Genomic DNA, 124,248 nt, shown 5'->3' on the forward strand with positions numbered 1-124,248 from the left:
AGCACCAGCACTTAGGGAGAGGCAGAGGTGCACAAACCATTCAATTAGACTGAAAAGCAAAAGTATGCTAAGAGGAAAACTGCACTTGACAAGGGACAGAATGAGCTTCAACCATGCAGCCCATTCAGCTTCCTGCTCCTCTCTTCAGCATCCACTTTCTCTTCCAAAGACAATTCAAGACAACTGCATAGTTTCTCCTTGTCTATAGAACATGACGGGGGAAACCCCACGTTTATTTTCCTTTTGCCACCAAAAATACTGCATTGTTCTTTAGCAAATGCACTTTATTAAATACAATACCTAAATATATTAAGCAAAAACCTAAATTTGCTCATACTATGTTGTTGCTCCCAAACTGAGTACTCTAAAAATACAAAAAAACCACAATGTACCTTTTACTCTAGACTGCAAAAAATATGTTACCTCACCTGCAAATCAGGGATATGTCTTTCCATTTCACTGCTCTGTCTCTTGCCTAAACAACGACCCAAGCCCGGTGGAAGAGAGAACCACCGAAACCGTGCAGGGGCAGAGGCAAAGGCAAAAGTGAGGGCGCAGCCACACCGGGCGCAGGCGAGGTTGGCGTCCCTGCGGAGTTCCGTCCCAGAGTTACACTGCCGAGGGGCCCGGCCCTTACCCATCGTGACACTGTCCGCCGCTGCCGTCTGCAGTGCGGCCAGAGCCGAGCCGGGCCGCAGCAGGATGATGCGATACGCCGCCCCGACCAGGCCTGCAACACAGCACTGCGCGTCACCGGCCGGGCCCGAGCCCAGGCCCCGCTCGGCCGCCCCCCCGCGTGCCCCCCTTGCCCCGGTGCCCACCCGCGGCCGCGCCCACGCGCGTGGCGAGCCAGGTGCGCTGCGGGCACTGCTCGCCCTCGGGCCCGTCCCAATAGCCCGCCATGGCGGCAAGGGCACGACCCAGCTCTCGCGAGAGGACGGCCCCGCCCCGCCCCGCCCCGCGAGGGGGCGAGGCCAGGGATCGTCCCGCGGGCACGCGCGTGACGAGTGCAGCGGCCCCGCCTCGCCCCGCCCCGCCCCGCCCCGCCCCGCGGGGAGCCGGAAGCAGGGCCGGGCCGGGCCGGGCCCGTCCGCTCCGCGCCAACCGGGACCCCCGGCCGAGCCGAGCCGGGCCGGGCCAGGCCGCTCCGCGCCAACCGGGACCAGGGCCGGGCCCGTCCGCTCCGCGCCGGCCGCTGCCCGAGCACACCCGCGCCGTCACTGGCCTAAGGGATTTCTACTTGGTGTTCCCAGGTGCCCCACCCGCGGCTCCCAGGCTGTTTGCCTAATCCCGGGGCTGTGACCCTGCCTTTTGTCTTTGCTGTCTGCTTGCAGGGTGGGGAGATCAGTGTGGTTTTGTTTTGTTGTGGGTGTTTTGCCTTTTTGTGGGGCAGAGGTTGTTTTTTGTTTGTGGTTCGCTTTTGGTTTTGTTTTTGGTAGGGTCTACAACTCTTACTTATTGGCGTTTGAAATATTTTTAATGAATTTTCAAAGATTCTGATTTAGTTCGCTATCTGTGTCTATACTGCTGTATGGTTCCTATTTCCTGCAGAAATAAAAAACATGCTTTGACAGAGGTTATAGAGATGCTATATACATTGATTTTTCTAGTTGTCCACAGTACACCAATGAAAAGACAACTCTACTGTGCTTCTTGGTGATATATGGAAAATCACACAATGAAAAGCCAATGTCCATAACGGAGACTGAGGAGTCCTGCAATTTTATTTGAATAAAGGGCGAGGATCCACTGGGACACACACCCATGGCGTTTTGTTCTCTCGAGGTTTCAGAGGACGCAGCTTCCTTTTATCCCAAATTCCCGGTTGCATGTTGCCCTCTTCCCACTGGCTGAGGTACGAGGAAGGTGGAGCCTTCCCGAACCGCCTTACCACATATTCCCCCTTGAAGCTGTCATTTTACCCCAAAGTTCAGAAGTTCAGGTTTGTCCTCCACTTGTCTGTTTCAGAAGTTGGGCTATCTGGGCTGGGTAGCAAACCTGCTTGAAGTTAGTAGAGACTTTAAGAGCCATTTCAAAGACATTAACACCCATACCCTCACCCATCGAATGGGTTTGTAAAGACATTAGCATGCATCTCCTCTATCAGTGACATCCCTTCAAGCAAAGCTGTTCCAGTTGTTTTCCCGACTCTCGAAATAACTCCAGGATCTGAGTGAAGAAGTCTACAACTGTATCTTTGTTAGCTCAAGCTTTCTCACCTCCCTACCTCTTTTCCCTGTATGTGAAAAGCATATTAAATACTTGATTTCTGCATTTTCCAGTATGCTGAGTCCCCCACAGTATCTCTTTCCGATACGAGCTCTAAACAGCTGGAGTTGGATGCTACTGCTCCGTTATAAAGGAATTTTTTGTAGTGCTCTATCCTGCTGGCAGTAAAGTTGGAGCTTCACGAGCCCTGCAGCAGGAAAAGGAGAAGGGACATGACCTTCCTGAAAGCCACCTACATACTATCTCAGCCTAAAACCTCTATAAAACACTATATTCCTCTTGCTGGAACAAGCCAAAAAAACCCCCAACAAACCCCAGAACAAGCATGTTCTGATGAACATTAGGAAAAAAAACCCTCAGCATTGAACTTTGATCTATATTTTACAAAAAAAATACCGGGGTTCGGTAGCTGTGCTGTATCACACCAGAGATGAGCTGGGGTGTGCTCACAACGCACACAGCAGGCAAACCTCCTCTGTTCCAGAGCTGTCTCAGGGTCAGAAGGAGTGGGTGTGGAGTGCATTCACAACACAGGGCCTTCCACTGACCCTCGGCTTGGGCACTGCTTCCTCTGCGTGCCGGAGAGCTAGCTGTTCTTACACACAGAACCAATGCCACCATCAAGCACTCACTGGTGCTTTAATAAAGGATGCATTTTTTAGAACAGCTTTACCCCTTCTCCAAAGCTCTTCCTAAGCACACCAGATGGAGGGCTGTGTGACCCTTCCAGACAGCAGGATGGAGAAAACACTTGCCTGCAGGGTGGCACATGCTGCAAATGTTCTTTCCCCAATAAAAACCATACAGAAGCCACTGAATCTTGCACAGGGCAAGACTCTACACCATTAAGTAACAAATAGTTTTCGGGATCCAAGCAGCTGTTAAATGGTCTTCTGAGACCATATCCCATGCAGCAAATTCCTAATGCGTCTTCCACTGACAAGGGAGGTGGGACAGAGAATTCACAGATCTCCTGCTTTGCAGCAGGTACAATGCCTGCAGCTGCAAGACTCAGCACACTGCTGTCTACAGCTCTCCACTTGCCTCGTGGACAGACTGCAGCTCACCTGCTGCACGCTGCTGGTAGTGGTTCATTCAGCAGATACATATCTTTGGGCTGCAGACCCTCCCCGTGCAGTCAATGCTGTTAAGAAAGCTACAATAAGAGAGAACAGTTACCTTACTATAAACAGGCAAGTTCCAGGGAAAGCAATGCATAATTAATGTAAGATTTTCCCTAAAAACTAACTTGGTTCCAAATTATTTTACTGCTGATTAATAAACTTGCTGATACAGGGAGAAAAAACTTGCTTAAACAGGGAGAGGGAGTTCCTATTGTACTACAAGATGCAGATAACTGTGTTGTAGATGAGTAATGCAATGGTTGACTCTCACAATTAAAGAACAAATATGATGTATATGTTAAGAGAAGTTTTGTAGATGTATAGTTATGTTTCTCCCCCCTTGCATTGTTACCACAGAATGGCCTGGGTAGTCAGGACATTTGGGAGGGTCAGCTTGTTACTACATGTGAAACATGCATATTATAGGATTGGGTCTTCACAAATATTAAAAGGAATACTATATGTGTTATGTTGGAAAGTTATGTTGTATTAATTTTGTAGTACTGTTAGTACTGTATTAATCCTTGTTAAGTAGTGTGTAAATATAGTTTTAGGCTATAACATATTAAAATAGAAACTATTTGATGTAAGATACTTTTTGTAACTAGCTCAAGGAATGGATAAGATAATCAAGAAATTCTTCCCAGAGATAACAGCAACAAGACACCAAAATTTCAAAAGAAGAATTATTGCCTCCCTATTGGGGAAAACCAGACTCCTTCCACCTCCTTCCAGACTCCGAGGAGCCAAACAATGATTTACAAGATGAAGGGGGGAAAGTTGACAATAAACAGAAAAATCCCTAGCTTGAAAGGAATGTTTGCATCATGAATGAGATACATGAATATGCAAGAGGCTATTGCTTTTAAGGGTTAATCCTTTGTTAGTGGTTATGCTTTTTGGGGGCTTAATGCCCAGGAAGCATCCAGATGTCTGTAACTCCTTGCTTTTTTATTGTCTTTTATTGTCCTAACTCTGATTGCCCAAATTCTTATTGCTCTAATTGTTATTATTTTTATAACCATTTTATTACTATTAAACTTTTAAAATTTTAAGACAAGTGATTGGTGTTTTTCACACTATGGTAACATCTGACCTCCAATCAAGATGTAAAAAAATTATCTCCACCACTGGACAGTGAAGAAGGAGTCGATTGACAAAACTTTGGAAGTGGCCAAAGGATTGAAAGATGGAGTATCCATTGTGTGGATGAGCAGATGGTGATAGAATCCTTTGCTCCTGGTGCGCTGTATTATTTTTTCTATTCAGTCTTCTGTTGTATTTTTTAATATGGTTTTAATAAACTTCCTAAATTTTTTGAAAGTATAATTTCTCACAAATGGGGACTAGTCCGTGATATACACCTGGCCCCGGTGGCCCTAGGACTTTTCAAAAAAGACACGTCTCTGCCACAAGTTTGGCAGATTCTATCAGACTTTCCCAGGACTACTGGTGGTCACAGGTTGGAGCCCCAAAGACACCTGGAGACTGAATAAAGAAAAAGGGGAAGGGGAGGTGAATGTCATCCTCATAACCATATTTGCACAGATTGTGATTCTGTAAAGCCAATGTATAAAAGTCAGCTTCAAACAAGTATTACACGGGACCTGTCCTGGTCTGTTGAAGCTTCAGGATATTGGACAGTCGAAAGGAAAAAACAGTGGGACACTTGGGGGGAGGAAAAAACAGCAGGACACATGGGGGGACCCCTCTGTGGCTGGCAGGACACGTGAGATTGAAGGATTTTGGGGGCTTGGGAGCGGGGCAGCCACTGAAGGGTTTGCAGCAGGGGTTGCCCATCAGGGAAGACTCTGCTCATGTCGGGACAGGGCTGCAGCTGAGCAGAGCCAGACAGGGCAGGGAGCAGCGTGCAACTGTGGGACCAGAGCATTGAACCAAGGAGGAGAGGAACAGCAGGGACCAACCTGGTGATACAGAAGTCCCTGGATCGTAGGTGCTTTTTTTTTTTTTACTTTTTGGAAGAGAGGTTAAGTTTTTTTCTCTCTCTTCCCTTTTCTTTCCTCCTTACCTTTTCCTTTCTTAGGAAGACGGGCCTTCCTGGGAGGGCCTGTGGTTACCTGTTGAGATGGGATTGGGAACAAGCAGGGAATTCCCCAAGGAGGAAGGAAGAAGCAAGGAAGTACCAATAGGGACACCCCCAGATAGCCCTCTGGGAAGGAAACTAGCCTGGTGGAAATATGACCCCAATACCAGAGATAAGGACGAGCTCAAAAGGATTCAGTACTGCATGCTAGAATGGACTAAAAGGGAAATTAGGAGCGATCATGCACACTGGCTGGGATAAGGATCAGACGAAGGAAGGACATGTCGGGCATAAAACATCTATGTAAGAGCTCAGAAACCATTCATTGAGGAAGAGTGTGACTATGCTGCCTGTTGGGAGAGGGAGACTTCAACCTCGAAGGTGAGCGTGTTTAAGGTATCAGGAAATAAAGAATGGGACCCGTTAGAAAACTTGCCCTCTCCACCTCCAGTAGCCCCAACTGCAACTCCCCTACCCCCTGATGGCTCTAGCCAAAACACTAGGAACAGAATGGCACAATGAGAGGAAAGCAGATCAGGGGATGGGAACCAAGCAATAGTATTATATCCTCTGAGAAAAGTACCACTGGGTGGGGCACAGGGAGGAATTGGATTTGTAACCATACCTCTCGATTCCTCTGATGTGAGAATGTTCAAGAAAGAATTAAAAGGATTACTAGAGGACCCTATTGGATTAGTGGAACAGTTAGACCAGTTTCTGGGGCCCAATATTTATACATGGGAAGAGATGCAATCAATAATGACCATGCTATTCACACCAGAGGAAAGACAGATGATCCAGGCAGCTGGGATACGGATATGGGAAAGGGAGCACATGCAAGGATCTCCTGGGGACCTGAAAATGCCTGTAGTGTGCCCCAGTTGGGACCACAACAGCCCTGGGGGAATACAAGACATGGAAGAGTACAGAACATTAATTATAAGTGGTATCAAAGAAGTAGCTCCATTAAATCAAAATGCTTGTAAAGCTTTCAATGAGCAGCAAAAGAGGGAAGAAAATTCAACAGAGTAGCTGGAAAGATTGAGGAAACATATGAGGGGATACCCCAATATTCAAGAGTTGACCTGTAGGAGTCCTTAAAATCAGAGGGTTTTGGGAGAGCTGCAAAAGACAGGTCTCAGAGATAACAGAAATGCGATTAGAGCTAAGCAGTAGCCATAAGATTTGTCAGCAGAAAAATTATATAAGTAGAAAAGTAAGGACAAATAGAACAATGGTCTGTGTATTAACACTTGTCTAGAATAACTCCCTAAGCTAGAGAAAAGTATATCTAGCCAGATGTTAGGAAGTTCTAAGCTTAATAATGGAGCTCTGTGCATTGTGTTTTAAGGCTTACAAGCAGGTATTGTATTCGAAAGAAGCAAGCATTGTTTTAACCAAAGGTACGTGTGCTTATAGTGATTGGATAGAACTACTGTCGATGTGCTTTTGCTTTGGGTGATTGGTCAAAAAACTTTTGAAGTAAGTTGAAGTAACAAAAAACCTTTGAAGCAATTGAAGTAACATTAAGTTCTTTGTCTGCTGCTGGGGACGTGAGCTGCTGGCATCTTCCCATTGTCATAACCATGTAATGAGACTGATGCTAGAAAATAAACAACTTGAGACACGATCCTCAGCAGTTCTGTCACATTCATGATTTGTACACAGACCCCTGGCCAGCAATATGACCCTGATACAATGGCCAGACAGATTTTACTAAAGACAAATTTTGTCAGTTTTGCTTGGCCAGATGTACGTAGGAAGTTAGAAAAGTTAGATGACTGGCAAGAAAGGAGATTAGAAGATCTTTTCAGAGAGACACAGGAAGTGTATGTAAAGAGGGATGCAGAGAAGGCCAAGGCGAAAGCCAAGGTAATGACAACCACCATTAGGGAAGGACAACAGCACGTAAAGAACAACCCACGTAAGGGAGGGGCACCACAAATGTGAGAAAACAGATGGAGGGGGGATGCAGCTCCTTGGGACTGGACATAAAAAAGAGAGTTTGGGAGATGGGGGAATGTAGGACCAGTTTGCTTTTACTGTAAAGAGAATGGGCATATCAGAAAGAATTGCCCCCAAAGGGAAAAGGACCTGAGAGTCTGTGAGACTGAGCAAAAAGGAGAAGCAGAAGACTAGGGGTGTTAGGGGCTCTACCTCCTGGGGACAGAATGCCATCAGGAGCCCTTGATAACTTCAAAAATGGGTCCCCAGGAGGAAGAATTGGAATTCTTGTAGACACAGGGGCTGAAAGAACTTATGTTTGTAAAATTCCAAAGAGGTGCAAAAAGGGTCAAGATACCATGCAAGTAATAGGTGCAAAAGGGGAAGGGTTCAAAGTCTCATTTATAAAGCAAGTAAAGTTTGAAGGGACAAATAAAATAGGGATTGGGAATGTCCTATTAGTTCCAGAAGCCGGGTGCAGTTTATTAGGATGGGATTTACAGGTGCAGTTGGACATTGGAGTACGCCCAGAGGAAGCAAAAATGGTAGTTAAGCTTCTTCAATTAAGGGAAGAAGATAAGAAAAAAAATCATAGAATGGCATGGGCAAAACTGAAAAATTGAGGTAAATTAAACATGAAATCTATGGTAATAAAAATAGTTCATGAAAACCATCCAGTTCAGGTAGGACAATATTCACTCTCCCTGGAAGGGAGACAAGGACTATGGCCTGTGATCCAGGGCCTACTTGAGGAGGGGACCTTAGAATCATGTATGTCCCCCCATAATTATACCAGTATACACCCATATTACCAGTAAAGAAGTCAAATGAGACTTACAGGCTTGTCCAAGACTTAAGAGAAGTGAATAAAAGAACAGTGAATCGGTACCCAGTAGTGCCTAACCCCTGTACACTACTGACTTCACACCAGTGGGTTAGTGTGATAGACCTAAAAGATGCTTTTTGGGCTTGCCCACTAGCAGGATAGAGATATATTTGCCTTTGAATAGAAGGGCCCTGATTCAGGGAGGAAGCAATAGCTTTGGTGGACTAGGTTACCCCAAGGGTTTTTCAAATCCTCAAACCTATTCAGTGGTCAAGCACCAGGAGAAGTACTACAACTTTCTCCATCAAACCTGAGATAAAACTTATCCAATATGTAGATGATTTGTTTCTGTCAGGATAGGAAGAAAAAGAAGTTGGGGAATCCACCATGGCGTTAAATTTTCTGGGGGACCAAGGACTTCAAGCATCAAAAGGGAAACTCCAATTTGTAGAACGTGAAGTAAAATACTTAGGACATGTAATTTGTCAAGGGAGCCAGTGACTGAACCCTGAGAGAATTACGGGCATAGTCTCACTTCCACGGCCTAAAACTAAGAGAAAAGTCAGAAGGTTTCTAGGCTTGTTGGGATATTGTAGGCTACGGATTGAAAGATAACCACAGGCCATCAAGTTCTTGTATGAAAAGTTAGTAGAAGAAGAGACTAGGTGGGAAAAAGGATATGAGCAAAATTTTGAAGCTTTAAAGCAAAACTTAGTGTACCGGCACTGAGTCTTCCTGCCTTAGACAAACCCCTTTATCTGTAGATATAGAAAAAAAGGTAGCTCATGGAGCACTAGCCCAAGACTGGGGAGGATCCAGGAAACCAGGGCCTATCTATCAAAGTTACCAGACCCTGTCAGCTGGGGATGGCCAACTGACATTCAGATGGTGGCAGTGACTGCCCTACTTGTAGAAGAAAGCAAAAAATTAACCTTTGGGGGAAAATTGAATATATACATCCCACACTCAGTTAGGAGTATCCTGAGCCAAAAGGCTGAGAAATGACTCACTGATTCCCAAGTGTTAAAGTATGAAGCCATCTTAATAGATAATGATTTAGGATAATCGTGAGTAACCAAATCAACCCTGCACAGTTTTTGTATGGAGAACTAGATGAGGAACTAATACATAACTGCCTAGAGGTTATAAACTATCAAAATAAAGCAGAGAGGACCTAACAGATCAACCACTCCAAGGAGGGAAATTATTGTACATTGATGGATCTTCAAGAGTAATCCAGGGGCACCAGGTATCAGGGCATGCTATAGTGGATGAAGGGTTGGAGCCATAGAAAAGCGAAAGTTACCTTCCAACTAGTCAGCCCAAGCATGTGAGTTATATGCCCTAAAATGAGCTCTGGAAATATTAAGACAGAAAAGAGGAACAACATATACAGACTCAAAATACACTTTTGGAGTAGTGTATACCTTTGGAAAAATTTGGGAAGAAAGGAGGCTATTAAATTCAAAGGGAAAGTAAATGATTCACAAGAAACTTATTTAAGAAGCATTAGAAACCTTACAATTACCAGGGGAAGTAGCAGTAGTGTATGTTAAAAGACATCAAAAAGGGGTGACTCAAGAGGCACAAGGAAACAATTTAGCAGATTTAGAAGCTAAAAATGCAGCTGAACCAGGGACAGAAAAACTAATGATGGTATTACCCCCATGAGAGAAATACAGGAAGTCCCTGTATTCAGTGGGACAAAAGAGGAAGAACTCCTTAAAACAGGAGCCAAGAAAAATTACAACGGGAAGTGGAGATTAGCAGATGAGAGGCAAATGTTGAATAAAAAGTAGACTTTACCGAACTTCCCCAGGTACACCAGTGGAAGCTTCTGCTAGCGATAGTAAGTCACTTGACTCATTGGGTAGAGGCAGTACCGACTGTTAAAGCCAATACCAATGTTGTGAGTAAAACACTTCTAGAATCAATCATCCCCTGATAGGGGATGCTAAACAGGATTGATTCAGACCAAGGAACTCATTTCACATCTAAAATATTGCAGAAAGTTGTTCGAAAACTGGGAGTAAAATGGAATTACACACTCCATGGCATCGACAGAGTTCTGGTTGTGTTGAGAGGATGAATCAAACTCTTAAAAGAACTCTAGTTAAGCTGTTGATTGAAACCCAGATGTCATGGATAAAATGTCTCCCTTTAGCCTTGTTACAAATTAGAACCCAGTCCTGATCAGATCTGGGATCTCAGCTGATGAAATGATGTTTGGGTTACCCTTTTTGACCTTGCCCCAGGAGGTTGCCTGTGATGAAGGGGAAGCCAATGCCAATAAATAAGTTATGTCTATAGCACAAACCTTAGAAGGGCTAAGGCATAAAGGGGCAATTCCTCAAACTACCACCCTGGATTTCAGAATCCATAATATTAATCCTGGAGATTGGGAAATGATCAAGTCATGGAGAGACCAGCCCCTAACTCCTCAGTGGGAAGGTCCCTTTCAGGTGCTGCTCACCACCGAATCAGCCATGTGAACTGCAGAGCGGGGATGGACTCATGCTAACAGAGTTAAAGGCCCCGTAGAAGAACCCCAAGAATGGACTGTAACATCCAGACTGGGTGAAATGAGATTGACTCGCAAGCAGAGACCAAGAGATAACCAGAAAAACAAGATGCCAAAAAAGTAGAGTCAAGCTTCCACCAGCCAGCTTGAGAATTCTTTTTCTGTTTTAATCGGTGAGAAATTACAAGGATCTGTTGAGGGGAAGTACACAAGGGACCATAAGAGGCGATGGGACAGCCTCCTTAAGAACCATAAGTAAAGTAAGACAAGGAATGGAGAGCAAGACCAGGTTGGTCCCTTTGTTCACTACCAAGAAGATTCCATAGCCCTGATGTGGGTAGCAACCCCATAGGCATGGTAAGGTAGGGGCAAAAAAGGCCATACTGGACCTTTATTATTCCTCAGCTGCCTTTTAATACAAAAGGGATTAGAGGGCAAGACCAAGTTGGGTTCTGTACTCATCACTAAGATTCACCTAATCTGGGTAGGAACCCAATAGGCACAGTAGATGGGACTCAAAGCCATACCGGACCTCTGTGATGCCCTTTTGTCCATTTCAAGTAAGTGTGTCTAGGAAAAACCTAAGACTTTTTCTCCAGTTCCCACTGTTCTTACCCACATCAGTAGATGTTAATATGACTCATTCAAGAGAAAAAAAATTTTTAATTGTTTGAGCCAAATGACTTACAGAAAAGGGGGGTTTGTTATAGATGAGTAATGCGATGGTTGATTCTCTCAATTAAAGAGCGAATATTAAGCATATGTTAAGAGAAATTTTGTAGATGTATAGTATGTTTGTCCCCCCTTGCACTGTTATCACAGGATGGCCTGGGTAGTCCAGACACTTGGGAGGATGGACTTGTTACTATGGTAACATCTGACCTCCAATCAAGATGTAAAAAAAATTATCATCTCCACCACTGAACAGTGAAGGAGTTGATTGACAAAACTTTGGGAGTGGCTAAAGGGTTGAAAGACAGAACATCCATTGTGCGGATGAGCAGATGGTGATAGAATCCCTTGCTTCTGGTGCACTGTATTATTTTCTCTATTCAGTCTTCTGTTGTACTTTTTGATAAGGCTTTAATAAACCTTCTAAATTTTTAAAGCGAGTGCCATTTCTCACAATTGGGGTTCCTTCTATCTCAAAAACCTTTTCAATAATGGCAGAACCATCCATCAACAAATTGCATTCAAAACATTACCCCATCCCTCCCCTCTCAGGAGCTTTTTGTAGGGCCTTGTCCAATAGATCTCCTGGCTGCAGCAGAATTTGTGCTCTGAATTCTCTGGAACAGGAATCTATCTTGTCTGCTAAATGGAATACAGAGAGCAAGCTGCTTTTCAGAGGACAGGGTACAGTCAGCACATGGATGCTCAGTTACCAGCAGCAGATACCCTGCAGTGGGGGCTCAATGATACCTCCTGGTCTCTGGAACAGAGGAAATCAAACATAACATCACCAATTGACTTTTCCAGTTCCATGAGAAGCTGAAGGTAAGCTACCAGAATTTGATCAGGAGTGGTTCATTTAAAATAACCCCACATTTAATTCACAGATAACCCTGGAAAAAAGGCATTCACTGCACACCCATGCAACAAAATTACCAGTGTTCTCAGTGACAAATTCAGCTTTTGTATCTTTACAAAAGGACAAGTTTTGAAAAGAAGTCCTTGAAAGGAGGTAGCCAAAAGGAAGCTCTGAATACTACCTTCAAATGAGACTTTTATTTACAGAAATTATCTGTAAGCATTTCTTAATGAGATACCTGTACTTTCACCTAGCAAAAAAGAATCAAGGCCGACTGTCTGATTTAGTAATTCTCTCTTGCCCCTGTGTTGGTCTGTGATGATTTCACAGGAGGGAAAAAAAAGGAACCCTTTAAAAAAAATTAAATCATCTTTGTAACATCCTGTCTGAGAATCTGCTACCCACAGAATGGACTAGAGTTCAATTTAAGCCCGTCAGTGGACAGAAAGACCAAGTAACACCGGGAGAAAAAACACACAGTGAAAAGTCAGTTTAATAAAATCTTGTATGACAAATTATAGCAATTATCATAACTGGAATTCCTAAAACTAGAGAAGATTATGGGAAACATGGTAATTTTTGAAATACGTAACATGTTTCTAAAAAGTAAATAAACCATTTTATACACTCACTGGGAGAGCAAGAGACCAGTTGAACTGCAGAATGGGATGTGTTAGGAGCAGTCATTTAATGGCAGTAATACCCAAGCAATGGCATCAATTGATACTTCAGGGAACAAAGATGAGCCATTACAAAGTTGGACGGTTTTTATTCCTGCAGGCTTCTAACAATCTGGTCACCTCCCACCCTAGTTCTAGTGCAGGATGGCTGAGGACTCATTTATTGAGATAATTTCCTGCCCTGTCTTTTCTAAAGCAATGAACCAGGAACTGGACTCCAGAAAGATGTTGTTATGACAACATTCTCTTACCTTAATGTTTGTGTTTCCTGTGGGTGCCTTTTTTTTTTCATTTTTTGCCATTTTATGGCTAAGAGGCTTAGTTCTGGTTTCAGTGACATCACCATTCTAACAACATTTTCATGGAATCACAGAGCACGATGAGTTGCAAGGGACCCATCGGGATCATCAGATTAAGCACCTGGCCCTGCACAGGGCACCCCACCCTATGACTGAGAGCACTGTCCAAATCCTTGAATTCAGGTTGGTGCTGTGACCACTGCCCTGAGAAGCCCATTCCAGTTCAAAAATCACTCTGGGTGAAAAGCTTCCTGATATCCAAGCTAAACCTCCCCTGACTCAGCTTCATGATCTTTTCTCAAGCTCTGTCATTGGTCATCAGTGTACAGACTGGTACCTTCCCCTAACCTCCCCTCGTGAGGCTGAAGATTGCATTGAGATCTACCCTTAGTTTCTCCTTCTCCAAGCTGAACAAACCAAGTGCCCTCAGCAACTCCTCATACACCTTCCCCTCTAGACCCTTCCCCATCCTTGTGGCCCTTCTTTGGACACTCCTCTACTAGCTCAATGTCTTTTTTATACTGTGATGCCCAAAACTGCCCCCAGAACTCAAGGTGACGCTACCCCAGTACAGAGCAGAGCGACACAATCCCCTCCCTTACCCAGCTGGCCTGATGCCCCCCATGGACATGGCTGGCCATCCTGGTTGCCAGAGTACACTGTTGAGTCATCAGCAAGCATGCTCAACTTTACTACACTCTTCAGTATTTTTTTTCCACTTGGAAACCTGAAAGGCTGTACCTGTGTGGGTTAGCAGCCAACAGGCTATAAGGAATTGTCAAAACCACACAAAAGTTAACAAGAGGCTTAAGGGGAAAGATGGAGCATAAGCACGATCAAGGGGAAGATTGCTGTAAGGCAGCAGAGCTGGTCACCATTACCCTCCCCTCGAACAGCCACTGCTTGGTACAGGAAACACAACGCAGGGCTCAGGGTGTTTTGTTTGCTTGCTTGCTGACACAGGTTTTAATGTAATTCCCATGTACATTTTGATATGACAGTCTTACATAGATCTTTTGAGATACATGGGCATTATCCAGTTTTGCCTGTCACTGGCTTACTAAAGGCTTAAAGCAGAGAGCTAAGTCAGGGTTTTGGTTTGGCTAACCGTATCTTGCTGGGCAGGGCCTGAACTCAACCCACTGCCAATTCTGTTGGGATGCACAGCAACACAATTCTGTTGGGATGCACAGCAACATTTCTGCCTCCACTATAAACATTTATGCAAAGCTTCCAGCTAAAAATAAAATCTACATCAGTAAATAGTTGCCAAAATTTTTAGAAAGCTGCAGGTGATTGTGTACCATCAAACCCCAAAGCAAGCATGCTTATTCAATATTTCTGAATCTTCATGCACCATTGTTTGCATTTTAGGTAAAACACTTCAAAGTGAGACTCAGCATGGACGCCATAGAGCCTTGGACCAGGAAATAATGCCTGTTTTCACAAAAGTAGGTGTGTGGGCCAAGACACCTTATTATTTTCCTTAGGAACAAGCTGCCGACAAGAAACAGCTTTATGGTGCAAGGGTTTTTGAAAAGAGTAGTTTAAATCCAAGTATCTCAACAATGTAAAAAGATCCCAGATCCAAAATGCAGATCACTTACTCTAAAGTCCCCAGACTTGTGATGCAGAAACAATTGTGTGGTGGGTACTAAGAAATCTGCCATGCTCCTGTAGAAGCATGCCAAGAGTAGGGGGGTGCAGCAACAGGTCTGTTCATTGATAAAAACCCCCATAACCCTAAGGAGGAAAAAAGAAAACCAAAATGCAAGAAGGCATGAGCAGACAATCCAGAGAGCTCAAGATGCAGTGGCACAGCTTATCATTAGCCCTTTTCAATTTCCACAAAAGCAATCACAGATGTTCCTTCAACTGGCTATCAGGAAAAGGGAAAGCACCCTCTGCCCCAACAGCATCAGTCTTCAGTGATGATTAACAACAGAACACAGGGGAAAACTTGTTCTTGACTGCCAGTGAAAAGTGTGTTTCATTAAAATAGAAGCAATATGGACTGTTTTACTATTTGAATACTAAATTTCAAAGTTGATTTTGTGCTATAGCCTGGGTTTCTGTTTTCAATTCATGCTACGTCAAACGCTTCTTCCCCTTTCATTTTCTTTTAGGTGATGCCATTTTAGATTGTTAACCTACAAAAGAGCAAGCATGAAAGTCAGAAATTATCTATCAGCAAACTATTTATAAAGGAAACAGAACAATTTGGGGAATTTAAAGTGAAAGTGACCTGGTGACTACCAAATTCCAACCTTGCTGAACAAGAATATACCATATGTTTCAATAAGAAAATAAAACTCAACTTTCACATAAAAGGCTCAAATGATTAAAAAACATCCAAAGCAAAAAAAAAAAAAAAAAAAAAAAAACAAAAAAAAAAAAAAAAAAAAAAACCCAAAACAAAAACAAACCACCAAAAAAAAGACTTATGGTTACAGTAGGAGTACTTCAGAATTGCACACAGAAAACCACATTTTTGCTTTTATTTGTGGTGGAACAGAATACAATAACCTTCAGCCCAAACTACTCAAGGCTGGGAGTATTACCTTTTTCTTCATGCTGCAAGACTTCAGGAAATGGAACAGGGACAGGAAGGGTTTTGAAGTTAAATTTTCTATTTAAGGCCATTAATTCAGCAAGATTTAAAAAAAAATGTCCTCAACTTTAAGCATGAAGAGTTGCATTGACTTCAGTAAGATTATTCACATACAGTTAAGTCACGCAAGTGCTTAAATGGCTTGTTGAATCAAGCCATTAAATGAGAGCTGCTTTATTATACAGATTTATTTTAATGGCTGGCAGAGCTCATTACATGAGCCTATTTTATTCTTCCAAGGGCTAACAGCTGTTTTGTCATTAACTTTTCTGAAGGTGTAACCTGTATGCCTCCTGCACTTTACTCTAGCCACAGAAACAAAATTTTTTAAGAAAAATTGTATGCAACATCTATTATATATAGTGGCTTAGCTCTCCCTTAAATAGTAACAGAAAAGAACAGTACAAAACAATAGTTTCACTTTTTTTAACACACAAGAGCATCTTATTGAAAAACTAAAATAAAAAAGTCTCACCACAATATAAATCCCCAAAAAATAATAATGAAATGGGAAGAAAAAAGGAGTTAGCAAAACGTCCTGCAGACTTTAAAGTCTCTTATCGCATTAAAAAAGCTTTTCTGGTGAACCACAATGTTTTGTTTCTTTCTGTTTACAAACCCACTAGACAGCAAACAATGGTGTCCACATCCACAACCTATGCTGGGATTAAATGGTAAAAACATAACCTGCCCCATCTAAAGTCCAAAAAGAACAAATGAACCCAAAAGGGCAGCCAGTGAGCATAGGAGCTATTGAGGACCAGGTTTCCCTGCGTAAAGGGGAGTAGGGGTTATAAAAGCAGAATTCAAGTTGGAACCATGTCAAAAAGTTCTATCTTGGAGACCTGCAAGACATGAACTATTGAAGAAACAGCCAAAAGGTCCCAATGAAAAGCTGTGACAAGCTGTAATGTGCCATTTTAATTACAAGGAAGAGGGGAAATGGTTGGGGGTGGTTGCATTTTGTGTTTATGTTTATGTTTTGGGGTTGGATTTTTTTTTTTTTTTTTGCTCATCAATATGATGAGCTTTCAACGTCCCAAACCACATTCAGGTAGTTTCCAAGTCTGCTATTTTTTGTGTGGAATCTACTGATCCAGACCAAAAACCCAAACAAACAGAACAGAGATGCACAGTTCTTAAGTCCTGGAGCTTTCTAAACCGCCTGAAAGAATTGCTGGCCTGGGGTATCCAGAGATGCCTGCAAGATGGTGTTCATAGCAGCCTTGCAAGCAGATTGGCTCACATCTGCTATGTGCTGCCAACGTTCTGCCCATCACCTTCATCATTAGGACCTGAAACAATAAAAGTAGTTCTTGGTCATAAGAAATATCTTTTGTTTCTTGCCTTGCAGTAAGAGACTCATCCCAAGTAGCCTACGTAAGTCTCAGATTCAGGTGTTCAATGAGAGATGAAAACTGTAGAATTCCTCCTCTCCCACCTTGCATATGGCCTTCTCCAGACTAAGATCCGTCTACTGTAGAATTTTATGTTCTTGACTAATCTAGTTCAGGAATCCCAGCAGCACCCAAAAACCTAAAAGCTCAGTTTCCAAGCTCTTCAATCTTCCCACTGCTTTTGTTCATATTCATTCCTCCCATGTTCCCCTTCTGTGAATCAGGATGGAGGACTGTCAAAGGCTCTATGTTCTCAGCCACAAGAAAGCAAAGTACAGATGACTTCCAAGTTGAGAGTACAAAAGGAAGCCTTCCTCAAATTGAAGACTAGTATTTTTCTTAAATTATGATCTCCTTATGTACAATAAAAAGCATTACACTCCTTCCATGCCCCTTTGTAAACCTTCTGCTTTCCAAACAGCTCCCTACTGAAAGGTCATTCTGGATGCTGTCTACTGATTCTGACTCAACTCAGATTTCATGTGCAACTCCTGGCCATGAGTAAGGTAAAAATGAAACTCAGAACTACACGTAGAAATCCTGTAAATGATAAAAACCACAGAAAACCTCTGCTAAACTGTGGCATATAACTCACAGGCAGCACAGGGGCCTTTTACCAGTTTGGAGAAGAAGCAAGGAGTAGTTGTGCTCAAAAAGGAAAGCCATGCAATAGTCCTACTCCATAGACATACACAAAGAGCACAGACTGCCTTAAGAAATGACACAGAAGAATGCATGGTAAACAGGAAACACCATTGTCTTTCCTACTTACCACTTCCAACTGATCCTGAAGGTGCAATGACATCATCATCATCACTGTCTTCCTCATTTGACTGCGTTACCTCTGGCTCAGGGGCTACATTCTTGACTTCTTGCTCTTGTTCCACTCTACTGCGCAAGGCCAAGATCCGATGGTGCAATGCAGCATACAACTGCCCTGTATCTTTAGAGCTTGCCTGCATTTTTTAATATTCAGAAATCAGAAAAAGGTGCATGGAATTATAACACAATAAAACACTGCTGATATAATACACAGCAATCATGCCAAATTTCACAATATACTTTTTCGTTTTCTCATAAAGTGTTTTTCAAACCAGTCAGAATGGGCTGTGCTACATGCAGCAGGACATCAGATATACAGAACTATGGTGGTGAGAGTATATTCTTCTGCTTAGTTCCAACTTTCTTTGGCTAACATACCCAGTATTTGCTGATCTCATATAGCCTTCTTCACACAGATATCACATAGTTTTCCTGACAGCTCCCAAAAGCTCATATTAAGAAGACCTTAAATTAAAATCTTGCAGATTTTTGCTGGCCTGTCAATAATTCAACTTCACACATTAGTTAATCATAATTAAGTCAACTGTTTCATGAGGAACTGGCATAAAATATCAATATGAGATATAATGAGAAAACTCAATGAACAGACAGGCAATTACTCAAAAATTTTTGAACAGTCTGTTTCAGAGGGAAGCATTTTTGACAACCTGTCAAATTCTTTCATAAGAAATAGTATCCCCAAATTCTTTAATAAAAAATAGTTTCCATCCACCCCATGTGACACTTGAATGTGTCAACTCCGTATCTGCAAAATTCCCCTGCAATAAACTGAAATGAAAAAGTAATTCCACACAAGATAATTTCTATCAATACTAAAATCAAGACTGAGTAACCTGAAGACAGAAACTCAAAACTTTCCAAACTAGAAAAATATGGAGAAAAACTTATCCAATAATTTCATTTATTTTTCTTCATCAATGCATATTTGGTATCATTAAGTTCAATTCTGGGACTTCAGATCCCAGGCCTACAAACCTAATGTCACAGGGAAAGCTGACCATTTGCTGATGCCCTCAGTTTCTGATCCCTAGGAACACTAATTCTTTTGCAAGACATTTGTTCTCTTGCATCTTGTGTAAAATCAGTCTAAATCAAAAGAATGTTCTCAGACCTCCAAATAGGTTAGTGCTTTAGCAGGCATTAGGGAATGACCTTTCTCCCGTGCTGACTGTACGACCAGAGCTCAAGTGTTTTAGTAATTCTGATTGCGACTGCTGTTCCCCATTTAGTAAGCACAGAAACTACTTTCACTGTCCTGCTACTGCTTTAATACACTGCATCAAAGGAAAATCAAAGTTTAAATGTGTAAACCTTAAGTACTAATATGATGTTCTTTAGTGTTTCCTTTTCAGTGGGCACCTATTCATGCTCCCACAATGCAGACAATAACAGTTTTCCTGTGCTAAAAGTTCCACTAGATCTAATTTTAGTTAAACTACTGCATAAAATCTATTAAATAATGCCAATTTTTTTAAATCAGAAAAGAATCTGCATGAAACACTAGAGTCTCAGTATGTGCGAAGCAGATCCCCATGACTCCATGGGCAATGCTTTGAACAACATGGCTTCCTAGGGCAGCCTTTGATGCGGCATTTGTTCACAGCTTGCAAGACTTCCTAGACAAGCAAATCTGCCAAGTGTCTTGTCTTTGGGACAAGGGTGATGTTAAGACAGTGTAGGGTGCAAACAAAAATGGAATGCTACCTCAGCTACAGTTTAAGTGAGCACCAATTTTAGTATGATGGTTAAGACATAAACAGTACTCACTGATATAAGAAAAACTTTAACTCCTTGGTCCTCTGTATCCATGGCGGTGATCCGGATACTCTTCTCACTGGCTTTATCGATCTGCATCTGAGCCCAGAGCTTGGTATTTAAGATTAACCTGAGACTCCCCTGAGTCCTCATCACTAAAGCCAAGTTAGAAGATCAGTTAGGTGGAAAAAGACACATCAGGAAGTTCAAAACAGCCAAGACACTTATTACTGTACAAAGTTTTCAGTCTTTTTACAAATAAGCCCTCTTAGGCTTTTGTCACAAATGTAAATGAGGAGAATGTAGGCTTTGTGTAGGTTCTGGATGGGGTAGAGTTAACTTTCTTTCCAGTCACTGGTATGAAGCTTTATTTTGGGTTTGTGCTGAACATACAGTTGATATTATAGAGGTATTTTTGTTATTGCTGAGCAGTGCTTGCACAGACCTAAGGTCTTTTCTGCTTTTCATACTACTACACTGATGAGGAGGATGGGAGTATGTAACACATTATGCTCATAGGTTGGAGACAGGTGCAACAAATTACCGATGATCATGTGACAAATAGCTCGGTTTATTGTTCGGCGTCCCCTCTCACAGGGGGCTCCCACGCTTGGACAATGGATTGGTCGGGATCTCTGCACTGCCTAGCTCCCTGACCAATTATATGTCTGCATTCAGGATTGAATGGCACTGGCTGGGATTTTTTGTTTGAGTTCAAATCTATCCTATCACTGCTCACCTAGGGATTTCTTTTCTCTAACCAACCAGTCAAGCTGAATTGAATCTCTGTTTATGGCCAGATTTATCAGTCCAGCTACATATCAGCTGTGACAGGTAGGTGGGAGGTTATGAGCAGGCACAGCTGGGACAGGTGACCCAAACTAACTAAAGGGATATTCCAGACCACAAAACACCATGCTCAGGATATAAAGCAGGGGGAAGAGGAGGAAGGGAGGATGTTTGGAGTGATGGTGTTTCTCCTCCCAAGTCACCATTACACATGATGGGGTCCTGCTGCCCTGGAGATGGATGAACACCTGCTTGCCCACAGGAAGCAGTGAATTAATTTGTTTTGCTTTGTTTGCAAATTGCATGCACCGCTTTTGCTTTCTTTTTTGAACTGCCTCAAAACTCAACCCAGGAGTTCCCAGGAGTTTTCTAACTTCTATACACTTCCAGTTCTCTCCCTGATCCTGTTGGAAAGAGTGAGCAAGCGGCTGCAAGAGGCTTGGCTGCTGGCTGGGCTTAAACTGCAACAAGGCTATTGAAGATTATGAGTCATATCTAAAGCTATTTAGTCTGAAGCCTTATATGTTAATACATTAAAGTTCAGCAGTGGTATCTGAGCAGATAATCTCAGGCACATTCCTGCCAGCCTGAACAACTGTGCACTATTCAAACAGACTTCCCTCATCACAAGCAACCCATCCAAAACAGCCAGATCTGAATGATGTTACCATAGATTTCTAGGCAAATATTCTAGTTACTAAATATGGCTTGCTTTTACTGGGGAAAAAGTAACTGGAACATCTGCTGCAATAGAAGGGTATGAAGATATTCTCTTTGGAGGCAGTATTCACTAACTGAAGCAAAAGAAAAGGTCCAAACTGCTTCTGAGTTTCTGGAGCTAATAGAAACTTAAGTGAATGTTGCTGTGTGTCAAGGAAGAACCTTATGAAAATAGGATGACTGTCATCCAGTATCTCATTTCCCCTGGTTCCTCTTACCCAGCCGAGACTGTAATGTTCCATCATCTGTTGAGGCCATATCATTGAGTCTCAGGAGTCCTCGACCTCTTTCCACCCAAGACTGAGAGCTTTTATCAAATACAAACAGCTTGCATTGAATCTGTAACAGAAAATATGTCTATGGCATAGTGGTTGATTGAAGTAATAATATATTTCTTAGTCACCTACAGTTGAGTAAAAAATATTCAGATTTCATACTGGAATTTTTAATTGTTTATAGCTGTGGAAATCAAAACAGTCATCCTCTCTTTTGCAATAAATTTCTCAAAATATGCTGTCTGTTTTCATCAAGTTTTACTAAAAGAAGCTATGTATTCTTAAAGAATAAGAGGGTTCAAGATCAAAACAACAAGTAATTTTCAGGTAATATATAAATTTTCACAGAGGAAACTTAATGTCATAGGAGACTGCCTTATATCAGTTAATTCTTTTAAAAGCCTTAGGTAAACACTGCACCACTGAATATGTTATTTGTTGCTGGGAAGACTCAGTAAATATAATGAAAGCAAAGCAAAATTCTTCCTGTAAGGAAGCAAAGGATGGAAAAACATGCTAGCTCATTATCGATTCATTATCAAAGCCTGAACAACACAAAGCCATTAATAACTGAGATTATTAACTGAGGGTTCAGACGTTATAAAATTCAAAAGGTCTATGTATTTTTTCCAACAGTAGGAATACTGAAGGATCTTGACCTACAATCTCCCTTTTTCTTCCATGCCAAACATCTCTATATCGCCCTCTCTAATCCAATTTTACTGTTACTGCTGAGGCTTTATACCTCAAACCATCACTCCTCAAGCTCCCCACAGATGAGCATGCACTAAGTGGAAAAGATATTTCCATTTTCATTCCTTTCATTTCTCATCTTCTTCATGCCAAAACATCTAGCTCTTTATGTTTCTGCAACATTAACATAGTTCTGTCTGTACAAGTCCCATTTGGAATTTTAATGCATTACAATTCACAAGAAAAAAAGAATTAAAGTTAAGCAAGAGATCTGTTAAATTACAACATATTCAGGCAAGTCAGTCCTCTATTAAGTATGCAGCTGCCAAAAGTTGTAGTTTTTCTAAGTGAAACAGGATTCTTATCTCTTCAGTGTCTTGTTCAATTATGTGAAGCACCCAGACATTTCTGAATTAAATAGAAACAGAGATGTACCAGAAGAACATTTAAAGACCATTTATGTCTGGTAAAAAGAAGTCCAAAAAGGTAAACATTATACAGTACCATTTTTAAGGTAATACAAGTGTAACTGATAGGCATTAGATACTGATAGTGCAACTGTTTGGTCTCAGAAGAATAGGGCATTGTGTCTGTAAGAATAAAAAAGTTATCCTTGAAAATAACACAATTCAAATGCTGAGAAACACACTATCTCAAGGAAAAAACTAAACTAAAATTGGAGTACAAAGAGAGATGGGAAAAAATACATACACCACTTCATTTTATATGAAAACCCTGCATGTTTTTCTTAAGGATACACTAGAGTTAGTAAGTATAAAGTTAATTAATAACTACAATGTTAAATATATATCTATTAAAATCAGCAGTCTAAGTCATGACCAAATATCCTTCTACAACATCACTAATTCAATTAACTATCTCAAATCAAATTCCTGAGTGTTTGTGATACAGTTTCTATTTCGCAAGAAACTAGACTGCTGGCATAAATAGTCCATTCCAAATTTTAGAAAATCTTCAGTAGTACAACAATTAAAGAACTTAAAATATTTAATTAATTTAAATTTTCTTCAAATAATTGTCTCACAGAAAATAGAAGCTCCTATGTGATGGATTCAGGAAAGTATGCTTAAGATACACCTGGATGGCCTATATGCTAAAATTTATTCATAAAGAGGAAATTAAAAAACAATGGATAACAAGTTAATAAATAAGGATCTGATATAAATATCTAAAGTTTGCATTTTAACACAAGAAAATACATTAGAGATATAGAGGAAGGCTGAATTGTAGGGAATCAGATGGTGTGCATTCACTGACATCTGTTACATGGGGTCAGAGACAGGGATGACACAAACTCTCAGAGATCCAGGAAACAACAGCAATGGTTTATTATGGAGCCCTGCTGATATAGGGGGTTTGAAACTTCCTGGTTCAAACAGCTGACTGGCTGGGATCTCTCTCTGCCCAGATCTCTGGCCAGCAGTGTGCTTGCATCTAAGCTTGGACAGGGTTGGCTGAGGATCCCCTATGTAGATTTACATCCAACCTATCTGTGGACTTGTTACTGTGAGAGACATCCATATGAATCCCCACAAACTCAAAGCTCCTCTATCCGTTTCTTACCTGTAACACGTTACTTTCAGCTTCCTCCCCAGTAATCACTTCTACCTTCGCTAATAAACACTTCCTTGCCGTTGCTTTAGTATAGGCTGCTGCAGACTCTGCCAGTGATTCTGAAATATTATTAGCTGAACAACATTTTGAGAGTCTGAGAATGATTATCATAAAATTTTGTAAGATATATAAAAGTCTACACAAGTACACGAGAATTTTGAGACCCTTTGAAATGTACAGAAAACAGACTTTAATAGAACACATTAAAAATTACTGAAATTTAAAGCAGAAGTTAAAGCTTGTCTTTTAATACTTGTTTTACAAGCATAAGGAACAAAACAGATACATTCTCAAGAAGTTTTGTCCATACATGCAACAGTTCAAAACCTTTGCATGGACACTTCCTTATCTGTAGATGCTCCAGCAGTACTGATACTCTTGCTAGCCATACAGCTGTGCCTACACATGGACAGTGCATTTAATTTTCTACTTCCATTTGGGCTTGCAAGCAGTTTACTGAAGAAAACCCATGGTTCCCAGAATTTCTGTAATATCTTGACAATTTGAAGTCATAGAATCCAGCAACCAATTCTGAGTTCAAGCAACATGTGGAGCACCCACTGAATGCAACATACATTTGACTCTGGAATTCAGTCACTTGAAATGAAATAGAATTGTTAAAAAAAGCCACATTTCTCCCACGTTCTCTACCAAGTCCTACTACCAGTTCTGTTAATTCCCTCTAATTTTATTCCATTGAAGATACTCCCACAACCACAGACTGAGAATGAAAAAGAAAGTGCAGCCTGCACATGTTTACTATTAGAGGATCTACAGCATCCAGCAACTTCCACACCCAGCCTGTATCTTTGGTTACAGGAGACAGTAAAAGCAACATAAAAATCTTATGTTTTTGAAAAGTAATAGGACATTGAAAAATACAGTAATTTAAAAACGGATTAACTACCATTCCTAATATCATATTTTGGTTTTCACCTTTTTCTGGCGTGGCCTCCTGAGAAGACGATTCAGACCCAGACTCTGTAGCAGCATTCTCCTTATTACTCTCTGTACTACCTTCATTTGATTTTGGTGGGCTCTATCACAGAAATAAAGAGGAGGTGAACAGAAGGGAGAAAACATACACTAATCCTGCTAAACAGGACTAGTGATCAAGTACTGAGGGTAGCTCCAGTATTTATAAACCATATGGCAAAAAAAAGAATCTCATGGACAACATGCTTTCACAGTCAAAACTATCCTACTATCTTAGCCAAGGAACTGAATGGAGTGTGACCTAAAAACCAGTTTGAATTATTTTCCCTGGAACTGATACCAAATTTCAACCTTTATTCTGAAGCTTTTTGACTTGCTTTGTTCAACATAGCAAATCAATTTCAGCTACAGCTACTCATGTCATAATTGACCCAACTCCTGCTTTGTAGTTAGACAGGTCTGAACATTCAGCACAGAATGTTTCCATTTTGTTGCGGCACAGGAATACAAACAACAGCAAAAAACAATGAGGTACTAGAAGTTATTCCTTAGGTTGGTACATCATGAACAGCATCTCCAGAATCATACCTCAGTCCTGAGGCAGCTGCTTTGCTGCTGGGCTTGAAATCCCATCTGAGGGGAGTCACATTACTGAACTGCTCTGAATTTTGAGGACAAACATAAAATACCCTCTAATACTTATACTCCAATAGCCATTTTAAAGCAACGAGCTGTGTCATAAAATGCTTGGGCGCAAGAACCATGTGCACTACAGAGAGGACACTGAATCTCCTTACACTGAGAGCTTGAAAGGGAAACCCTGGAAAGTAATGCTGGGCAGATAATAGCTTATAATGAACTTCCCGTGCTGCACTCAAAGTAAGTTACCTTCAAAGGAAATGACTGAAAACACCCCATCATCAAGTGACAAGTATAATTAAAGGCTCTCAAAATTCCTAAGTGAGAATCCATAACAAACTGCTAGCAAAATTACAACATATACATGGTGGATACTCACTAGGACTCGCTCACTCATGTTCTGTCCAAAAACAAACTTGTTGCTAGATGCATCTGCACTGTTCGTAGAGTTCTCTACACTGAAAAAAACCCAAGAAACAAGCCAGGTTTTACAAAATAGAAAATAATACCTTTTTTATTTTCTACTAATAAAATTTCTCAGAAAGTGAGTAATTATCACTGTCTTTAAGAAAGTAAGCACACAAACCTAGGTAAAAATTAATCCAACTTAACATGAGAGCACATTCTAGTTTTACAGAACGAGAATTCTCTCAGAATGACAACAAATTATTTTTTCTCTGTCAAAATCTTCCCCTTCAGATAACTACTAACATACAAAGCAATGCTGAATGCTAAGTGAGGGCTTATTGTCTAATCATGTAACACACTTTTTTTAAACTGTATTCTATATGTACAGACTTGAACTATCACACATCTTTACGTCAATTTTTTCAGAAACTGAACAAACAGAAACAAAAGCATTTGCAAGATCATAACTGAAGCAAAGGCAGCAGGGATAAGTAATGCCTTTTATCAGACTAGCTGCAACACCACAGACTCTCCAAGAAGTTTCACAATCAAATATCAGCCTTTACTTCTCCCTTGCACAATAAACATCTTCCTCCCATTAGTATTTATATTAACAGATTTTAAATCCTATTTAGGAAGGACAGGAGTTTTATTCTTTTACAGACAAAAGACTTTAAAAGTCATTGTTCCTGTTCCTTCCCATCAGGCATACCTTATTAAGACACCAGTTTGCTCACAGAGTGAACATACAAAAGCAGACCATTCCAAATCAAGCCTACGTCCATTTCACCAAGTTTAGAAAATGGGGACTCGCATCCACATGATTCAAGTGAAACCAAACAAACCTTTAAATTGTACATGTAGAGTTGCTACTTCTGATTAAAGAGATTCCTAGAACGAAGGAGATCCTCAGTAGAAGATAATTTTACCTCCTAAGGGAATTAAATACCACAGTTCTGAACTCCAAATGTTGACAGGGAACTCAATGTGGCCTACCAATATCTGCCATGCTACCTAGCATATTTACAGTTTTTAAAGAATTTACAGTGTTACATAAAGGGAGGAGTTTCCTTTTACAAGTTGATTACCATAATGCTTTGCCATCTCATCAGAAAATCAGACCCAACTCCCCTTAGAGACAATATTGTTTTTAAGACAAGTTCAAACCTAGGTTTCTCGCAATTGACTCACCAAGCATAAATCTTCCCAAAGTAAAGACTCAAATAAAATGACAGTAGGTGTCACGTGAGTTGAAAAATGCGAGAAAATATTCTGGTATTTGAAGGCCACATATTAGTAGTTATTGTCTGCCAAATGTGATTGAATAAGTCTGACTGTGTCTATTGGAAAGACACTGATCTGGCATCAAGAGGGGAAAAGTGTTCTCTACCTCTCCAGTACAACATCTGAAAAGTTCAGCATCAAAAGTTCATTGACTGCAAAACAGCCTACTGCCTCCTTCATGGTGAACAACAGGATCTTAAAAATGCCAAATATAAAGACAAAGAAAGCACGTATTGGTGCTATAATTCCTACAATTAATTCCTTGCCTCAATCTGAATTTCAGCTTATGCCAGGAGCAGAGATGTTGCTCTGCTTCATCACTCTTGGTGGGATTTCCCCTCACATTTTTCCATGAATTCACAGCTCTGCATCTTCTGTTTTCTTATTCTTTACACTAAAAATTTTTGACCACTACTAAGCCAGCACCTTCACAGAGATACAGCTTTCATGTATCACTACCTTAGTCTCAAGTGAAGGCTGTCAGCTCAGAGGCCATTACTACATAAGACAGGATTAGCAGTTTTCTCCTGGCTGCCTCGCTTTACCTATACATCACGTTTCTTGTGATGTTACTGATGTTATTGTTATTCTTTAGAAGTTCTCTCAAAAACCTCCCACAGTTAGGCTCCTACTTATTCATACAGGCCACTCTGAAAAGGTTACTATAATGGAAAAATTTTAACTATTCTTCCTTTTATCTGTATCTTATATGAAACCTACTGAACAACACAAATACAGTGCAGATCTCTGTTTCTGATCATTCATGAGAAGAATGTCATGCTTTTTGGTTTCATGCCTCCCATGTCATGCTTTTTGGTTTTCTGAAGAGGTGTTGGTGAGGATGTGGTCAAATAAATAATATCAAATGCATCTCCCTTGAAGAGATGATTGAGGATTCCCCCAGTTCTGAAGATTGCCATCTCATTCTTCAGAAGTCTAGGTTCCCACTGACCCAGTCTAAGCCCTGCATCCAATAAAGAGCAGAATCATACTGAATTTTCAATAAGGAAAATAAAGAGTAAGGAGAACTGTTATATTGGTTTCCCTGTAGTCTCACCTGGAACTGATGTACTGTAGAAAATAGTTTGTTGCAGAAGGTATATCTGATGTCAGAAGGCCAGCATTCTGCACATCGGCAGTTTCATTGCTTTCATCTCCTAGCTAGAAAAAGAACAAGTATATATCAATAATTTTAATTACGAAATTTTCAACTCACTCTACCTACAGACAAAGTTCATCCACAAATGCTTTCTACAATAAAACAAGATATGTCCCAATATTACACTTTCTTTCAGCATGCAAGGAAACCTGAGCTAACCCGTCTTCAAGAGGAGGTACTAACAATCCAAGTCAGTTATTCTACGCACAAGTTTAAGCCCAGGCTCAGCCTATTTTTCCATCTTTTCTTTGAAGTCTTGGTAGCACAGGAACAGCTTAGGACCACATTTCAACTTCATTCTAACCCAAAAAGTAAGAGAAAACACCACATTCTACTGAGCTTTAGCTGTTACTCATGATTGCAGTAGATGCATTTTTTTCAAAAAAGCTTCTTATGTTACTTAACAGAATTCATTTATTAAATGTCCAAAGACTAGTTTTATTAAACAGACAACTCTGCTGTGTTCATAGTTCTTAATTTTACATATACTCATAAACTCTTAGTCAAGAGAACAAACATGTGTTTACCTTAACTCTATCTCGTAAATTTTGCCCAAAAACGAATGCTTGCTGTGCATTTAGCTCAACCTTCTCAGAGCAGTCATCATCTGAAGTATTGTTGGACTCCTTTTTCTGACATTCTGCTGTCTAAAGAAATGGAGAAAGGTAGCCAAAGAAGTTGAGTTTCTTTAAATAAAAACACCTTATGACAAGTGAGTCACACATTCATTTACAATGACAAGCCAATAACACTTTCAGATCCACAAGGGATGTTTTGCATTTAAATGTCTCTGTTGTTAAGTGTTCTTCTTAGCAAATCACAGAATAGTTAAGGTTCAAAGGAATTTCTAACGAGCACCTGGTCCAAACTCTGTTCAAAGCAGCACCAACTTCAAAATTCTATTAAGCTGCCCAAGATCTCATATCAAGTTTCAAAAACAATCCACGTGACAGTTTTATATTTTGGTAGTCTGGCTCTGAATCACGATTTTAAAGGTTTAAGATTTTAGCTATGGGTTAGAGCCAATTCATATTGAAGTTAGATACACCAACAATAGGTTAATAATTACTAGATGCTTAAGCTAAAGCTAATTGTTACATTACAAATAAGCTCACTTGTAGAAGGAAGTGGAGCAAGTGAACGATTATAGGAACATACTGAAACCAGCAGAACAATGCCCAGTGCCTGGACTCTATGTCAATCCATCATGAAGCAGGGGGCCGTGGATCATGCCAGAGGGTCACAGAGACCTGACAAAGACCTTCCTGACTTCATTCCTGGGACCACTGACCCAGTTCAAGACCACCAACCCAATTCAAGAGAAGAACTGAAGGACTAATAATCTCATTTTAATACAAAGCAGGAATGGGAGGTGCTGGGGTTATGCATATATATTATTTTGGGAAATAAATAGAAGGCAAAAATCCTTGTGTGATGTGGTCATGCATTTTGGGGACAACCCCCCCACCCTGTGCCACCTGCCGGCGTAATAAACATACTACTTTCAAACTTTAATTACTTAGAGAGTCTTTGGCTGCGATTTTTGGTTTGAACAATTCAGTTCAATGTTCAACTACACTAAGTATGACAGTTATGTCCTAAAACCCACCTGGAATCCCCTTCACACCACATCTGCAGCTTCTCACCTGTTTGATAGACACTTCCTTATTTTATTCTCATCTTGCCACCACCTATCACTTGAGAGCTGACAGCTCTCTCCGATTCGCCTGTCCTAGTCCAAGCAGAACATACTCAGCTTTTTCATTCTCTCATCACTCCTCTTGTGCTCCAGTCACTAGTCACTTGAGTGATTTTTAAGTGTTTTTCATGTAGTGTCAAGCCCCAAACTACATATGGTATTCCTGATGCCATCTGCCAGTGGCACTAAAAGAGAAAGATCACTTCCTAAGCCTAATGGTCAGTATGTTGGAAGGCAGGGGCTCTTCAGCAGGATCTCAGCAGGTTGGAAAAACAAACTGAGAAAAACTAGCTGATGGTTAGCAAATGCAAAGTTCTGTATCTGAGGTGAAAGAACCCATGTGTCACAAGGACTGAAGAGGGACTGTCTAGAAAGGAGCTGTGCAGACAAGTCTTGGAGATCCTGATACTGCATGAAAAATGTTGAGACAAGTTCTCACATACAGAATTTATTAGCAGATCTATAGCTGATAGTATTGCTTCTAAGGGTGACAGTCATTTTATTTTGGAAGAAGGGAGACCAAAAAGGGAAGGAAAAAGAAAAACTTCACATTGGCCAGCCATAAAAACTAGTAACGAGTTCCCTAGACAGGCATCTTCCCCCTGAGTGTCCTCTCCAGTGGAGCAGGTGGTACTCCCTAATAACCAAGTTCCCATAGTAACTATATAGTTTTCTTCGTAATATGCTCAGACTTCCTGTGGTTTTGGGTTTTTTTCTACTTCTGGTGCTGTTGATGCTGATGGAAGTGTGCCTTGCTGAGAGGCAACTGCTGTATGCAGGTCACTTCTGAGGCTTTGCGTGTGCATAGCGTTGGGTCTTCCCATCAGTGTTAAAAGCTATGGAGTAGGAAGTTAGGACAGAAGCAGGAAGGAGTGATTCCCATGCAGGTTGCAATTGTTTTCCAACACTACTTTAGCATTTTGTAAGTGAAAGACTCTGAGTATAGTGGAACAAGAACTATGGTATGGGAATAATCAGGAAATGTGCCACCACGGCGTGTGCAGGGAGAAGTCACAAAGCCACTTGTGGAAAGCAGGTGGCAGAGGTGCAGAATAGAAAGTCCTTAGGAGAACAAAAAGCTCAAGAACCTTCAGGTGCTGTGCAGCAGTGATGAACAATAGACTGAACATGAATAAGTAGTGTATCCTTTTATTGATTAAGAGGACTTACGGGCTGCTTTACTAAAACTGCTTTCTCCTTCCCACAGTAGAGTAGTATCCACAAACATAACAAGATTTATTCCACCTTGCCAGGTTGTTTGTGTATATGTTGAACAGTCCTTAGGAATGCCTCTAGTGATTGACACTTGTCAGACTTCCAATCACTGGCTGCTACCCTCAAAGCTCACTGCTTCAGCAAATTTATCACCCACTTTTAAATTCCACTCAAGCAGTAGAGCTCTCTCCATTTTGGCCATGACAATGATACTTCAGACCATACAAAGATTTTGCCTTAAGTCAAAATCAACAAGTAGGGCTCTCTGAAAAGCAAATAATCTCAGAGGATAAAAACTCATCAGGTTGGTCTCTGTTTTATCTATGCTGGCTGTTCTCAATCCCTTTAAGGTGCCTCATATCCTAGGACTCCTTCACTACAAAGGGAGAGGAAGGAGCTGAGCCATTTCTACTTTCTTGGAACTTCTTTCTTGCCATTTGTGGAAAGGTGTGCCATGCTTTCTTCTTTCCAAGTAACTGGGACCCACCACAGTACCACAACTCTCTGAGGACAGCTAGTGGTCTCACACAAGCACCCCTCAGCTCCCTGTCCTGAGCTCATTTTCTTCCCAGTACAACACTGGCACAACACTGTATTTTGGATCCAGGATGAGAATAATCTTCATCACACACTGGTATTTTAGTTGTGGCACAGTTGTGCACACCCCAAGTCAAGGACTTCTCTGTGTCTCATGCTCTGCCAGCAAGGAGTTGCACAAGAAGCTGGGCGGGGGGAGGGGAGCACAGCCAGGACAGTGACCCGAACTGGCCATTCAGATATTCCACACCATAAAACATCCTGCCCAGTGTGTAAACTGGAGGAGCTGCTGGTGAGGGGCTGATGGCTGCTGGGAGACAAGCTGGGCACAGATCAGTGGGGGCTGAGCACCTACACTGGACATCACTTCTTTTCTTTGTGTTTTATCTGTCTCTCTCCCCTTTTCATTACAATTATTATTATTATACTTAACTCTGTTTCAACACTTAAATAACTGTTCTTCTCTCAATCCACTAGCGTTACTTTTTTCCTGATTCTTCTCCCCATCCCAGCTGAGTAGAGGGACTGAAGAAGCGGCTCCATGGTACTTGGCTGCCAGCTGGGGTTAAACCATGACTCCTCCCTCTGCACCCATGGATACATCCTGTCTGGTCCTATGGACCAGTGTATGTCAAATTGTCTAACACAGTCCTTAATCAAATTTAGTGTAATGATTTGCTCTGTCAAGCTTCCCCTAAAAAGAGGATTTGGTAGACCTGACAGTAGACCTCTTCAGTAGAAAACAAGACAAAGGCATTGAGTACCTCAGATTTTTTTTCTTTTTTTTCACCACTAGATTCCCTTTAACATTTTGCAGAAGGCCTACAATTTTCCTTCATTTTACCTTTGCTGCCAGTACCAGTGGAAGCCTTGCTTGCAGCTTTTCATTCCCCGTAATTCCCAATTCCAGCCAAATTTAGGCTCTCCCAGTTCTCCCACACATCCAGGCAATCCTTCTGTATAGTTCTCAGGTGTCTTGACTGCTTTCACGAGATACATGCACAGGATTCTGGATTTAAGGAGCTCCTAAGCCCATACATGCTGGCCTCCTCCCAAACTTGCACAGTTTCAAGCGCTTTGGGATAAGTTATTCATTCTCATGTTTGTCCATGCAGGTAATGAGCTCTCATGAGCTCTGCTGTCCTTCAGAATCCTACCAACCAGCTCAATAAACAACCTGAAGCCTGGTGATGGTTCACTTTGATCTCCCTCTTGCTGGCTTCCCCTCTGATCTTTATCTATAAAGCCCTGACCAATTCAGTGCCTTCCCAAAACAAAGCCTCTGCATTCACACAGTTTCTTTTAGCATAGTGGAACCTATCCTTGTCTGTCTTTTCTTTCCAGCTTTATTTCCTAAAATATTTATGTCTGTCACCTTGAGTCTCCTTCTCAAACTTACCTTGTCTTCAGAGTCTGAACTTTTCAATGTTGCATCACTTGGTGATTCTGATGTGGCTGCAGAATCTGGAGGGATATTTACACCATTGGTGCCACTGCTGAGAACTGTAACACAGAAACAAAAAACCAAAAAAATATACGTGAACTCTCTAGATATTTAGACTGTCATAAAATTTTTCTTATGCAAAAAGAATGTAGTTTTCTTGTTTAAGTCCATTAAACATTGTAATGTAAACTAAAAATTTCCCATAGTACTTTGCAAGAGACATGAGGACCACAATTCAGCAATTCTTAGCAGAATCAAAATTCCAAATGCAGAAAACCCAGTCAGCAAATTAATCTATACAGATGTTGTAAAGACTTCAATACGTACAACTAATCTAATACTGTTCACAGCCAGCAGGGTTTGTCTTCAGATTGATCTACCTGCTCACATACTGAACTCTCACTGAAAATTTTACCCCAATACTAAGTCCTCTGTAGAGTCCAGTCTGTGTCAGGAGGCATGTCAAGAAATCAAACTAGAAATATTAGGTTCTATGCCAGACTCTGCATTAACTGAAGTTACTCCTGTTTCTGTTCAACTAAACTTCCACATAACAAACGGCATCGGGCTGGGGAAACATGGGGTTTAGGATAGAGGGACTTTCAACAGCTTTTCGCATTAACTTCCACACTTTCACCATGTCTATTTCCATCAGCTACATCAAATTCCATAATTCCATAATACAATAAACATTATATGAATGACCAAACTTAAAAATTAAAATTCTATGTTCAGAATTAAATTTGTACTTCAAAGCCCCAACAGCAAAATGGTCCCCAAGCCCAGAGGCACCTCTCACTGATTTAGGTACTTCATTGTTGATCAATTACCAGTAACAGCTTATTACACCATGGTCAATGCTGTCATTTGAGATTGACTGCTACACCACACTCTTAAAATTCCTTTTATTTCAAAACTTAAGTATGGATTACAGCAAAGTTAGAGGCCTGGCAACATCAGACAGTCACCCTACACAAGATCTGAAGGTTCTACTATGCTATCCTTCATGTAATACAGATACACTTACTATTTAAGATATTTCTTTTCTGAAAGGAGAAAACTAGAAAAACCAAGGTGGGTGTTGAGTAAAAGCAAGCCACCACATTAACCAAATTAAATGTTTTTGTTCTCTCTCCACTGTATTTAGAAAGCAAAAGCATTATTTACCCATCTGTGAGAAAGCTTTTGGCTGCGGTGCCTGTAGCACTGCTGGACGGAGCACACTTCGCTGCTGTTCCTTTGGTTTCTGGCTAGGGAGACCTGCAAGTGCAAAGTTTTTTCAAGAAGTATAAAGTTTTAAATTCGGAAAATTCAGCTTCATCTAATCTTCTCTAACTGCTTCCAACGGAACACACAATTAAAAACAGACACTAGAAAAGCTTCTACTCACTTCTTTTCCATCCCTCCTTACTCAGCTTCAAAAGAGAGTTAGTCCCAAATAGGGAAGACTATTTCCTAGCCTAAAAAGACACTTTAAAATACATTGTCTACCTTATTCAGGAAAGCACAGAAAGAAAGTAATTCAGAAATAAAAGCCAATATGTAAGAGAATTCCAGTAAACCTATTTATGCACTGACATTTTATTCAACTACACATTACAAATCTTCTTTTCTCCTTCTAATAAAGTAATGTCCAGATAGTAGTAAAATATTTCTTTATCCGTGCAATCAATCAAACATATTGGTACTGTAATAGTTGTGTTGTGTCATTTAATAACCTTTTGGCTTTCTGAATTAACCTGGCCTCTTTGGTTGTTACAGTAAGATGCACAGCCCTACAACTCTAATTCTGCTATGATTCAAAAAGCGAATTGACCTTAAACAACCTAATTAAAAACCCCCCGAACATTGTTACATCAACTCTAGAAGGTTATGGCAAGCCCAGAAAATTCAGTTTTCTGGGCTTGCCATAGGTCAAGAAGAACCCTTGATCCAATAAATACTGCAACAGAACTCACTCATAGCAATTAGTTCCATTTCAGGTCACCCATATTAAAAGGGCATGACATCAGATTATAAAGCTATCCAAAGTTCAAGCACTCATAAACTCAAAACAGCTTGTTCCTTTCTTAAATTTACCACTCTTCCTTCAAGTGAAATGAAGTTTCCATATAGTGATGCAATAATAGCTTTCATTACCTATATAGTTTTGGGGTTTTTTTTTTTCCCCCCTCTAATTCCTAAGAAGCTGTAATACTATCATCTTTCTGATAGTGGCTGGGTCTACATCAATAAATGGGAAACTCAGTCATAGCCAACCTGTAGCGCAGAACAGGCATGATCATGGACCTGCCACTTACACTGCCACCAAAAGCCAGGGAGAGCAGAAGTGGGCACTCTCTTGACACTTCCAGCTGCCCTGGCCTGTTCGCAGACTAAACACTCAGTAACGGCCAGAACTTGCTCAAGGCACTCGCTGAACACCCCTTTTCTTATGGTTTGCTACCAAAGGAATCAAATTCAATGTCTGGAGGATAACTCCAAGCACAAACAGAAGCTTGCTAAGCAGCAACAGCTGGGTGATGCACTTGAAACATGCACAGCTGAGCCAATGCAAAACATGGATGCATCCATATGCATTACACAATGGATATGGGCACAACCACCCCAGAGAAGACAAGATTTTTTTTCTGCAGACATATAGGTATTGCCACCTTCTATTTACCACCTTCTATAGCTGATTGATGAAATTACTAACTAAATAAAATGCTTGAGCAGGTTTCTTTGTACTGTTGGAGTAAACAGTGAACTCACCTGCACTCGGTGCCTGACCATGGATAAGTATTGGTGGCTTCAGCCGGAATCCACTGCTCTTTTCCTCTGGAAATGAAATACAAAATTACAAGGACAAAGCTGTAACATATTAGAAATAGCCATTCAGTCATAGAATTGCTCAGGTTTTCCCCACTGTAACAACCCACAAGTTCTATAAATATGCAAAGTTATTAGGAGCTTTCCAAATAACAAGTTCTCTTCTACTGAAAGAAACCTGAATTTCCAGGGATCATCACAGCAAATATACACCTCAAAGAAACACATGGTATCACAAGCAAGAAGTTCAAAATTTTTTTTCCGAAGAAACAGGAAAAAGACTGTGTTCACCAGAGAAATGGGGCTCCTTCTGTGAAGGACTTAAAAAAGATAATAAAGGTTTTAAGTGAGAATCAAACTAAAGAAATAACAATCAAAATTATGACTGAACGTGACAGCTGCTAACAAGTATCTAATTGCTAATGATCATAAACTAAGTTAAACTTAATTGCTTAATGTTAGTTTCTTGTAATAAGAAGTTTTTACTCATGCTTTTGTAGTATGAACATAAAAAACTCCTTTGCTCACACTCACTACAGTTATGGTTTTTAAATTAAATATCAAATCTCAAAAAAAAAATTATAAATCTACAGCTCTTAAAAACTGAGTTCCTTACAACTTACAAAGAATAATTATACTGTTTTCCTTTTAGGGGCTTAATCTCTGTACTCAGAATAAGACAACTCAGCATCTTACAGTCTCACTGTGCTTGGTTATAAACATATGATATTGATGTGCGGAACAGGCATGATACCAACACAACCAAACCAGAACGATGGAGACTAACAAAATTAGCAGTTCTGTCAACACAGGGTTCACAGATCATTGCTGAACACATGACCATGCTTTATGCTTGGTTTGCTTTTCAATATAAAAGACCATTTTTCTGAAGTAGAAACTTTTCCAAAGGTTTTATTGTGAGGCTAGCAGGAAAGGGTCATACTGCAGTATTCTACCATCACTCCCAAAGCATTCAACAACTTTGATATTATTTTAATTACCTCCAGCAATGGTGATGTTGAACAACAAAGCGAGCAAGAGAACAGGTCTAAAATCAGAACCATCATCACTTCTGTTCTCACAGACAGGGTCTTACTTCTGAAGTACTTTAGATCACAACAAATTAACAACAGAAATATTTTTTCAAGAAAAATGCAGAAAAATGAGGAAGCTCACCTGGTTCTGAGTCAGAATTGCCTGCAGAGGGTTCACAAAAGCTTGATGGCATAAAGACATTGTTCTTTGTTACTGCAGCCAAGGAAAAAGAAAAAAAAAAAGGGAAGTTGTGGATGTTGTTCTTTATTATAAACCAGTTCCCAGAATTCAAACTGAAGTATTTTTTCTAGTAATTTGTTTTACTTTGGTTTTGTTTCTTCTAAATTAAAACAGCATTACAGCCGAAGTAGCAAACAAGTCATTGCCCATAAAATCCTCTCAAGTGTCTCCTGAAATAGACAAAGAAAAAATTTCATTTTTTCTGAATCCTGTATAAATACAGGATTCCCAGTCTGAACTGTATCTGAATTAGGAATTAGAAGTGGCGTTAGTATATATAATAGCATTGCAAAATGTGTAATACCATTTCCAAAGGCCCCTGAGCAGAGAGAGCAGAAAGGTGTGTAATGCCTGCTAGAGAGTAGCCATGAACATCTGTGCTCTGATGGACCGCACTGTTTTCACCAAGAAGCAACTTAGGTTTGAACTACCCTGCAAAGACAAAACTCCTACAGAAACAGAGAAGAGCACATCAGAGTACTATCAGATGTCACCTCAGCAGCATAATAGTCAACCAAAGGAAAAAAATATTTGAAAAAACAGGCAAAAGACAGCACCTCTTTTCCACCCTTTTCTGGGTCATAAAGAAGCAAACAATAGGGAGTTTGGTTGACACCCTGCCCAGCAGTTCTAGTACTTTTGGTATTACACAAAAATCATAATCCAGTTTATAAAATAGGACAATCAGAAGGAGACAGATTCTCTAACAGATAATTTTGCATGAAGTAAAGCATTGTAGTATTTACTGGCTTTTTTAGTTTTTATGCAGCTGTAGAAAAAGTTCAAGTATGTTGAAAAGAGAAAAGAAGCTCACCTCTGAACACCATTGTACTAAAAAATGTTCTACTTGCCCTTTATAATTAAGTCTGAAAATTTTTTTCTTTTTTCCTTAAATTCCACCTTCTCTCTTTTTACTATTGTCTGCATTAAGCTTAAACATGACACAGTTTTCATGTGAGCAAAATTTCCCTATTCTTGAGAGAAGCATAATCCCTCAAAAAAAAAAAAAAAAAAAAAAGAAAGAAAAAAAAATAAAAAAGAAGGTGGGAAAGTAAAAGATTTTCTGGAAACCAAAGCCATTTAATAATGTCAACAATACTCAAAAAGGTCTTCATGAAACTTGCAATTCAAATCAAAGCTGTCACTGCTTGAGAACAACACACATCAGATGAGAAGAAAGGTGTCAATAAATCACCACATCCTCTCAAAATTCATTAACTAAGCAGAGGCTTGAGAAAGGATACTGGACTCCTGGAATATCCAGTATTTAACCAAGGAAGAGTTGAGTAAATTGTCTTCCTCCACTTCCTAACAGACATAAGCACAGAAATTCTAATCTTATACAACAAAGACATAGCGGAATGCAAGTGTTAAGAGACTATGGGAAACCTGGTTATACACATACTATTATTCTCACAGAAAAATCTTCAAAACCCGCCTTCATTATTTTTGTGCATTCCTTTACTAAGAGTGGTTAGCAAACAGATAGCAGCAACACTGATCATCCAATTCACAGGATGACATCTGGAGACCCACTGAGCTGCCCAACAGAAAATTTGGATCTGAAAGAGAAGAGCTTCATCTCCTGACTAGCATTGGTGCATGAATTTAAAATGGTATTTCCATAAAGTATCAGAACTACATCTTGGATTTCACAGTCATTTATTTCTTTCAAATTAAAATCAAAACAACTAGGCTTTCACCTTTTAGTCACATCTCCAGATTGTGCTGCATAGGAGAGGAACATTTTTTTACTTCTTTCTCTCAAGGTATCTCAACTTCTTTGTTTCAACTTAAGACAGTAGAAATAAAGTAGCAGTCTTAAAATCTGCCTCAAACACTGACATAACTAAAATAACTGTTGACCAAAGCTAAAACCTTCATATGATCTGTGAGGAGAGATGGCATAAATCAAGACTGTTCCTGTGAGTGAACAAATATCAAACGCAACCATTCCCATGCAAGGGAACTGGATGAATTCACCCCACTGAATTCACTGCCCTGACTGTGCACACACACAGGCTGTGGTCATTCTTTCTTGCATATGTCAGGTGCTTAAGAAGTGCACTGAATCCTCCCCATTTTAAAAGTAATGGGAGAAGAGAAAAGAGGACTAAAATATGAGTTGAAACTTGAAAAACTTCCCTGGCAGCAGAGTAACTAAGAAAAAGGTAGCACTTATATAAATTTGGAATGAAGCGACCTGATCACAACAAATCAAGAAGATTTCTGGTTAATTCTGCAATTTAAGAGCACAATAGTAAAAGGTAAAACTACAAATACACATAAACTTACAGACAGAAAACATTTTTAAAAACTATCTGTAAGCTCCTTTGGGCTTCATCAAATTTGCTAACATGAGTACATGGCTGCTGTGGTCTTAACCCAAAGCACAACAGACAGTAATAAGACTGCTTACGTGACTGGAAAAAGAATTTCTAGGTAGGAAAACTATCCCTTCATTTATAATAGCGCAGCAGCATTTACCTGACTGAGAAGGAGGGAACTGATTCAAAGATGAAGTTCTCTCTCGTTTTACAGGTGGACAGTAGCTTCCATCCTCTCGATCAGATTCTGTAGAAAAAACTTTATTAGAGAAAGCGCAAAACATCCCAGCAAGACACACACTCACGGCTTTTAATTTTACAATAAAATCTCTTACCATCTCCATCTTCTGGACTTGATCCATCTGCAGATCTCTGAAATCAGATTACACTGATCAAAGAAAGATCACATACTGAACATTTCAGTCTCTTCTGTTTGATCCAAATGTTTTAAACATCAGTTAGGAGAATTTTTCTTTAATGTCAATGATACACACGCAACGCAATAACCTTCCGTGATTTATATGTCAGCATAGAGTTTCACACAGATACTATCAAAAGCAATTAATTCAAAATATTTCATTTACAAGTAAGATTCCTGAAGATTCCCAAGCACTAATATCTTTAGGGACTGTAACAATTACTACAGTTACATTTTCTATATACTGAAAATTTGAAAATGACAGTTTTCAAAATTGGTTTAATTTTTAAAATATGAAGTTTCAAGCTGAACATAAACATACCCATTATTTGTGAGTTCATTGCAAAGCACTTTACCTAATTACTAAGTGACATTAATTCCTTCAACAAAATTATAGCATTAGAGGAATGCCTTTCAAAGCATGCTCTGTAAACCAGTATGACAGTATTTTTATTGGAATTAGCAATGGATAGTCCCCCTAACATGTTCCACAGTACCAGCACAAAAAAAGAAGCACCACAGGCTACCAACTATCATAGATATTTTAAAAAGTCTCTGAACAAAGGTTTTATGTATTTTCTGAGGATTTCTATGGCTCCTTCCTCCTATCTCTCTGCCAGTTCCTCAACTAATATAATCTCCTTTGCTCCTCCAAAAAAAATAACCCCATAACAGATTCCTTTCACTATCGAAGGTGATCATGGCTGCATCACATCTTCATCTCACTACAAAACATCTTAGAACAACTGAATTGCTTAGGTAAGCAAGAACCTTTAAGATCATCAAGTCTAAGTGATCCATCAGAACTGCCATACCCAATGCTAAAACATGTCCACAAGTGCCACATCCACACATCTTACAAATCCCTGCAGGGAAGATGGCTCCACCACTGCCATGGGCAGCCTGTTTCATGGCTGCACAAACCTTTTGTGGAACATGCTTTTCCTAATATCCAATCTAAATGTTCAACTTGAGGCCATACCCTTCTGTCCTGCAACTTGTTACCTGGAAGAACAGACCAACCCCCCACCTTGGCTACACCATCCTTTCAGACAGCTCTGACATACTGGACCATCTGCCCAGTCCAACACTACCCTTTAATCCCACTCCTGCCCCAGGACATGCAGATGGCCACCTCCCCTTCACTCAGTCTTACTTCAGAGATTGGCTGATAAATGGAAGAATGGCAGCTCATGGGCAGAGCCCACTGATGCCCCAAAACTCCTTCTCCACCATGATTTGGCCCACTTGGACACTGAGAGCAGGCAGACACACAGAAAGACTGCACAAATCTGCACAGGACTGATATGTGAGGCATACCATGCGTGTAAGAATATCAGAAAGTAAAAAACTTTCTATTTAGCATTGCATACATTTAGAACCCAGATAATACTGTACTATCAGTACTCTATTAAACGCTAATTAAAAACACACTGCACTGTGTCTATTTAATTACCTTTAAGGGCTTTTCTCTTTTATGTTCATAGCTACCTCAGTAGCACCCTAGTTGAGTACTTTTGAAACCTTTAGCATAAGGAATAAGAAGCTACTGACAGGTGTGTGTGAATGCAGGGAGTTGCATTCCAGAACTATCAGCCCAGCCATGTCAATACTGCACTTGATGATCCATGGCTCTTTCCACATAATTAGCCAAGTAGTCCATGGTACTACCAGAAAGTGGTCTTATTAGTCACTGACCTTGCCAACACACAATACTTTCCCAAAAGATAAGGCTAAAATGGAAAACCATGATATCATGTATTTCAACAATTAGCATCTGAACTCAAAATTGTTCCATTTTGCCCATAAAGTGTTGTCACATACAAAAGCAATTTGTTTCCACTTTTATCAAAAATCCTGAAAGTGAAAAGAAAACACTTGGCGGTAAAAAATTTGCATGACTGGAACTGCAATCTCTATATGCAAAAAATCCTTAAAAATAAACAAATTATTTCCACCTGAATGTCAAAAACTTAACATATGCTTCATTCTCAATACTCAAGTAAAACATTCAAAAGTCAAACCCATATGATTTGAGGCTTGTGCCTCAAATAATCTTATTGTAATTTTGTAACTGACAAGCACAACTCATGTACCATCACCATGTTTAGTGGGTAACAGGCATCAATATCCAAAACCAACTCTGTACTCTACTGAGGGCAAAGCAGAACAGAAAATCTGCTCCAAGTTATTTCCATGCTTCCTAGCCCAAGAGTTTTGGGAGATTAAAGCTTTGTACCTGTGGTCAAATAGATGCCAGGTAGATTCCGTGGGGGTACACAGATCTACTGTATTAGCATAAGCTTCACTTTTCTATGAAACCACAGAAAAAGTAAGTCACCACTGCAGTCAGAATTGCATACCAGTGCTGCTTCAAAGGAAGCTGGGTACACTAGACAAAAAGCAGGGGTTTATATATGCATGACAAACCTGACAGACTGGAAAAGCAGCAAATTACATTTAGTGACAATGAACAGCAGTCCAGTCTCTCCATTTTACACTTCTCAACCTACTCAGTCTGTACTTTACAGCAACAATAAGCTTTAAAATAATGATTTAAATAAGTACCCCACAAAATGGAAACAAAAGCAAGGACCAGCTCATACTGTAAGAAACCACTAAGGTAATTAAATTTATCTCCATTCAGTTCTTTGGAATAGATGCTGATGAGACACAAAATGGTAACAGCAAAATCCAACCTAGAATTTTCTCATTGAAGAGCAGAAGCCACTTTTCACTTATTCCCCCTGTCCCCAGCTTTCAGAAATCCAGCTAGAGAAAAGTTACATATATGCCTCTATTTATAGAGGCTCCTACAATTAAGACATGCTTCTAGTTAAGGAAATTAGTTTCATAAAGGCTACCAACTGCTTCTTAAGAGCATACGTCACAAATGTTAACTAAATACAAACATTGATTTGTCACACAATTGTTACATCAATCTAAGAGAAGAACTTCAAAACTTTAAATTGTCAGTTTTTGCTTATTTACACTAGTGAGGAGAAACAGGGAGAGGAAGGGAGAATTTGGCTAAAGCAGAAAAGGTCAACGCAATTCAGGAAAAGCTCTAGGAGCTTTAGTGTTTATATTTGAAACACTTCTAGTGTTTATCTTTAAAAATGCATTTTAAGATGCAAAAATCATATAAAATGGACTTCAAAGCACAGTAGTGCAAGTCTTCAGTCCGGACACTCTGCACATACACAGGCATTATTGAACTGCCATGATTTGCTTAAAAGCTGTTCCAGAACCTCTTAATCAGCAGTCTTGCTGGGATGGTCATGTGCTGTGGGAGGTTGGTGTGGGATAGCAAAGAGTTAGGACATAACCATCAGCTCTGCAAGGGGCTGTACCTACGGCCACACTAAATTCATGCCATTCCAGAAATATCTGTGAATATGTATACAAACAAGTAAACAAGAAATATGCAGTGTCTCTTCTTCTGTCTTAACTCATCCATCTTCCCAGGCCCTGAGAAGACTGCATGAAAACTGACTCTCCAATGAGCCAGTACAAGCACTCTTAAGATGCATCAATCTCCTCTAGATTTCAAGGTAAAGGATGATTTTGCTGTAAGATAATCGAATAATTTGAAGAGTACTTGCTAGTGCATGCCAGTCACATGCCCATACTGAGCACCATACAATTCAGTACATTTAACTGAATTGAATCAAGAAGAATGCTGTAACAGATGTTTTGTACAGCCACTAATTTCTGCATATGATCCCCAACAGCATTCGTGGGTTTTAAATTTCTTTCAGAACACAGTTAACTGGGGTAAGATTTTCTGCTCTCTAAGAACAAGACGAAGATAACCACTTTCTGCGTTCCTGAAAGTCTGGTTAACACCATTCTCTTGGATAGTTCTAGTTACTGCAATTTCAAATGACAGAAAACTGAGATAAAAGTCTGTGATTATGTTTGATAGGAAAGATGTGTGATAACATCGTTACAAAGAATTCCATGGGTGAGGGTATGGGTGTTAACGTCTTTGAAATTGGTCTTAATATCTCCCCTAACTTCAAGCAGCAGGTTTGTTATGGAGCCCAGACAGCCCAACTCCTGAAACAGACAAGTGGAGGACTCAGCACAAGCTTGAACTTAGGAACTTCAGGGTAAAATGACACTTTGAAGGGGGAATATGCAATAGGCAGTTCGGGAAGGCTCTACCTTCCTAGTACTTCAGACAACGGGGAAAGGAAGAGGGCAACATGCAGCCGGGAGTTTGGGATTAAAAGAGAAGGCTGCACCCTCCAGAACCTCAAGAAAGAAAACTTGGTGGGAACGTGTGGCCAGGGGACTCTCTCCTTTTTTATTCAAATAAAGTTGCAGGACTCCTCTGTCTCCTTTATGGACATTGGTTTTTCAGAGCGTGATTTTCCGCACATGCTTACCAGCTATATTTTAAAATATTAAGTCGAAAATGTCAAGCTTCAAAAAAGAAAGAGTTCTGCAGTTAATCAAGCAACAGTCTGAACATTGAGAGGTGCTTAACCTACAGCTATTAGCACCTTATCATGACAATCCACTCAGTACTAGGTTTATTTGAAATGGCCAATTCTTGGACAAAAAAACTCAAAACCAACCAGTGCAAGAAAAGGGTCCAGGTATTGGGTGAAGCAGCCTTAACAAAGCTTGAGCAAAGAGCACATGCCTAGGGTGTGATGCCAGAATGAACAGTGACACTCATCTGTACCAAGAAAACATGGTCCACCAACCAGAAAGATTAGGAACACTTAAAGTTGCTCTGAAAGACTGTATGGTAGGAGTCATTTAGTCATCCAGTCTTTCAGAAAAGATTTTGCCACATCACCAGAAGAAAAATCAAATTATGAGCACTGACAGCTTTTCCACAAGATACTGATTTCGTCCCTAATCCAAAACTCTGCTACGATGCTTGGTGCTTTTAGTCTGTTAAATATCTTACAGGTTGGCACGACATATCCAGTGGAAGCTGCATTACCTTCTCACTTGGTCAAGCTGCAGCATATCATGGCCCATAGAGGGAACAAAGAGTCCTCCTCTCACTGCTTGAAGCAAATCCATCAAATATAGACCCACTTTCTCATTTATTTAGAAGTGCTCTTGCCCTTAGCAAACACACAGTTTACACTTTAAATTTTAAAATACTTTAGGTGTCTTCTACAGTTACGCTACGCTACTAGGGAGACTCACAAATTTCATTACTTCTAATTGGAACAAGGGTTTAGAGAAGACTAACATTTGAAATCAAAGAACCAGACAGACTGTGATTTGCACTACCTACACTGAACAGTAACGGATTCCACCTAACGGAAGGGACTTTTTCCTCTAATCCCCTCAGCAGCAGAAGTACTTGGTAGATTGACACTTACCCCTGCCAGTTCTTGTTGAATAGGAGCAAGCTGGGCTTCAGAAGCAGGACTCAGGGTAGCACTGACTGAGGCCACAGCAGGAGCAGGGTGCTCAGAGTCGCACTCACCAGCTGGTTCTGTGTGACCCAGACCATGGTAGGGGGGCTCAACCTCTCCCTGGGGGTCCTCGCCTGAATCCGACAAAGCTTTTTGCTCTGCAGGGGACTGTGAGCAGAAAAGACAACGTCCCTTCAATGCAAGGCTGCAACATGAGATTGGTCGTCCTAGCGAGAGGATCCATTTGTTTAATTTTCACTGTTTTCACAGTAGGGCAGAAGAAGGTGCTTATTCCTGAGACACCAATTAAAATGCATAGAAACTCTGTAACAGAACGTGCTGACAGAATTAGTTCCCATCCTTGAGAAAAGCCTTAGTTGGAGCAAATGCACTCTTTTGAAAGTTACCAAAATCATCTGTGTCCCCAGCAAAGAGGATTTTGCCAGCCACAGGCTTGTTGGGGTTTAACCCCTCCCCTCTCTCAAGGACTAAAGGACAGTTGATAACTTTCACCTTCAGATTCAGATATAAAAATTAGACAATTACTCTAAATAAGTGTCCTCCACTGCCTCTTCAGCCCACTTTTGAGGGAGGTGAGGTTGGTTATAAAATTCTCACACAAATTAATTATTTTAACATTCACACAAGACACAGGATCCTTTCATATTTATATGACAGTGAATTATCTGAAAAGCAACACCAATGTTTTTTTCATAAATTAGCAAGTTTCAATCTAATTCAAGGAGGGACGTGACTGGATAACTAGTGCAGCCTAATGGGATTTGGTGTTTGCTGAACTTCTGCCACAGACTTTTCATTCCTTCACATCATTTAATGTTGCACATCCCTGCCTGTACAACAAAAGCTAGCATTATCATATTCTGTACACATCAGAAGAACAAACAAGTTATAAAAAGGCTTTGAGCACAAACAACTGTATTGTGATTAAGGACTGAATTATAGTCCATGGATAACATGCAGGCCGAGGATGTGCACTTGCAATCTGTGGCCTGTGCTTCCCGGCATCTTAAGGTGAAGTACCTGAAGAATTATGCAGTAAGGAAAAATGGCACTCAAAAGGACACAACCTCAGTTTGCTCCCAGAAAACACTTGGTAGAATGAAGAAACTAAAAATGCTCATCGTTGCCTCGGTCTGTGCAAGAAAGTAAGCAAAAGACTGAAAAATAAACAGCAGGACTTAAGAGCCAAGTTCTTCAAGTAACACTTGCCCTGTCATGATAATTTAAGCCAGTGATACATGAAATTTTATTACGCAAGAAATTACTATAATTAAGGTTCAAAATAGTAAAAATATATTTATGGGGATATTACTATGGATATCAGGTAAAAGTTCAGGGTGCTGGGTTTTTGTACTGTCAAAGTTATCTAACATTTTAATATTTAGCTGTAAATAACAGACCCAAACACTAGCTTAAAACCCCACAGAATGAGAAGAGTTAAAGAAACATTTTTTCACCAAATATTTAATAAAATCTAGCAGTCTAGCCACCTATCCTTACCTTTTTGTCTGGGGAGAACAGGAGGAAAGGCTACCTGGAACTGGGCAAAGCACTTAAAATATATGTAAAAAAAGAGCCTTACCAGAAATTTATACTGACTTCTAGGTACAGTTTAGAAAATTGCTCGTAATGAAGAAGAGGCAAGAACATGCAATGCACACTTGTGCTAAGCACTTAAAATTGGAAATGACAAAATATTTTGCAAATAATTGATATCACCACAGTCTAGAATATCCCAAAGTAGGCTAAGTAAACATCCAACAGATTTTAATAACTACTGTAATACTTGAACTGCTTGCTGTCAAGCATTTTTAAAAGTGGAAATAAGTATAAATCTGACTTCTATCCTAAGCAAGACTGGAATATCTGCTTCAAGACCCACAAAACAAAGAAAAACAACTATTGCAAATCACCACTTCTATGAAGAAAAATCTGAATCCAATATAAGAATTTCATGGCCAATATATAATTATATTTTTAAAAATTAAATTATATTAGAAAAAGTATATTAATCAAAAACTACTGTAAATTTCAGAATTCTGTGAATAGTATATGGTTTAAGTCAGGGAAGACAAGACCAACAAAGACTCAAGGATTTATCTATCAAACCAGAATTGCTCCAGGCAGATTTTGTACAGCCTGTTTTTTGCTCTCAAAAAAGCATATCCAAAGGAAACTGTGAACTCTTTAAATTAATTTTAATCCTCGGTCATGCATACTATTCAAAGTGTTTCCTAGTCTGTTAGCTTCATGAATTCTGATCTAAGCTCTTTCTGGAAGTTCTTTGGAGCTTGTGAACAGCTCACTCTCTTCATTTTTGCTGGAATATTTTGCCTGAGAAATTTTGCCTGTGTTACTCCTTGAGCCTCCTCTCTCTAGAGAAAGCATTCATTATAAAATACAGTTCTAGGGAGAACTTGACAGAAACCAGTTCCTGCCTCTTAAACACTATGGCAAAGATCAAGGGAGAGTTGAATAATATTAGGAAGCCACCTACACAAATTCACCTTGCTCAACCAGATCAAACAACTTCTATTTTTTTTTAACTAAAAATAACACACCCAGACTAAATACATCTATTTGGAGATTTGGCTTCCTCTGTATTGCAGAAAATAAAGGGAGACATGAAGGAATAATTAAAAGCTAAGACTCACATGATACCACAGTCACCAAATATAGGCAAGGAAATCATATTATTTTTCAATAAAGACTGGAACAAGCACTCTTGGACCAGCTCTTCCTCCCATTTCTGAGTTATTTGCAACCCCCTTCCTCATTTTCCTCACCCTAGCACCTCTATCCAATGGCCTAAAAAGACTACTCTCAGTATATCTTTTCACATTTTTTACCTCCTTAGAGCCAAGGACAACTCTTGCCTATGTGCCTAACAGCCTTTATCAGCCTCTCTATATTCCTCCAAGCTTTTTCTACACAACTGTCTCTCCAAATACCTTCTCATGACTGTTCTTTTAAGTACAGCAACATATTCAAAATTATGACCTCTTAAGCACAAATTTTAACTCCTTAAGTATAGTATGGACTTATAATACAGTTGCACTGGATATCCATGCTAACAATGCTGAAACAGACTGGGGAAGGGAATGCTCGGCCTCTCTGTACACAAATTACTTCACAGTTCTCTCTCTGTCACTATCCTAAACCTGTAAGTCATGGCCACAGCATGAAGAATCTTTTCTGGTCATTTGCCTCCCCAAATCACCAAAATCCAAGCATTTCCAAATAACACTGCATCAAAGCAAGACTTCAACTAACCCCTACTTTACACATCTTAAAAAAAAAAAATTAACTCATGATTTTGCTCTCCAGGCTACCTGGGAATGCCATCTTCCAATCACATCCATCAGTTTTACAACTCTACACCTAGTTTTAAGGCTCCATAGTTAAGACCATGATGACAGCTCGAGCAATTTAACAACATAAGCCCTTATTTACTCCAGAAGCTTTGCATTTAGGACTCCCCGTTACCTGTACCACTTTGGTATGGAACATGACCCAAGTTTCACATAACTTACCTTCTTTCAGAGTCAATCTTACAAGGCCATCATTATCAACTCACATATGGAAAGCAGTACACTGATCAAAACTAGTTATACAACAAACTAAAGTGCTCTTTTCTATATTCTACCAATACCCCAGCACAGGCTGGTGGAGGGAGGAGGACAAGGTGCAAGCTACATCATAAACAATGGTGTTTTCAAGTGCAGAAGTTTTTTAAATCTGAGTGGAGAATCTACCTTTTCCTATACATGTGACTAGGGAGGTCATATGTGATGACAATGGTGATGGTGATGGTCGTGTGAGATGACTATGAGTAACGACCAGTTTACCAACAGTTCATACTAGCAGAACAAATGACACTATTTTAAAAACATTTTTGGACAAAGTGTTTCTTTATGCTACTACTGATTTAATTTGTTTGAGCTAATATAATTGCTTAAAAATGTGTCCAAAAATGACAGAATGCTTTCACCTCAGAAATGCATATTAGAAGTTAACTTCAGAAAATCACCTAAAGTAATCTATGGCCAGAAACACCATTGTCATGAAATGGTTTTACAGCAGAAGCTAAAATCAGTTTCAGATCAGAAACACCAAAGTGTCTAATATTAAACACAGATATAAGTTGTATCCATCAATTTAAATATTTAATTCAAAAAGGGCTATGAAAAAGACAGCTTAGCTCATAAAGAAGTTATTTGGAGTAACAGAAATACTCCATGCCTAACATAGTGAGGTTCAGACTTTGTACTGCTTTCAGATCTCAGCAGTTTGAGCCTTAAGCTGATGCAATTTTCCAACTCGTATCAGCCTTAGGAACTCTGCTTGTCAGAAACACGAATAGCAGTGCTACTATTCAGATATTTTCAAGATTATATTTCACACTTTGTAAAAATAGTTCTCAAATAGTTAAGGAGATATAAAAATCATGAAAATGCAGACCCACTCATATTTAGTAACTACAAACTTGACGTCCACCATTGACATCTAAATTGAAAACCAGGACAGACTAATCCTATCTTTTCACAGAAATCACAGAATTATAAGGTTGGAAGAGACCCTTCAAGATCATCAAGTCCAACTCATGCCCTAACACCTCAACTAAACCATTGCACTGAGTGCCATATCCAGTCTTTTTTTAAACACATCCAGGGATGGCCACTCCACCACCTCCCCGGGCAGATCATTTCAGAACTTTATCACCCTTTCTGTAGAAAGCTTTTTCCTAATATCCAACCTAAATTTCCCTTGGCGCATCTGGAGACTGTGTCCTCTGGTCCTGTTAGTTGCTGCCTGGTGAAAGAGACCAACCCCCACCTGACTATAACCACCTTTCAGGAAGCTGTAGAGAGTGATAAGGTCACCTCTGAGTCTCTTTTTCTCCAGGCTAAACACCCCCAGCTCCCTCAGTCATTCCTCATAGGACTTGTGTTCCAAGCCCCTCACCAGCCTTGTTGCCCTTCTCTGGACATGCTCAAGTGTCTTTAACTGCAAAAGAAAATTCAAACCTCCTTCTATAAAATAACAGTAAGGGGCAGCATTATGAACACTATGCATTTTTTGTCCCCTCTAAATAAACATGTCAAATTGCAAGGTCTGATGTTTTATTCAAGTGTATATATCCCTAGCTGGAAGATGCAGTTAAAGAATTAGTTTCCAGACTGGTATGAATTTTGTCCTAGAACATCCTGAAAATTTTCCAATTTCTAGTGGAGAAAAAGATCATAAAACCATATAATTGTTCAGGTTGGAATACTTCTCTAAGATCAGAGTCAAGCCATTCTCTCAACACTACCAAGTCTACCAGTAGCCCACATCCCCAAGTGCCACACCCACACAGCTTTTAATTCCCTGTAGGGATGGGGACTCCACCACTGTCCTGGGTAACTGTGACAGGGCTGGACAGCCCTTTCAGTGAAAAAATTCCCAATATCCAACCTAAAACACCCCAGCACAGCTTAAGGTCATTTCCTCTCATCCTGTCCCTTGCTCCCTGCTAGCAGAGCCTGACCCCCACCTGGCTCCACCCTCCTGTCCGGGAGTTGTAGAGAGCGAGAAGGTCTCCTCTGAGCCTCCCTCTCTCCAGGCTGAGCCCCTACAGCTGCTCCTTATCAGCCTTGTATTCCAGACCTTTCCCCAGCTCTGTTCCCTTCTCTGAACATGCTCCAGCCCTTCAGTGACTTTCTTGTCATGAGGGGCCTAAAACTGAAGCCAGGATTTGAAATGCCTCAGCAGTGCCCAGTCCTGCTGGCCATACTGCGGCTGGTACAGGCCAGGTGCCACTGGCCCTCTTGGCCACCTGGGCACACGTTCAGCCACTGCTGACCAGGACCAACAGGTCCTTCTCTACCAGGCAGCTTTCCAGCCACTCTGCTCCAAGCCTCCAATGTTCCGTGGTGTTGGTATGACCCAAATGTCAGACACCTACCAAGCACAAACTTAAGTCAGGATTTCTAGAGAAAGAACATTGTTTAACTTAATAGTTGACACTACTGTTAGTTCCAGAAAAACCAGTAAGAGCACTGAATTATATCAACCCAGCTGTACTACTGAGAGGATCTGTAGATGCTGCAATTAAATAATTCTGCTTAGGACATCCAGGTTTATGTGGAAAAATAGTAGACAAACATATATAACCATCACAGACAGTTAACTGAATACACAATGCAGTGTTTTTTCTTCCCCTCAGCTTCTTGTCAGACTGCTGTGTCAGCACTAAAAAGCCTCCACTAACACTTCTGCTTACAGAAAAAAGTGACGTGACTAGATAGACATTTTGCTAAAATAAAATTATAATTTACATTGAGAAATTACATATTCAAGTAGTGTGTTGTTTGACAACTATTTTGAAGTTACTTTTGCATTTTCTTCAAAACATTGCTGAAGGAAAAACTCCTCTGTTTACAGGATTTCCCTGATAACTTTAAGGAGGATAGTCTTTAGTGGTAGGCAATGCATTTAACCAAGCACCTTTTACAGAAACAGTAATGGAGTTTACCCATCTTGGGAACACCTAGCTGTTAAGTCTTTCTGAAAATACAGTGATAGATCTCAACCAGTATGTAACTTGATGCACTTTTCCTTAATTAAGTTGATTAAAACTGGCCTGAATGCTAGGTTCTGATATATACAGCATAGTATATATGCTGTTATTTTGGGCTCACAACATCATGTTCTGACTATACTACTTCTGTATCTATACTACAAAAAACAACTACTGGCACAAGCAACAAGCTCTTCATCCAATCAAACTGCAAGAAACACAGCACTGATACTTCTACAAGTCCTTCTCTGCAGTGTCAACTACACCACAATAAAAGCTACTAAAATTATTAACCACTTCAAAAATCCTACATCTCCATACAACACACAGTTTAGCATAAGCATTTATGTCTGTTACTACTCTGAAAATTGGCAACTAACTGACAGATGCTGCCACTAGACTCTCTGATCTGTTTCAAGGAACAGGCCCTATTCCTCACCCAAGCCAGACTTACTCCATGCCCAAAGCAACAGTGGCTAGCCCCAATAACAGCACCACCACCACTTGGCATTTAAATAAATGTACAACTTATTTCTAACTCATGTGCCTTCAAGATGCTGAGAAACCCACAGACTCTCTACCAAACAAAGCCAGACTTTCTGTCTGTGCCGAGGCAGAGGTGGTCCTGAATACAGCTATCTGTTCAGCATCACCTCAGCATCCTCAGAGGCAGCTGGGCAGATTAAAATCAGAGATGTCTCTCTCTGGATCATCGCTGCTAGTCCCAAAACACATTATCCCTTTAATTAATATATTTTTACAAATATTTTATTGACACCCATCAGAGTGCAACAGAACTGTCTCACAGCCCAGTGCAGGAGTTTGCACAGCTTAATGCTGAAGGCATGCAGTATGGAGGCTGCTGAAGGGGTGCAGAAGCAAAGTGCATCATGAAGGAACTTCAGAGTACAAGAACTGCTATCTTGGCATGTAAAGACCAGGCCAGGTAAAAAGGACACAGGACCATGTCACTCTGCCTGGACTGCACACTGCTATGATCACCACCATGGTAAAGGACACCTGCAGAGAACACTCACCATGATGCAACTCGTAAGGGACTTCAGAACAGTCTAAGCAACAGTGGGTGACTGGGAGCTGTTTCCTAAAAGGAAACATGATCAAAATTGGTAGTGCAAACACTACCACTCCTTCATTCCACAGTATATGTAAACAGTCACTGTAAAATATGTAATTAAAAGAATGTCTTGAAAGTACTTACTCTCTAGCAGATTTAATTTGATTAGCTAATACTAGGAGGACAGCAGACTTAAATCCTTTCCAAGCTGAAAAACTATTTCAAGCTCCTGCTGAGGAATATGCCTATTGAACCTGTGAGAAAGCTTCAGTCGGGTACTTGTTCTAAACTAAAGAAAAGCTATCATCTGAAAAATGATTCAGTATTTCAATTCAAACATTTCTGACTCCACAAACAACAAAGCAATCCAGTGATCCTACAGAAAGCATATCACATACTTCTCTTGGTTCCCACCATCTTCAACAGAAACCTGAATAACCTTGATTTTTTTTCCCACATAAATCTTACTAGCTTTTACTATTAACCAGACAGAATTAAATACCATATTGAGATGCAGGAACTACCATTTCCCAAGGTAACTAGACACTTCACAGCATACAAACCAAAGATATGAGAGACATTTAAGTACCCTGAGGTAAAAAGCAACAATCTGGAGCAGTTGTCTTTGCTTTATCTTAACCCTATTATCAGAAAAACAAATTTTGTAGCTTTGTCATGCTAAGTGCATCAGCACTCCTCTGACTCCTGTTCACGATACACCTTCACCATACTTTTTCTTCCACATTGGTCCATCTTCTGTCTGAAGAGCGACCCGCAATTGTGAAACCACCATACATCTTCCCACTTTTAGCCCCTCAGTACCTGCCTGCCCTATGCCCATTAATGCTCTATTAGCCACCTTCAGCTTCACAACAATACAAAGGCTAATCACCATGGAAGGAAGGAGTCAGGGCTAAGAACAAAACCAAAAAAAGGTACCAATATCTCCTTACCTTCTGTGCTTTATCCTTTTGAAATACAAAGACAGGTGGGGCAATGGCAGGTTTTTCTGTAAAAAAAGAAATCATTGGAGTTTTTTCCAAGCACATTCATATTGACAATTATGAAAATGTTATGTTCTATGATGCTTTTAGCAACAATGAATCCCTAGCCATTACATTTATTGTTTCTACCAGCTCCTGGTAACAGATGTTTATAAGGACTTGATCTTCAAAAGTAAAAAGGGGGAGTGTGTGTGATAAAGCAGAGGTGAGAATTCCTGAGCATTCAACAAACTGATGCATCTTATCTGTGAGTTATATTTTAAGAGAAGCTGCACACACACTAGGCAGTCAGCAGCCCTCCTGTATGTTTGTATATAAAGATGAGTACAATATTTCAGCTGTCTTTCAGTCTGGAAATGGGATTTACAGAGAGCTAGATTTGCAAAGAAATCAAATAAATAAGTTCCACCTTTGCAATTTTCCAGTCTTATAAACAAGTTCAGACACCTAAGAAAACTAGAACTTTTAAAGCTTTCAGAGCTTGAAGGCTAGCATAAAAGAAAAAGGAAATATAAAGCTATCAAGAGCTACCTTGCACCAAAAAAAAGAACAGTACCACAAAATCTTGCAGGCTCAGTAAAGTACTTGGATCACCGTATAAGGAAAAAGGGATGAAACTGTCAATTTGGGAACTGCTATATTAGATCAGTTTGGCTGAAAAAGTAAAACTTTAGTTGACGCACACAAAATTATGAAAATTATTACCAGAACTGTGCATTTAATTGAGAAGGTAGAAGAGCCTCTATTTTTTAGATGGATCTTTCTATATTTTAGATGGATCACTACAAGACTGATCTAGCAAGACTGGCATCATTTGTTCTACAAAAGGTAAAATTAATCAAGAAACTAAGTTACTTATGACATCATTTTGCCTGATATATTTTCCCTTTATTTTTTAAGTTCATCTATCCAGCAAATAATGCTGAATCTTAAAAATGCTTATTAATAAGAGCACTGTGCAGACAATTCATTTCAGAAGTGAAAACAATATAGACCCTTATATGTAATACCTGTCCCAAAACCCAGAGTGTGTGGAAAAAAGACAGGGATCCATTTTCATTTCCTGTGCCTCAGTATAAACTGCCTGTGGGGGGCTTCACTGAGACAATAGCCAAGCTTTTAAACCCTGACTTCAACGTGACAGTTATTTTTTAATACCATGTGGTATACTTGTCTTAGGTTGGAAATGCTGGTGTGTATTCTATTCCTATTTGCTAGAAGTGGTGCAGTTATCTTTTGTTAACTGGGTAGTTTTCTTTATCTTTTCCACAACCAATCCTCCCTCGGGGAGGTATCTTCTGTTAATGGGCCATTGAGTCTCACTGCATGACTGATAAAAATTACATCATCCCATTGTGAGGTGTGCCACCCAGAGGGAGGAGCAAAGCATTCCTCTCTGGAAATAATCAGAAATTTGGAAGACCATAGTCAGCCTTTTCCACCGGATTCCCAGAGGAAAACCAGGCCCATCTACACCACCACTGGATCTTCAGAGGAAAACACAGGATCACAGCTCCAACAGAGCCACACCAGTCACTGCAGGACGACTGCATCTACCATTTAATGGGACTGCTACCAACACCCTGACCCACAGGGTTTTGGGTTGTATCCTGATTCTGTCAGTGTTGTTTTGTATTACTGTACTGTTTCTTTTCTTCTATTTTTTAAAATTTTCTTTCTTAATAAAGAACTGTTATTCCTGCTCCTGTATCTTTGCCTGAGAGCTCCTTAATTTCAAAATTATAACAATGTGGAGGGAGGAGGTTTACAGTTTCCATTTCAGGGGAAGCTCCTGCCTTCTTTAGCAGACACCTGTCTTTTCAGACCAAGACAATACTTCAGTGCTCATTAGTGCTACTGCCACAGCAGCATGCCCTCTGCCAAACCAATGAGTAGGGACATCTACCAGAATGTGGGACTTGATTGTCATGCACACCTTACAAGAGACTCCTACACCAAATTCCACAAATACCAAGGAGAACTGAACAAAATCTACTTGTCTCTCTAGTGCATAACAAGGGACTGAAGTAATGAGAGAGAGCAAAGATAAACAGATTCAACAACAATGCAGAGTGCAGAGAAGAGCACTCTGGGACAGCTGGCAAAAGATGGAATGAGTAGCCAGAGAAATTGATGCAAAGTAACACAAAATACAAAATGGAGTCCAGTGATTGAAAACTAAGCACTCAGGAAAAAAGAAGACAGATGTCAGAAACAGCAGAAAGCTCACAGGAAAAAAATAACTCGATGAAAGAACAAAGAACAAAAGCGAGTGAAAAACCTCCAAATATTTGAGATTGTGTCCAGCTATGACAAATGAGAAGAGCAAAAGAATCTAATAAAGCAAACTATGGCCAGGTCTGTCAGTCAACCTGAAAAAGGGAACACTGGTGCAACATCTGATAGTCTTTGTCCACTGAAGGAACACAGTCATCCAGTATTCAAGGTCCAAGAATCTCACTACTGCTCTTGCTGACTGTGAGACCAACTGACAGCATCAGGAGCGAGGATGAGACAACAGGCACTCACAGCTAACAACTGTACCAGTGCTTACTCAGGAACAGACACAGGGAACACCTGTTCATTTGTGTCCTTTCTGAAGTCTGCAACAATACCACAGTGCTGAACACATCTCCCTAATTCTAGTCCAAGGCAAGAAGGGATCACTAATTTGCCTCATCTGACCACCTTCATTAAATACAGCCTATTTTGTTAAGCCTTATTTAAATTTTGGGTAAACATTTTCATTGAAGGGATCAAAAGCAAAGTAATACTGCCCTCAATCATCCCTTTCTGCATCAATTTTTTTCTGTAAAAAAATTCTAGTATCAAATTTCCCATTCAAATGCCAAGCTCCAGATTTTGGTTCCTATTTCTAGTTATGTTTTCAAATGCATTTACATAGAGCTCTCTAGCATTTAATGTTTTTCATACAAAAGCACTTACACATACCATCAGTTGTTTCCATCAACTGAAGAACCCCCATATCAGCTTTTATTTTTGCAGATCGGAAATGCAGATGTTAGATAGTTCTTTGGTTTTTCCAGTCAAGTGCTGATTCAAAACAAGAATTCCACTGTTATTTGTACTAGCCAACATTTGGGCCAGACGGTCACGTTCTCAAGATTTTGTTACACCAGGATGTCTGAAGGATGACCTATGATAAAACAGATCTGCCAGGTCCACTAAACTGTCAGCAACTTAAAAAGAAAATGAAGGAAAGGAAGGAAATATATACAAAGGAAAAAACCTCTACCTTTAAACTTCAGGTAGAATGCATGTAAGAGAACATGAGATCTCCTTCACCAACAGATGAGCAGTCAGAACACACAGTTCTTAAAAACTGAGGATTAGGCTTGGGGTTGTTTTCTTCAGAAAAGCAGACAGAAACACAGCAAAACAAAGATCTGGAGAAATGTCAATTTTCTAACCAAGCCAGTCTTGATAAAGGTATTCGGATGAAGTCCAAGCATGTAAGAAGGAAAGCAAAACTTCAGTAATTAGCATCAGAGATAGTACCTCTCCAATCTCAAGATCTGGAACTATAGAAACCTGAATAGTTTTAGGCTGTCAAATCAAATTGAATCCACAACTAAAAACCAACTGAATCCACAGAACTCCTTCCTGCAGTTTATTCACTCTGCAGATATTTCAACCTGCATGAATAATTATAAAAACCTCAAGAGCTGGATTTCACAGGCTAAATTAAATTTCTTTAACATATTTTACCATCAAGTCATTAACTATTGATAAATGCCCTATGCGCTGTGAGAAAAGCATGTACTATTAAATCTGCTGAGCTTCCTTCACAAGCTGTGGAAATCAAAATGCAGAAACAGAAAATACTCCATAGCTCATGCAGAGATATCATCTTCAAGTCATATATACTATTTACTATGAGATTTTTAACCTAGATACGTGACCACTAGTAGCTGTAGCAAACTCTCCCTTGTCAACCATATTTCCCACAGCTAAACAAAACATTCACTCACATGATGCACCTCTAGCAGCCACAAAGTGTCAGACCTTTATTGCAGCATGAAATGACTCATTGAAAAAAAATCCAAGGGGTCAAGGGCAGCAAGAAGCTTCTGTAGGCACACTGGTGATAAGAGAAAGGCTGGGGAAAACGTGGGCCCTCTCCAGCAAGAAACAGGAGACCTGGTTTCCATGGATATTGAGGTACTCGATGTTTCTGACTCCATCTTCACCAAGAAGTGCTCCAAACCAAGTTATAAAAGGGGAAAGCAGCAGGGACTGGCAGAATGAAGGACCACGTGCTATAGGAAAACAGGATTGAGACCATCTAAGGAAGGTGAAGGTGCACAAGTCCATGGGAACTGATGAAATGCATCCAATGAGTCCTAAGGTAACTGTCAGAGGAAGCGGCCAAGCCATTCTCCATTCATTGAGAAGTTGTGGCCATCTGAGGAAGTTCCCAGTGACTGGAAGAGGGGAAACATAACCCCCATTTACAAAAAGGAAGAAAAGGCAGGCTTGGGGCACTACAGGCTGGGAAACCTCACTTCTGCACCTGGCAAGATCATAGAGCAGACACCATGACCCTCCACCTGGGAACTCTGCTAAGGCACATGGAAAATAAGGCAGTGATTGCAGAGTCAACATGGCATCACGTAAAGCAAACCACACCAGACAAATTTGGTTCTATGATTGTCTTACGGTGTTGGTGGACAAGGGAAGAACAACTGACAGTCTGCCTAGACTTGTGCAAAATGTTTGACACTGTACTGAAGGAGATTCCTTGTCTCTAAATTGGACAGATGGACCTCTCCCTGGATAAGGAATTTGCTGGTGGCTGCACTCAGACTTGCAGTCAACAGCTCGATGTCCAAGTGGATACCAAGTCTGGGACCAGCACTGCTTAATATCTATTTGGGTGACATGAACAGTGGGATTGAGGGCACCCAGGAAGTCTATCAATGACACCAAGTTGCGTGGTGCAGCTGATATGCTGGAGGGAAGGAATGCCATCTGGACAGGCTGGAGAGGTGACACTATGTAAACCATACGAACTTCTACAAGGCCAAGTGCAACTCCTGCACGTGTCAGGGCAGTCCCAAGAACAAACACAGGCTGAGGGGAGAAAGGATTGAGAAAAGGCCTGGGGAGAAGGACTTGTGGGTGCAGGTGGATAAGAAGCTCAACATGCCCCAGCCACAGGCATTGGCACACAGAAACCCACCCTGTGCTGGCCTCATTGCCCAGCATGGGCAGGAGGGGATTCTGCCCTCTACCCCGCTCAGGTGAGATCCCACCTGCAGAGCTGCTTCCAGCCCTGGGGAACAACAACAGGAGGATGTGGAGCTGCTGAAGCAAGTCCAGAGGAGGCCACAGAGATGCTCCAAGGGCTGGAGCCCCTCTGCTCTGGGAACAGGCAGGGAGAGCTGGGGGTGTTTAGCCTGAAAAAGACAAGGTTGAGGAGAGACCTTAGAGCCTGGTCCAGAACCTCCAGGTTCTGGCGCTCCACAGTAGAGGGACTTTGGATAAGGAGGAATGGCTTCAAACTGACAGAAGGTAAATTTAGATGAGATATAAGGAAAAAAATTTTTATGGCAATGGTGGTGAGGCCCCGGCACAGGCTGCTTCATGGACCTGTGGATGGCAACCCTGGCAACATTCAAGGCCAGATTGGATGAGGTCTGGAGCAATCTGGCGTAGTGGAAGGTGTCCGTGAACAATGGGGATGGGGGGAGGGGGAGATGTCTTCAAAGGTCTCTTCCAACCCAAACTACGGATTTTTATGAAAATAGAAATAAACACCTGCAGGAATGTGTATCTCTGTAGAGTTCTCAGGCTCACAGAGTATATCTCATGGCACAACAGTGACAACGGCCAAAAAAGCAGTAATTTTCTTCACTGCTGAGCCTATTTTGCCTCTACCATAAGGATAAAGCATAAATCAGGTTGGAGGTCTCTAGTCCAATCTCCTGCTTCAATTAGGTCAATTATGATGTCAGGCCAGGTTAATCAGGTTATTCAGTCTGGTCTTAACATCCAAGGACAGAGACTGAACAGCCTCCCAGGGTAATCTCTTCTCTACTGCTTGACTGTACCTATGGTGAAAAAAACCTACCATCACCACAAAAACCCAACCTTTCCACTATTTCCAGTCTGAACATCTTATTCCACCTCTCACGTTTTGTCTTTGTTCTTTCAACATACACCACTCTGATGGGCCTGGGTCTGTCTCTCTAACAACTTCCTCACAGACCTGGATAAGCTCCAGATGTGCCTCTCTGAAGACTTCTTTCCTCTAGGCTGAACACGCCCAGTCTCCTCACAGGATATGCAACCCAGATCACCAAATGTCTTGACAATTCAGGTTAATCTTTAAATTTTAGAGGGAACCATGGCATGAAAATAACTTTCCAGACCTCACCAGATCTGCTGTAGCCACATTATTAAGACAAGAATTTATTTTTAAAGCTAAGAATTACAATGTTTCAAATGCTTTTTCTTTTTAAATTTACTCCAAATTACATTTAGAAATGGAATAGTGCCTGATGACATGGAAAACTACATGAGGGAGGGAAAAAAAAAATCTACAGAGCAAATGCTTGGCAAGCAAGCCCATGCTTCAATTTCAAGAAGCACTCTTCGACACCAGAAGCATACAAGTTGGGAATAGCTACTCCAACTGTAACTCTTTGCAATATATCACCTGAGAGAAAAAGTGTACCTGTGAATCACAAACAAGAGTTAAAAAGAACAGCAATTAGACTGTTACCTGACTTAAAATAGTCATAGTGGTAATTTGTCACTTGTGAAACACTTATCTAAACGTCAAGAAAATATAAGTTCAAACTTAGGTTTAATTATGCTTATTGGAACATTGCAGGCCACAAAAAAATGTTCTTGGGAATTTTTTTCACCATTTACATTACAAAGAGCAGAATAATCATGCTAAATGTAACATATGAAGAGATATAGATGACTTGCAGCATTAAAAAAATTCAAAAGGTGTTGATAACACAAGATTCTCTTCCAATAGCCAACAACAGACTCAAAACAAAGAGCAAGCTGCCACTAAGAGCTTATCTGCAGAAAGACCTCCACAAGCAAAATCCAGCCATGACAGAAACAAGAAACACAACTGGATAATTTATGGCCAATCTTCACAAGAGATGTCATGTGAATAGAACTGACGTGGTGAAAAGAGATACTTTTGCAAATGTTACAAGTCAGAAAAGAAAAAAAGTAGCTTATTTTCATATCAGAGAGAAAAGCCATGAGGGAGGGCAACTATTTGGTAATGTAGATAAAATATATACAAAGAATTCAAAAAAGTGTTCACAAGAAGTGTTAAAGCATTTAGATAGCCCTGTCTTGTCAATTAAACAGCTCTTTATGGTGTCTGGATGTGAATTATTTGGGCATGTCACTCAGCCTAACTTTGTACCCACTAATCCATCTGAAGTCACCATAGGGAAAAAAATCTTGTTTCTAGAGTCTGCAGACAGTCAATGGTGAATGACACATTTTCTCTCAAAGTAACAGCAGATCTTCCTCTGTCCAAAAGCTACCATAAGACAAGTAGCATAAACAATCAGGGCAACCCCCAACCCCTCGCCCCCAACACCAAAACAGCACAGAAGCAATGTCAGCATCCTGCAAGTCCGGTAAAGAAATTATACTGAAGAGTCTAAAAGGAACTACTTCAGTTTGCTCACCTTCTGTGTTTTCATAAAATCATAAAATATGCTGAGTTGCAAGGGACTCATTAGGAACACTGAGTCCAACTGCTGGCCCTGCAAAGGTGTCCTGGGGCGACTGAACACTGGAAAAAGAGTGAGGCTCCAGAACTGCTGCAGTACATCAATGATATCATTGTGTGTGTGAACACAGCAGCAGAAATGCTTGAGAAAGGAGAGAAAATCATCCAGATTCTCCTGAAAGCTGGTTTTACCATCAAGAAGAGCAAAGTCAAGGAACCTGCTCAAGTGATCCAGTTCCTGGGGGTAAAGTGGCAAGATGGACGGTGTCAGATTCCCACTGAGATCATCAACAAGATCACTGCAATGTCTCCAACAAGCAGCAAGAAGGAAACATAAGCTTTCCCAGGCGTCATAGGTTTTTGGAGAATGCACATTTCTGAGTACAGCCAGATTGTGACCCTCTCTACCTGGTCAACCACAAGAAGAACAAATTCCAGTGGGGCCCCGAGCAGCAACAAGCCTTTGCCAAGATCAAACAGGAGATTGCTCATGAGGTAACCCTCAGCCCAGTCAGGACAGGACCAGAAAGGTGAAGAATGTGCACTACTCTGCAGCCAGGGGCCATGGTCTGTCCTGGAGCCTTTGGCAGAAGATGCCTGGTGAGACTCGAGGTCAATCACTAGGATTTTGGAGTCGAAGCTATAGAGGGTCTGAAGCCAACAGAGAAAGAAATTTCAGCAGCCTATGAAGGAGTCCAGGCTGCCTCAGAGGTGACTGGCACTGAAGCACAACTCCTCCTGGCATCCTGACTAGCGGTGTTGGGTTGGGTGTTCACAGCAAAGGTTCCCTCTACCCACCATGTCATACAGAGCAAGTGAATTGCTCTCATCACACAGCACACCCATACTGGAAAACTGAATAGCCCTGTGATTTTGGAGATAATTACAAATTGGCCTGAAGGTGAAAACTTTGGTGTCACTGACAAAGAAGAACAAGAGCAAGTTTCAAGTGCTGAAGAAGCTCCACCATACAACCAATTGCCAGTAGAAGGAACACGTTACGTTCTTTTTACTGATGGTTCTTGTTGCATTGTAGGGATGAAACAAAAGCAGAAAGCAGCAGATAGAGCCCAACACAACAGCCTGCAGAAGCTACTGAAGGAGAAGTGGATCAAGTCAACTTGCTGAACTCAAAGCTGCTCAACTGGCCCTGGACATTGCTGAAAGTTGAGAAGTGGCCAAAGCTCTACCTCTACACTGGATGGCAACCAGTGCTCTGTGGGTTTGGCTGGAAAGGTGGAAAAAGGCTAATTGGCAGCATAAGTGAAAACCAATTTGGGTGGGTGAAGAGTGGAAAGACATTGCTACCAGGAGAGAGAAACTAACTGTGAAAATCAGTCATATCCCATATCCCCAAGAGTCGAGCTAATGAGGAGCACCAAAACAATCAGCACATAGACAAGGCTGCAAAGATAGAGGTGTCAAAGATAGACTTAGATTGGCAGCACAAGGGGGAGTTGTTCCTAGCTCAATGGGCTCATGATGCTTCAAGTCATCAGGGCAGGGATGCCACCTATAAGTGGGCATGAGACCAAGGGGTGGATCTAACCATGGACAGTATTGCTCAGGTTATCCACAACTGTGAGATGTGTGCTGCCATCAAGCAGGCCAAAGGAGTGAAGCCCCTGGTATGGTGGGCGGTGGTCCAAGTACAAGTATGGGGAGGCCTGGCAGATTGACTCCATCACACTGCCCCAGACACACCAGGGCAAGCACTAGGTGCTCACAATGGTAGGAGCCACCACTGGATGGTTGGAAACCTACCCTGTGTCTCACGCTACAGCCCGGAACACCATCCTCGGCCTTGAAAAGCCAGTTCTGTGGAGACATGGTACCCCTGAGAGGATTGAGTTAGACAACGGGACTCATTTCAAGAACAGCCTTATCAACACCTGGGCTAGGGAACATGGCATTGAGTGGGTGTACCATATCCCCTACCATGCACCAGCTGCAGGCAAAGTGGAAAAGTACAATGGACTTTTAAAAATCACCTTGAAAGCATTGGGTGTGGGATCTTTCAAAAACTGGGGGCAGCATCTAGCAAAAGCCACCTGGTTAGTTAACACCTGAGGCTTCATTAACCAAGCAGGCCCTATCCAATCTGAACCTCTGCCCTTGCATACAGTAGACAAAGTCCCAGTGGCACATGTCAGAGGTTTATTAGGAAAGACAGTTTGGATGAATTCTGCCTTGAGTACAGAGAAACCCATTTGTGGGATTGTCTTTGCTCAGGGACCAGGTTACACACGGTAGATAATGCAAAAAGATGGAACAACACAACACGTACCTCAAGGAGATCTGACTGTTGGGTGAGAACTAGGAGTAAATATCACTGTCTGCTGAATGTCACTGTCATTGTACATAGCTGTATACTGTGTATATAAATGTATGTGTTGAGTTAGAATATAGATTAGCTTTGGTAGTAAGCTGACGATACAGGGATAAGGGGTGAAATGTCCAGAGGTGACTTTATGATGCTTGTATCCCTATTAGTCTGTTTAGCCCAGAAATAAATTCTGCACCATTGAGACTGGTTCCAAGAGCAAAGCAGGGGAGAGAAGAAACACAGAGTTTGTTATCAGAAATTGCACTTGCTCCCCTACATCCTTCTCCTGGACTGTGTTGTCTGCAGCACGGACAGAGCTCTCCTTTGCTTTTAGTCAGTTTTTAGCTCGCTGAGGCAAATTCACTGGACCGTGGTTTTTCTTTTTCCTGGAACTGTTTAAACCTGCTCTGGACTGAACACCCAGAAGAGCACCAGCAGCTCACACCTGTGGCCCACCAGGGTCTGGGCCGCAGCATTTCCATCACCAGAGGAATGATAGGAGACTGAGTGAGCCAAGCTACAGCCCACGAAGGGGACTTTCTGAGTTTGTCATCGCTTCAGAGTGGCAAGAGGTTTTACTGTTTGATATTGCTCAGTTTTTGTGCTGGTGAATGCTTTGCCTGTTAAATAAGCAGGGTTTTTTCTACTTTCCTCCAAGGAAATACTTTCATAAACCAGTTGGGGGAGGGGCCGCTTGAATCTGCTTTCTAGAGGAACCCTTTGGTGGTTTTCTCCCAAATTTGCCCTAAACCGGGACAACAGGGCACCCCAAAAAGGCCACCATATGATAGAACATTGTCCAAACACTTCTTGAACTCAGGCTTGGTGCTGTGACCACTGCCCTGAGAAGCCTTATATGCTCAACGTGCCTCTGGGTGGAAAAACCTTTTCCTGGTACCCAAGCTAAATCTCCCCTGACTCAGCTCCATGCTGCTTCCTCAGGCTCTCTCGTTGGTCATGAGTGTACAGACCGGTACCTGCCTCTCATGAGGAGGCTGAAGACTGCATTGAGGTCTCTCCTCAGTCTCCTCCAGGCTGAACAAACAGAGTGCCCTCAGCAGCTCCTCATACACCTTCCCCTCTAGACCCTTCCCCATCCTTGTGGCCCTTCTTTGGACACTCCTCTACTAGCTCAATGTCTTTTTTATACTGTGGTGCCCAAAACTGCCCCCAGAACTCAAGGTGAGGCTGCTCCAGCGCAGAGCAGAGAGACACAATCCCCTCCCTCACTCAGCTGGCCTGATGCCCCTAAGGACACGGTTGGCCCTCCTGGCTCCAGGGCACTGCTGACTCAGATCCAACCTGCCATCAGCCAGAACCCCCAGGTCCCTTCCTGCACCACCACTCTCTAGCCTCTAATTAATTAAAGGCAGTTACATACAGTAAACATGTTATGATTTTGAACTGTATACTCAGCAATTTCATAAAGCCAAGTAAGTTGCAGACACCTCCTGAAAGGAAAATGTTAACACATCCATCAAATTTTAGCCCTGAGAAAAATCTGTATCACCTTTCAGCCACTGAGAAGATTAAGTAATTCATTCCCCACACAAGGGAAGTCTGTTGTCTTAAAAATGCAGCTTCAGCAGTAAGTTATAGACAAGCAAATTACTAGTTAAGTTTTAGCCACAAGTTAATGAGAAAAGCATTCCAGTTCCCATAAATATATAGGACCAACAGGAAGGTGCTAGTTCTCTTTGGTATTCTAGCTGGATTGTCTGAAAACTGACACTTCACACATGTGGCAGTGAAGTACCAAAGACTCCAAAGAAAGTTTCTAAGAACATTCAGTAACTACTTAATACAATAGTACCAATAACAATTGTGCTTATCAGACTAAACCCCTGCTTTTCAATTATCACCCTCACAATGACAGTCCCCAAAACCTTTATTACCATGTCACTAAATCTTTGCAGCAAAGTCGATCAAACTTCACAGAGCTACAGAGAAGCTACTCTCTCCTCCTCTTCATTAGCTCCACATTTATCAACTCATCTCCCACCATGACAGGCAATGCCAAGACCAGGATCTGCTCCTAGGAAACTTCACAGTATAAACTTCTTCAGAAAGTGTCACTAGGACTATGTCATCTTTCAGCCCCCTTCTGTGCAGTAGAGGACCCCCTTAAACCAATAACCTTCTCTTGTCAAGATACAGTTGGTCATCACTCCAATATAAAGAGGCAGGGGAGCAGTTTCACCAACTCACTAGAAACAAAGCAAAGACAAGTGGATGAAAACTATTTGAGGAACAATAAGAATGACAAAAAATGAAATAATTATTAGAGAGAATGCTTGTAGCTTTGAAAAAAACGTATCAGAAAGATCATCCATTAAAATAGTTCGAAGTTACAAAGGACATTGGTAGAATGGTTACTTGGAGGCAGTACTGACAGCTCAGCAGTGATTTAAGACATTCAATAGTTTAAGAGAGATATCAGAACCTAGAAGGTAAAGGTACCTAATATACTGTTGGAATCAGAAACATCAATCAATGATTGTAAAGATGGGTGTCATGGTAAAAGTTACAGGTTAGAAGAGCTTTATATTAGTAAGATGAGAGGACACAAGCAACACAAATCTCAGCACTTTTCAAGGCCAGGAAAAGGTTTGCTGCAGTAATCAAACAGGTAAAAATCTTGAGTTTCACTTGCATGAACAGACAGTAAAAGCTGTCTGTCCACTGGGCTATTTAAACACACCAAACAAAGCCAGTCCACAAGAATGACTGAAACCTCATTCTAGGTACTTGTGTCGACTATGTGTCAAAGAATAATTAGTTCACACCTAAGAACAAAGTATGACTGAGACAGCACTGTTGTACAGATCAATCAAGATTCAGGAACATTAAGAACTTCGCTGTAATCACACTTTTTTGTGAACATGAACATTATCAGTACCACAATACTTACTTCACATATTTAGATTAAAATACCTGAGCACAAGAAAGTAAAGCATTCACCGAAACAATGGAAAAATAAAACTTGTTGAAGAATGTGTTGAAGAATGATGAGGATAAAACAGTCACCTGAGAAGATCCCTGCCATGACAGACTGCAAATAAGCCAAGCAGAAAGACTACAGAATTCTCCGAGTTTCAGCAGAAAAATGCTAATTCCAGGAAGTGCATGTACTTCCACTGTTATGCAAAGAACACACACCTCAAAAATGGCACTGAAAGGAACAAAACTAGCAACAGACAATGATATTAGAATGAGGAGACAACAGTTCCAAAGTAAGCTTATCTTACTTCATCTGAGGAAAGACTGTATCACATTCTTATTGCAAGAAGAAATTGAATGACAATTGAATGACAGCAACAGATGACAACTCTGGAAAGACAGGCGAGTATAAACTAAAGAGGTTTACAGGTGAGGCAAGTCTCTGGAGGCAGGAAAGGAGCACAAAGATGGGATCAAACTCCCCCTTGCCATCCTAGACAGTCTACAAGACCCTGCAGAAAAAGTAGAGATAGAAACATATGACAAGTCATCATCAAAAGATGTAATAAATATTGGTAAACTGTTGAGCTTAATGCTCCCCAGCAGAAAGGGGAGGTAAAGTGAGGGAATTGCATGACTTAAGATAGCTACTGCCAAGCTTCTCATTTTAAGAGAACAAAAGAACCCATTAAAATTTATTATAAGGTCATTATAATGGCAGTATACAAATTAAGTGCTGATGTTAAGTTTCTCACAAACAGTCATTACAGATATGGCTACTACTATTCTTGAGACCACTTATCATGCCTACTCAGGCACTGACAACTCACCTTGAGTCTGGAAACCAACAGCCCAAGCCATGCCACATCACAGGATTTGTTAACTTAAGTGTAATTTTATTTTTAGCTGTTTGTAGACTTCATCTTCAAAGGCTGCACCTACAACATTTATTTGCTTCCTGTTGTTTAACGCTAATATGAGAACAATAATTAACACTGAGTTCCAAAGTAAGAAACAGTACTGAAAGAAGGGGCCTCACATACATTTTCATTCACCTCCTGCTGGGCATTTCTTTTCCTGTTCCATTAGCTGAGAGGAATGATGAGATACAACAGAGACAGCTAGGCAAACTGGCTTTTGCCAAAACACTGAGAGACATATGTCATTCCTAAAGGCAAAATACAGATACCCACTGCCACTTAAAACACCACCGTACACACCTTGGGGCAGAACACCCAAATACTGCAGTATTGCAGCCCAGGTTCTTCTAATGCTCTTCAGAAAAAATGGAAGCCACTTTACTAGCCCACCTCTGATGTTTTCAGCTCCAAAAAATACAACGCATCTACTAGGATACCCTGCCTTGTTTTATATAGGCCTTCAATCAATCCTTGAACTAAACAAAGTATTAACATGAGTGTAAGCAAAGGAAAGATTTACAGTAATACGAAAGCAGTGGACAATAACTTCAAAAGGCAAGTGGACAAGGCGGGGCACAAAGCGGCTCCGAGCCGGGGCCAAGACACAGCGCTCGCTACCGCGCTCCGGGGGCCATGCCCAACGCCGGGCCCGCTGTCCGCCTCCAGAGAGCACCGGCCCCAGGACACCGGCCTCGGGAATCGCCGCATCGCGAACCCAGAGCCACCAACCCGCGGGAGGCACCTAAGGAGGAAGGCCCCAGCCTGGCTTCGTCCGCCCGCGCCTTGCGGACAGCGCGGTGGCCCGACCAAGGCGCTCCCTTTGTCCGGCCGCTCGCCCCACTAGGACCGGGACGGCCGCGGGAAGGTGGCGCTCCCGAACTGGCCCCTGAACGTGGATCGCAGGGCCAGGCCGAGCCGGGCTAGACTAGGCTCACGGCGGCGCAGAGCCGCTGTGGGCCAGAGCAGCGACACCTGCAACTCCCGCCTACCTTCGTTCGCCAGGTCCGCCATTTTACTTCCTCAGCCGCGCCCACAATGCATCGCGCGGCCGGACGACACCGCTCACCGCGGGCCCCGCGCGGCGCGCACGCTCCGATTTACGGCCGCTACGGGAGGGCGCCGCGCGTGCGCGGAGCCGTCCCTAGCGGAGCCGGGGGCTGTGCGCGGTGCCCTGTCCGTTCCCAGTCGGTTCCGCAGCTCCGGGCAGCCGGTCTGGGCAGCGTCCCCGCGGGCCGACTCGTTATGGGGCCCCCGTTGGCCCTATCGCTCCCTGCTGCCCGCGCACCGTATGTACCGCGGCGGTCGGAGCGGGGCCAGTTGCTCGCGCGTCTCCGTCCCGTGCGCGGCCTTGCCGTCTGCGCTTCCCGCGGCTGCGGAGCCCAGGCGGGCAGGCCATGAGCTGCTCCTGGTGCCACGTCCTGCGCTCAACAGCAGCTGGCATAGGGCGTAGGAATTAGCAATTAATGATTTTCATCTTACCCCTAGTGATTGCTTCAAGGTTCATTTAACAGCACCATGCACAGTGCCCTTCATTTGACTGCATCCCTCACAAGCTATCACACTAGCGTAAGGCAGAATCCAAAGGCCAGGCTCCTGTTTGCTTTTGCAAGTATCATGAAATGAAACCATCTGGTTTACCTGCTAGGAGAATTGCCCATCAGGAATATAACAGCAAAATGGACAAAACTTCTTACAAATAAATGAATGGCACTAATTAAAAACAAAACAAAACGAAAAAAAAAAAAATAAACCAACCCCACCAGAGTAATCACAGAAGGATTTGACTTCCAAGGAACCTTAAAGTCCATCTCATTCCCCTAATTTCCATAGACAGGGACACCTTTCTCTAGACCAGGTAGCTCCACACCACATCCAACCTGACCTTGAACACCCAGGGATGGGTCAACCACATCTCTGGGCCAGCTGTGCCAGGGCTTCACTGGTCTACCAGCCAAGAATTTCTTGGCAATATCCCACCTAATCCTGCCCTCTTGCAGTGGGAAGCCATTCCCCGTTGTCCTGTCATTCTAGATTCCTGTCCAAAGTCTCTCCAGCTTTCTTGAAGCCACTTAAGTTACTGGACCAGGCTCTAAGGTCTCTCCTCAGCCTTGTCTTTTTCAGGCTAAACACCCCCAGCTCTCCCTGCCTGTTCCCAGAGCAGAGGGGCTCCAGCCCTTGGAGCATCTCTGTGGCCTCCTCTGGACTTGCTTCAGCAGCTCCACATCCTCCTGTTGTTGTTCCCCAGGGCTGGAAGCAGCTCTGCAGGTGGGATCTCACCTGAGCGGGGTAGAGGGCAGAATCCCCTCCTGCCCATGCTGGGCAATGAGGCCAGCACAGGGTGGGTTTCTGTATGCCAATGCCTGTGGCTGGGGCATGTTGAGCTTCTTATCCACCTGCACCCACAAGTCCTTCTCCCCAGGCCTTTTCTCAATCCTTTCTCCCCTCAGCCTGTGTTTGTTCTTGGGACTGCCCTGACACGTGCAGGAGTTGCACTTGGCCTTGTAGAAGTTCATATGGTTTACATAGTGTCACCTCTCCAGCCTGTCCAAGTCTTTCTGCATGCTATCCCTTCCCTCCAGCATGTTGATCACAGCACACAGGATACCTATTTTTAAATACAAAATACTTGTCTGTAAGTAAATGTCCATCTTCAGCATATTATGGAATATTTCCATCAATCAGGCAATACTCCTTGGAGTTTTATGATTGTGTTATGTTTGCCCAATTATCCCATCATAAAAAGGCCAAGCACTATTAAAAGTAGTAACAATTTTAATTAAATAGTTTAGAAAATATATAAACAAGGGATAATTTGGTTCAAATAATAGCACATAAGCAAAAACAACCGCGGGGTACGGAGGGCAGAGTTCAATGACCCTTGCCACCTCACGTACAAGCTTGCCCAGTGAAAGTCACCCCTTATATGCCATGTGTCAATGCCATCTCCTCCCATTTTCGGTTCGTCACTTTTCTGTCTCCGCCTTCATTACCACCTTTACCATGCATGCGCCACCACTCAGTTTGGTGGTCGCACAAGTCTTTGGGGGTCATCACTGATGAAGGCTCAGTAGTCTTCTTCATTGTCCTTTAATTCACCTTTGGGTTACACATGCGCACCAAGCCAGTACAATGTAAGCCAAGACTAACGTATCACTGCATCTACATATCAAGGCAATAAGTCCCTTATAATTAGCATTTTCTGGGACCGAACCAGGTTCTTTGGTCATTTTTAGCAACTGTATCTTCAGCTTCTTTCCTGTGGTCCTTGAAAACATCTGCTGGGAAGGGGGGGTGGGTGGAGCCCCTCCTTTCCCTCTCTTCTTTGACATTACAACTTTTAGCTATTAACTATTTTATTATTCTCAAATATTAATTACTGTATCAATATTGATTACTGTTTCAATTTTTATCAGCACGAATCATACCTATTTATCACAATTGCGAGTGCAAGCTGCATTACCAGTTGAATTTGCAAGACAGTGGGCACAAGAAATCCACATGATTTCTGAAGTGTGTTAGGGACAAATTCTTGCCACACTTGCTAGACAGGCCATCTATTTCAACTGGACACCCAGCTGTATCTGGTATTCATGACCAAGAGAGGAACATTTGGGGACATGTCATGTTCATTGTAACAATCATGAAATTGTGGCATTCAGGGTTCTGAGAGGAGTGACAAAGATAAATGGCAGACTGCAGCCCCTTCAAGAGAATGACTTTGGGTTATTCAAGTGAAGTGAGATTCTGTGAGAGTTAGCTCTGAAGGGCAAAGGAGCTCAAAAGAGCTGGCAGTTTGTTAAGGACTTCCTCCAAGCACGAGAACAGTCTGCCCCAGCAATCAGAGGAGTAAGTAAATGTGTTGGGAGACAAACTTGGTAAACATAGAACTTGTGAATGAATACAAAAAAACTATACATGGGATGGAAACAAGGACAGACTACTGAAGTGGAATATAGGAATACTTCCTCAGCATGCAGAGATGGTGTGAGGAAATCCAAAGGTCAACTAGAGTTGACACTGCCAAGGGACTTCAAAAGCTTTCCTAGTCTTACTTTCCACCAAGGAAATCCTTTCTTTCCACCAAGTCAGTTTCACCAAGCTCAGGTCTCTGAGCTTTGAGACAGGATTCAGAGAGAAGATCGAGTAAAAGATCTCTTGAGAACTCTCAGCCCAGCTGAGTTCATGGGACCCAGTGGGCTGTGTGGGAGGGGGCTGAAAGCTGGCTGATGTTACTGAACAGACACTCCATCAGCTTTAAAAGGTCCTGGACATCAGTGAAGACCACGTCTGCATTCCAGGGGCACTTAAGCAGCAGGAGGCTCTGTTTAAACTCTCACTCTCCAGCTACCAAGGCAGAAGGAAAATACCATTAAGAGTCTTACTTTTCACCTGAGATGGGTCCTGTCGTGCTTCCCTGGCTTAAATAAACTTACCACTAGTCAATAAGCTACATGGTCCTGAAGAAGTCATCCCTGTTTTCCCTGAGGGTAGAGCTCCAGCCATGGAATCCACAGATATCTGGGGCTGCAGCATTTTTCATTTGATCCCAGATGACTTAAAGCTGATTTTAGCATATGCTCTGATCATGACCTGAGACTTTGAATAGCTTTGCAAGATTTTTTTTATTTTATGCATATCCACTGGGAGCTTACAGGGCTGGACATTAGTGCTGGCAGCTGCATGATGTCTGCATGCAGCCTGAGTCTGTGTGTGGTTCTAGACCTTGTCTGTGCCTTTTCCCTGGAACCTTTGGTGCAGACAATTTGCAAAGAATTTAACCAAAAGAATTAGCATGCTTTTATTCACACAAGAACTGTAATTTTCAGGGATATGCAGCATGGCTGACTTAGCTCCAGTCTTTATGGAATTAAGTTCCTTTCTCAAAGCAGACATGTCCTACAAACTGAGCCAAACACTGGTCTTGAAAAGTGAGAGTCAGAGTAAGTACTTATTATGTGTCTAATAAAACAACAATTACTTAAGTACTTATTCTGATACAGATATCCATTACAGAAAATTTCATTTTAGAACATTAAAACCTATAAGAAACTGTGAACATGCTATTATAATGAAAATGTTGGGCAACTTTAATTATAGGAATTGCTGTCCTGTGCTTCTCTAATGAATGTGTGGTACCAGCATAGTGAGTGATGTGACCTATTTAAGGGGAGTGTTTTAGAAATAATGTACCTCAGAAAGTTGCATACACTGAAGAATCAGCAGGTCACAGTGTGTTCTCTATACATGTTCTAATTAGAGCCCATACTTCTCAGAATCATTAACATAAGAGAGGAAAATTAACAGTTTTATCCTAACAGTGTTGGGAGGTTTCTGATTGTGATTTAATTTACCTTCAAGTAAATCTGTAGTAATACCAGGATAGATGTGATTCTAGCAATTTATTATTTCAATAAAAAGTAAACTCCACCTATACCAACTTCACAGTTCTTGTGACTTTTAGAAATTAATTACAAGAGTTATCTGTACCCTATGAGCTTGTCAACTTGCTGATATAACTAGAATCTATTTTGGGTGCATGCCATTAAGATACTATAAATGCCATACTTTCTGATTAGTACTATTGTTAGGTCAGTATTTCTAAGGGGACATGGCCTAAAAGTCACTATGACTTTGACAAATTAAATATTTTTCCATAGCTGAGCTCTCAAAAAAAAAAAAAAAAAAAACCAAAAAAATTCCACCAAAAAAAACCCACACAAAAAACCAAACAAACAAAAGAAAAACAAATGATCAAACAAACAAACAAACAAAAAACCACAAAAGCAAAAAGCCACCATCTCACAAAGAAAACTCCAGCCAAAACCAACCCACTTTGTTTGAAGACTTTCTGCTTCTGAGAGCGTCATTTGGATGGACTCAGACTCTGGAGCATTCACAGTTGTTCCATAGCGTGACAGTGGCATTTTGATCCATTGTCATAAGCATTCATCAGCAAAAAAAGAAACAGATGCTCTAGAGTGAGGACAACACCACAGGTAATCGCTGTCTCATTTCTAGCTTTATTGCTCTATCAGTGTCCTGGACAAGAAGGCAGATTCTAGATGCTCACACCATGTAGGTCGGTTAATATACTGTCTTGTCTGCTTCTGGTAGCAGACCTGGATCAAGCAGAAAGTTGTACCTGAGGACTCCAGAGGTCCATTCTATCAACATCTCTATGATTTTCAGCAGTACAGTTATTCTCATTAATTGGGAAATATATCCAGGACTCTGTGTAAGTTAGGTTCTCCTGGAGTTGATTCAGTTGAAACCTATTTTTTAACTTGTCTCTGAACTGATGAAGTTATTTCTCAGATTACTCATTCTTTCCAGCATGGGGGAGCTGGCAAGGACAAGCAACCTTAAGAGGAATAGGGCTTCCTTTTTGAACAGCAGCATGGATTTATGTCACACTCAACTAACCAATGTCACATGCTTTCCCAGTTGCCAGACCATTTCTGTGGGTCTTACAGATCCACTTCTGCCTATTTTATTAAGGTCCTACTCTCTCTTGTGGCAGCTCACACCTCCAGAGACATCATGACCCTGAGCCAGAAACTTCTATATTAATGCCACTGGGTGACTGAGCAGTGGGCAAGCCATGTATTTTCAAGGACTTGTTTGTTGGAAATTGCAAGAATAAAGAAAATACATCTGTTAACCTGTTTTCAGGCAACATGCAATGTGAAGCCAGTGGTTCATCCCTGAAAACTAATAGTTGCATGTAATCCTAACCCAAAATTAATCGGGGTGGGGTCACCACGCATCCCATGTCTGAGGGTCTTTAACAACATGACAGTGATGTTGATTACTACCATTAATGTTTTCAGAGGTTCTAACTCAGCAGGGGATTTCTTATGGAGCATTTGTTTCCTTCTTTGTAAAGACTGAATCATAATTTTTTCCCTGAGGAAAGAGAGCCATCAATCTTCCTCCAACTGTAAGGAAAGACATCTTCTTGTGACAGTTTTGAGGAACCAACCAGCTACACAGTCTAGATCTTGTCTTTACTCTGGCATCTAGTGCAGTTTCAGAAGGTTTTCAGGTTGTTATTAAATTCAGTTCCTTCTAGTATCCTCATCTTCAAGGATTTACAATAATTTCAGTGTGAAAACTCACAGGTAAAATACTTGCTAAAGTGGAATGATCAATATGTCCTGTGAGTGAATTGATTCATGAGTGAAGCTACTTACATGCTCAACACACTCTAGAACTCAATCTGGCTTTATAAAAAAAGGGGGATATTTGCACGCTTACTCAGCTTTTCCAGGAATTGTATGCAATTTCAACTGCAGATCTTATAACAGCATGGGCCAAGGCACCACTGACAAAAGGGAAGGTTTTTTTCTGTTAAACCCTTTGTACGTAACCAAGAGCCCAGCTGAGTGAAACTTCAAAATTCCAATGATGTCCTGCTGGCACACAACTCTGCTCATTCAGACATCACTTAAAGGCTGCTCAAAAAATCAGCCTGGTGTCCTTAGGCCATGGCACAGCCCTCCTCCCTGGCTGTGGTGGGATCTCCAGCACCCACTAGATGGTGATCTGGGATAACAAGAAGGAAGCTTATGAGGCCCTGAGAGCAAAGGATTGTTCGACGTGAGGGACTGAAGGAATTTGTCAAAACACAAGACCTAGGGCCAAAGGGCTAAAAACACTACAATAGAGTCATTAAAGTGACCTTCCTGATGTTTTTTCTCAGAGGAAGCAAGCTGGGTTCTTACAAGTTGTGGCTTGCTTCTCGCAAAATGCATCTGTACAAGGGCAACTAAGTCCACTTACAAATACAAAGAAATGCCTTAGAAGCATTCATAGTCTAAGGTTCACTTCTCTAATTCTTGCAATGTCAGTGCCGCTCCTGAGCTGTGACTCTCCAGGCACACTGGCCCAGGACTCTAGAGCGTGAAAGCATGAGCAAGGCTGTCAGTAATTAGAGCTATTCAGGGCCTGAACTAAAAAGCTGAGAAATCTCTCTCACCACCCTGCATTGCTGGGAAACCCTGGCAGTTTGACCCTGTTCTTGGCACAACCTAAGAGCTGAAATACAAACAGCATCTTCTTCTGCAGACATCAGAGTATGCAAGAAAAAGGGGAGCTGCACTCCCATTCCCTGCCATGTTGGAGAATTTTGCTCAGAAATGGCTTATAGAGTTTTGTTCAGACATGCCATAATCATATACAGCTGATGGAAAAGTAAAAGGCAGCTGTGAGGAGCAAATTCTCACAGCCTGTTTCTGTAAACAGCTAAATTCTCAGGCAGTCTTCTCATAACAGGTAAACATTCTGTCCTTGGCTGTTTTGGGAACAGACATGGAGGTTTTGAGAACCATTCATATCAGGGTGAGAACACAAATCTTGGTTTCAATAACAAACCACAGGTATTGAAAACAAAAGGAGGGGTTAATGTGTGGTCTGTAACCTATGATGAGCTCGGGTTTTGCAATATGTATGAACTTAATTAACACAGTTATAAAAGTGCCTGATAGATCAATAAATTGGAGTTCGATGCTGATCAAAGGATGGGTCGTCTCCCTTCGCTTTCTACACTGCCAGGACTTGGAAGCATTTTTTTTTGCTAGGACTTTGTTTCCTTCAAGTGAGTTTCCACACTGGTGGAACAGTACTGGTATATGGACTGAGTTGGTATATTCACTGAGGTGACGAATCTCCATCCTTGGAGAGTTTAAAATTGGACTGGATCAAGTTCAACTGAATAACCTGATCTAACTTTGCAGACAGCTTTGTTTCAAGCAGGAACTTAAAGTATAAAGTGTCTTGCCCTATCTATACCTTTATATGATTTTGTGATATATTTGATTTCTTTCACTCTTAAAAGATTCTTTGAAAAGAACTGTGCAAGTAGAAGGGGAAGAGGAGATGGACACTTATAACTGCAACTCTTTGTCCATTTAAATAGGATAAATGTGCAAAAACACGTGAGAGCACATTTGTGGTGTCTGATCTTACTGCATGCACATAGCCCCAGCCTCCAGAGACTGGTGGCTTGTATTTACTGGAACATTCTTCCTTCTGAATATAACCACTAGATGGGGAAGCAAGCACTGGATTTTTCACAATTTCTTACTGAAAAATTGTACTTCCATGGTTTTAGCTATGCTTATACAACTCACTGTGTTCTCGCCTCTCTGTTTAGCATCTCTGACTGGGTACCTGCTTGAGTACCTTGTGTTGTAGCACCCAACCTCAGGATTTTGGCCTATCAACATTTAAAGAAGGCTCTACACAAGACCACAGAAGAAAGACCCTTAAGGAGGTGTATAGTTGTAGAATCACAGACAGGTTAGAGTTAGTAGGGACCTTAAAGCCCATTTCATTCCATCCTGTGCCAGGCAGAGAGTTTCCATTAGAGTGGGTTTCTCCAAGCCCCATCCCACCTGGACTTGAACACTTCCAGAGATGGGGCAACCACAGATTCTCTGGGCAACCTGTGCCAGGGCCTCTTCACTCTCACATGAAAGAATTTCCTCCTAATGACTCAGCATTATCTAAATCTCTCCTCTTTTAGTTTAAAACTATTCTCCCTGTCCTATCACTATCTGCCTGTGTAAAAAATCACTCTCCCTCTTCTTACAAGCTCCCTTTAAGCACTGAAAGGCTGCAGTTGAGGTCACCCCAGGGCCTTCTCATCTGAGAAGGTTATGAGGCAGCCAGTATATTTCAGCTTGAGCTGGTACCTCCAAAGAGGGACCCTGAACAGCACAACTCCTAGGCTTTTATCTGTTCATAGTCTGTGTACCTGACCTTCACATGCTCTTCACATGCTCTGTACATGCCCCTTGGTCCAATGGCATTTATGATCTGGGGTCTTCTAACACCTCGTTGGATTCTTTCCTCATGTCCATGTGACCAGACCATTAACTGCTCTTCTCTTCCAGCTTGGGGTAACCTTGGGGCGCTCCAGAGTCTCTGCTGTTATCTGAAGATCTCCAGATCTTTACCTCCTCCCCTGCTCAGCTGTTTATGTTTATGGAGTTCATTTACAGCTCACCTCAAAGTCAAGCTTTGAGCAGGGCCCACTCATGCTGAACTGTAAGCAAGTTACAATTAAACTTCAACCTACACAATTAATTTCTAATATTCTATAAATAAACTTTACTTCTCAACAGACCACATACCTCTGGCTGTGGACTCCAGTCAATTTCTTAGCCACCTATCCTGGTTTCAGATAGTGCAGGGTTAATTTTTTGCAGTAGCCAAGAGGGAGTGCGGCTAAGGTCCGGATGTTACTCGACACAAAAGAGACACAGTCTCTGTCTTGTCCAGGGAGAAGGGGTTTCTCCCAGCCAAGAAAACATGGTGGACAGAATGGTCTGATAGGGGTTTTTCTGGGGGGCTTACCATGTAAATAATTTATTTTTCTTGTACCTTTTGTTAGTAATATTGTTGCTGTTAATGTTCTTATCTCACTGCTGTTTCCAGTAAATTGTTCTTATGTCAACCCATGATCTTTGTCTTTTGAGCCTCCAGTTGGAGGGCAGTGGAGGGGAAGCAGCACATAGGAGTACTAAACTGGAGAATACTATTCTTAAACCACAACACCACCAAACAGTCCACTCTTCAAATCCATGTCTTCCCAGTTTAGAGATAAGAATACCATGTGGGACCATGTCACAAGCTTTACAGAAGTGTAGGTGGACAAAATCGGTCATCTTCCCTTGACAATTGTTGCAGTAGCATCATAGAAGGCCACCACAGTGGTCAGGCACAACTTGCCCTTGGTGAAGCTGTGCTGGCTGTCTCGGGTCAACTCCTTGTCCTGTATGTGTCTTAATATTGCTTCCATGAAGATCTGCTCCAGTCCCTTCTGTATCAGGGACCAAAGATGTGTCTAAGCCTGCCATATTTGGTCCGCTGTTATGTACGTTAACAAGCTAATGTAGAAGAAGACTTTATTTTTAGTTAGTAAGACTTTAACCTTCAGAAATGAAACTATGTATTGGTCACCTGGCAGGGGATTCAACTTGTGAAAGGGGAATAGTATAGAATAAAGCCATTGTTGGCCTGGAGGTGTTATCATGGCCTGTTGTGACCTCATCTCACAAACACTGGCCCCACGTGAGATGATGTTGAAACTGGCCACTCCTGAGGAAGAGGTATAAGGTATGGTCCCGGGGTGGAGGGGAGAGGAAGACATGATGCATTCTGATTTCATCCAGGGGATGCCCTGAAGGTGCACTGCCTCCCTACCCCTCCCACTCAGGAGCCATACTCCATCTCCTTCTCCTGTCCAGCAGCTTCTCTAGAATCCAGGGGCCAGCGTGTATTAATTGCTAGTGCAACTAATAAAATTAATTTGCTTTGCAATTCTGAGTGCATCTTGAGTTTTTTGTGCACGGGCATCCTCCCTAACTTGTCACTCCTTCCCAGGCACAGAGGTGACAGTCACTGGTACATAGTTCCATGGATCAAGACAGAGTTAATGTTCTTGCAGTAGCTATGAGGAGGCAGAGCCTGGAGCTGTGTGGGTGTGACCAGGTTGTCATTCTGTACCATCCACTTCAAGTCAGGGGAGGTGGGGTGAAGTGGGGGATTCTAATTTTTGAGAAAGAAGGGGTCAAAAGGTGGTAGGCCCAGGGGCCATTTTCCTCATTGTCTCAGAACCATGCAGCACCTGCTGGGTTGGTTGGTTGGTCCCTGAGCCCTTTTTAAAATGTAAATCACCCTCTTTTTGTATACTTTTGTTATTAAAATTGTTGCTGTTATTGTTCATGTTCTCATTACATTACTGTTTCCAGTAAATTGCTGACTCTGACTTTTGTTTCTCTCTTATGGGAGGGGTGAAAGGAGGTTGTAAGGCTGTATAAGGCTGAATTTCCAGCTAGACTTAAAAACACATCACCTTTTTTAAAATAGGATTGATGTTTTCCTTTTTCCAATCACTGGGACTTCACCTGACTACCATTTTCAAATAGGATGGAGAATGGCTTGGCAACTACATCAGCCCTCAGGACCTTAGGATGCATCTAATCAGGCTCCATAGATTTATGCCTATTTAGTTCCATCAGGTGGTCTCAGACGTGCTCTTGCTGACGGTGGGAGGGAGGGCTGTGGTCCCCCAACCTTCACTGAGAGGTTTAGCAACTTTGGAGAGGTAGGAAGTCCAATGGCCAATGGAGTCTGAGGCAAGGTTATGCATGGGTTCAAGTCTCTGCAGGTTGTGCAGCAGGAGAATGACTTACAGGGAAATTATTAAACAGACAGGCTTGCTGATAACACCTTCAAACAATCAATACCTTGGGTCTCTTCAATCTTTACCTTCATTATGTTTTTAAAGATCCTTCAGCATCCTGGAACATAACAAAAGCAGTTGAGGCCTGTCTTAGCTTCAATCTAGTACTTAAAAAATATCATCAACTACAATTTGGAAAATTGGAATTGCAGACTCTGGACATTTAAAACTGTGGTGCATATTAAGGAGGAAATAAAAGTTTGGGGGGATGGTTGTCATGTGCATCATGATCAGTGTCTGTCCCAAAGGCTCTTGCTAGTTTGGGTTATCCAGTGTGACTTTTGCCACAAGTTTGTGATTACTTAGAATATTTTCTTGGGAAATCACTGAGTATTGAATTACATCTTGTATTCTAAATGGCATCTTTTTAGACTTGAGATGTCAGAGAAACATCTGAAGCAAGCAGAGCATGAAGCACACAAATGAAGCCATCTGACTAAGAATGGGGATCTGCTCATTCAGTTATGGCTCCATCTCAGGAACAGTGTTTCTTCCTCTGGCCATGCTGAGCAGGGCACTCACTACACCTTTGTCAACAAGGGCACTAGACCTATGCTGGCCATGAACTAGAGCAACCCTGACCCCTCTGAGGACCCTCCCTGAGCAGCTGCAATTCATCACAGGCTTCCCATGTGTTTTTACTTTTCCAGTATGAATTCAAAGACACTCTTCCTTGGTTAACACCATGGCGGGCTTAGCCTCTGGGGGCAATAGGCATGGACACAGCAGCTTTCTGCTCAGCTGAAGTGGACAGGCTACACACATGCTCTCACAGCAGGAAGCATGAAGGGCCAGGGTGCTGGAAATGATGAGGTCAGGGTGTGGGGGACGATCCCAAGGTACCAGGATGGCAGCATACCTGCCCTAATTTCTCAAATCAATTTTCTTTATGGCCACTTGAGAAGGCTAGTGCAGAGAGCCCAGATAACTTTTCAGAAGGCTACCTTGACACTGCTCTTGCTACCACTTACACCAGCACATCCTTTCTTCAGGAAGATTACACAGTAGGCACTGTGCAAGAGATGCAATGGGATATCAGCATGTCAGAGCTGTACAGGAAAGAAATATGGTCAGTAATGAAAATCCTGCAGTGATATAGACAAGCAACAACACCAGCCTCACTGACAGATTGGGACCAGCTCCAGCTCCCTGCCTCTAAAACTTTACTTTGGGGCCAAGCAGAGGCCTAGCAGCAACATACCACCTGGAATAATGCAGGCACCTTGCACCACTCAGAGTAGATGGCACCAAATATTCCTGGCCAATTTATACCCTGTACTCCTGTACTGGAAACTTAAGAAACCAGCAATGCTACATTTGCCACCTCTGCCAGAAAACAGCACATTACAGGGAGCTGAACTGGACAGTCCTCTGCAACTTGCCCTTGAAGAGGGGTCTGCCAGGGTAAGCAGAGGGGTCATTGCATGGAACCCCCTCAGCACCAAAAGCCCCTCAGCTCCACTGAAGCTTCCAAAAGGCTCTAAAAGATGGAATAGACTTCCCTAGGGGAGGAGCGGCAGGGTTAGCGCAGCTTTTTGCATTCCTGTCTGGGACTAAGAGTGGGGAGAGTGTTTGTAACCATAATGACTGATTCTCCAGCAAAAATACCTTGATCTCTGCAGTTCAGTGAATATCACAAATACTCAAATTGTTACAAGCTTTGCATATCTGTGCCCATAGCAGCCACACTCCTTGCTCCCATTGCCACTGGGATGGCACCACCATGGATGGGGTGTCACTTCCCATGCTGGATGTGATCAGTGGTCTGTTTCCTTCTGCATCATGTTTGCTGGGTGCCATCTCAGAAGGTGAGTTACCCTTTTTCCAAGCTAAGTGCTCATGTGCAAACTGAAATGAGAAAGTGCTAGGGGGGACAACAGGAACTTCCAGATGTGAGATTTATGCGGAGGAGGCAACTGTCTCTGTACAACAAAAAGTTTCCTGAAATATGAAAACATGAATTTTGATGTAAACAAAACCTAAAGGGAACACTTTTGCTGCTCATTTTTAATTTAAAAAAAAAAAGCTTTCAGAACCTTTAAAGTTTGATGTAAACACACTCAAAATGTACTGTCATCCTCCTTCCCCAGCTTTGCCAAATAACCTTATTCAGACTTTCACAGCAACCTTATACAAATCCAGTATCAGTATCCAGCAGTCAAACTTTTCATGTTTCAAAGCAGAATAAGTGAGCATTTTCTACAAAGATTATTCTGATTATTCTTGCCATTCTGCTGATGAGATCCATCAGCTTCCAGCAGATCAGAGCCACAACAAATGTGTCTATGACAACTGGCCCATGCTATTGATACTTGTTTATTTCTAGAGCCAGAAAGGAAATGTTGCAAGTGGAAAATTAGGCATCTAAGATGCAAGGCAGTGGTGAACCTTCCTCAGGTATTGTTCTTCTCTGCAAAGCAGCATTGCTGACTGCCTTGTACCTCACTGGCCTAAAATAATTAGAAATACAAAACTGCTGAATTGAGCTGATGTAGCCATTTCTTCCTTGCTGTGATCCTGATGGAGGTAGGAAAGCTGCAGATGATATGGCTATAATAGTGAAGGCAGGCTATGAAAAGTGCAGAGTAACATGGCAGATTGTTTCATTGGCTTTCACCCACAGTCAAGTCTGTGGAAATTGGTTCCTCCAAATTGGCAGAGAAGAAATTGTGTGTAAAATCTCGCTATGAAAAGCCAGTGTCCATAAAAGAGACAGAGGAGTGTTAAAAATGCCAATCACTCATTTTTAAAAGTTTAAAAGTTTAATAGTAATAAAATGGTTGTAAAAATGATAATGTAATTAGAGTAATAATAATTTGGACAATTTGGATTAGGACAATATAAGACAATAGAAACAAGAGTTATGGACAGTCCAGGTACCTTTTTCTGGGCAGCATAAACCCAAAAAAGGGCCCACGTTAACAGAGGATTAACCCTCAAAAACAATAACCTGTTGCATATTCATACATCTCATACATGATACATAAATTCCATTCAAACACAGGATTCTGCCTGGTCATCCTCAGCTTCTTCCTCTTAATTCTAACCAGTGTCATCATGGCTGAGCAAGGAGGGAAGAAGTTCATTTCTCCTGATAAAAGAGCAATAAATTCTCTTTCTCTGAAAGATTTAGGTGTCCTGTGGCTGCTATCTCCCTGTGAGTCCTTTCTTTAAAAAAATATCTTACATAGCATAGTTTCTATTTTAACATTTTTTTATAACCCAAATCTATATTTAACACACTACTTAATAAAATTAATACAGCAAAACTTTATAACACAGCAGATACAATATTCATTTCAATATTTGCGAAAAGCCAATCATAAAATACGCATTTTTCACAGGAGTCCTGCAAGTTTATTAAAATCAAAAAAGGAGAGAGTCCACTGGGACATATCCCCATGGGGTCTTTCTTGATATTTTGGAGGGTGCAGCCTCTCATTTTATCCCAAACTCCCGGTTGCATGTTGCCCTCTTCCTTTCCTCATTGTCTGAGGTACTAGGAAGGTAGAGCCTTCCCGAACTGCCTATTGCATATTCCCCCTTCAAAGTGTCATTTTACCCCAAAGTTCAGGCTTGTGCTGAGTCCTCCACTTGTCTGTTTCAGGAGTTGGGCTGTCTGGGCTCCATAACAAACCTGCTGCTTGAAGTTAGGGGAGAATTAAGACCCATTTCGAATATGTCAATCCATGGAATTGTTTGAAAAGACATTAGCACACATTTGCCCTATCAAGGCCTCCTGGCTTGTGTTTGTGTCCTGCCGCTGCAGCCCAGCACGTGCCCGGCATTTCCCCGAGCCCTACGAGCGCCTGCTCCAGCCGTGCCGCTCTCCACAGAGCGCCGGGGCCTAACCCGGAGCCCGCCGTCCGCAGCCGGCCCTCACGCCGCCCCCCGGGCCTGGGCAGCGGCCCCGGGCTGGGCGGGGAACAGGCCTCGCTCGCTCGCTGGGGCCGGCGGAAGTCACGGGCACAAAGAAGGAATAAGGAACGAGCTGTGGATATGATGCTTGTGGCTAACCCCTCCTCTCCAAAGGCTTTCTTTCCATCTTCAAAAGCTAGGTGCCCGGCGTTACCCTGCAGTTGGAAGTGGGCAGAACCTGTGATTCGACCTGATTCAGAGCTTGGTTCCTGAAAGAGTCTGTAATCCCCCCTTCCCCCGAGCCCTGCACAAGCTTTACTCCAGGTCTACAATTTTAAGGTATGGTGAGCACCCTGTAAAGGTAATACTCTGCTCAATTTTGCTCAATTAACAAAATGAAGGTTTTGCTAATTTCAATACTTTGCTCAATTAACAAAATGAAGATTTTGTTAATCATACAGGAGATCCCAAATGTGGGCAGGATTCCCGATCCAGGGAATTATTAAAGATGTTAGGGGACTTGAAAGGATCAAAAATACTCTTTTTTATTTTTGGTTTTCAGAGATCTAGTGCATTTCCCACTATCACAGGAAGAGGGGAAGTGGTATCACTAATATAATTTGTCCTTTCAGATTTTACGTGAATCCAGGTTTTGTGAACAGACGTTCATACACTTCTGACATTCAAAAAGCAGCTTGCTCTCGGACTGTAAAGGAGCTGAAGTGCCTAAGGCAATATATTGGTTATGCCGCTGCTTTCTATCAATCTTTTACATATTCTGTGACAGCTATGCAAAATATATATTTTAACCAGAACTCAGTATGTAATTTATTTGTGCTCGATGCCTGGTTGGTTAGACTGAGCAAGCACAACTTCTTTAAATTTCATTCTCTTTTCTGACACCACATTTCAAATTATTTTACTGGGAAAGTGCTAACAGACCTTCCCATCAAGTGATTTTTGAAACAGTGTTTTAAACATGTGGATGAAACGCATATTCATATAAAACTTCATCCAAGGGAAGCATATAATGGAATTGAAGCCTTACTAAATAACCTTGTTTCTGCGTACCTAAATAAGATCCTTCAGAGAACACGTCTTTCCTGAGGCTCGTTCCCCTCTTTGGCAGTGCCCAAGCATGTTTCCGCTCCGAGGTGGACGAGTGGCCTCCCCGCACCTCGCCGGGATCGAGATCGTTCGTGGAGGCACTTGCTCTGCATTTTCTCTTCCCTGCTGTGATCAGAGGCAGCGGTGCCTTGTGGCCATCAGCAAGTGAGACGCTCCATTGTATAGGAGTGTTAGAGGGAACAGTCTAAATAATATTATATGTTAATAATGGATACTTTATTTGCTGGTTTTATATCATTTAATTGCACAGCGTTGCAAGGGAACCAGCAATAGCACATTCACAGTGTGTAGCATAGTTGCCAGGATTTAAAGCTGCGTAATTCCCATGGGGTTCATTCCCATTGGTTAGCACTGGCTGTATGCTGGTGACCTGAGTGACATTGTAGCCCAAGGCATTTCTGCCCAGACACTCGCACGCTTTTCTCACCTCTTCACAGGGAACTAAACGAGCCTGCTGTGAGCACAACTGCAGATCAGAGAGGTAAGAGTGTGTTTGAGTGTGGAAAAGCACCGGAAAGAGGGGCAAATAAGTCAAAGGAGAGGGCACAAAGGTTTTCAGACCATCAGCTGGGATTCCTGAATTCTTGAAAGGCTGGCATTTATTAGTCACTTTGTCATTCATATCTTCAAGTAAGAAGAGCCTGTAAGTCTGTCGGTTTAACCAATTTTACAGGGTTTGAGTTAACCTGGGATGAGGAGATGTCCAGAGCTGATCGCTTAGCAGAGGTGCAAGAAGTGCAAGCATCAGGGAACAGGTTTCTTGTGCTCAGCATGCCCAGAGCTAAAGGAGAGGTCTGTTCTGTTGGTCCCCATGCTGGAGCCTCACCCTTCATGTTGCACTGCATTGACCGTCAGCAATGCTTAAAAAATATTTCAAAGCAGAGCAAAGTGTGCAAGATGCTGTTCCAGAGGCACTTCTTATCACTGTGCTAAAAGAGGGCTGAGCTGATAGTGCAGGTATCCTGGCAAATGTACACAATTCATGGGACCAAAGCAGAGCAGCAGCCTGGCAAGCAGATAAACACACTGCTGGTTTGCTTCCCAAGTTCTTCAGCCTGGTATGCTGTGATGAAGAGGAGTGGAATTTTCCATCTGGTTAATCAGACTTTGCATGCCATCCTGCCGTCTCCCCACCATCGATGCTTGCAGATGCCCATTTAGCTGCAGGCTATGAACGATGAGATTTCTCAGGGGCTTCTCCTAGGTCAGGAACAATCACTGGAAAAGTAGATCAGAGAGCTCACAGAGGAGGTGGCCTGATAAGCTGGGAACGTGCCTTCCCTTCGGCTCAGTTTCTGTAATGAGCTGAGAGATAGCTTATGTTGCCTGTGTTGACAGCTTGCAGCCAGCACAGCACCACTCCAAGCTTTTCTGAGTAAGGACTTGAGACCCACATGCCTGCCTGAGCTCAGCCTAACACCTACAGGCATCCGGGGCCACCTCATGACACATATGCTTTATGACCCGTGAGAGGGGATGGGGAGAAAACTCCCTATGTGGGAATTTGGAAAGGATGCTTGGTTGGAGGCAGGAGTGATCCCATATACTGTGACTGCCTGTACATGTCTGTGCTGTGTGCTGGCACAGGACAGCCAGCTTGGAGCACCCTTCCCCATCTATGGAGACCTTCCGAATCACAGCCCCGTACTGTCTGTGCATGCTGCCTGCATGGGCCAGGGAGATCCAGGCACCAGATCTGTGCAGTTTCAGTGGGTGAAGTGTGCTCAACAAATCCTTCTATAGCACCAAAGGGGGCAAACCAATCCCTGAGACACCAGCCCTGGAGAACTGTTTGAAGAGGTGGCTATGGTTCCCCCTGTAAGACTTCAAAGATGTAGCAGAAGTGGCAAATCTTATAAAGCTGAGCCTGTGCAACTGTTCATTTGAAAGCTGCTTTATTGACTTCAGACTGCATTAATATGTTAATATATTAATATATAAAAGAGTGATTTGTCAGAAATCTTGCTGACAGGACAAGATACAAAGATAGGCAGATAGCTACATATATGCCTCTGGTATAAGATACCATTTGACGACAAAAGCAGTTTGGCAAGGAGATGCACATAAAGTCACCTGCAGTCTGAAAGAGGAGATCCTGTATCTTTCTGATACAGCTTCCAGGAGATACAGCCTTCCACAATGGGAAAGATTTGGAGATTCCTGCTGGATCAGGAAACCTTTGAGTTCTCCGCTTGGGGTCTTATGGCAAGGCTCTACCCCAAGGTGAACACATGTTTTGTCAAAATTAGGAGCCTAAGAAACCTGGCAGAAGAGTGTCATTAATGGAGTGAAATAAAGTGTCTGAAGAAGAGGAAGTTAGAGTGTGGTTTTTCTAGACCAAACTTGAGAGAATGAAATACAGTCCATGAGGAATGGTTGAAAGCAGATGGTTTTAGGGGATTCTGCAATTCAGTGAAGGAAAGCAAATGGGGTAGATTTCCTCTAGAGTTGTCTGCATTCTCTGAAGTCTTAGTCTCTGATACCTTAGGTGGTATCACTTAAATGACATATTACAATCAGACACTGTGTTGCAAGTAGAAGATACAATCATCCATTTAGATGAGCGAGGTATTTCCCGTATTGACACCAGAAAAAGACATGGGGAAAAAAAATTTGAGCTTATAACAATGGGGCCAGCCATCACATGAAGAGCTGCAGCCCCTTCTGTAGATTTTCTAAGGTACAGCAAAATTTTAAGAAGTTGATCTTGCATAATTTATTTTTCCTGTACCCAGGGAGGGAAGGAAGATTTTAATTCTGGATTTTAATTCTTCTCCTTCCAGAAAGCCGTTCAATAACAGGGTAGACTCCCTGTTATTGAATGGAAATCAAATTGCAAAATCAAACCCCAGAAGTCAACATAATGCTTCAGTCTGTAGTTTAAGATCTCGCTTGGAAGGAGAGGAAGAGGAACCATGTGAATCCATGCTGAGGGAAGTGGTGATTTGAGGGAGCACCCGGAAAAAACTTGGAGGTGCTGCTGTCCCAGTGACTGCTGCAGGATCATCCACCCTGATTCAGACTTCCATACCACAGACCTCATTTGCATCGTGTCTAACTCTGCCTGCCGGTGCTGTATGCATGAGTGTTTGCCTGTCCGTGGTGATTAAGCTTCAGCCTCTTGGTGTGTCAATGTCAGCATTACCATAAGCATTAGTAGCTTCCGTTCAACTCCTCTACAGCAGCAGCTGACTGCTTCTTCATGGTGATTATGCATCATTTCCAGGTCAGGTAGACCCAGGCTTATATAATTTGCCTGAAACTGTGGTGAATTCATGACCACCAGAAGACAGTAATGCAGGTTCTAAAATTTCTTTAAAATAGTATATTCTACTTAAAAGAAAATTAATTAAAACAGAGCTATTCCTGTCCTGAAAAAGGAGGTCAGATTAGATGATCACACATGGTCCCTTTTGTCCTTGTAATACATATACAAATACACAGCATTGGGTGCTGTTGGAGAAGAGCACAATGCCAATGGTAATACGATATGGAGAATGTTAAATCCATGTTAAATCTGGACAAATATATTATCAGAGCAGCAGAACAGCCTTTCCATCCTGTTTTCCCAGCTCAGAGGAGGCAGACACCCCATAGCAGTATCAGACCAAGCTACTTAAAGCAACAGAAAGGCTTTGTGACATCCTCTGGTTTGTACAACTTATCAATAGAGGATGCCCAAATGAAAGTGACATGCCGTTGTTGCAAAATCATGCAAGTTATTCCCCTGAAATAATTAATTGCTAGTTCAGACATTTCAGTCTATTGGCATGGAACAAGATGTATATGAAAGGTGTTCTATTGCAGAGTCTTAGCCACAGGAATAAACCATGCTCAGAACAAATAATAATTGTGTCCACTACTGTTCATAAGAGTGTTGCTGCTACTGCCAGTGATTGTTTGCTTTTTTTTTTTTTAATTGCTTGGCTACGTCAAACAATATAGTGTAACCTAAACATAGCTCCTCTCAACACAGCTGTTCTTCCAGTTTTGGCCTTCCTACTACCATGGTTGTCCTATGGGATAACAGCACTCTCTACTGAAGATTCTTGGGTTACCAGGGACCTTCTAATATCACTCAAGCCAGAAACTGTTCCAGAGTGATTGCTTCCAACACAATAATCTTTGCTTCTTAAGAACCCAACTCTTATTCTTGGGTGGGATTCCCTTCTCTCTAACCATTCTTTGTTACCTCATCATCACCCACCTGTGGTGGCAGGGAGTCTGGGGAGTTAGGGAAGAGCAGCAGGAAAGTGCTGCTGAGGAGGGAACAGAGCAATGAAAAGACAAAGTGAGGAAAACTACAAAGGTGAATAACCCAAGCTCACTGGAGATAAGTCTAGGTGCACTGTGCCGATGTCAGAGAGATGGTGTGCTAGTGAGATCCTTCAGACTGTAATCTCCATGCTTGGGGAAGGGATGGAGATTGAAGTGGCAGCAAAGAAGCAAGGGTTATTGATGGGTTAGAAACCATGGAATCATCTGAGAATGGTTACACAGGAATTAGGGCTTCTCCCTCCAGAAAGATGGTGGGATCAATAGGCCAACTGACGTGCACCTACACCAGTACCCACAGCGTGGACAACGAACAGAAGGAGCTGGAAGCTATGGTGCAGCTGAAAAACTATGGCATAGTTGCCATCACAGAGGCATGGTGGGATAACTCACATGACTGGAGTGCTGCAATGGGTGGCTGTAGACTTCTCAGAAGGGACAGGCAAGAAAGGGGAACTGTTGTGGTAAAGCTGTGTGTGAGGGAGTGGTTTGACTGCCTCAAGATTAATGATGGCAATTGATGCCACAGGACTTTTGCTTTTTATATATATTTAATATATTTATAGCTTTGTAGACTATTGTTTTATTATATAGTTATATAGTTTCATAGTTTACTTCAGTACTTTTCCAGTACTCTGTTAAAACAGATACATTCCTGGAATCCTATTCTAATCTTACTTCAGTGAACCAAGGCCATTCTTCTGCTTTCCTATGTATGTAGACTTAAACAATGTGGGCCTAGAACCAAGAGGGGAGGCTTCAGTAGGAGGCTAAACCAAGGGGGGAATTAACTTCTTATTGGGGATTCTTGTCAACTATCCTAATATGCTAAACTTATAAAAGTGTCATAGCCCTATATCACATGTGCATTTCAGTGTGCATTCTGCTGTGCATTTTGGGCTGATAAAGGCATCTCAATGATAAGGTTGAATGCTTATGTTTATGGTTAATGGGGAATGTCAATTACTGTTATAGACTGACCAACCAGGAGGAAGAGGCAGACAAAACCTTCTATAAGCAGCTGGAAAAATCCCCACAATCACTGGTCCTTGTTCTTGTGTGGGACTTCAGCTTAACCAGATGTCTGCTGGAAATACAACACAGTGGAGAGAAAAGAGTCTGTGAGGCTCCTGGAGTGCATGGGAGAGAACTGCCTGACACAGCTGGAAAGTGAGACAGTGGGGAAGGCGCCCTGCTGGACTTGGTGTTTGTGAGCAGGGATGGACTGGGGGGACGTGACAGCTGAGGCCATCCGGACACAGCGATGATGAAGTGACAGAGGTTTTGATATTGGAGAAATAAGGAAGGAGGACAGCAGGACTGCCACCCTGGACTTCTGGAGAGCAGACTTGGGTCTGTTTAGGAGACTGATTGAGAGCCCCTTGGGAAGCAGTCCTGAGGGGCAGAGGGGTCCAGGAAGGCTGGACACTTTTCAAGAAGGAAATCTTCAAGGCACAAGAACAGGCTGTCCCAATGTGCTGAAAGACAAGCTGGTGAGGAGGAGACTGGCCTGGCTGAACAGAGAAATTTGGCTGGAACTTAGGGAGGAAAAGAGCATTTATCACCTCTGGAAAAAGCGACAGGGAACTCAGGAGGACTTATGAGGATGTTGAGAGGTTAGGCAGGGAGAAAGTTAGAAGGGCCAAAACCCAGCTAGAAATTTATCTGTCCCATGCTGTAAAAGATAACAAAAAGTGTTTCTATAGATCCATCAGCAATAGGAAGGCCAAGGAGAATCTCCATCCCTTATTGGATGTGGTGAGAAGCATCGCTACAAAGGATGAGGAAGAAGCTGAAGTACTTAATGCCTTCTTTGCCTCAGTCTTTAATAGCAAGAACAGTTGTCCTGAGGGTAGCCTGAACTAGAAGACAGAGATGGGGAACAGAATCAAGACCCTGAAATCCAAGAGTGAATGGCCTGTAACCTGCTATGCCACGTAGACCAGCACAAGTGCAAGAGTACAGCAGGAGGTGGCGAAAGAGCTCACCAAGCCACGTGTTTTACCAGCAGTTCCCAATCAGCCAGAGAGGTCCTAATTCACTGGAAGCCAGCAAATGTGAGGCACACATATAAGGATTGGGAGAAGGATCCAGTGAACTACAGGCCAGTCAGTGTAATGAAGTAGATCATCTTAAGCTGTCACATGGCATGTGTAGGACAACCAGGGTATCAGGCTCAGCCAGCATGGGTTTATGAAAGGCAGGTCCTGGTTGACCTCCTTCTATGACAAGGTGACTGTTTAATGGATGGGGGAAAAGCTGTGCATGTTGTACACCTCAACCTTAATAAAGCTTTTGACACTGTTTCCCACTGTATTCTGGAGAAACTGTCTGCTCATGGCCTGGACAGGTGTGCTCTTTATGGGTAATAGCTGTCTGGACATCTGAACCAAGAGAGTGCTGGAGAATGGAGTCACATCCAGCTGGAACCAGTGGTGTTCTCCAGGGCTTAGTTTTAGGCTCAGTCCTGTTTAAAGTTTTCATCAATGATCTGGACAAGGGGATCAAGGACACCCTCAGTCATTTCACAGATGACACCAAGCTGAGTGGGATGTTGATTTGCTGGAGGGCAGGAATGCTCTGCAGAGGCAATTTGACAGGCTGGATCAATGAGCCAAGGCCAACAAGGCAAAGGGCCGGGCCCTGCCCTGGGGTCACAAGAACCCCATGGGACAATCCAGGTTTGGGGTAGAGTGGCTGGAAAGCTGCCTGGTGGAGAAGGACCTGGGGGTGCTGGTCAACAGTGGCTGAAGTTGAGCCCAAGTGTGCCCAGGTGGCCAAGAAGGCCAATGGCACCTGGCCTGTACCAGCCAGTGTGGCTGCAGGACCAGGGCAGTGACTGTCCCTCTGTGTTAGGCTCTGGTGAGGCCCCACACCAAGTCCTGGCTTCAGTTTTTGGCCCTTCACCCCAAGAAGTCACTGAAGGGCTGGAGCATGTCCAGAGAAGGGAACAGAGCTGGGGAAGGGTCTGGAGCACAAGGCTGATAAGGAGCAGCTGAGGGAGCTGGGGGGGCTCAGCCTGGAGAAAAGGAGGCTCAGGGTGACCTTACCACTGTCTACATCACCCTCACTGGAAAGTGGAGCCGGGTAGGGGTTGGGCTCTCTTCCTGGGGAACAAGGGACAGGACAGTAGCAAATGGCATCAAGCTGCATCAGGTGAGGTTTAGACTGGAAAAAATTCTTCACTGAAAGGGCTGTCCAGCTGTGTCACAGCTACCCAGGGCAGTGGTGGAGTCTCCATCCCTGCAGGGATTTAACAGCCGTGTGGATGTGGCACTCGGGGGCATGGGTTAGCAGTGGGCTTGGCAATGCTGAGGGAATGGCTGAGCTTGATGATCTCAGAGGGCTTTTTCAAACTGAATGATATCATGGAGACCATGGAAAAAAAAAACACCTAAGGTTTGATCCTCACTATTTGAAAGCGTGACTCAGAAGGAATGGAGTTAGATCAGACAAGGCAGGAGATGAAGGGGTAAGGTCAGATGGCATTCATGTCACTCTATTGTGGGTATTCACGTAACATGCTGGCCTGAAAGGCCTCTTCCTGAGCAGATAGCAGTTTTTGGAAATAATGGTCTGGAGAAAGGGACAGTCTTCGTATGTACACTGCTTTCTTCTGCCTCTGTGGCAAGGCACATCCAACTTGTGCTGTATTGAAGTCCATTCTTCTCCACAGCAGGAAATTCTCTTATTGGAAGATTTTGCCTGAGTTTCAAGAAGAAATAATGTATTTGTAAGGGCAATCCATGGGAGTCATGCTGCCTGTCATTCTGGCAGAGTGTATTTCATAGTGCTTCAGAGGGTGTACAAAGATGGGCCCTGATAAATGCTTCTACCCACTATGAATTCACTTGCATTGCACTCTCTAAAGAGAGTCTTTAGAGCAGCCTGAGCAATTTGGCACATGTAGAATTCAGCTGTCCAAACTTATAAGTGGTGCAAGAAAACTTACTAGAGTAATAAAGAAGAATCTCATATAGGTATAAATAGTTATGTAATAGTTAAAAATGCCAAAAACACACAGAGAAGGCACCTCTGGTATGTTGCTGAAACAGACAGTGATTTTCCAGCTGCTGTGACAAAGAACATAAATCTTGTGCTGATATTCAGCCAGGCAGCTGATGACTGTTGGCATCTTCACTGAAACTCCACTCTGCACAGAAACTGCAACAGTGCAGTGGAGAGAGCTGCTAAACCTGGGAGTCTGAGTGCCAGGGAGGCCAGTTGTGTAGTGGAAAGCACAGCCAACCACAGGCTGCAAGAGGCAGAGCAGAGGTGGGAAGGAAGGAGAGATGCAGCCTGATCATGGAAAGGAAGAAAGGAAAAGACAGTACCACATTGGCATTGGAATTGTGTCTGTGCAGCATAAGCAGTGGAAGAAAGCTGCATTCCCAAGTCATGGGAAAAACACAATACAGTAGAATAATACAGTAAAATAAATGTACAAATGCAATAAGGCAAGTGATAATAAAAAGGTTTTAAGAAAGAACTTGTTTGTGACATCAAACCTGAATCAAGTCTCAAGTAGCTCAGGGAGAACAACTGTTAGTTTGTAGTGCAGCAGACAAGCATGCGGCTGGGAGGAAGAGTCAGAGGTAGATTAGGGCATGGAAGAAAATCAAAATGACTCCTCACCCCTCTTTTCATGCTATGCAAATCAGGTGAGTTTCCACCAGGGAACCTCTCAGGATGGGAGCAGGGGGTTTATTTCACAGTGGCAGTGGCAGTTCAGTTTCTCAAACTGTTTGAAAAAAATGGTGGTTTTGAAAAGTCAGGTATCAGAGTAACCACTATAAGAATCTGCAGTTTGCAATGGCTGTGCCTGTATAGTGATTTAAAGGGATTGCTAAAAAAAAAAAAAGTACATAACAAATCACACAAAACTCCCAATGCAGAACTCCTAGGAGTGTGCCACACAAGTTCCCAGTTTCCCAGTGTACCTGGAAGAAGCAGGGAGCATGAGCTGGGATTCAAAATAGCTAAAATGCCTCAGTCACACATACTCTCAGTAGAGTCAAGAAGAAAATGAGGGCACTTTAGAATGACAGAAACTTCAGCAATTCACAAAACTTTGTCTCACTCATCAGCTGAACCTACCCAGGCAAAATTTGGGGGTAATAATTTTTGTCACTGGATACACAATTTTTTAGCCTCAGTGTCTTTGTTTTGTTGTCCCATCAGAAATTCTAACCAAATGTCTTGGCAGGTGCTGTCAGTGAGAACAACATCACATGCTCTTTCTCTTTTAGGGCCCTGTTCTCCTTGGCCCTTGCTCCTCCCTCCAGGCTGCGTGCAGGAAAATTCACCATAGCAGCTTGGCTACATGGGGACACTGCAGAGCATCATGAGACCTTGAAGTCTATAAAAAATGAGGTAAAAAAATTCTGAGAGGCACTCACATTAAGAAAAACTGCAGCTCAGGTAGGAGTAGATTTACATCAGTCTGATCCAAATCAAAATATTTATTTACATTTATGAATTTTCATAAGCTTCATGTATGGTAAGAGTTGAAATTTTGACTTTTTGTTTAAAAATAGGGCAAAAATAGATGTTGAGAGATTGGTATTTCCCATAGGAAGGAAATTCCATTATTTGAGTAGCTCTGTGAAACATGAAGGAAGTTCATTTGCAGAAAGTCTGCTAACTTGTAATGAAGGTCACAGCTGCATAATTGGACTCCGTTCCCAGGGCCAGTGAGCAATGCAGGAGAAAGAATTAATACCAACCCCCAAATTAAGGTTACTGTAACAAGGAGAACAAGACTATAGAATTGCAAAATCCAGGGAGGGGAGGGCTGTAGGATTGCTTAACACAAAAAGAAATCACATCTTTCCTCACAACAATTAGCAGCAAGGAATATCCCAGTGGCTTTTTACACTCCAGCAGAAAGTATCCATGTCCTAGGACAGGTCTAGGTATGGATGGTCCATATCCATCCTCCCAGTCACCACATGTTCAGTTGACAGGGCTGTGACAGTTACCTGCCATTCACTACATCATGGTCCTGAATGTTTTTTTTCCAGCAGTTCAGAAAAATCAAGTGCTTTCAAAAGACTGATATGCAAAGTGCTTGCTGGAAGCCAGGAAAGTCGTGGGACAGTGGATGCAACCATCTGCTTGTGTTTTGTGTCCTAGCCCCACAGCCTCAACGCCTCCTCCAGATTGTGTGTCCAAACTGGACACTCTAACTGCATTCCAACAGAGACTGACATGGGAGATTTACCTTATTACATTATGAGTCAACTCTTAGCCCATTTATAGGTGTTTTGCTTTTTAAAGATCCAATAGAAATTAGTCTTTCTTAAAAAGTAGAAGTGATAAAGGACTTGTTCTGCTGGACCTGCAAACCTGTCCTTTAGACACACAAGCCCTTTGTCAAAATTTGTCTCAAGAGTTATTTGCCCAGAACTTCACTCATTTAGGATCTGGGTCTTTCCAATTTGGGCAGAGATACTGATGCTGTCTGGATTTATACCTTTCTTTCTTTTATATATTTTCTGTATTCTTTACACATATATTTGTAGCTTTGTAGTCTATTATTGTAACTTAGTTTCAATATTTTCCTAGGCAGAAAGACAAAACAAATTCTAGTACCTTTATGCTGTCTTGTTTCTCCTTAGAAACCAAGGTTGAAACCAGCTCTTTGAGACATATTCTTATAAACAGGGCTTGGTTCTTATCTGAGGGAGAAGGATTTAGATGGTGCTAGAGCTAGGGAGCATTACTTTATGGAGTGTACTTCTAATTGGGAGACGGTCTTGTCAGATATATTAATTTGCAGAATCTATAAAAATGGTACATGTGTTACTTGGGGCAAGCATCTTCAGCATTTTTCACCTAATGGATTGTGGACCTAAGGTTCCTTATATAAACATGCCCCTTTTTTATCATCCTGTGTCTGGCTTCTGTTTCTAGGACTAGAGAAAAGGGCATCAATACAGACCGAGGATGTATCTAAGGATGGAAAGGGTGCAAAACAGCCCTGTCCCTATGTAATACATTTTGTCTACTTGTGGAATTAGCTGAAATAATTCTGAAAGATGCTCAGTGGAGGAAATTTCCAGGGAGCTGATTTTGGAAAGCTGTTTCCCATCAAGCCCCTCCTTTATCTTCAAGCAGCTGTGCAAGGATGGCATCAGAACACCCTCTGGAAGGTGACTCCATGACAGGAGGTGCAGTTGCCATGTCTTTTGTCATTGCCTCTCACAAGGTGACGTTGTGAGTTTCCTTTTTACCCATTATTGAAAACTTAGAGCATAATGTGGCCTCTGATGTGGATGATCAAGTGGGCCTGGCACTCCTAGAATGAGGAGAGACTTGGGAGAGTTAGCTGACCATGGAGTTTGTACCCAAGGATTGCTCTACCCTGGAAAGACTGCCTAGGCATCAGGCAGCTCCATCCTGAGGGAGCCAAGCTCTTCACCTCCTCCATAGCTTCAGGCTGCTGCTCTGTGTCCTATTTAATAACTTTAAGTTGCCTGGAAATTGCCACAGGTACAAGTCAAAATATGGAAAAAGTCACCAAAAGAGAAGGTTTAAGGCACTTGTCACTGCAAGTATGGCTTTAAAAGGCCTATGGGTGCTAACCAGGAGATTAAAAACCAGGGCAGGAATTAAGAGAGATTCTAGGAGCCAAGCTGGACTTCAGGCATAGGAGGTGGAAAGGACAACCATTCACTGTTAGCTAAACACTGCTGCCTGAGGTGGAATCAGGCAATAGAACCGCATTTGAGGGGTGGCCAAGTGTGCAGCTGCTGTGCCACTCTGGGTAGCACCAGAAATGCACTAGTCCCACATAGGAGTGCTCTGCTACAGGTCATCAGCCCCCAGCAGTTCCAACAGTGCTGTCAGGAGCTCTTCTGCCAGAGCAGCTTCTGGCCAAGCTATGTGAGAAGCAGGGGCATGAGGAATAGGAGATGCCCTTTCTCTGGGACTGCCTCAGCAATGACCAATGTGAACCATCAGAAGAAGCAAAGAAAATCAACCATGTGCCAGGTTGGGCCACCACAATCAGTCTCCCTGTACGTCTGCGGCTGGACTGCCTCTCAGCCACATCTCTGCAGGGTTTTGGTATGTGGTACAGGCAGAACACACCTATTCCCCAAAACTAGAAGCATTAATTTGGGAATAAAAATATTTTCTTCGGCAGCCCATTCCAATATGGGTTTTTCTGGAAAGATGACTGAAACCTTGCAGGGCACAGTACTTGAATTTACAGTCCCCAGCTGACACTTGCATGACCTGAGATGTTCTTGAACTTTCAATAAGAAGATTAGAGTCATTAGCCATGGAATCATGTGAAGACCAAGCAATTTATTGGGTTCAGAGAGTGTGTCCTTGTCTCTTAATGCAGCGATGCCTTGTGTCTGGAGCAAGTTTAAACAAGGGAGAATGACAGACACAGTCATGACTCCAAATGGCTCATTGAGCAAAGTCCCATCTAATCACCATCCTGATTTATGGTTGCACTCAATGATTTTAAAGTTCTTTTCAAACCTAAACAATTCTATGATCAATGTCTGAAAAAGCCATTTGGTGCTGGGAGTTGCTGTCTAACCTGGGCTGAAGAGGTCCAGTTCTCCTCTTCCTACAGCTGATGAGGACACAGATTTGGGGGGATTTAATTTCCAGCGTCATCTATAAAGTGAACATGATGCTTTGCCTTTGACCTATGCCTGACTAGATGAGTTCAAACTCTGTGGCAAGCTCCAGCTGCAGACACAACATATCAGCTTTGGTATGCCAAAGCCAGAGCACACAGCAAAATCCCTACACTGGGGCCATCTGAATTAAGGAGAAGGCTACTTTCATTAAACAACTATGTCCATGGTGAATCATGTATCTGGTAGGACTAGAAACAGAGGTGCTGTTGTAACTTTAATGCTGTGGCTTGATTTTTGGATATAATTTTTCACTCTGCCACATTCAGAGGCCAGAGTGGGTTCGGTGGTGTTCACACCTGTAATGTGACTTGTGGTTTTGACATAGCGCGTTGATCAAAATTTTGAAATGTGGGACTTTTATCTAAGAGACTGCATCAGGAATCAATATTTAAGAAGCCAGTGAGCAGTGGAAATTTCGCCTGCTTCCTTGGAAGCAGAGTCTGTTTCCCTGACAGACTCTACAGCTATTGTATTTCCTTTGCATGCTCAGTGAACTGATTCCTCCATAAGATGTGCCTAATACATTGAAGAGAAGCTGCAGCAGTTTGGCTGAGGCACAGACACATGTCTATCCCCCTAAGGCTGGTCTGGACAAACCACAGGAGTGTCTGGACCTCAGAGGTCCTGTACACACAGACTGGACCAGTGAAGGACCTGCCTGTCCAATACTCAGCTGTTGCTGCTGGATGCATGCAGCCTCCCTTGTGGAAGGAACCCTTGTAAGGGCAGGAATGGAATGGGGATGAGATTTGATTTTCATTTAACAGCTGCCTTGCTCTCTGTTATTGCTAGCTCTCCTTGAAGCTTGTGTGAGGAGGCAGAAGAAAGTGCGTACCCGCTGGTACTGTGAAACCCAATAAGGGCTCTATGAAACCTCCTGATGACAGGTGCTTTCTGTGCTCTGGTCTGGTGCAATCATCAAAGATTTTTTCTGTCTCCTCCTACATGCCACTCCCCCACCCCTTTCTGCCATGTATCCTGAGCATATACAGTCTTCCTTTCCTCTCTCAGGAGGTATTGCTCAGAGGTCTCTGCTAACACTGTACTTTGCAAGGGAGAAAATCCTGCTTCCTGCCTTTGAAAGAATTAAAGAACAAAACAACGCAGAATAATCCCCCAAGACGAAAACTACTTGCTTCCCTCTGTGCTTGGCAACCTGCACTGGTTCCAGGTGAGTGGTTTTATCGGTGAATCTGAATGCATGAATAAGAGTGATGCCAGTACCAGGGGCTGAAGCAGGGAAGGAGATTTCCTCGGGCATCTGCATGACAGTGGCAGGGATAGCTCTCATCTGCTTTAGGACAGGGAGCTGCCCAGTGGGGGGTGCTCTAAAAATGGGACTCTGTGTCTTGGCTTGGGGTTAAATTCCTGGTGGGAAGCTTGAGCGAGACAACCTTATCACAGGACCTTGGCATGAGTAGGGAGCATTGTGGAGAGTGGCACTTGTCCCTCCAGTATTGTACTTAGGTCCCAAACCCACTGCTCCACTGGTGATCACTGTCATTGTAGAGCTCAACTGGGCTGAAATTCCTGCCTATTGTAGACTCCTCTCCCTTTAGCTGGTGCTCTCTCACAGAGATGGGCCAGTGGCCGGGCCCTGAACAGATCTGTTCTCTTCCTGGGTCCATTGTTGTGGTAGGAGTTGTCTGGGAGGTAGCTTGCTGACAGGCATCAAGAAAGAGAAATGCCCTACTGAGCAGAAAGCCCTTCCAGAGACTGCTTTAGCAATGCAAAGATGGCTGAGTTGGGCTTGTGAATGGAAATTTTCAACATAGGCTCTTTGGTTGCACTGCTTTCAGCTTTCCCTTCCCAAGGGCAAGCAATGGGCCAGGCTGCAAAGGATCTAATAGCATGAGGGGTGAGGATGCCTCCAGCCAAGGGGAGTCTATGAACCCTGTGAGGATAAAGATCCTGGTCCTCAGGACTGAAAAAAAAAGCCCAGGCAATAGCATAATAGCTGGATTTAATGCTCCTGATCACAGGCACTGAGCTATCGATGAGGGGATGTCAGGTGGGAGTGGGGACATCTGCCCCTCCTTTGCCATCTTTGCAAAGAGAATCCCCACAAAGAACCTCTTTTTACTCAGCTGGCAGTAGGGGGACTGTAGCTTCCCACTCTGGAGTGCCCATGGTCTGCTTAAAAGCCAGTAGAACTTGAGAGCTGCCAACAGCAACTTTCAGACCACTGAGCAGAGTGATATGCCCCTTCCTCATAAGCACTGAGCCTCCCCTCCCACCATGTGAGGATGGGCTATTTAACTCCTCTCCCTCGGTGACCCAGCACCAGAAGTCCACCTCGGAAAGACTGGCACAGATTTTTCAGTAACCCCTTGCCTTGCCCTTCCATATCTGCCTAACTCTGCATAACTCTTTCCAACACCTCTCCTTCTGCAGAGATTTCTCCTTCTTCTCCCACTTTGGGTGCTTCCTTGCTGCCACCTGCAAAGACTTCCCTCACTGAAAATTCTGCTGGTTTTGATGTTGAACATAAAGCAGAGTTTCCTTGGACTCTGAGAAACAGTGGACTCCAAGTGCTGGTTATTTCACATTCGGTCTGGCTTTCAGCAATGAAAACTAAAATGGGGTTGCCTTAGCAGTGGGAGGAGGGAGCCTGGGGCAGCTGTCATTGAGGGGGACACCTGACATGCTTTTCCAGTGTCATCCTTTCAGCAGCATGGCTTGACCGAGTGCCATGTGCCATGTCCCTGGCAGGATGTGATGGTACACACTGTACCAAACACTGCTGTCTTGGGATTATATTGCCTCTCTTCCACCAGCCCCTGGAGGCTGGTAAACCTGGGAGAGGGTTTGCAATGGGCATTTCTATTTTGGCTGACTTCTGCCAGTCCCAGGAGTAAAACTGGCTAATTAGATTAACCCCTTTTTGTGTTCTTCTACACAGACATTAGCAATAGTGGAGCAATGTGTAAAGCAGCTGCATTTTAGTAATTGTTTCCCATCCATTTTTTCTGAATAATGACAGCTGGGCCCATCCCAGCCGAGTGCCTGAACCCTCTGAAAAGTGGAGCTCTCCTCTGCTGTGCACAACATGCAGATTTTTGCCTCTCTTGGGGCAGGTTATTTGATCATCAGCTGATATCTCTTGGACACATTAGTAATCAGAAAGCTGTGTCAGCATGTCCATGTGAGGGCAGGGGAAGCAGGCATGAGATGGCAGCTGTGTTCTGCCTCATGAGATAGTGGAGCACAGGCCAAGAAGTTTTCATCTGAAATTTTTGTTATTTTTTCCAATCCCACATACCATGGCAAGAATGCCCTGTAATGCCATGTCCTGCCAGTGGTCAGGACCTTCCCCTTTCCAAGAGGAGTGTCTCACAGTGGATCCACTTGATTGATTGCTCCCCTTCTGCTGTGTCACCCCTGAGTCATCACAATCTGTCCAGCAACCACAAGTGGCATTTGGCTGTTTCAATGAAGCAGCATTTTCTTGTTTGACTTTCAGTGCGGTACAGATGTACTGTGCAGGGGTCAGAGGGCGAGAGGAGAGTGGAGAACCAACCATGTCTCTGTGCTAATTATAAATGTAAATCACCTCCAGGACACTGCCATGGACAGGATGTGTCAGTGCTGTCTGAAGTCTCATAAAGCTTTGTCTCACAGCACATCAGCAGAAGGAAGGTCACAGCATTGCTGAGGTTGGCAGGGACCCCTAAACATCATCTAGTGCAATCCCTCTGCCCAAAACAGAGTCAGACACAGTTGGTTGCTCAGGACTGTGAACAGACAGCTTTTGAATACCTCCAAGAATGGAGAACACCCTGCTAGCCCCTTTGGGCAACCTGCCTCAGTGTTCAGTCTGTCTTGCAGTAGCAAAGAGACTCTTTATTCTTAAGGAGAATTTCCTGGTACTTCAATTCATGTCTGCCACCTCTCATGGTCACTGTGCAACACTGAGAAAGGTCTGGCACTGAATTCTTCACACCCTTCCTGCAGGTATACATTGATAAGACCTACCCCAAGCCTTCTCTCCTTCAGGCTGAGCAGTCCCAGATCTCCCAGTCTTTCCTCATGGGAGATGCCCCAGTCCCTCCATCACCTTTGCAGTCCTTCAGTGGACTCTTTTCCCTATATCCATACTGGGAAACCCAGACCTGGACACAGCATGCCAGCTGTGGCCTGATCAGTGCTGAGTCAGAGGGGAGGGATCACCTCTCTCAACCTGCTGGCACAAGCACAGCAGAGTTTCTGGACTCTAGTGCTGGTCCCACCTGGGATGTCCTGGGAGTTCTGTGGTCCCAGGGGTGATGTACCAGATGCAGGCCTTAAGAAACTAATATTAGGGGTTTGATGTTGAGTTTTGTCTGGACCATTTAAAGTAGTCAGATATATTTCTTCATCCACCACGGCCTTTCTCTAACCATTACCTGGACAAAGCTAGGCCAGAGATCTCTGCAGCCCACCCCCATGCTCAGAGCACTTGCTTCTTTGTGTCCTCTGAGCTGTTGCATGTCTCTGGAATGAGGGCAGAGTTGCATACCGGCATGAAGTAGATTTATTTTTATTTCCCTACATGTAGTTTTTCTTCTTGCCATGAAATGGTATTAAAGCATGAGAAACTCACGTGAAACAGAGAATAATCCCCTTTGGTTCCAAACAGTCAAACAGCTTCTCTGCAGGCAGCAGAACTGTCTATTCTCCCTGGCAAAACTCAATGTATCACTGCTCCACAGAACTGACCTCCTCTGGCCAGCCCCACTGCCCTGACCTCTTGAGAGATGTTTTCCATGTGGAACTGTGCCCTCTGCAGATCTACATGCTGTCTAGATCTGCATATGCAGATGCAAACTATCTCCTCCAGCTCTGCCCAGATCTTTCCTGCAGATGCAGCCCTACTGCCCCAGCACTGGGCTCTGCTCTGTGCTGACACTGCCCAGTGCAGGCACCGCACCCACGGGGCTCTGCAGGGCTCCCCCAGCACCGTGGAACACAGAGACTGCCCCGGGGACAGGCTGGATTCATGACCAGTGCATTTCTGAGGAGAGTCTGCCCTCCAACTCTGCGGATAGTCTGACACATGCACGGCTCAGGAGGAGCTTGCTTGTGAGCTCCCATGGATGCAAACTCTCTTAATACAGACAGTGCAAAACTTTGCAGCACATGAAGAAAAATTTATAAACACTTATAGCCTGCCTCTTGATGTTTTAATAACTGAATGCAGAAACATTTCAGTGATGACAGCTTTATAACAATCAAGCTGGGTTTTTTCTGAAGCTGAGCCTGCACAACAAAGTAAGTAATTGAAGACTTGCACAGCAGCTTTCCTAGAATCTGAGTTAAATGCAAAATTTCTTCAGCAAGCAACTTGAAATTTGTCCGAATAATTTAATTTTTCTTCTGTTGTTGTGATGTAATAATATTTAAGATATGTATATGGGTTTCTAAATACAAGTTTCAAGCATTTAATGTTGCAATGTGAAAGCTGTATCACTCCCACAAGTGAGATTCATGTCTTGGCATTTTCCCTTTATCAGAAGACAAAGTCTGAGATTATTCTCACTCTAAATTTCAAACACAGCACTGTACCAACTATTAGGAGGAAAATTAACTCCATCCCAGCTGCCACTCATCCTCTCAGGGATGAACTATTTTCTTCTTTGTCCCCTAATGTCTTCCAAATAATTCCTAGTACTTTCTTCTGTCAGTCTGTGCTTTTCTGGGTCTTTCCAGTTTCTTTGTGAGTCAACTCACAAAGAAACGAATGGAGAGTTTTTCTTTCTGTGTTTACTGCTTTTCATTTATGCATAGAGCAGATCATTCTTCCTGTCACTTGTGATCAGATGGACAGCTCAGCCCTCTGCACACTTTCTTTTTGGAAATCTCAACTGAAATCTCTGTTGGCATCCTGTCACCAAAAGTGATGATGAAAAGGGGATCTCCCCTTTCATTCCCTTTCATATCCATTGCTTTAAAAACCTTTCATGCATGAGCCTTTACAAAAGTTTTTTAAAACCCTGACTGATCTGACACTGAAGCCATATCCTTACTGATGTGGATTTTCCTTCAACTAGATGCATTTGAACATTGCTTTTTACTTCTCCTGCTTCCCTAGTTCTTCTTTTAAACAAGCTGGCCTTTTCTCTGGGAGAGGGGCATGGTCAAAATGTGGGAGGCTGTGTGTCTTTACAGAGCCTGTTGTCAAAGATTACATTCAAGATACTATTTCAAGAAGTTTCTCTGCTGTGTACAATATTTTACTCTCAGATTTTGAATGTGGAACTTTGTGGGACCAAAATTATACAATTTGTGAGAAGGGGATGCAAATCTGCCCTATGCTTCCACATTTGGCTCTCCAGCACTGTGAGTGTGCCGTGGCTATCTCCAATCTCCCTTCAACCAGAATTTTAATACCTTCTATCTTTAAAACATGCTCACAGGAAGATGCTGCACACTGAATGCTTTTTTGATGTCGGCTTTTCTGATGTTGGCTGCTTTAACAGAGACAAAAGATAAAGAGGACAGATGTTCTTCAATGTTCAGTACAACGTGGAACAGATGCATCTCAGTTGATTCAGAGCTTCCCTGTTTTCTAGCTTTTTATAAGTGCTTAAGCTCTATTGCACTCCTCCCCCCATGTTGGAAATCTCCTTGGGTAGATGGGGAGATAAACACAGAAAAATCTGCAAAGAGCAGGACAAAATGTAGTGAAGAAGCCTTCCTTCCCATTTTTTACTTTCACCAACATCAGACAGATACTTTAAAATAGCCAAAATTCCTCTGTTTATGTGAAACCTCAGTGCCAGGAACTAGGTACTAGTTTTGCAACATTGATTCTTCTTGCAAAATATCTTGTGCTCCCTGCTCAAACCTTGTCGTTACCTCCAAAAATACTCTGTCAAATATCTTGGTGTTTCTGGCAGAGTGGAGACTGGTGACGCAGTCACTGATAGAACAACCTTCACTGAGAGAGCAAAGCCACCTTCTTCCTCACAAGAAGGAAAATCCAAGCCATGGGCAAGAGAATTTTTGTGACTTTACTGCAAGAGTCTGAGAACTTCCTGCTCATGCAATAGAACATTTACAAAATTCCAGACCAGCATCACAGAGAGAATGTGCTGTGGAGGGGGCTGCTCTGTTGCAAAATATGCAAATAGAGAAAGGGAGCAAGACAGCAAGAGGGTGGGGACATCAAAGGAGCAAGATCTGCTAATGAGTTCCTTCGGTGCAATAACTTTTGCTCTAAAAGGCAGCTGAACACATGGTTCAACATGGGATCTAATGATTAATCCTGTAGTTTCTCCTATCAAAATAGAAATTTCATTTTGTTCAGACAAAAATACATTTTCCAGATGGGGAGACATCTGGAGAAAAAATCATGTGAGTCCTTTTATATCTGTGGGTTCTGCTCCCACCTTCCCTGTACAGAAAATTGTGCCATTGCTGTGGTATGGTCCAACTCTAAGAAAGGCAAGGTTTGCAGGAGGAGGAGCCCACTTTTCCCTACTCAACATGGGTCTTCTCTCAGGTCACCACAGCAAAGGAAAAGTTTGGTTTGTGTGTAGAAAGTCTGAAGTGGGTGATTTTACAGTAATCAATGTGTCTTTTGACTTCACTAAACTGTTTGGAGCTTTCCATGTCAAAGTAAGGTAGTACTTCACATTACCAATGTGTGCTGGGTCATTTGATGAAGAGTGAGTCATTTGGTAGTAAGAAGAAGAGTGTCTGGGCCTCAAAAGTTTCTCTGGTGGTTCTTCTTTTGGAAGTGATTGCCTCGGTTGCTCTACTGTAGAAGCCACATGGCATCCCTGCTGACTGAGAAGCAAGCCAGTGTTATTCTAATCTACCAGAAAGGTGTAAGGGAAGACACAAAGAACTAAACAAAGACCAATGAGTCTAACCTCAGTTGCTAGAAAGATAATGGAGAAGGTCCTACTGAATACTACTGAAAAGTATTTGAAGAATAATGCAACCTTCAACATGGATTTACAGAGAAAAAGTCCTCTCTGACCAGTTTGATTTCCTTCTAGGACGAGGTCACACCCCAAGTTGATAAAGGGAAAGTGGTGCATGCAGTTTTCCTGGCTTTAGTGCAGCTTTTGATACTGTCCCTCACAGCATCCTTCTGGACAGTTGTCCAGCTGTGGGAGGGGCAAGTTGATGGTGTGCAGTGTAAAGAGCTGGCTGGACAGCAGGGCTTGAATGGTTGTAATGAATGGGGCTGTGTCTGGCTGGTGAGTGGTCACTGGTGGTGTCCTTGGGGCTTAACACTGGGACCAGTATTGTTCAGTATTTTTATCCATGATCCAGATGCAGGAATTGAATGTCTCATTAGCAAGCTTGCTGACAAAATCAAACAGGGAGGTGCCATTGACTTTCTTGAGGAACAAGAGGCCTCAAAGGAGAATTTTGATGAATTGGACCGTTGGGCTATCTCAGGCATGAAATGGAAGTAGTCCAAGTGCTATTTTTTGCAGCTGGGAGGGAGTAACACTGAGTACAAGTCTAAACTGGGAGAGGAGCAGCTGAAGAGCAGAGAGGGACCTGTGAAGGTCCTCAAACATGTCCAGGGGAAGGGAATGTAGGGTGAACTTTCTGGTGAAGAACTGGACTACAAGGAGCAGTTGAGTGAGCTTTTCTCCTTCAGAGAAACAGAGGCTGGGATGCATTGCTTTCTGCAGCTTCCTCAGGAGGGAATGTGGAGAGGGAGGTGCTGGACTGTTCTCTCTGAGATCCTGGGGCAGCACAACTGGGAATGGTCCAAAGTCGTGCCAGGGAATGATCAGACTGGATGTTAGGAAGTCCTAATGCCCAAGCAAGAGAACAAGGAGTAATGGCCTCAAACGAAACCACAAAAAGTTCCATGTCAGCATGAGGTAGCACTTCCTGACATTGAAAGTGGGAGACGACTGGAACAGCTGCCCAAGCAGGTCATGGAGTCTCCCTCTGGAGACATTTAAACCCACCTAGATGTGTTCCAGTGTCACCTGTCCTGGATCATTTGTTGAACTCTATATCTGAAAGGCTATAAATGATACAAGTTTATTGTGGGACACAAGGGGATTGAATTCATAGTTTCTAAACCTACTGTCAGGTTCAGGTGGCACAATCTCAATGAACTGAATGAATATTGCCATTTCTTTTTCTCAGGTGTAGCTGTGAAAAACAGGACTGGCAGTGAAAGGAAGGAAGATAGGCAAACTTTTCACACAGTCTGGTGTGTATTGTCTCCAACAGATAAAAGTGGGGTAATGGTAAGGTAATGGTAATAGTAAGGAATGGAATGCTTGGTCAAGCTGGAACAAGTGGATCAAAATCCATGGAATGCTGTTTGCTGACCTAAAAGCTGGGGTGACCACAGCAGCACTGCTAGGTTCCTGCAGCAAATACACATCCTCTTTGCCAGTGGCCTTTGTGCAGCTTAGCCTTGGGGGGGCTTAGAGTGACTTGGCTGGGCCACCTCAGATGTGTCTGCTGTTCTGAACCTCATGAAGGCATTAGCATCTATGCAAACAAACCTTGTCTCAGAATGGAGGTTGATCTCCACCTTCTGTGCACGACCTTGCAATCTTGTACCACAAAGACGCTCCTCTTGAGGGCAATGTCTTCAGTTCACTATAGGCATTTATCTGGGTCCAAGTGGAAGATACTAGGTGTGTAATTTATGGAGAACATAGTCTCAATTTTAAGGGTTTCTTTGATTTAAATTTAGGATTACAAATGGACTAGGTCTTATTTGACTTGCAACACCAAAGGTTTTCCAGCACTTGCTGATGTGATAAGGTGACTTTGTTCTTCTTTGGTTTCATTTAGGTTTGTATTACCTTTACAAATTCCTGGGAATAAGAATAATTTTCAGACCTTCCATCTGTCAAGGCACAGTGACAGAAGGAAAATGGCACCTGCATAGTCCAGCAATAATCTTCCTCACTATGTGAACTGTTTGGGTGGCTGGTGCCTTCTAGCACCCTAGAGGGGACTGATTTGCCTGTGCAGCCTCCTTGTTCTTCTGTTCTGAGGAATATAGAAATAACAGTAAAAACTAAACAGATAAAGTACAGTAGACTGTCCAGGCCTTTCAGCCAATTGGCAACAGAGCAGAATTCGTTCTTTATTTATCTCTTTGGAGTAGGTTTGATTTCAGTCTTAGTATTTATCAAGACAGAACATCAGGTTCATCCCATTAGTGGAGTTTGACAAGAGATACTACTTTAAAGTCCTGTTGTGTTTCAAAGGAAAGTCAGTAAATAAAGTCTTATCCTCAGACTTCATGTAAAGCAAGGGGATAATGTTCCTTTCTGCAGAAACACCCAGCACCAATTGCTGTCATGGGGAAGGTTGTTGTGGTAGGGACTTGTCCACCTTGGAGGTCCATCAGAAATGTTGTTTGCTGCTTGGTTTTCTTTGGAAGAGTGGTGTATGGGAGGAGAGTTTGTTGCCAGGTGATAAAAATTAATTCCATTCCAAAGTGGTCAAACTTTGAACAAGCCTGGCTGGCTGCGGAGCCCATTCTGGCTGCCCGGGCCAACATAAAACACTCCTCAGTCCAGCTTGGGTGCTATAGGGGCCAGAGATTCTCTAGAGGCACCAAAGCAGTAGTGACAAGACCCTGGCAGCCCTTTACATGCCCTTCACCAAGGGCTGCTCCTTGCAGATGGTCAGAGGAGGTCATTAATCAGCTTTAAATAAACCTTTGCAAGCAGGCCCCAGGGAAATGACCTAAAGACGAAGGCAAGGTGTGCTACAGCTTATGCTTTCCTGCCTGTACTTCTCCCTGCCCAGCCTAGGCAGAGCTGTGCCTGGAGGACTAAGGAGCTGTGCTGACCATGAGCGAGCAGAGCCACGTCAACAGCCTGTTCCTCAACGAGGATGCAGCCAAGCGGCTCCACACCGACAGCCGGGTGCAGCGGTTCCAGCAGGCTGTGCACAAGCGGGCGGCGCGGGCCAAGAAGCGGATGCACAACATCACTGCTGAGAGTGCTAAAAGCTTCTTCAGGAGAAATGCCTTCGTCCTCTTCACCATTGCTGCGGTCCTACTAGGTATGGAGCTGGTGGCAACACCAGGCACCATTTATAAATATGGGGAAATGTTTGTTTATTTTACGAAGATTTTTATTTTATCACAGCGATTTGACTGAGGAGTTGAAGCTGATGAGATGGCAGCTCAAAGTGCTGCCCACATAATGAGTACTTTTGTGCAAGAGCAAGGGACCCAACAGAGAGTGTGTATGTGGGAGGGAGTCCTTGTTGATCCTTTCTAGCGCAGTATAGAAACACTCTATGATAGAAAGAGTTTGATGGTCCAACTCAACCAATCCTTGTACAAATCATCCGGGTTTATTCAGAGGTATCTTGTGAGTGCAGCTGTAGGCACAAGGGCTTTTCAGATTTGTCCCAAAACTGTAGCCTGACAGGACCAGAAATGCTGCAAATGGCTGTGATACAATGCAAACCAAATCTGCTTAGCAGATAGCAGGTTGTCCCTAGCTTTTGATCCAGGCTACATGACTCTAACTGGCTGAACTCAGCTTTAAGAGGTGGGTAGACAAACAATCTGACCTATGTAGTCACACTTATTTTAGTCTGTGAGATCATCTCTCTCATCACAGCATTTTGTATTAATGAGCTTCCTGGGAACAGACTCCAGAAGAGCAATAGAGGAAGACCAATAGGGAACAAGGAGACCTGTGGTTTTGCACAAGACTCCTCTGCATATAAATACGTCAGAGAGAGAGAGAGAGAGCATATAATAAAAACTGGATGATAGCCTTTTAGAAAATGACCATTTGTTCCTTTGTAAAGAAGAACAACTGAGAGTAAATGAGAAGAGAAAAAACACATTGTAGGACTGAGGGACAGACCACTGGGTCACACTGTGCCACTTCCATTCTGATCCCTTGCTGATCCACAGGAATTATCCTGGCCTTCTCCCTCCGGCCCTACCAGCTGACCTATCGCCAGATCAAGTATTTCTCCTTCCCTGGCGAGCTGCTGATGCGTATGCTCCAGATGCTGGTTCTTCCTCTCATTGTCTCTAGCTTGATTACAGGTGAGAAGTACTTTCTGCTGCTTTCAGCCAAGACAGTGGTCAGCAAAGCTGTTGTTGGGGTACCTCTTCATGACCCAGGTGGAGGTGCTTGGATTAGCTTGGCTAGTAATGACGAGCCTGAATCCACAGCCATAGGGAACATGATCTACACTGAGACCCCTGCTGGCTCAGTAGTAGTGCAGAGAAGCAGAAGAACTTGTGCTTTCTCAGAAGACTGGGGAGAACACAATGCAGTGATTCCAATGCCCAGCACTAACAAGGATTTAATCCTACATAACCTCAAATGGCTCCGTGTTTGTTGCCCAAGTAAATTTCAGGTTTTCTCCAACCCGGAGAAGGTTAATTTTTGTTAGTCCAAAAGGATTGAATTTGATCACTGGCTGGAGGGCTTGTTTCACCCAGATCCTCAAGTAAGACATGACAGACAAGTTTTCCGACAGCAGTAGGGATTGCAAGGTGTTCCACCTGCTGAAACCTCCCACCATTAGGGATTGAAAGGCCCAATGTACTAGGAGGGGCTAATTTCCCTTCTGAGAGCTTTAAAAGAAAATTGCTACATTCTCAAATGCAGACTAAGATCCACCAGTGCTATGCTTCTTCATGATCACAAGCCACATTCTTCCATATCAACGTTACCCTGGAACTCCAAATTCTGTTCCTTGTAGGCTGTGCTTCCTAGAGACCTTGGCTCCCTGTCCAAATCATGCACAAGCCTTGCACCCTTTGAATCTTCCTCAAGCTTTCCTTTTATCTCTAAGATGATAGGCTTCCTCACATAGTCTTTCTGTGTGACATCCCAGGAATGGCCTCACTGGACAGCAGAGTCTCAGGGAAGATGGGGATGCGGGCTATCATCTACTACATGGTGACCACAATCATAGCTGTCTTCATTGGCATCTTCATGGTGATCATCATACACCCAGGAAAAGGATCCAAGGACAAACTTCACAGAGAAGGCAGAATTGAGCAGGTGCAGACTACAGATGCCTTCATGGACTTGGTGAGGTAGGTAAACAAGATGGTCTCATGTTGAGACTATATCAGTGAGATTACATTCCTCCATGGAGCATCCTTTTGAAGTATCACAGCTTTAAGCATACAGTCTTAGGGAAAGAGGTTAAAGGCTGAGTCTTGGCAAGCCCAGTATTTCTAGTTTAGTCTAGCTAACTGGCTTTGCCACTCTGAGACTGAGTACATGGCCTGGAATCCAGCCCTTCTCCAGAGGTATTAATGTAAGAGGTCATGGTGTGCTCCACAAAACAAGAAATTAAAACCATCAGTGGGCTACCTAGGTTTCAGAAATTCACCTGGCAAAGGCTACTCCAAATATCCATCTTTAATGACAAAGGAAATCAAGGAAGCGGTTCCTAAGACATTGCCTTTTCTTCCCTTGCTGTGACCTTACTCAGTGAATTGCAAAGCTGTACCATGTCAAGTGGTTTTTGAGGTGGATAACAGAGAGCTCACATGACAGCTGTAGAGGTGAAGCTGAGAGCAAGGCAGTGTATTAATCATTGTAGTATGGTATTGTTTCAAGGTTCGGTTTGCTTTGATGATGGTTTTACAATGTACCTATATCCCAGGGCAGTATGTGTGTCATCTCTTTCCACATACCTGAATAACCTTCTGGAGTCTGAATGCATGTAGTGGAAGTCTGACAAGTTGCAAGATCAGCATATTCCCTTCTTCTGTCAGTCAGACCAAAAGGGCTTAAGTGGACATTGTGAAAGTTGTGACCTCAGACATTGCTGCAGGACAAAGAAGTTGGCCAGGAAGCCCATGTTTTCTTCCTAGGTCAACAGGACAATAACTCTTTCTTTGTTTTATCTACTGTAGGAATATGTTCCCACCCAACCTGGTAGAAGCCTGCTTCAAACAGGTATGAAATCTCATCTTTGCACCTTGTACCCTGGACCATGGTCCTATCTACTTCTCTGAGGGATGGAATAGCACTTTATTCCCCAGGTCTGACTGCTGCAGGAGGCACTGCAAACGCTAGTCTGTATTATAGCATCCCCCATGCAAGCTTTTCAAACTGTCTGTACATGGGGGCTTCAACCTCCCTCCCATCCCACAGAGGCAGGAAGGGTTTGCATGATCTCGGGTTGCAAGCTTGGGATGGCAGTGATATGGAATAGATTCTCCAAGAATCTATCTCTTCTGCAGTGCTAGTGCCCTTAGAAGCAGCACAAAAGGTTATCAGAGAAGCCAGAATATCTCAATTCTAGCGACATGAGATGCTCTAATGGTCTCTTCTGACCTTCTGCTCTATGAACTTTCTGACCTTTCTGGTGAAAGCACTAAACTGGGGACCTTGAGAACAGGCAAAGCATTTAAGAGCCCAGCATGTGTCCTGATCATCTGAACTGGAGCCTGTGAGTGCATTTGATAATCTGTGTCTTTTCAGTACAAGACTCAGTACAGCACCAGGGTCTTCACCAGAACCATCCTCCACAGCAGCAATGCCACAGCAGGTGTGGTAACCACTCAGATCCCTGTGCCTGAGAATTTCACCAGCATCATGGAGAATGTCACTCATGCCCTGGGAACCATCTCCGAGGTGCTGACCTTTGAAGAAGTCATTCCCATCCCAGGCTCAGCCAATGGGGTGAACGCGCTGGGGCTGGTAGTGTTCTCCATGTGCTTCGGTTTGATGATCGGCAGCATGAAGCAGAAGGGACGGGCCCTGCGGGAGTTCTTTAACTGCCTCAACGAAGCCATCATGAGGCTGGTGGCCATTATCATCTGGTGAGGAGCACGGCCGGTTGGAGCAGGAGGTCTGCAGGTGCAGTTTCTATTGACATGATGAGAAGTGGGGTAGCTTTAAGGATTTCATGCACAAGACAGGAAAAGCAGATGGGCACAGCTCTACTTTGGCTCCATCAGGCTGGAGGGAAAAGTCTGGATGGGATATTTGTTCACATTTCATTTCCTGGTTTGTTTTTTTTTTTTTTGTTTATACCTTAGAAAGATCAGGTATACCAGGACTTGCTTTTCTTGAGGCCTCTGGAAACATCCTTGGAAGACCAGAGATCTGGAGTGGAAGATCTCCTAGCCTTACCAAGAGGAGTAGGGTGTGGGGCTTTCTCACCAGAAGCTTTCCTTCCAGCTGTGTTCCAGGAGTTTGACTTAGCTATGAATCACAGTAACCCTTTGCCCCTTTCCTGCTTTCAGGGTAGCAGATGTATGCAGTAATGCAATAGCTCTGAGAGCTGAGCTGGGTTGAGAGGATCAGCTCAAAGTTACTTCCTTTCAGATCCTTCCCAGATCATGACTCCTCTGGAGCTCAGCTGCTCATTGCTTTCTGTGTAAGGCTGCCTATGACACATGGTGCAGACAAAGAAGGCATTGCTGAGACAAGACTCTAGAAGACAGCATTTTACCAAGTATTGTTATTTTAAGCTTTTTACCCAGTTGGGGCTCAAACTTTTGTCAGGTACTGCAAAAGGACAGATGCAGCTTTGGCAGAATACGTGCAAGTGTCTGACAGGGAAGAAAACTATCAGCCTGACACCTTCTCCATTTTAGATCACTCCAGCTTCCTTTCCTTGGAAGTCTTCTAAGTCTTATAAGTCACAGTCTTGTATCTCAAAGCAAAGTCCTGAGCACAGCGGGACAGGCCTTACAGAAAAAGGCATAAAGGGGAAGAATATCCCAGAGCTCATAGGAGATGTTGGGAAGCCCCACGCCCCCAGGACCCTTTACTCCATGTCTGAACCAGAATTTGGGGCTTTGCTTTCCTAAGAACAGGTAAGACTTGCCTGGGGGCACAGAAGCGAGAGCATGAGCACAGTGGAACAAATAGACATGCATACTAGTCCAGAGACCTTCGACACCCCTCCTTAAACCTCCCTTTAGATGAAGGAAGGCAGGGTGTTTATGTATAGAATATTGATTACACCTGGGACACTGCCCCTGCATGCCTTCCACTAGCCACACTCTGCAGACCATCTCCCAGGAGCTTGTTTTTCCTGGGGAGATCTGATCACTGGCTGCAGCCAAGGATGTGTTCTAACAGGAACATCAGAGGAAATGAAATATTTATTAAATCCTTTCCTGAAACTTTTCCAAACCTCCCGGGCTAAGCTGCAGTTTGGCATGTGGAACTCTGAGCCTTGTGCATGAAAAGCATGTGAGCTCTTGAGCTGCAGAGTCCCAGCCCTGAGAGATGTGGCCATGAAGCTGGAATTTTCCTTGGTCTGATTATTATATTAGTGCCCATGATTCTCTCCATATCTGACTTATGTATTTTCTGTGGAATCTCAGTGCTGCTTGTCAGCTGCGTTGTTATGGACGGGGGGAAAAAGACACGAGGAATGGAAAAGATAGCAGGATACCTCAAAATGGGGTTTTATATGAGCCATGGCTGTTTTTACAGGTGTTGGTGTGTCCAGTCCTTGTTACACCAGATCTGGAATCCGTACATGTTCATATTCCCTAAATGTGAGCATCTGAAGATAGCAAGGCTGATATCCCAGAGCCTATAGGATACTCTTGCTTTTACTCCCTGATTCCCTGTTTCTCCTGTACTTTCCTGTGCCTCTCAGGAAAAAAAAAAATACTGTCAGCTCAAGCTCTGTTAGGAGAGGAAGGGACTCTGAAGGTTTCTCTACATAATCTTCCTTATCAATTTTAGAAAGAGTGTTGTAGAAATGTAGAAAACCCAAAAGGAGGAGGAAACCACCACTGCCCATGCTGTGTGCCAAACAGAGTGGTGAGGTGTCCAGGCATGCACCAAGAGCTGATTTTTGACCATGGGATAAACAAGTCCCAGCTCTCTCCAGGTTTCTAGATAAGAAACCAGCAGTGTAATCCAGTGATTAGGCTCAGAGAGCACTCATGGTATGCTGGCTTATTGGGGATTTATCCAGAGAGCATGTGTTAAATCTGGTGTGAAAGTGTGGGAGCCAGTCCTGACCATTGACTTTGTGTTTCTGTCACAGGTATGCTCCAGTTGGGATCATGTTTTTAATTGCGGGCAAAATCCTGGAGATGGATGACCTAGCAGTGATGGGAGGCCAGCTGGGGATGTACACACTCACTGTCATCGTTGGACTCCTCATTCATGCCCTTTGCATCCTGCCTCTGCTCTACTTCATTGTCACTCACCGAAACCCCTGGGTGTTCATTGCAGGGCTCCTGCAGGCTCTCATCACAGCCCTGGGCACCTCCTCCAGGTATGATGGCTATGTAGGAGTGGGGTCTGGGCTGATACTATGTAGATACTACATCTCAGCATTCCATTGCTCTCAATGCAGCACTCTGGTCTCACAATTTCTAGCACTTGCAGCTTTTTGCTGTGAACCAGCCAAACTCATTTGGGAATGGGAAGGTCCCCATTTGCCCTGCTGAGGAGCCCTACTCACATGACCAGCTCTGACCATCAGTGAATGGCCATATTCCTCCTGACCAGGAGGGTGAATTTACTTACCACTGAAATACTGAGTTCAGGACAAATATCCTGCCGAATCACAGTACTATTCCACATGCACATACCTCTCACACACATGTACTTGCAGATATTTTCATGCCTGTCTCTCTCAGGCACACAGACTGTATGCAGCTGTCATTAACTTCATAGAGACCTGGGCAAAGGCATCAACACCACTATGTTCAGTGACTCACACTGCCATGTTGCACAGCCAATAAGGTAACTTATTTCACTAAGTGCTATGTTTCTTGTTATATTGGTGTCCTGGCAAGCACATAGCAGGCTCTTCCACATACATTCTCATACTAAAACACACAGCATTTTTCCTGTTCATGTTCTCTTTCAGAAATAGTTCTTTGCTTTCTCTGCAAGATATATTCTCAAACATGTATCATTCTTGTCTTATGGACTGAGAGGGATGAGAAAGGGCTCAAGTATTTTTAACAGCAGAAAAAGGAGTTCTGGTCTTGACACTCTGCCCTATGTTCCCTGAATCCTCCTTTTTTGGTGTTATACCAGCATCATCAGCCTCAGGGTTATACAGCCCCTGTCCCAACACCCTGAGAAAAGCCATGTCAAAATGTGTAACTGCAGCATGCATCGTATCTGAGGAAGCCTTGCTTAGACTGTTCTTTCTTCTAGCAGCTTCAGGCCTCTGGCTCACATGGCAGGGTGAAAAAGCAGGCAGGTAAAGTCATAAACCAGGCAGAGGCTCAATCCTTCTTCCAAAGTTGGCATGCATGCAATTCATGTGGTTTTGTAAATTCCTTTCAGCTCAGCGACTCTGCCCATAACCTTCAGGTGCCTGGAAGAAAACAATGGTGTGGACAGGCGCATCACAAGGTTTGTGCTGCCTGTGGGAGCCACAATTAACATGGACGGCACTGCTCTGTACGAGGCCCTTGCAGCCATCTTCATTGCACAAGTCAACAACTATGAACTTGACTTTGGGCAAATCATCACAATAAGGTGACTTTTGAAAGAGTTTTGGGACTACAGAAAGGGTTTCAGTTTTGTTGGCTTATCTGAGGTGTGATCACGTTCTTCTTTTGCTCAGAAGAGACAATAATTAAAAAAAAAAGTATGGGAAAGAAGGGTTGTACTACAGATCCAGGTGTCAAAGCACATGTGGACACCATGTCTTTGAGGATCTACTTGGGCCCTTCTCACATGTCCAGGTTTTAGGAAAAGCTGTGGTGTGCAGTCTTTTATGAGGGGGTGTCTGGCAGGGGCAGCCTGGCATTATGTTGATGTCCCATGTGTGACTATGTTTCTTGATGACCAGAGCAGAAAGGCTGCCAAGACAATGATGAGTTTGAGCTAATTCCTGACATTTCTGCAAAGGCGACCAGCTCTTTTCTTCCCTTTGCTGATAGCTCTGCTTTCCCATTCTCTCCAGCATCACTGCCACAGCAGCCAGCATCGGAGCCGCAGGTATTCCCCAGGCAGGACTGGTGACAATGGTTATAGTGCTGACATCAGTGGGGCTGCCTACTGAAGACATTACACTGATCATCGCTGTGGACTGGTTTCTGTAAGTTCCTTGCCCAGCAGGCATGCACATCTGTGCATTCCTGCCAGTGATTACAGACATCATCTGTATTCCCGATGTCTCTGCTAAAAACACACTCACTAACTTGAACCATTAAGGTTAAAACACACCTGTGTCCCTGAGACCTTTGCACAGTAGCCCCCTCTGCCCATGCTGGAGTCTTTGCCATATGCTTCAGTGACACAAGGCATCAGAGGTCACTTGCTGATCAGCCTGGTGACCAAATAGAATGTCCTCCATTTGTTTTATTTAAAATGCATCCAGAAATTATTTGCAGAGTCATAGGGAAAAGCTGTGCCAATAATAAGCAAATCCACACTACAGAATGATAGTTCTGGGTTACCAAACATTGAGAGAGGGATGAGACTGGGCTGTACAAAGTTGAAGAGTGTTTACAAGGGTGCAGCTGGTCAGCCACATTGCTTCATTTGTTTTCTTTCCCTTTTAAATAAAATCACTTGGGACAAGTGATTTTGTAGGAGTGCTCTTAGGAACCATATTGAAGAATGCATTTGTGCACAGTCCCACCTCTCTGTCTTCTCAAATACCAAAATCCTGACAGATGAATAGTGTCAGTGTTCTCCTTTTTCTTCTGTATCTTGTATTGTTGGTTTGTAGCCAAAGCAGGCAAACTCTGCTCCCAGCCATGGCTGACCAGTTGGAAACAGTTTTGCGGAACACCTTCACTTCTCCTGTGGATTGTGCATAAGAACAGACTTGGCTGGGAAGAGCCCTGCATCCTAATAAGCCAGGTTACTTCTTGTGCTTACTCAGAGTAGATTATTTCAATCAGTCTCCACTGTTACTACTGAAGGATCTGATGGGACGCTGAACTGGTGACAGCTTCAGCAGCTCTGACATACTGTTGTGGTTGTGGAGAATATCTCATTGCAAAGGGTCTTTTAGGTGTGCTGTTTTGCACAAAGAATCTGGTGCCTTGTCTTACCCCATGCTGCCCATGCTGAGGGAATCTGTGTCCACAGCAGTGCTGTCATAGGATTGCACCAGAATTTCAGCGCTTTTTGTAAAACAAAATGCAACTTAAGTTAAACAGATGTGTTGAGGCCATCTGAGTCTGCAGCAAGGCTTTTGGAAAGGACAGAGTCCATGTATAAACACAGCAACCTTCATCTTAATTTGTGTGGAATCCAAAACTGTCCAGTAATAAGTTGGGAATGCAATAAAATGGGAATGAATATGAGGCTTGAGCTCAGGGATGTCAATCAAAGAAGGCTCTCTAGGAGTAATTTTCCTATCAGTGTTGAAGTATCCATTATTAGAATGACTTAGAAAAATTTTCACTGAATATGTTTCTTGAAATAATCTCCATCCCCTTAGCTGCTACTATGAACTCTATTTTGTTTTTCTCTCTGATTTTTCAGGGACCGCCTTAGAACGACTACAAATGTCCTGGGGGATTCTCTGGGGGCTGGCATTGTGGAGCATCTCTCCCGGCATGAGCTGGATGCGCAAGACTGCGAACTTGGTAATTCTGGGATACAGGAGAAAGAACAGCTCTCCCACCTGGTTTGCCCACAGAATGACACCCACAGGCACTCCAGGAGGGAGACAACACTGTGAAATCGGGCAGCAGAGTGCAGATTAATGCTGTAAAAAGCATTAATGAAACAGAAATCCAGAGTGGAGGACAGAGAAAGATCCATTGTGCAAGACGCTCACTTTTCTATCGCCTCTGCCACATGCAGTCTTCCTTAATCATGTTGCTCTCTTATTTCTGACTGGCATTAAAAAGGAGAAAATTAATGTGCAAAGAAAGCCTGATTTAGTCATTCTTATGAGGCCCAATAGTTAGACCTGAGTATGGAAGACCTAGTGAAGGAGCTGGACTAGGAGCTCCTTTATTTCTGAACTAGGTAGCCAGGTGAGTTGGGAACACCACCATCTGTGGACTGGCGCCAAAATGTTGCTGTAATTCTGTCCTGCAAGATACAGCTGCAAAGTCTTCAACTGGTTAGTACCTTCACCCAAATAAGCTTTTAGCATTTACCTCCTTGCTCACAGTCCTGGTGTTTGCACAGATTATGCACTTGAGGCTTCCTGAGAACTCCACTGGCAACCTGTTTAGTTGCAGATACTAGAGTCACCCACTTCCTAAAGGAATGTGGGATCATACAGCTGGAACGGCTGGCTAGTAGCACCAATAGGGATCAATAGGCTTCTCATTAGTGGAAGATCCTAAAGGATTGTGAAAGAAGCAAACAGTTACAAAATTTATTATATCCATTATTCAGTCTTGAAACAGCTCACTCCTCTACCAAGCTCTGCCAAAACCCAGTTAACTTAAATTCTCTTTAGCAAGCTCTTCTCATCCTACTGAAACTAGGAGGAGAAACACAAAGTTTAAGAACAATTTGCCCATCTGAGCAGCTGGGTGATACATCCATGCCAGGAATGACTCCCTTCTATGCAAAATTTGCTCAGAAAACAGTTTCACTCCTTATCACAGGATTCCTAAGGAAATGATTCCTGTGGTCATCTGCCTATTTTCAGAAGTGACTTCTCAGTCACATTGCTTTGGAATGTGCTTTCAAACACCTCTATCTTTCTACAGATCCTTATCTTTTATAGGCAGAGACAAATCACTTAGCACTTGCACAGGTTTGCCAGATCCCAGACTTAAAAATTCAGGATATATTTTTCGATTCCTACCAAATGGAATTCAGCTTCTGTTTAACACACTTGGACATAAGCCCAAATTACATCCATAACATCTCAGAGTCTAAAGATATAAGTAGGGACCTGCTCTCTCCCCCTTCCCTGGCATGGCCAGGAATACAGCTGGTATCTCTCACACCAGTGAAGAGGACCACTAGGACTTGTTCCATAACATCCAGGTCCATGAACATCCAGAAAAATGAATGTCTATAACTTAACCAGGAAGATGTTAAGGATCCACAGTGTTGGGGCTGCTGCATTACAGCTGTCCTGCTTTTAACAACAGCTAAGAGCAGGAATAGCAGTGAGCAGCCTCCTGACCCATCGAGGAACTATTTAAACTTGAGATCTGCTCATTATTCCCAACCCACTATGTCACTTACACCCCTCTACCTTGGCTTTACACATTGATGTTTTACATACCTAGCCATAACCATACACTCAGAGGTGCACATTGTGGAAGGAAGACCTCAGAGGCATTGCCTGAGTCAAGTTTGCCAATCACAGCTGCACACCTGCCCATGCTGCCATCACCAGCCCTAACAAAGCTTCCTCAAACACATTTCTTGAGATGTTCAATGCCAGATCATGAGGCTCTTTTTAGTTGTTCAGAAACTGCAGGGTTATATACTGGTGCTGCTACATTCCACATCCTGCAGGCAGAGTATTCTATTTTTATGGACTGGGCAATTATTTGGAGATAAATGCACAAATGCATCTCTTTCATGTAAGACTGGTAGCAGAACAGGGTAACTAGAAGTGTGTTGTAGCTCTGTTTAGCAGTGGCTAGCTCCACACTGTAAAGCAGCAAGTTGTTTGCTGACTGTGGAAGGCAGGTTGCTTATTTTGACAAGACATCTACTCTAGCAGGAGGCAACTGAGCTGGATAACAAATGATTATCCATCTCTTTGTAGCACTTTTTAAAATCTTGTTTGAATACTTTTATAATGTCTGCTCTTCTCCTTTCTAGACTAAACAGATCCTGTATGTATCACAGGTAATAATCATTCATGTTCCTCTCCTCTGGACATTCTCCTTGCTGTTCCACATCTTTCTTGAAGTGGAATGACTAAAATTTGACACAACAATCCAACTAAAGATTTATTATTACTGAGCACTGAGGAAAGAATATTTCCTGTACATTAAGATTTAGACCTTGGACTCATGTTACCATGGTTGTTAGCAGGCTATGCATCGGCTGATCACGATAACTGCCCCTGATGCATACATACAGCAAACTCAAGTCTGTTCATCTTATCCTAACTCTTAGCAAGGTTAGACTCTTACTTTGATGAGATGGCTCTATCTGAGGACTGGATCTTAATCAAAGAGTTTTCAGACACACTGCATCAGCTTGTATCTATAGTGAGCTAAGACAGCACTAGCTTATCAATAACACTGCTCAGCTGACGAGTCTAAACCTTCATAAAGAACAGACCTGCTTATAAAACCCAATGAAGTGCTTTATTTTTTAACAATAGCATGATAGCATTGACCCTAGTCCACTGGTAATATATGAAAATTCCCACATCATATTAAACAGGACTGCTGCCTATCAAGCAATTTCCCAGCTTGTGTTTGTGCAGTTGATTATTACTACTAAAGTATAGTAATTTCAAGTTGTCCATATTGAACTGCTTATTGGTTTTCTTTTTTTTTTTTTCAGATTACTTGTCCAACTTTTCAAGAAAACATTGAATTCTAATCTTGAAGTGACTTCCTGTATAAAAAGGGCAAACTGAAGGATGAATCAGAAGATTGTTGGATTGGATTCTAGCTCAAATGGGAATGAATTCTGGGAAGTCCTATGGCTTGGGTTACACAGACTAGATGGTCATAAGGGTCCCTTCTGGCTTTATAATATATGCACGTGCTTTCTGGCTTAGAGATATCACAAAGGGTTTTTCCAACCCAATCATTTCTAAAAGCTATCTGAAACAATTCTAATGATACTTTAATAAAACTCAGCAGGAGTCTAACCTGTTTTCAGTTCCTGTTAGCAGACATGTACACATATCACAAAAGGGACTCTCCATACCACATTGCATCCACATGTTCACAGATGTTCCCACAAAGCAGTATGCACCAAGCCTTGTCATTTGTGATTTCCTGCTTTCCACACAAGATTAACAGAGCAAAAACAAGTAGATGCCTCATTTTCCAACAATGCAAACCAGTATTCCTTTGGGAATTTCAGAATTCAGTTTATAGCTCTTAGCTCTAGTGTTTACCCATGCTGTAACCAGATTATGATTGGAATTATCTGTTTACAGTACCTGAACATCAAAATATTGTCAGAAATTTGCATATACTTACATATATATTAGTAAATATATATGAAAGAGGTCTGCGTGTGCAAGCATATGTATACATAGAATCCAATTTTTTGTTACTAATCCAAGAAGGAAAGCCAATATTAGAGTCTCACTATGTGTAAAGCTGCATATTTCATTTTGGTGCACACCTGGATTTACTCATTTAACCCCAAACTTAAAAAAAAAAAACCCTGAGGCTGTTCTACTTCATTCCAGTAACGAGCCTTTCAAAGCCAGATTTCCCAGAAAGGAGCTCAATGCATGCCAATTTAGACTTGTACCTTCTGGTGATGAAACGAGAACTTCTCAATGTATAGAAAAAACTCTCCACTGTGTCCTTGTCTGTACACATCCCAAAGACCCCCATTTGCACTGCATCAGTCTTGGCAAAGGCCGAGCTTTCAGAGCTCAGTCAAGAATACTAAAGTATTTGTACTTCTTCCAAATCCAGTGCTGACCTTGTACTAACTCAGCCTTCAAAACTGGATAATTGAAAAGTTTTTTATAATTGTATCCACTGTCTTTTAAAATTTCCAGATATTTGTGAGCTTATACACTCTTTACTACAGTCCTGCTGCTTCTACTTGCAGAAACTTTCTAAGTTTCTCCTATTTGCAAACAGATCTCTTCCTAATGGTTACAGATGGGATGAAACAGAGAGCTATCTCAATGCTAAAATTCACAAGTAGCTCTTGGATAAGGACATACCTCTTCAATACTAATTTGAAGAGAGAAAATCCAGGAAGAATATGGATTTTCAGTTAGGCCACATGTCACTTTATGTATGTTGCACATTGCTCCAGGAGTAAGAAGAGCTGCCCACAAAAACTGACCTGAAATTGTATGTATTTCTGCTCTGCCCAAAGAAGAACTGGAAATCAGTACTGTACAGTGCGTTCATGGCATTTGTGCAATTTGACTCTGTTAATTCCTGAGGGCTTTTTCTTCATGCTGTTATTTTCAGTCTTAATACAGATAGTTTCCATATTTGAAAAATAAAGGGAATTTTTTCCACAATACTTTTCCTTTTTTTTTTTCCTATTTTTTCCTCAGTACTGTGACCTTCCAAAGTCAGAGACATGACTTTTCGCATGATGTATTATACTTTCTTATCTCCATGTGCCTACCTCATGGGTCAAATACCAATCTCAGATTTTGACAAGGACTTTCCCTAAAGCTTCTTCTTTGATGCCATCTTTGGCATATGTCCATAAACTGACAAAGCTACATGAGGTTTGCTTCATCTGCACCAAACAGCACATAGACACATACTTCCATCTCAGAGGCTTAAACAATAATGGTTTTACATTACTTGCTAAAATGTTGCATTAATGGCATAGCATCTGCAGAAAGTGAAAGCTGTTTGTTCTCCTCTTGATATCCCTTGTTCTTGTTTTCTGTTCCCTAAGGGACAGGAATCAAGCTGAATAACAGGGATGCTGGGGAAAGGGCATCCTCAGTCCCACAGCACCCAAGAAAGGCAACAGCACAGACTCAGAAGTCAGACCATAAGACAACAGCAAGTTATGAGCAGGTCTGAGGTGCAGGTCCCAAGGGAGGTTGCTTAGGGCCATTAAGGCCTAATAGTCCTCTTGGGGTACATCTGCAATCTAGCCCACCCCTCCTGCCCCCCAGCCATGCAGACTCCTGTGTGGTAGCAGCAGCTTGGCTGAGGGGTCTCTGAAGATGCCCAGTGCAAACCCCTCTGCTCAAGAGCAGAAGCAACTTGTGCAGGCTGCTCAGAACTTTGTCTGATTGGACTTTGAACATCCCCAAGGATGCACGTTCCACACATTGTTCCAGCACTCAATCACCCCCATTGTAAAAATGCTTTTATTTGTTTAAATAGAATTTCTTGTCTTTCAATGTGTGCCCATTGACTATTGTCTTTTCACCAAATACCACTGAGACAAGTCTCAAGGCTCCTTTGAATCTTTAAATTTAATTTAATCTTTCAACAGGATGGAAATATGGGCTGACAGGAATATCATGAAGTTCAGTGAAAAAAAATGCAATTTCCCACAGCTGGGGAGGAATAACCTCAGGCACCGGGA

General features: G+C 42.5%; 3 protein-coding genes across 8 annotated transcripts in view; 1 reads left to right on the forward strand and 2 right to left on the reverse strand.

Annotated features, from left to right (window-relative positions):
- The window catches only part of NDUFA11 (NADH:ubiquinone oxidoreductase subunit A11), a 3,348-nt gene extending 2,412 nt beyond the window's left edge, over nucleotides 1–936 (reverse strand). Inside the window, exons 1-2 of the mRNA XM_058040844.1 lie at nucleotides 822–936; nucleotides 638–730 (exon numbers count right to left, since the gene is read on the reverse strand). Of these exons, the coding sequence (XP_057896827.1) occupies nucleotides 638–730; nucleotides 822–903 (175 nt within the window). The 5' untranslated portion in view covers nucleotides 904–936. The remainder of the gene's footprint in view (nucleotides 1–637; nucleotides 731–821) is intronic.
- Nucleotides 937–15,667: 14,731 nt separating this feature from the next.
- On the reverse strand, nucleotides 15,668–69,119 carry RANBP3 (RAN binding protein 3). Of its 3 annotated transcripts, XM_058040762.1 has the most exons (18): nucleotides 69,031–69,119; nucleotides 54,070–54,125; nucleotides 45,423–45,626; nucleotides 39,986–40,022; nucleotides 39,811–39,897; nucleotides 37,225–37,296; nucleotides 35,992–36,057; nucleotides 34,405–34,497; nucleotides 33,193–33,296; nucleotides 28,870–28,989; nucleotides 28,241–28,344; nucleotides 25,871–25,949; nucleotides 24,853–24,955; nucleotides 23,866–23,990; nucleotides 21,532–21,652; nucleotides 19,817–19,959; nucleotides 17,979–18,162; nucleotides 15,668–17,104 (listed from the first exon to the last, which is right to left on the reverse strand). In XM_058040762.1, exons 1-18 carry the CDS (start codon nucleotides 69,050–69,052, stop codon nucleotides 17,061–17,063), a joined length of 1,764 nt encoding a protein of 587 aa, XP_057896745.1. In that variant the 5' UTR covers nucleotides 69,053–69,119; the 3' UTR covers nucleotides 15,668–17,060. The 3 variants fall into 3 exon arrangements, with proteins under 3 accessions (XP_057896745.1, XP_057896747.1, XP_057896746.1); XM_058040764.1 differs by lacking the exon at nucleotides 45,423–45,626; XM_058040763.1 differs by lacking the exons at nucleotides 54,070–54,125; nucleotides 69,031–69,119 and adding an exon at nucleotides 53,079–53,122.
- Nucleotides 69,120–84,363: 15,244 nt separating this feature from the next.
- Nucleotides 84,364–123,208, forward strand: LOC131093575 (excitatory amino acid transporter 4-like). Of its 4 annotated transcripts, XM_058040800.1 has the most exons (12): nucleotides 99,254–99,386; nucleotides 108,953–109,210; nucleotides 110,082–110,219; nucleotides 111,020–111,224; nucleotides 112,056–112,098; nucleotides 112,627–112,967; nucleotides 115,163–115,396; nucleotides 116,425–116,619; nucleotides 117,050–117,184; nucleotides 118,585–118,688; nucleotides 120,850–120,876; nucleotides 121,546–121,627. In XM_058040800.1, exons 2-11 carry the CDS (start codon nucleotides 108,997–108,999, stop codon nucleotides 120,852–120,854), a joined length of 1,614 nt encoding a protein of 537 aa, XP_057896783.1. In that variant the 5' UTR covers nucleotides 99,254–99,386; nucleotides 108,953–108,996; the 3' UTR covers nucleotides 120,855–120,876; nucleotides 121,546–121,627. The 4 variants fall into 4 exon arrangements, with proteins under 4 accessions (XP_057896781.1, XP_057896783.1, XP_057896782.1 ...); XM_058040799.1 differs by lacking the exon at nucleotides 120,850–120,876 and having other exon boundaries at nucleotides 121,546–123,208; XM_058040798.1 differs by lacking the exons at nucleotides 99,254–99,386; nucleotides 120,850–120,876; nucleotides 121,546–121,627 and adding an exon at nucleotides 84,364–84,488 and having other exon boundaries at nucleotides 118,585–118,783.
- The last annotated feature ends 1,040 nt before the right edge of the window (nucleotides 123,209–124,248 follow it).

The sequence above is a fragment of the Melospiza georgiana genome, chromosome 26, assembly GCF_028018845.1.
Source record: "Melospiza georgiana isolate bMelGeo1 chromosome 26, bMelGeo1.pri, whole genome shotgun sequence".
NCBI lineage: Eukaryota > Metazoa > Chordata > Aves > Passeriformes > Passerellidae > Melospiza > Melospiza georgiana.

What these genes read in the sequence shown, in the direction of transcription:
- RANBP3 (XM_058040762.1), bottom strand. Translation starts at nt 69,052, where the DNA reads ATGGCGGACCTGGCGAACGAAG. An exon ending in CAATTCTGACTCAGAACCAG is followed by an intron (nt 36,058 to 37,224) that starts GTGAGCTTCCTC and finishes TTTCATTTCCAG; the next exon opens with AGGAAAAGAGCAGTGGATTC. An exon ending in ACATGAGTGAGCGAGTCCTA is followed by an intron (nt 24,956 to 25,870) that starts GTGAGTATCCAC and finishes TTTCTGTGATAG; the next exon opens with AGCCCACCAAAATCAAATGA.
- LOC131093575 (XM_058040798.1), top strand. Translation starts at nt 108,997, where the DNA reads ATGAGCGAGCAGAGCCACGTCAACAGCCTGTTCCTCAACGAGGATGCA. An exon ending in CATTGCTGCGGTCCTACTAG is followed by an intron (nt 109,211 to 110,081) that starts GTATGGAGCTGG and finishes GCTGATCCACAG; the next exon opens with GAATTATCCTGGCCTTCTCC. An exon ending in GCCCTGGGCACCTCCTCCAG is followed by an intron (nt 115,397 to 116,424) that starts GTATGATGGCTA and finishes AATTCCTTTCAG; the next exon opens with CTCAGCGACTCTGCCCATAA.